Source organism: Acomys russatus, chromosome 23 (genome assembly GCF_903995435.1).
Source record: "Acomys russatus chromosome 23, mAcoRus1.1, whole genome shotgun sequence".
Taxonomy (NCBI): domain Eukaryota; kingdom Metazoa; phylum Chordata; class Mammalia; order Rodentia; family Muridae; genus Acomys; species Acomys russatus.
The window spans coordinates 10435870-10578899 of NC_067159.1; the positions used below are offsets into that span (position 1 = coordinate 10435870).

General features: G+C 45.0%; 3 protein-coding genes across 7 annotated transcripts; all 3 read right to left on the reverse strand.

The window, feature by feature from the left end:
- Window positions 1-10248: 10248 nt before the first annotated feature.
- On the reverse strand, window positions 10249-42315 carry Ahcyl1 (adenosylhomocysteinase like 1). 4 transcript variants are annotated; one of them, XM_051165940.1, is made up of 18 exons: window positions 41926-42073; window positions 28713-29036; window positions 23663-23774; window positions 20706-20849; window positions 19784-19884; window positions 19263-19365; window positions 18031-18125; window positions 17149-17255; window positions 16216-16332; window positions 15911-15974; window positions 15110-15198; window positions 14570-14640; window positions 14148-14242; window positions 13969-14067; window positions 13593-13661; window positions 13132-13210; window positions 11557-11677; window positions 10249-10963 (listed from the first exon to the last, which is right to left on the reverse strand). In XM_051165940.1, exons 3-18 carry the CDS (start codon window positions 23751-23753, stop codon window positions 10957-10959), a joined length of 1452 nt encoding a protein of 483 aa, XP_051021897.1. In that variant the 5' UTR covers window positions 23754-23774; window positions 28713-29036; window positions 41926-42073; the 3' UTR covers window positions 10249-10956. The 4 variants fall into 4 exon arrangements, with proteins under 4 accessions (XP_051021897.1, XP_051021895.1, XP_051021896.1 ...); XM_051165938.1 differs by lacking the exon at window positions 28713-29036 and having other exon boundaries at window positions 41926-42314; XM_051165939.1 differs by lacking the exons at window positions 10249-10963; window positions 28713-29036 and having other exon boundaries at window positions 11553-11677; window positions 41926-42315.
- Window positions 42096-59943, reverse strand: LOC127206143 (small ubiquitin-related modifier 1-like). The gene is made up of 3 exons (XM_051165426.1): window positions 59586-59943; window positions 44955-45033; window positions 42096-42228 (listed from the first exon to the last, which is right to left on the reverse strand). The coding sequence occupies exons 1-3, from the start codon at window positions 59872-59874 to the stop codon at window positions 42096-42098; spliced, it is 501 nt and encodes a 166-aa protein (XP_051021383.1). The 5' UTR covers window positions 59875-59943.
- Window positions 59944-94357: 34414 nt separating this feature from the next.
- On the reverse strand, window positions 94358-112133 carry Csf1 (colony stimulating factor 1). Of its 2 annotated transcripts, XM_051165434.1 has the most exons (9): window positions 111507-112133; window positions 108305-108424; window positions 107111-107173; window positions 105448-105618; window positions 102042-102189; window positions 99828-100855; window positions 99162-99214; window positions 98818-98876; window positions 94358-95282 (listed from the first exon to the last, which is right to left on the reverse strand). In XM_051165434.1, exons 1-8 carry the CDS (start codon window positions 111543-111545, stop codon window positions 98831-98833), a joined length of 1668 nt encoding a protein of 555 aa, XP_051021391.1. In that variant the 5' UTR covers window positions 111546-112133; the 3' UTR covers window positions 94358-95282; window positions 98818-98830. The 2 variants fall into 2 exon arrangements, with proteins under 2 accessions (XP_051021391.1, XP_051021390.1); XM_051165433.1 differs by lacking the exons at window positions 94358-95282; window positions 107111-107173; window positions 108305-108424; window positions 111507-112133 and adding an exon at window positions 97147-97964 and having other exon boundaries at window positions 105448-106019.
- Window positions 112134-143030: the final 30897 nt, after the last annotated feature.

A 143030-nucleotide genomic window follows, 5' to 3' on the forward strand; every position in this document is an offset into this window, starting at 1 on the left:
TGAGAAGATTTTTTTTTATTATTATGTAAGCATACTACATAAAATGAATCTAAAAACTTGGCTTGCAGAAACTTGCATGCTGATGGACCAAGATAATGTAACTCAAATGCATAAACAGTATCAGGATCACCTTTTCCTCCAGGCTAATCTTATAAAAATTTTAAATTTAAATTTTATGTTATGTGCATATGGGTGTTGTACTGGCTGGTTTTATGTCAACTTGACACAAGCTAGCATCATCAGAAAGGAGGAGATTTGAACTGAGAAAGTGCCTCCATAAGATCTAACTGTAGGCAAGCCTGTAGGGTATTTTCTTAACCAGTAGTTGATGGGGGAGGGCTCAGGCTATTGTGGATGGAGCCACCCTGGGCTGGTGGTCCAGGGTTCTATGAGAAAGCAGGCTGAGCAAGCCATGGGGAACAAGCCAGTAAGCAGCACCCCCCCCCATGGCCTCTGCTTCAGTTCCTGCCTCCAAGTTCCTGTCCTGTTTGAGTTCCTGGCCTGATTTTCCTCAGATGGTTGACCTGTTTACCCTGAATTGTGATAAAAATTAACTCTTTCCTCCCCAGCTAGCTTTTGGTCATGATGTTTCACTACAGCAATAGTAACCCTAACTAAGACAGGTGTTTTGCCTATATGTATGTCTAAGCACATGTGTATCTCACACACACACACACACACACACACACACACACACACACACATGCATGCACTTACACTATCTGGGAATGTTCTCCTTGGGAAAAAAAAAAAGTTAAATTATAATTTTCAGAAATAAAGCCATCTGGAAAACCAAATGGCTGTTCTCCAAACATTTCTTTCTCCAGTGACTTCAGTTTCCTATTTTAATGTTTAAAAAAATTTTTTTCCCTGAAAATTGCAGCCTTCTGTGTTAGCTGAGACTTGTGTTTTGGACCAGATATATATATACTGCTTATGTAATTCCCATAGATGTCAGTGCATGGTTGGTTTCTCCCATTGCATTTTGGGTTTATCTTGAACAGTTCTAGGAATATAAAAGCTCAGGACACTGGGTAAACAACTCTTTCTAGTTCAGGACACAAGGTTTCTTTCAATGTAGGAATAGTGTATGTTGCCTTTGGCTTTCCTATAAGGCCACTTCCTGTCCTGAGGGAGTTCCCTCTGCACCTTCACCCTACACGTAGCCATCATCGTCATCATCATCGTCATCATCGTCATCATCGTCGTCGTCATCGTCATGATTTCTTACTCATCGTATTTCTAAACTAAGGCATTTGCAATACACATGAAAGGACCTAGGAAAACCATGACGTTAGATATTGCAGGTGTAGCATAAGGGAAAACAAAAACCAACCAAACAAAAGGCAGTGCCATCAAAGAAATGCCCTGACCAAGAAGATGCCCTGAAGTAAACAAATGTTCTGAGGCAAATACCAGGTTGTCAACAGCCAGCTCAGAGGGGTATTCATATGACAGGGTAACATGAATGCTTGCGCATACAGACTCGTTCGTGCTGGTACCAATCCAGGTGACTTCTCTGGTGACTTGGGACCCCACATTGGGTACCCAAACTGTTAATATAGGACACAGGTCTCATATCAAAAGGGAGTAGGGAACATTTTCATAGATACGAAGCAGCATATGAGAAAGGCCAGGAGGAGCCCAAAAAACTAGGGGTTAAGTCCTAGCTCCCCTATCAAATGCACATTCAATCTGGAGAGGTAGACTCTAAAAACTTCATGCTTTTGAAAATTGTTTCAAGCCAGGCAGTGGTGGCGCACACCTTTAATCCTAGCACTCGGGAGGCAGAGGCAGGTGGATTGCTGTGAGTTCGAGGACAGCCTGGTCGACAAAGTGAGTCCAGGACAGGCAAGGCTAAACAGAGAAACCCTGTCTCAAAAAACCAAAAAAAAAAAAAAAAAAAAAAAAAAAAAAAAAAAAAAATTGTTTCAGATGTAGGGAGCTAGTGGCACACACCTTTAATCCCAGTACTGGGAGGTTCGAGGCCAGCCCGGTCTAGACTGAGTTTCAGGATGGCCAGGGCTACACAGAAACCCTGTCTCAAAACAACAACAAAATTGCTTTAGTAGGCCTGAGCTCTAGTAGTTCATTTCCGTTCCTTTCCTTTTCATGGTACTGAGACTCAAACACAGCAGCCTGTGCACTCTAGGGAACTGTTCTACCACCAAGCTGCACCTAAGCCCCTGGCTCTAGGTGTTCTCTCTCTCTCTCTCTCTCTGCTTCACTGTCATGCGAACAGCTGCTACCACATTCTCCTACTACTACTGGAAGGAGCCATGTCAGCATGCCTAGCCCATCGGATGGACTGAAAACCTTTCTGAAAATGGGGAGTCAAAATGTATTTCTCCTCCCTGAAATTGCTCCTGTCACATATTTTAATCACACCGACATTAAAATAAACCACAAACTTGCTCAGTCTGTATGAAGTCTTCAGTTCAATTCCCAGTGCCCCAAAAACAAAACAACAGTTAAATGCATACTCTCAAGGGGTAAGGAAGGACAGTACATTAAAAAAAAAAAAGTGTGTGTTGCCAGATGCCGTGGTACACACTTGTCATCCCAGCAGGGAGGCAGAGGCAGGCATGTCTCTTGTGAGTTTGAGGCCAGCCTGGTCTACAAAGCAAGTCCAGGACAGCCAAGGCTACACAGAGAAACCCAGTCTTGGAAAAACAAAACTGTGTGTTTCCATGGTTTAGCATGTGCACATTGTCAAGGTCAGAGGACAACCTGAAGGAGTTGGTTCCTTTCACCCATGTGGACTCTAGTGATCAAAACCACGTTGCTAGGCATGGCGGCAGGTGCCCTTACCTTCCCAGTGATCTTGCTGCCCCCACACAGTACATTTTAGAATATTTGTGTGTATGGGTATGTGCCCGACTCTGCTACGTGCATCACGTGTGTATAGGAGCGTGTGGAACTGATGTTACTTACAGGCAGCTGTGAGTGAGCATGTGGGTACTGGGAACCAAATCCAGGTCGTCTTCAAAAGCAATAAATGCTCTTAGCCACAGAGCCATCTCTCCAGCTCCTGGAAAATACATTGTATGGACAATGGAGGGAGTTTCCAGATGGGCTGCAATTTTCCTCAGATAGACTTTGCCTCCCCTACCACTCTCTGTTCCTTATATGTGGTTTTTAGATGTGTCATAGCATCAGATGTATGCTAGGAATGGTCAAAACCACAGAGCTAATAATATGGAAATGCCATTATAACAAAGCAAAGAACAGTTAGAGCTTGTCTGTTGACCACACTCAGCAGTCACAAGACACCCTGATGTAATGTGCTCTGCTGTTGCATAGCTTTCAGGCATCTTGAAGTTGCTTAGATTATGCCATCTTCAGTGTCTCATCTCATTTCAGAGCAGTGGGTTCTTAACCTTCCTAATGCTGTGACCCTTTAATACAGTTCTTCAAATTATTTTCATGTAACTGTAATTTTGCTACTGTTATGAACCATAATGTAAATATCCATGAACTCCTGTGAAATGGTCATTCAACCTCAGGTTGAGAACCTCTGCTCCAGAAACTTCCATGCTTCAGATTTAAAGGCTGTAGAGGGTGAACATCTGGCACTCGGGACTTCTTTCTGCTGAGGTTAAGGCAGCGGACTTTCCTTGCTTTGAGCATAGAATCTCTGGATGTCTAATCTAGGATAGTCAGAAGCATCACGGGGGGTTTTCAAGTTGGGATGAACTAAAAACTTGGCAGAGTCATTTTAGTGTGGACATGTTGTTCCTCCAAAGGCATCGACGTTACAAGGTTGTTTTTGTTGTTGTTTTGTTTTTTATTTTGTTTGTTTTAAGTCAACCTGACACAAACTAGTCATCTGGGAAGAGTCAGTCTCAACTGAGAAAACACCTCCATCAGACGGGCCTGTGGGCAAGTCTGTGTGGCATTTTCTTGTTTAATGACTGGTGTGGGAGGACCCAGCCCAATGTGGGCAGTGCTACCTCTGGGTGGGTGAGCAAGCCATGAGCAACAAATCCGTAGGCAGCAATCCTCCATGTCCCCAGCTTCCGTTCTTGCAGGGACTTCCTTCAGTGATGGGCTGAGACCTGGATATATAATATGAGCTAAGTAAACCCTTTCCTCCCCAAGTGGCTTTTGGTCATTGTGTTTATCATAACAATAGAAAAGAAATTAGGACACAAGGTTAAAAATACAGAGACAAATCCTAGAGATAAAATAATGGCTTTCATAATAGAATTCCTCTGGCATTTATTCACTGATGGTCAGGATGAGAAAGTAGCACTCAGGGGAAAGGCGTGGTTAGAAAGTTAGGATTTGAGGTGAAGGTTCTGCTGTCTGATTCCAATGGACACATAGCCTACACTAACCCTTCTCCTGGAATTGGGCAAGAAGCATCATGCCAGGCCCAAGGCAAAGGAGGCTATTCTCTGGTTTACATTAGGGTTGTTCTGAAGGCGGGGTTTTGAGGAAGGATGTGGTGGGAAGAAAGCCCCACCCAGGTATCAGCCTGCGAGCATTCTTCTCGGGGCTTTGTCTCCTTGGCCTGGTGACCACTTGTTACTTGCCTCTCTGGTATGGTTTCAAACACTTTAGTAATCTGCTTAGTGTGTATGGAGGTCAGCTGATAACTCAAAGGGGGTTAGTTTCTTCTATCATGTGGGTTCCAGGGACTCAGGTCATCAGACTTGGTGACAAGTGTCTTTATCTGCTGAAACTATCCCGTTGGCCCTGACAAATGTCTTTTGATAGAGGAACAGTTTAACAGGAGGCTGCAGTGTTTATCTCTCCAGAGGATTGGTTCTAACAGCAAATAGAATTAATTCCATCCCTAAATACTTGAGGAAATGGCTTGGAGGATCTTCTCGGGCCATTCTCATGGCATGAGTTCCTTCATATAAGTGGTCTCTGATAAAACTTAACTCTGTCACAATAAGCCAGACCAGACTTGGATTAGGAAAAAAAAAAAAAGTCTTTTATTTGGCTGGCTAGGAGCACTGAAGGTTTAGGGTGGGTAAGCTTTGCTCAGAAGAATCTTTCTAAAGAGACATCTTTTATGTGTGCAGGTATTTCAAATAAAAATTGCCAGATTCCCAAATGTGGGTGTTGCTGGCCAAGCCAGCAGCTGGCCAGATGTTGGCTCGTAAGGCTTCTGTGATGTACTGTTTATCTTTCTCTCCATTCTGTGGCAGAACACCAGCCAGAAGCACCATAAGGGAGGACTGGCTTCTGCTCACGGCGGAGTGTCGGAACACATGACAGAGAAGTGCCTGCCACCTTAGCAGACATGACCCAGAGACAGCGATTACCTTGAAAGCTTGCCTGCAGTGACCCATTGGCAAAGCTCATGCCGCAAAGGTTTCATAATCTCCCAACACAGGGCTGGAAACCAAGTGTTCAGACACACAAGCCTATGGGGAAACCCAAACTGTAGCAGGTGAGGAGGATGTAAGGATTACTATTTCATCATTGTGTGTTAGGGAGAATTGGGATAGCGTGATTTGAAAAGAGGTTAGTTCAGGATGAAGTGGGCTAGCATGACCTGCAACAAAAGCATCAGTGAAGAAAATCTATGAACAAGAAAACCTTCAAGATGGACTCTCAGGCAGAAGCCTTTAATCATATTACTTATCTGATAATTGGCTTTATAGTCCCCTTTGAAGAGGCTTCTCTAGGGTTGCATGTCCTGTCAAGAGTAGTCTGCCATTTTGTTTCCTGTGAACCCTTAAGAGAGATTCACAATAGTGGGAGCAACAGGGCTGGGAGACCCTTCCTTTTCTAGTAGAACTCATAGAGTATGAGCCTTCAAGCTTTTACATTTTTATTTTAAAAAATGTATGAGTCTGCATATAGTCCTGCATGTCAGAAGAGGGCATCAGAGCCTGTTGTACATGGTTGTGAGCCATCATGTAGTTGCTAGGAATTGACTCAGGACCTTTGGAAGAACAGCCAGCACCCTTCCCCACTGAGCAACCTCACCTAGATGCTTCAAGTTTTTAACTACACTGTATCTGCCGGGATTCCTTAAGTGGAGAGTCCTTGTGTCTCAGAAGCTGGTAAGACTTTCATAAACAAAAACAGCTGTAAAACATCTCACAAGGACTATATTTTAAGGAATTAGGAACTCTTTAATACCCCAGAAGGCATGTGGGTAGTAGTTTTAGTCAGAACTGAGTTTTTATGTCTGTGATTAGCATTTTTGATGTTACCACATATTACATGAAAGGGATTGGTGATCCTCAGTACAGAAGTGAGCTGTTGGGTTATTTTACTGTAAAGGCAAGGTTACTACTTTGTAGGGACCTTGGTAACTCAAAGCAAAAACTGATCTCTTTAAAATGTCAGGTAGGGTGACACATGCCCGTAATTCCAGCAACTGGGAAGCCAAGGCAGGAGGACAGCAAGTTCAAGGCCAACTTGGGCCACGGAAGACTCCTGTTCGGCAAACGTAAAGCAAAAGCCCTCAGAGACTTCTTTTGCCTTATCAGTTCTTGTGGGGGATGTTTTGGTCCATACTGTAAGATGTCAGTAATGACTAGGTGAGTACAGCTTTGTGTTGGTAGTGTGTGGATAAGTCCATCTGCCAACCCTTACCTACAGAGGCACCTATTTGGACTACAGTCAAGTCCTCCAACAACATTGTTGTGCTGATAAATGGAGTAGGTTGTCACTTGAATAATTCAAGAAAGTCCCTTGCTAAATAAGGTAGTCATGGCATGGCCCCCCAAGCAAGAGTAACCATTTTTAATTTTTTTGGTATTTTTGAGACAGGGTTTCCCTGTGTAGCCTTGGATATCCTGGACTTGCTTTGTAGACCAGGCTGGCCTCAAACTCAAGAGATCCACCTGCCTCCGCCTCCTGAGTGCTGGGATTAAAGGTGTGTGCCACCACAATCAGCTAAGAGTAATCATTAAAAAAAAAAAAGTGTTTATATATCTATGTACACATGTGAACAGGCCATCAGAACCCCAACAGTTAAAATGACAGGCTGTTGTGAGCTCAGTTTTCTACATGTCCCTCATTTTTAAATAAAGCTTCTGTTAATAATCCATTCCTACTCTAACAGCTCATCTCTGCTATGTCTGTTGTTTCCATATATGAGTGAACTAATCCATTGTCCTAGGCAAGTATGAGGTTAAGCAGATTTAAGATCTTACAGATTTTATCTGGGAGGTAGGCCCCATGGCAGTCTGACATCTAGCCAGGCCCTCTCCAGTAAGTCATTGCTGGTCTTTCGCTAAGATCCTTTGTATTTGATAAGGAGTCTGAACTGTCCCAAAGTCAACTTGGAGCCTGTTCAACTAGTGTATGGATGCTACAGCCTGGAGGCAGCTGGACCACCCGTCTAGTTGCTTTGAGAAATATGCCATAGCCCACTGTGGCTTTGGGGGTCACTACTCTGAGGAAAATCTACTGCCTCTTAGCAATGAAGGTCATGTTTTGCATTTAGGAAGGCTCAGGAGATAGGTTTGCAGGCTCATAAATGGATAGCACCTGGTCTCAGGACGAACTAACTATACTTTATTATCATTATTTGATTTAAATGAGCCTCTGGATTTAGACTTTTCTTTTTCGAGATAGGGTTTTTCTGTGTAGACTTGGCCGATCTGGAACTCACTCTGTAGAACAGGCTGGCCTCAAACTCAGAGATCTGCTTGCCTCTGCCCCTGAGTGCTGGGATTAAAGGCGTGTGTCACCACACCCGATTATGGGTTTAGACTTTTCAACTGGTGCCGGAGTAAGACTTTTGGAGCTATTAGATTATTTTCTAGATTAAAACAAACAAAAACAAAACCCAGCCCATGGATTTGGAGGCTGGGGCAGAATGCAGTGGCCTGAATGTACTCCCTCCAATTCATCAGTTGAAATTGATTCAACAATGTGACATTAGGTATGGGTTTTTTATTACATCATTTGAATGGACTAGGGGAAAGTGTTAGGTTGTGCTTGGATTTTCATCATGAGGATGCAAGACGTACCAACTTGAAAGTAGAGAACAGCCTGTTTCTGATACCAATCTGCTGGTTACTTCATCTTGGACATCTCAAGTCTCCAGAAACATTAAGTCAATTTCTATTCTCTACAGTAGAACACCCAGTTTAACAAAATGGTGTGGGTGTTTGTGCACGCACGCACACATTCTGATCTATATGCATGTGTGCATTAGTTTGTCAGAGAATAATCCTGGGTATCAACTTTAGGTACAGAATAATCCTCCAAGACAGGGCAGCTCACAGGCCTGGAGTTCCCCAATTAGGCTAGACTGCCTGGCTAGTGAGCACCAGTGGTTCTCCTTATCTGTCTTCCCAACAAGTATGTGCCAACACACCTCACATTTTTACTTGGGTTCTGGGGAAGAAATACAGGTCTTCATATTTGCATGGCAAGAGCTTCATCAACTGAGCCACGACATGCTCTTTTACAGCAGCAGCAACTAAGACAGGTGTCCATGTGCATTAGTCAGCTTGCCATCACTATGAATACCTGAGAAAAATTTAAAGATAAAATGATATTTTGGCTCACAGCTGAAGGCAGGTTTTAGTCCATGACTGAGTGGCCACACTGCTTTGGGTCTATGTAAGGCAGAAATTCAAGACGGAAACAAAGCTGATCATCTCCCTAGCCAGGAAGCAAAAAGAACGGGTGATGCGCATCATTCCTTCCAAGGGCACACTTCCATTAGGTCCGACCTCCTAAACGCTCCAGTGCACCTCTCAGGAGAGAGATCAGTCTCAACACACACATTTTTAGGAGGCTGTTCAACATCCATATCATAGCAACTTAAGATATTAATGAAGAGTAGGGTGCACTGGTTTAAGCCTATATAGTCCCATTACTGGGAAGACTGAGCCACGATGATCTGAGCCAAGAAATCGGGGGCTAGCTTATGTAAGACAGACCCTGTCTATAGTCTTCAAATGGCTTGTCTCATCCTCGGAAACAGGGTCTAATGGAGTTTTGCTATTTATGCAAAAAAGACACAAGACTACCAGTAAGTCTTACATTTTAATTGACTTTAATGATTATTGCTCATCTGCAAGGATTAATATTGCATTCATTAAAAATCATTCAATACAAAATGAATATTTTCCTCCCAAGTTGGTCTCCACATGTTCCCTCTGATGCCAGACATTTTCCAGTGTCCTTTGTTACATGGCTTGACAGAGACTAGCCCTTACCTATTATTCCTATGGACACAGTAATAGATATAGGACCAGAGGGCAGATTAGAGGGCAGCAGGAACTGGGCCCCTACCCTCAGGCAGAGCTGACCAGATGGATATACTGTTGTTGGCCAAGAAAAGTCCCTACTCAATGTGGTGTTCTGACTGGCTGGTTAAGTGCCCTAGGAAAGGGGTCTTCAAATGTTAGCATCTATAGAGAAGAAAGCATGATCACATTGGCAAGGAGCAGGAAGGGACTGGGTAGGGAGAAGAGGGAAAGAGTTTTGGCAAGATAATTGTTCCCTGCTAGGAAGGTACAGGGTAAAAGCTTTCCTTTCTTGTATTTCTGTTTTTAATGCCTGTTTCTCTGATCAGTGGAAAGAGAGAAGTAAACATTTCTGGTACCTAGCATTAACGCATAACCCATCTTTGAAGGATCACAAGCTAGAACACGTTGAGGACTTAAAATCCTGGATAATTATATACGCAAAGCTTGCGAGCACGAAGCTCCTTTGAGCATGCAGAGATGCTGGCAAGCAGGGTGCGTGGCCTGGGAATAAATCTCCCTGATCTTTAGAGGGCCTCTTGGAATTCTCTTAGAGCATGAATTAGGGTATACTCTCTCCATCAGCTCTTCTTTAAGGTCTCAGTTTATAATTTTTATTTTTTACTTTTGTGGCAAGTGTCAATCAAAAGTGGCACTATGTCTATAAAACTAATACCAAGCAAGGCCTACCATTTTGAACAGATTATATAGTTATATTTCTTTCATCTTGGCCCAATTTGTCATTCTGTCTTCCATCTACACCGACATCCCTTCAAATAGTTTAGGTTGCAGAAGCACAGCTGCCCACAAGTTTGCTCTTAAAGGATAACCCCTAAAGACAGGGCTCAGTGTTTTATACTGAGTAATGGCTCAAGAAATTGGCCGTCAGCATAAGCTGTATGAGGCAGAGCTGAGAAATTCTGCTTATGGCTCCAGTTCACTGATGCTATAAACTATGGGCTGGGAACATCAGAGTCTGAGGCCAGGATTCTTCTAGCCTCAACTCTTCACACTTTGCTTCAAAGGTTCAGAAAAGACGTTGGTAAATATAACCCCCTGAGCTGTTCCTCAGGGCTCACACTAATGTGTTTCCTTAATTAAAAGAAATAAAACAGAAATAAATGCTAAGGGACAAAATTGAACTTGATAGAATGTAGTTTAGTTAAAACGAGAACAATGAGAGAGACTGGTGGGAGGGCTGAACTACAAATCCAAATGAACCCACTGAGCTTAACAACCAACACATCTCTGCGCCAGACATGCCCCCTTACACAGGAGACAGGACTCAGCGTCTCTAAGGGAGGTTGGCATGCACCACCTACGTCTAAGCTACCTGGCTGGGAAGTAGCATCCTGGCTCCCCTGAAGAAGGGGAAGAGCACTAGTTCCAGCAGCTAGGAAACAGGCTCTTTTAAGGCAATTTAGACACTGTAGATTGTTCCACAAAGAAGGTGCCTTACCATTTTCTGTTAATAAGGTAACTAAATATGACCAAAGTACCCAGAAATGGTTAAAGAATCGACTTTCTGGGCTGCAGAGTTAAACCCTTCTTTAGTGACTAGGGTGAGAACCCTTCCACCTCAGTTTCACCTAAAGAGCCATGAGCAAGTTCCTGTGTGGTCTGCAGAACTCAAATGATGAGACGAGAAAACAAAAATGAAATTATAGGAAAAAAAAAAAAATCAAAGGAAAGTAATAAGAAGAAAATAAAAGTTATCTTAAAAAATACTCTATTAGAGTTGTGTGGTTCATGTGGACTGGTCACTGTAATACGTCCATTAGTATCTGCAAAGAGAGAGATGGACCAGTTAACACGCCTTCTATATGAGTCAAGAGATCAGCAACAGCATCTTCTCCAAACTTCCTTCCAGCCTGACTGTGGGGAGTCTTGCGTGGGTTCCTCCTGGGCTGAGGCTCACCTTCTTCTTCTCCTTTTTTTTTAAATATTTTATTTAATTTTAATTTATGTGCGTTGGTGTGTGGGTGTCAAATTTTGGAGTTACAGACAGTTGTGGGCTGCCATGTGGGTGCTGGGAATTGAACCCGGGTCCTTTGGAAGAGCAGGCAGTGCTCTTAACCACTGAGTCATCTCTCCAGCCCGAGGCTCACCTTCTAAAACCTAAAAATACTCTTAGTTCTTTACAGTTATTGGCGGACACACATTTTCTTACTACCTTGTTAATCTCGTTTTCTTCAGAGCTGGGAACTGAAGCTCACTGTATTAGGCAAACACTCCAATACTGACCAACCTAGTCATCACCCTGCTGGTCTGCAGGCCTTACATTCTTCAGTACCGGGCATGACAAGTATCTTTACTGGCTAGGCTGGCTGATTTAACATTGGGGAAAAGAACTTTTCATTGCTTTCTTCCAAGTTACCTGTAATAGTTAGGTTTGAATGGCCCATTTTTGTTGAGTCCCAGATACTTTGCTTGGTCATCTGTCAGCTCTGTCAGGTGGGCATCAAATGATGGCAGGTGCAAGCTGGCAACATATTCATCTAGGAAGAGAAAAGTAGCGGGGGGTGGGGGTGGGGGGGTGGGGGGGGAGGGAGGGGCGTAGGGGGGGAAGGGAGGGGCGTAGAGTTCTTGTCAGATGTCTTTAGGTACAACCTCCCCCTCTATTACCATCTTTAAAACTATTTAGGAAGAGAATAGAAATGGAATAACCCTGAAAGAACCTATAATTTGAAATGTTTGCTTAATTAATGCTTTCAAAGTTGCATTTCTGGGAATCACTTTGTTGAAGCCCCTACAAAGGACAAGCAGAGGGCATCTACCAGGTTGGCAAATGGGTGCCGTGCACTTACCTGTCAGACCTTGGCTGCACCTGAGTGGACACCATGAGTTACCATGTCATATGCTACACCCAGCTTCCTGTGGCAACTTCCCATCAAATCATGAACTACAAAGTTGAGTTCAGTAGGCTAACAAGAGCCTTCCATCACTGAGATTTATTTAGGACAGGATCCCTAAAGCCACAAGTCTTAGGCTCATGAATTTCTAAGACACATGTTTAGTATTGCTCCATAATTTTTATGACTACAATTTTTTTAAAAACAAAACAACAACAACAAAAGCTGGGCATGGTGGCACACACCTTTAATCCCAGCACTTGGGAGGCAGAGGCAGGTGGACCTCTGTGAGTTTGAGGCCAGCCTGATCTACATAGTGAGTCCAGGACAGCCAAGGCTAAACAGAGAAACCCTGTCTCAAAAAACCAAAAAACAAACAAGCAAACAAACAAAAGAGAATTAAAAAAATATATATGTGTATACACATTTTCCTACATGTATTATGTTTGCCCCACACATGTGCCTGGTGCTCATCAAGCCCAGAAGAGAGCACTGGGTCCCTTGCCCAGTGTAAGATGGTTGCAAGCCACCAAATGGTTGTGAGACCTGAGCCTGGGTTCTCTGCAAAAGTAGCAAGTGCTTTAAACCACTAGCATCTATCCAATCCGCAAGTTGTTTTTTAGTGTAAGTTGTTTTTAGCCAGGCACTTGGACTGCATATAAGTATGGAGTTGGTACCACAGATGGTTTATGCTACATGAGCAAAGTGGTCCTATGAGGTGCAGGAGGTTGAGGTGGAAGTGATTTCCAACCAAGACAGAGGATGGATAATACAACTTGTTTCTGTTTCTCTACTTTGGTCTCGTCTATACTTAGTTGCCCTGGGAGTCTGCTGAGCTTTTGAAGGCAACCTGGGAATAAGAGCATCTTCCTTATTTAGCTTGGATTCTTACTATAATTCTGTAAAGTACACAGTATTATTCTCACATTACTATTGACAAACATGGAGGCTCCTGGTGCTAATAGAATGTCTCCTGAGACCACGCATCTAGTAAGCACTGGAACAGCCAGAACCCTGACTTCATACCTAGTGCTTTTTAGAAGTCATTTTACAAAACCATGCAGCCGACTAGGATCGATGCAGGTTTGTTTTTCACTCACCCATTTTCTTAGGAAGCAAGTACACATCCTGTTTGTAGCGTCCCTCAGGGGCATTATAAAGTTCTATCAGTGCCAAAGCCTAAGGTAGGAAAGAGGGCAGGAGAACAAAGCACTTCTTAGAGAGAGACATAAAATAAAACTAGGTTTAATAGCGCTTTATGAGGACATCCTGACCTCCGCCCTGAGATAAAGGCTAGCTGATATGAGAAGGCGAAGTCTTCATTTAGTTTCTAACAAAAGAACAAACTAAATACAACTAAGCTAGAACACTGTAATTTCAGCTGAGCACCACTTCAGAGACGCAATGCCTTTTCAAAGGAAAAAAGTGTGAGCCTCAGTAACTTAGGACATGGAAAAGGTAATAGGTCAGCCAGAATGCACAGTACTCTCAGAGCCCTCACCTGTGCTATGCCCAGCTCTGCACATCTCCATGTAGGAAAAGCAGGCCTCCTACTACATACCTGTGTTGTAGCTGTGATGGAAAGCACAAAGGTAGGGACTGTGGAGCAGCTCAAATTGAGCAAACGACCCTGGGAAGAGAAGAGATGGGGTGAGTTGCTGCCTTGCTTCCAGGTTCTAACAGCACCCAAGTCAAGCACACACAGTAAAGACTGTCACACCTCTCTGTGTGAAGACCGCAATCAGTTAGGGCAGTCAACAGTGTATGTACTTAGCAAAAAATAGGTTTTCTTGGCATGCTTCTCTTCTAGGGGATAGAAGACTGGGGAAACACACTTCTATCCAAAGACAGAGTTCACCAGAACACAGACCCTGGGATTTCCACGGCTCCCCTTCCTTACTCTGTGGATCTAGCATGGAGTCTTTGGTGTGTGTTACCTCTGCTAGAAGGACGACCCGTTTACCATCAGGCCAGATGACGTGGTCCACCTGAGAACGTACTCGCTCCCATGTTAGCTCTGGAGTGCGGAGGCTGGTCTGCAAGGAAGAACAGACAGTTGGTTGTGGCTCTAGTGACATGCAGAGAAAGGCCTAGCTGTAATGGAGAGAAGCCTCACCACATCAATTTCTGTGTTGGAGTGGCCCATATTGCACACGATGCAACTATTTTTCATTCGGTCCAAGTGCTCCCGTGTCACGACATTCTTGTTTCCTGAAAGTAAAGAAGAGTAGCTGAAGAAAGAGGTGCTTGGACACCACCAGCAACTGTTTCCAGTTAGAACTGGGAAGTGTTTGCTACCACTACAGAGCTTGTGCAAGTTGTGAGGAAGATGTGTATACAGCAAATGGTTGAGGTCAGTTATTTGGCTTTAAGACCAGGTAATAGGAAAAATCACCAGGGGAAAAGCTCTTTCGTTTAGAAGATGCTAAAAGCTCTGAGACCTCACTCTAAGTCTGGCCCGTCACAGCGGGCGCGGGCCTCACTGCGGTGTGGCCTTTGAGGCTCAGGCCTCTCTGTGCAGCAAGCACTGGCACTCACCTGTGCAAGTTATCACAACATCCACCTGCCGGATGACTTCACTCAGCTTCACCACCCTGAACCCATCCATACTGGAAGAGAAGAAAGCAATATTATAAGGTAGGGGGTGGGTGGGTGTGTGTGGGTGTGTGTGTGTGTGTGTGTGTGTGTGTGTGTGTGTGTGTGTGTGTGTGTGTGTGTGTGTGTGTGTGTGTGTGTGTGTCTCATATCGATACAACTTTCTGAACTGGTCACAAAATTAGACAACAAAATCCCCTTCTGAAGTAAAAGCTGATGTTACAACCCAGAAATGGTAAGTGATAAGCTGAACTAACTAAACTACATATTGGCTTCTGCAGAGCCCCAAGATTCTACACTGGAAGAGAAAATGTCAAGAGGCCCTAGAAAAGTCTCAGAATTAGAATGAAGGGAACAAAGTCATCTTACTCATCTCTTCCTGGGAGATTTTCACAAACACCATTATGTGAATCAACCATCAACTCTTGAGAATTGTAAAGCACCTCCTTCAAATCTAACAGTATTGTCATCACTCATCCTTACCAGGCCTGCAGAGCACAGATGGGGTCAATTTCTGTGATGTAGACAATTGCTCCGAGGGCCTTGAGAGCAGCACAGCAGCCCTTTCCTACCTGGAGAGCACAGGAAAGGCCAAGCTGCCAGGTCTAATAGGACATGGTCCCCAGGGCAGAGCAGCTTGTGAGGGGTGGGGATTAGCATTCTTTGAGTCATTCATCATCTAGGGAACACTCCAACCCCAGCTGGGCAGAAAGAAGCCCAAACCCTCAATTAGCGATCATTTAGCAGGCGTGTCCTAGCAGGAGTGGGGGAGAGGGATGCTGTGGGTAACAGTCACCATTATGGAAACAAGACTAAACAAGAACAACTCTGATTTCTTACTCCATTAAAAACCTGGCAAATCTCACTTGCAATGTGTCTACACAAGAGCAGCTGCCCAGGGACTTCAGTGGACCACTGCTGAGACATTAAAACTTCCTAGAACCTAGGCCAGGTTAGAGACATTCAGCTATAATGTCACTACCATTTCTCCATTATAATGCAAGTCATAAAATGGAGATAAAATGTTACTTATTCACTTGAACTGTATTTCATCAAAGGCTGTTAAGTGGGAGGCAATAACACTGACATCAATCAATAAGACACATTGGTGAAATATAAAAATTCAATACATTCTATGTCTTTAATTCATGACTATGAAAAAGACTTTTGCTCCTGTTTTCAAGCATAGACTTCATCGCTGTTTCTAGACTGCCTCCTCCGTCCAGGGTTTCTATTAAGCCCTTCTAATAAGAACAGACAGAGACATGGGGCCCAGCTATTTACCTCACCATAACCACACACCACCACTTGTTTCCCACCAAACATCACATCTGTAGTCCTCTTCAGGCTGTGGAAACAGACAAGGGCTCAACTCAAACATTATTAGCAACTCACTTCCTTTGTACCAAATTAAAGTGCAGGGCAATGCCCATGAGAAACTCAGTTGGAAGGTGGCTGAAAATCTGTGAAACGGGCCTCTGTGGTAACATGTAAAGGAGGGAGAATACAGGGCAAGCTAAGTATGAGACTACAATGTCAAACAAATCCCACTGGTCCCCAGCGAGTCTAATGTATACATTTCAACATACCCATCCAAAATGGATTCTCGGCAGCAGTACAAGTTATCAAACTTCTGTTTGGTAACAGAATCATTGACATTCATGGCTGGAACACAGAGCTTCCCAGCTTTGGAGAGCTGATACAGCCTAAGGGGAGAAGAAGCCACAAAAACAAACACACATCAAGTTAGGTAATAAAGTAGCACACAGCCCAATCTGCTTAGCTCTTCCACTTCCGTGCTGCCCTCCTTAGTCTTAAATTTATTGCCCAAAGTTATTTGGAAACATGATTATTTTCTTGTCATCTCTCCTCAACTCATTTTCTTCTATCTTTATCCTTTAATTTTGGAAGGAAAATACGTTTTTTCACTTGAAGTAATTTACTGCTCTTCCGCAAAAGGAACATTATAACCTTAGGCCAGCATTTTTCTAACTGTAAACACTCATGTCTACTTCTGGTAAACAAAGAGCAGAGCGGTTTTGATGTGCTTTTCTGTGTCTGTGGGAGCACCACGTGCAATGTGCCCCCAGTAGAACAATATTTCTAGATATCATTTAGTTATTTTCACCTACCCAAGAGTATGTCTCCAATTTTACTTTTTGTTGCATCACATGTAGTTTTTCAATCATCTTTCCCCTCCATATTTAAAACATAAGATTTTAATACATCATTGAGTATAAGTTTTCCAAGAAACACTCCTGTCTGTACCCCTAGCCCAAATAATTGTTAATTAATTACTCAGTGGAGTAAATGGGAGAGATAAAAGCATGTGAATTAGAATCTGAAAAAAAAATTCCTTCTATGGTCACTTTGATTTTTCAAAAGTAAAAACTCAGTTTTATCTAATGAAGACACTCCCGCTTAGTTATTTTAAGTCTGAAACACAGCCCTAGAGCCTAGGAGAGACCAGAAGAGTTTGATGAGGCAAGAACACAAGGGGCAGCTACTCCAGAATCTGTTACCTGTGAACACCAGTCACGCTCTCTTCCACAATGCCTCGGATCTTCTTAAACACGTTTGGGTACTTCTTATAAACCCAGTGGGTTAAGTCTCCCCCATCATCCAGGATCTACAGAACAGCCAGAAGACTTCTATGGGCATTCAGGCTGCTAGAGCTAGGGGGAACTTTGAGCCCACTTTCTACACTAGTGAGAGAGCCCTGTATGTTTTGGAAGAGCACTTCTTAAAAGTCCACAGAGTGGGCTTAGACAGTGCAAATAGAGTTAAATCTGTTGGTGTAAAATGGTTAAAAGAATTCCTAAATGTGTTCTAGGCTACAGTGGAAAGCGTTTTTGTTTTGTTTGAGGCTGGTCTAAAACTCCTGACCTGAGTACTCCTTCTGCTTCAGCTTCTCAAATGCTGACTTAAAGGCATGCACCACCATGCCCAGCTATATATAGTAAACTAGTGCTACAAATTATGGGCTCATTTTCAGTCTAGTTGAAATACACAGCTCCTTTGAATGCAAAAAGGAGAGCTGGAGCAGGAAGTAAAGAAATAAGACTATTACTCCAAAGAGGGACCACATTATTTCCTTCTGTTTACTTTGCTGTGTTTGAGCCATGTATCCATCTAAGCTTACCCTTCCCCCACCTTTCCATTCAGTACTCAGAGCCTTCTCTCTCTCTCTCTCTCTCTCTCTCTCTTTTTTTTTGGTGCTGGAGATTGAATCCAGAGCTTTGTGCATCCTAGACCCATACCAAGTAGGTATTGTGTTATAAACACTTTAGCAATATAGTCAGTAAATAAGACCAAACATACAAAAATATATTTAGGGAACCATGCTTTAAGGGAGAAATGGAAATAAATCCAGTCAAAAGTATGGAATGGACATGTATTATTACCATGTTAGCCTGCCACCCATCCATGTTGACACAGCGGTCAATGCACCACCAGAAATCATCTTCTGACTCGCCCTTCCAAGCAAACACTGCAACTCCTATGGATACAGAAATAAATCAGATATTTTTTTCTTTTGATGTGTACATCAGTACCAGTTTCTGAGGTCTATATGAAGAATGAAAGGCAAGAGAAACAATCCCAAAGAAAGAAAACTTAAAGAGTAAGAAATAAAAGTCAAAATAGTACTTTTAGTTCAGAAATTACTTTAATAGTTAAGAAATTTCTGCCTTAAAAACCACCCTGAAGTCATAAAATACTATTGTCTTTAGGCCAATTTTGCATTTTATGCTGTATTGTAAGGAGGCAAAATGAAGTGTGCAAACCAAACCTCCTTCTAGAGGGCTGTACCTCAGCAGACATCTTGAAATAATGGAAATGTTCAACTCTAACAAATTAAGGAAGTAAAGTCATGTGGCCATATGAATGAATGATGTGGTCACTTTTCAGTGACGTGAGAAATTACTTCTGAAAATACAAAGTTTAAGGTTATAAAATTATGTACATACTAAGATTTGGTTCACCAGTGCATAAAGAAGCTTGTCAAATCTTCGATTATTTTGAATTTCCTACAATGAACACTTATTAGAAAGGAATTAGACAAAGTCTGAAGCCCCCAGGAAGGTGGGAGGTCCTTAGACAAACTTCATGGTGATATTCTTCTGCGCATTTTAGCAATAAAATTTATTAGACTTTTGATTAACTGTACACATTTTAGTGCACTACAGAATACCACACAATTAGCTATCAATTTAAAACACTACTTCAAAACAAAAACAAAAACAAAAACAACCCCCCCCCAAACCCCACTACTTCCAGTGTTCTCTCAAAATTGGAAGACTTTTGGGGAAAAGAGACCAGCTGAGCTCACAGTTTAATATTCTTCTTTCATCCACTTAACATAAGAATTGGGCCTTTCCTTGGTTTGCTTCTTTGTTTGTTTTAAAGCATAGCTGGGTTTCTTCCTGTTCTCCTCATCCCACCCGTGTCCTGGCTCGGGACTGAATTCACTGTTATGCTACATGCCAGGGAAACAGCCCATCACTGAGCTTCCTAGCCAGCCTGTTGTTTTAAGATTGTTCAAATTTATAGTCGCCAGACAAACATGATGCAATGACAAGTTTGGTTTGTTGTATTCAATTACTTGAGACAAAGCTGGTGAAAAAGCAGAACCTACCAGCCTCAGCCAGTGCTGCAGCTACTTCATTCTGAGTTGAATAGATGTTGCAAGCAGACCAGCGGCACTGCGCCCCCAAGGCACAGAGTGTCTCAATCAATACCTATGGATGTGCAGAAAGATGGGTGAGGAAAAGTGGGGCTACCCAGGAGCAGGGGACAAACCTCAGCAAGAACACAGTATCTGAGACATCACGGAGTTGAGCGTGTACGAGAGTTACACAAGGGTACAATTCAGCTGTGTGGCACGCAGCTCCTTATCCATGCCTGAAAGACATGTTCCTAAAGGTCTTCAAACATTTTTCTCACAATCATTTTCATATCCTCCTAAGTCAGCTATATTACAAACGGGTTTAGTATATGAACAAGACAAAGCATGCCACATTACTGAACAGGAAGGTCCTATCTAAAGCATCTGGAGGTCAGCTAGGTAGGAAGGAAAGGCATGTTTATTTTTAATTTAAAAAAATGTTTTCTTCCCCTTCTATCAGAAGTCCCTCTATTTTCTTCCAACAAACTCACCGCTGTCTGGGCTGTGATGTGTGTACAGCCCACTATTTTAGCACCAGCCAAAGGCTTCTCTCCCTGAGCACGTTTCCTGAGTGAAATCAGAGCAGACATGTCTGTGGAAGAACAGAGGATCTGAGCCAGGTCCACACTACCAACACCATTCCCTCCTGCCAGCCACAGGCAGGGGTGGGTCTGCTGAGGCATGGTGGTATTTCCCTGATGACCAGAAGCTTCACCAATAGAGTAACTGGAGAGTTATGATCTAAGCAACTGGCAGGTCTTGTTTTGGTCTGATCTGAGTGGTGGAGAACGAGCTAAACTTTCAAAACTGGTCAAAGTGAGTGTTCCCAGTCATCAGGTGGGTGGGGTGGGGAGGAAGCAGTTACGGACAAAGTTCTATATGTCCTCATCAGACCAGGAGGAATGACTTTGAACTCAGTGGAAGACACTTGCATTCCCTCAACATGAAAAAAACTGAAGAGCAGAGATTCCTGGGAGTAGTATAGAGGAACAGAGAAACCAAGATGCACTGAATGTCAGTCACCCTTACTCTGCTCCGGCAGAGGGTGCCTAGGACTTAATGAGACTACCACAACCTTAGCTTAGAAACCTGCTGCATCAGCTGCTTCTGGCTAATCTGGGTTTCTGCTATTGGCAGCTACAGAAATATCCCACACAAGTAACCACTGTGTTGTGATCCAAAACTTGCTGACTATGCACTGTAGACCTGTGAATATGGTGTCATGATGAGGAAAACAGAAACCACTCTGTAATTACCGTATGCTGGGAACAGGAAAAGAAAAAAGAAAAGAAACACAAAAATCCTAAGGCTCAGTTTGCATATAGGAGAAGTGTTTATCCAGAGTGTGAGAAATCGTCTTTTCTAGGTCTGGATAAGCAGTGGCTCTGGTCCTCCACTCACTCCCTTTTTTACCTTGCTCTGCAATCTCAATCTCCCGGCGTCCAAACTCTGCCTGCTTGATGTTCTTCACACAGAAATTGCTGCTGCCCTTCGAGTTGGTCTGCTGCTTCTCTCGGGGGGAGACCTCATCATCAGAGCTATCTGTATAGGATGCAGCTAGAGCCAGCAAAGAAACAGGAAGAGAAAAACCTCATTGGCCCAAACTCCACTGAGTGCAGTTCCCAAGGGTCTGTTATGTAAGTGAAGCGAACACTTTTAATTGCAGGTCCCTTTTACGTCATGAGTTCTGTTCCTCCAGGCTCTAACAGCTGGTGTGAATGCAACTAAATCTCTTAGCACTGTAGCGCTTTCACCCATCCTAATGATATTTTGCCACTAGTGTCTGTGACAGAGAACTACAGATCCTAATTCTGTACCACTGTGGTGATCCTACATCACAATCTTGACCCATCTGGACTATAACCAGCCATACAAAATGGAGCAACAGGGATAAGGAATATTTTGATAGAGCACCGGTTCTCACACTTACACATACATCAGGAGGACTTGCTGGTTAAAATACAGATTGCTAGGTCCCTGGCCAAATTTCCCATTTGGCAGGTCTTAGGAGGCATTTCCAACAAGTTCCTAGGTGCTGCTTCTGAGAATCACTGAGATAGCTAAAAGCAGTTCTTCAGTGACTTTATACCAAGCCATGCTCAAGAAATACACACAAGCACAGAAAACAAGCAGATCTTTCTGACAGCTTTGGGAAAAAGTCTGTCAAGAAGGTAAATTTGAGTTAAAAACTTCACATAAAATTTAAATCCATCCTTCAGACGGATATGCACTAATCACTCATTACTCTTCCAGTCTCTTCTTTCCTCTCTGAAATGAATGTTTTCCTGGTCACTACACTAAGGCTCTCTTACTGTTCTCCAAAAGGACAGAAGTGCAGGCCACACAAACACTACTCAAGTCACTGTCTCCAGTCTTACAGTTCAGCTCTACTGCTAAGCTTTAAAAAATGTTCTAATGGGTTTCTATAAGATAAGCATCAGGACCTTTCAAAACTTCACTCATTCCATCTCTTTTTTCCTTCCAGAACTCAATTTTTCCACATAAAATTTCCTTTTCTGTTTACTTATAATGGCTGTTTATCATACGCTAATTTAGTTTGTCACATCAAGATACCTTTTCATTTATGACAGCCATTTTATTTGGGATTGTTTCTTGCATGCATCAGCTCCACAGAATTCAAATAACCATCTGCATTTGTTCTTGTTAGCCTACCCAACCAGTACTGGTTGTGTTAATAATGGCATAGAGAAAAGGTAAAGTTTTCTTTGATAACTGCTTTTTAACATTCCTTTACAAACCCCACATCTGGCCTTTGAAGTTAACAATACAACACAAACAATACTGTTAAGAAACAATGAAGGGCTTTTCATACAAATCCCTCATTAACATTATTAGCAATCTGGACCTTGGGCAAGCCTCTTAATCTTTTAACTATTTCTTTTGTTGAGTGATGAAGGAGCTGTATTAGATGCCTCCCAATGTTTCCTCCAGTACGGGTTTTGTTTTTTTTATTAATTTATTCTTGTTACATCTCAATGTTTATCCCATCCCTTGTATCTTCCCATTCCTCCCACCCCCCCCCCCCATTTTCCCATTATTCCCCTCCCCTATGACTGTTCCTGAGGGGGATTACCTCCCCCTGTATATACTCATAGGGTATCAAGTCTCTTCTTGGTAACCTGCTGTCCTTCCTCTGAGTGCTACCAGGTCTCCCCCTCCAGGGGACATGGTCAAATGTGAGGCACCAGAGTACGTGAGAAAGTCGTATCACACTCTCCACTCAACTGTGGAGAATATTCTGACCGTTGGCTAGATCTGGGAAGGGGTTTAAAGTTTACCTCCTGTATTGTCCTTGGCTGGTGCCTTAGTTTGAGCGGGACCCCTGGGCCCAAATCTGCCTATCATATTGTTCTACTTGTAGATTTCTAGGACCCTCTGTATCCTTTTATTTTGCTATTCTCCCATGCGTCTCTCATTTAGAGTCCCAATAGGATGCCTTCCCCTCTGTCCCAGGGGGCATGTCCCACGAAAGCCTTCACTTACCAGTACGAGTTTTGTGCATGTGAAGGATGTGCATGTGTACTTGCATATGGAAGTCACAGAGATCAACATCAGTTACTTCATCTCAGGTGCCATTCACCTTTTTCTGGGGTGGGGTGGGGTGGGGTGGGGGGGAACACAGCGTCCCTCATTGATTAGGCTAGGACAGGCAGTTGGCCAGCTAGTGAACGCTAATAATAGGCTTGGCTTCCCAGTTCTGGGACTACAAGCCTGCACTGGCTCACCAGAATTCTTATGTGGGTGCTGGGGACTGAACTCAGGTCTTAGGCTTGCTCTCAGTACTCTACTGAGGCACCCTTCAGCCTCTCAACAGCCTTTCCAGTTATTTTCTAATACCGCCTCTCTGGCTGACTAGGCACAATTTAACCAGAACAAAGACTTTACTTACTACAGATAGCTAAGACAGGAGGGGAGGAAAACAGCTTGAGTCACATTACAGAACCTTGCATCTTCCCGTTCCAGAAATCAACAGGGAAAGACACGATAACTTAAAGGGTAATCTTGTAAATAAAAGGAGGCAAAATACTAATTTTATTATCATAATTCAAGCTGTCTTTGCAACAGATGGAAGGGTATATTTTATACAAAGAACTTATGTTTGAAAGTACATTTCTTTTTAAATACCAGTTTTGAAAACAGAAATACTTCCCATTTCCCCCTTGCAAATGTGGATATAGGAACTTCCCAGGACCACCAACCAAGCCACACAGAAACAGCCTGGGAAAGAAGTTTCAACAAAAGCATCCTAAGCTACAAGTCCTGCTGTGATTATTTTTATATTCTAAGTAAGTAAAGAGTACTAGGTAGTGAGCAGGAAGAGACAGAGGGGACACAAAGGTCACACCTACCTGAACTATAGCTGTCTGTGGAGGATTGTGAGATGGAGCGAGATAAAGATCTCCGGCCAGTCTTGGTGGGGAATTTGGTGAACTCCTGCATGTCATCAGCAAACTGAATTTGCTACAAGAGAAAGTTAAAAAGCTGAAAACTTAGAACAAGGGTATTTTACAAATTTTATTTATCATACATGTATGTGTGCGTATGTGTGTTCTGGGGCTAGAATGTAGGTTGTCAGGCTTGGCGGCAGGCATCTTTACCCTCAGAGCCATTTTACTGTACCAAAATATTTTATTTTCCAAGGCCATACACTAATTTCCCCAAAAGCCAGCATTAGCAGCTCCTACTATGGCAGTAGCTGTCAGCAGCAGGGTGGGAAGGCTGCTGTCCCAACTCTTTTTAAAACTAACTGCTGCCTCCTCCCAGTTACTTCAGTAAGATTTTGGTGGGAGGGGGAGGACGGATGGCAATTCTAAAAAACCATTTATTTTTGTGACTATTCAGTTTTACCACATTTTCTTTATCTCATTGTCTCTCCATTCCCTTTTATATAACCTTAACAGACTAAACTCTTTAGCCTTTTGCCCAATTCTAAAAGAAAACAGATATAATCTCATAATCTGGTTTTTATTTCTAAGTATTCTACTCTTGCAGCTTACTCTTCTGAATCTGGCAGTGGCCTGGCTTTTGGATAGAATGCTTACCAATGGCAAAACACATTACAGTGTTAATAGTACAGCCTAGCTATCTACCAATATTTCATAAAACCTATGTAGTTCCCCAGAGTTTTCTATACCCAGTAAAAATTTAAAATATCAGAGTTTACCGATGAAAGAGAAGTTTTAAAACAAATACTAAATTCTCTATTAATTAAATTCTAATTAATCAGAATGAATTTAGAGAAGAAAACAATGGCAAGTTTTAAAAGCCTTTGTAAGTAGACTAAATTAAAACTAGATGTTTGCACTTTTAAAAAAAGACAGGATCTTTTAAAAGACCTAGGCTAGTTCAGAACTCACAATTCTCCTGCATCAGCCCATCAGTTTGAGTGTTAGGGTTATATGTATGTATCACTATATCAACACTGTAGAACACATAGACCACTGGCTTTAATAAACTGAAAATAGTTTGCAATCAGTATTATTTATAAACAAATCAATGTGTGAAAATATGGAGTTATATGGCTTAAACCAGTGGTTCTGAACCTTTCTACTGTTGCAACCCTTAAAACAGTTCCTTACGTTGTGGTGAATCCCAACCTTTAAATTATTTCCATTATGTAAATAATTTTGGAGTCCCACGTTTGCCAAAGGGGCTTCAACCTACAGGTTGAGAACCACCAGCTTAAACCTCTCCTCTTGACCTCTTGTGTAAATTCTGATAAACTCATTCTTCAAAATTTAAAATAACCCCCATACTCCTGGAAGAGAACAGTGTAAATTGAGAATCCAGATTCAGATTCTCCTCATACTCTATCTCTGAAAAGGTTCCTTTGGAGAAGCCATTAAACCACATCTTCAGCAAATGCCATCTCTGGAAATGTACACTATTATAGATGAAAAGATTTCCTACACACACTAACAGCCCGACAATTACCACTTTCAAGCCAGAAAGAGTAAACCAGGACCTGGAGCAATCGCTCAGAGGACCTGGGCTCAATTCCCAGCACCATATGGCAGCTTACAACTGTCTGTAACTCCAGCCTAAGGTGATCTGACTGTAGAGTCCTACCAGTTCTGGTTTCTGTCTGTTCATACTAACTGCCTGTGCCAAAGCTACAGACCAAAGCTTGATTCTTACCCGAGCAGAGGATGGATGCGTCGGAACAGGAAGATTGAGCAGTTGTAACTAATGTAGAGTTTTCTCTTTAAGTTTATTTTATCATTTTGTATATATGAGTGGTTTGCCTGTCTGCATGTATGTGCACAGCATGAGTTCAGTGCCTTCAAAAACAAATAGAAAACTAAATCCTCAACTCCCTGAGATAGCCACAAGTCAGTGTTTGCCTTCTAAATAGAATTTCCAATTACATGTTCCCATGACCTCTGCAGTCAGCAAGATGCAAATCAAGCAGAGATGGCCACAGTAATGAATTTAACCTAATGTGCAGTTACTTTGGTGGTGAAAAAAGTACAGCTAAGAGCCCATCAACGGCTCTTAACAACTTCCAGAGGCAGCAGTTCCTTCACTAGACTCCCTGCTGCTGGCATGGGCAGCCTGCTCGGAAGTGCTCCCTTTTCTTGTCTGTGAGATTCCCTCTCCTGTTCATTTTTCCCCCAAAAGGTTCTGGGCATGTTTCCAGATACCACCTACGCGGCAGTGAGGTGGGGGAGGAACTTCAGTAACGTTTGCAGATTTTTAGATAAAAAATATAGAGGGGTAGTTGTAGCAAGCTAGAAGTATTTTTTCAGCAACCTAAGATTAATAGGCTTAATCTCTCCTTGTTAATAAAGCTTATCAGCGGCCTAAAGCTTAGCAAAATCTTTCCCATCTGAAAATGTTAGGCTGTGGCAAGCAGCTCATTACTACGTGCAGTGCTCCTAATACCCCATCTCTCAAATAAAGGATACGAACCATATTTAAAGTAGACAGCTGTCTATAAGGTGGCCCAGCAGCCTGCAGACGCATGTAGCAAGGTTATGCATGGTAACCTGTCCTCTCTGCTACCCTGAACTACAAGCCCTGCCAGTTTCCTCCAGGAGTCTAACTCTACAGGGTCTTTCCAGCTAGCAGCTGTTTCTCTCTTGGTGAAAAGAATCCTCACATGCTGTTCACCTTTATGCTGTAAATAAGGATACTGCTGCCAAAAACAACTTCTGGATGCTGCAGTTTCTAGTGAAATCAGATCTAATAGCAGCTTTATGTGTGGGTTAAACTCAGTGTGGTTTGTATACTTCCTATCATTACAATTTCTTCCAACCATTAGATTTCCACTGGCGTGCTTCAGCACAAGGCAGTGGGTATCGGGAAAGGAAGAAGGAAAAGTGACAAAGTGCCTAAGTACCACACAGCTCCACTCTTGAACTGACAGGGCGTCTGAGAAAGGTTAGGCTAGATCGACCCCTTCTCCAAATAGCACATCCAAACACAGATGTTTACTTGCTGCATCTTAAACATCCAATTACATATCAGGGCAGTATAGTGTACTATTTTAAAGCACTACTTATGATGGTTGACTGACTTCTGTTTAATACTGAGGCTCATTCAAGGAAAAGTTTGATCTAATAGTTTGGGTACTTTACATATTCCCCTTAGAAGTGGGTGTAGTGACAGAGTGAGGTACAAGACTGGTACAGAACTTATCAAAACAAAGGAACACAGGCAATCCAAGTAAGTTATAAACCTCAGAGAAAAATAACTGTAACTATTTAATTGAACTTAATACTTTTTTACCATCAGAAGTTGAGTTTACTTCTGAATGGCCTAAAGTAATTAGCTCAGTTGCCCTCCCTCCTTCCCATACCTTATTCAAACTTTCCTTCTCTCTCTCTTGAATTAGAGGAAATTAAAAGCTACCAAAAGGTTCAGTGGTTAAGAGCACTGGTTTAATTCCCAGCACCCACACAGCAGCTCCTAACTGTCTGTAACTCCAGTTCCAGGTGATCTAACACCCTCATACAGATACATGCAGGCAAAACTCCAATGCATATAAAATAAAAAGAGGAAATTATAAAAGCTACCAGAACTCTACTATGACCCTAGAGTTACATAGCAATGATTAGGACAATATACATAGTGTGTTATGTACCCACTTCACCTTAGGAAATAAGGCCCTCCACGATCTATATATGTGCTCTGACTTTCTGTGTAATAGTAACAGATGGCTTTGCCATGAATTTTCACTACTCCTCTAGGAATATACACAAAGATTGAAGTCTATTTGTTGTTTTTTAAAAATCTAATTAAATTTCAGGTCAGTTTGAGGTGCTATTTCAAAGCAGCTTTTCAAACAGCTTAGTAGATATGATGACTGTCTTCTATGCCTTATCTAGATATTTTTTAATGTGGGCCCTCTAAAAATTAGAGGTTAGGCCAGTCATCTTGTTAACCTTGTTATTTAACATGCCTATCTAACAGCTTTTAATTTCCTCAGGAAGGTTTACTCCTAAGGGTGAAGAACTAGACTCAAAGGTAAACAGCAAGTACTAGGAAAACAAATCATTAAGAAAGTAAATCTTAGATGTACAAGGAAGAACTAGTCTTTCTTACCACTGAGATTATCTGAGGGCTCAGTATCCCTCTGAGAAATGGTTTTCTGAGCCATTTAAAAACATATATATTCTATCCCATTGCCTTCCCTGGCATATTGTGCACAGAAAATTTCTGTTTAGAAATTATGGGTAACATATTTTTTAGGTAACTGCACTGAGCCAAAAAGACTATCAGAACATGGAAAATTTAACAAGGTCAATTACTAAGGTGTATTAAACACCTTCTAAGGCTCCTACATCTTTTCTAATCTTTTTTCTAATCCCTACCCACACATCTTCCAACTAATTCTTTCTTTCTTTTTTTATTAAAGCTGTTAAGTTTCTATCTTTTAAAAAAGAATTATTTATTTATTTACTTACTTATTATGTATACAGTGTTTTGCCTGCATGTACACCTGCAGACCAGAAGAGGGTATCTGGTCACATTACAGGTGGTAGTGAGCCACCATGTGGTGGCTGGGAATTGAACTCAGGACCTCTGGAAGAGCAGCCAGTGCTCTTAACTGCTGAGCCATCTCTCCAGCCCCTAATTCTTTCTTTCAAGGTCTACTTCTAGCCACTCCCTTCTCAGAGTAAAGAAAGAGTTGGTAACAGTCAGCCCAAATAGACGCAGCACCTTTCTTTGATTCTTAGCAGAGGTCAGTCTGATCCCCATTCTAGATGTATCCAAAATCAGTAACACTGATACCATGAAACAAGAAATATCCAAGTCTAGTGTCTTTTACCTCAATTAGATAAAAATGGTTTCCTAAAGAAGGGTCTTTTCCCTCCAGTACCCAGCCCTCTGATACATCCACCAGAGAATACTGACTGAAAGATCATCTTTGAGCTATAGCGCCAAACTAGGTACCTTCAGCCTCTTCTTTCATTTCCTTGTACAGAAGACAGCTTTTGAGACTCAGCAGGTTTTGGCTGTTCCTTGTCTTCCTTCTGTCTCAAGTTTCTCAAGTTCTCGGTCTCCCCAGATGGGGCCTGAATTCCCAAGAGTGGGTAGGCAGGCTGACTAATCACAACACACACATCCTTCCTCCACGCTACCCTTCTGTGTCTCCGCAGTCACCAGTAACACACTACTAGGATCCAATCCCAGAGAAGATGAGACTCAGTGTGAGACTGTCAAGGCAGGCTGGTGTGAGGAAGGATGAGGAACCATCAGGCTCATACAGCTGAGTCACTGAAACCATGAGAGAGAACACTTGAAAAATTTCCAAAGCACACGTGGTTTTCCCATCAGTCACTACCCCTTTTCTTCAAGAGACAACTCTTCACTGGCTTCCAACAATCTCCCTACAAGCTGCAGTCAACCAAGGAATTGCCAACTAGAGGTAAAGGTAACAAATTGGTGGCCTTTTATTTTGTGTTTTTTGAAGGTGTTAAGCAATTACAGGGGTGGACTTCCTAATCTTATGTAAAACACATCCAGACCAAGTTTCCACATAACCTGCTACTGCCTAACTACCTCCCCTTCGCATCATGCTAGCCTATAGCTTACCCTCTCTTCACACTCAACTATTGGCACCTCTAGAGTTTAAGAGAAAATTGGCACAACTGACCAAAGAATTCTGGTTCCTGAGAGCATATCCATTACTTCAGTAACATGTTAAAAAGCTCTGCTCACTATCCTCTCTCAGCACCACTGCTCTATCTTCTTTCCACTACTGTGTCTTTTACTTCAGGTCAGAGGACAACTATGGCAGCACATACCTGTGATCCCAGTTGAGGCAGGAGGATCAGAAGTTTCGGCTAGCCTGGGAAAGACCAAGTGAGCTTACTATGTTCACCCTCCTTTCTATGCCAATCTTCATTCTAAATGACACCTGTAAGTTAAACTGGCATATCCTTTACTGCAAACTATGTGGAGATGCTCGTTTTTTAAGAAGAGGAAAACTTGTCAACTGTTTATAAATAAATAGGCCTACTCGTACACTTCACACCAATGTCTATGGAAGGAAAATTTAAGACACAACAAACAAATAATGGCTAGATCTAAAAGGATGCCCGCTTGGTTCTCTGGCACCATTGGGTAATGTCTTAACCTAACTAGAGGAAAATATATTTAAAAACAAATTTTCCTCACTTGGTCTGAAGTACAGCTGATGTGAGGTTTATAAACCAATTACACTTTAAACTCATGCATTTGTTCAGTGAGTAAGTGAATCAATTACGCTGTGAGTCAGCCCAGCATCTGGGAAGGCTAGACTATGTCTAACTGGAGATGAAAGAAGCAAAGTCTTTGCCAAGCAGTGTATGAGTGGCAGCACTATAAGCAGCTATCAATATGTGGTAGTCCAGCTGATGAAAACTGGTGTTTTGAACCCTGGGCTAACAAGACATGACCTACACCACTTAGTTGCTTCCTATAAGCTCAAAGGTTCAAGAGAGGGAAAAGCTGACAAAACATAAAAATAAGTAAGTAAGTAAGTAAGTAAGTAAATAAATAAATAAAATAAACCTTACTTCCAGGACCCCATGTTAACTAGTAACTATGTAACAACAGCAATGATTTCTAAAGGAGCCAATGAGACCTTTAACAATCCATCCTGTAGTTAGGTTACATGCCTTCAAGTTGAAACCCACTCATCAGCTTCAGCTGATTTTAATTTCCACACCTCCAAGTGTGCATAAAAATCTTACTATGGGGGCTGGAGAAATGGCTCAGCAGTTAAGAGCATCAATTGCTCTTCCAGCGGACCTGTGTTCAATTCCCAGCACCCACATGGCAGCTCTCAACTGTCTGTAACTCCAAGATCTGACACCTTCACACAGACATACATGCAGGCAAAACAATGCACATAAAAAAATAAATTATTAAAAAAAAATCTTACTATGAAGCTTAATGTGCCTTGTAAGTGAGAAAGCTGAAAAGGGCTGTCTGTTGTGGCTTTTCTGGAGTTGTTTAAAAACTACACTCCAGGATGAATAATGCACAATTTGCCACCCAGTCTACCTTCAATATATGTAAGTTTATGTTTTCCTCAGACCCTGCCTTCTGCAGTCATTTTCTAACCATGAAGTTCACAGGAGCACAAAGAACAGGTTCTCTTGCTAAAACAGCAAACCAAAATCCTAATTAAATTTTACTTTAAGAAGAGCTATTTTCGCTGGGCATGGTGGCATACACCTATAATCCCAGCACTTGGGAGGCAGAGGCAGGCGGACCACTGAGTTCAAGGCCAGGTTGGTCTACAAAGTGAGTCTAGGACAGCCAAGGCTACACAGAGAAACACTGTCTCCCCCCACTCCCTGAAAAAAGAGCTATTTTCTCAATAAGCAACACTGCCACGATATTGGTAATCTAAGTCATTTTCAACTAAAAAAACAAACAACAACAACAAAAACCCTTCAGATATAGAAAGAACAAGCCCGCGACACAGGAACACTAGATTAGAAGTTTTACTTAAAGTTGATGAAGAATTTAACATCAACATGTACTAGTATGTTAAACAATAAAATCCTCTGGTGATGGCTCAGTGGGTGATGGTGATGGCCAACAAGTCTGACAAAGCAAAGCTCTATCCCGAGACACACATGGTGGAGAGAAGCAACTCCTGCAAGTTGTCCTCTGACCTCTACACGCACACCTACCCACATATATACAAAGAAATAAAATTTAATAAATAATAAAATCCTAAATACTCAGATTTCCTTTTTTGCTTACATTGTCCATCTCAAATTAGTGTTTTGTGTTTTCCGGTTTACAAGAGGACTTGTTATTTTCAGACTTGCATTGTCTGGGGCCTGCATGCTCAGATGGGAAGACAAGATGGGTAGCAGTTGGGGTTAAGTGATTTGGTTAGGGCAACTTGACACTGAAACTTAAAAGTGCAAAAACAAAACCCCCCCAAAAAAGCTGTTAAGCTCAGTAACATTTTCCTTTCTTCTGGAACTGGGTGGGGAAAGCAGACCACTGGGGAAAGGACACTCTGGACCAAGTTTCTGTTTCAGGGGCTAGTCTACTCAAGCCTGTGGCTGCAGGAAGGCTGAGAATAAAACCAAAACAATTGTGAACTCTGGAGAAGGCAAACAGTTCTTTCAGAACTGACATTTTGAAAGAAGTGAAAGGACAGGGACCAAAAATATATATACACACACACACATAGATATATAATGACCTGCAGTTGAAGTTGAGATGCTACTGTGCAGAACTGCAAGGAGCAAGGTTTAAAATTAAACCCCATAGAAGCAAAAAGCTCTGCTCTGATTCTTGCTTCCTTGTTACAAAGTAAAGGACAATGTCTGGGCAAGTCAACTACATAATTTCCTATTTATATCCCAACCACTGTGTCAATACAGGGAGGGTTTCAATTTGGTATCACTAAAACTGACTACTGATTTGTATGCGTATGGGAAAAGGGTTCACCTCAGAAACTCACTGAGTATTTTCAGGAGGAGGTACCATATTTTAAAAAAAGCACAAAATGTGTATTTCAAAATAGTAATAATAATAATAATAATAATAATAATAATAATAATAATAATAATAATAATAATAATAGAAGAATTATTCAGTGTTGTATGGTGATAGGGGAATTTTTCTCTTAAATATTAACATTGAGCACAGAGAACAGTTCCTGAAATTAAAAAGATTCCTTTTACAACTTTAGTAGACTACCCAAAAGCACCCTGTGCAAGTTACTTTCTATAGTAAAATATGACTGAAAGATCTAACAAAGTTAAAACTTTACAACATAAAAAGTCACACTCACCTTTAATCTTAACACTGAGGAAGCAGAGGCAGGCGGATCTCTGTGAGTCTCAGGGCACTCTGGACTACATACCAAGTTTCAGCCATGGCTCACAACCATCTATAAAGATCTGATTCTCTCTTTAGGTGTACACAAAGATAGAGCACTCATGTACATAAAATACAAGAACAAATACATCTTTTTAAAAAAGTTTTATTTACTTTGGTTAAGATTAAAATTTTTAAAAATGTAACCAATGAATTCTTACTTCCTACTATCACAACTCTACAGAACCATGCCTAAAAAGTTATTTAAAAACTATTACTTTTGTTGAAATCATTTACTTTTAAATACCATATGTGACTAATAAATCTTGGTTTCATCACTATGTTAAGCATGTTAAGTATTTATCTAAATGATCTCTTACATAGACTCTAAAAAATCAAACTCATAGAAAGACCTAATTAATTTAGGTCTATTCTGAACCTTCCTAACACTGCAACCCTTTAATACAGATCCTTATGTGGTGGTGACCCCCAACCATAAGATTCCTAGCTATCTTATAACTGTAATTTTGCTATTATTATGAATCTTAAGTAAATATCTGATATGCAGGATGGTCTTAGGCAACCCCTACAAAAGGGTCACTCGACCCACAGGTTGAGAACCATTAGTCTAGAGTGAGTACTTTTTCTGGAGAGTGGCTAGGCTGTGCTGTGTTAACAGCATGGCTAGCAGTGTACTGGAAATTTTCACAAAAGGTTAACTGAGGAAATAGTTATGTTAACTAGCTTGATCATAATAATCTCTTGACAATGTGTACAAATGTCACATTGTACCCTTTGAGTACATGCAATTTTTTCCATTTTATCTTTAAAAAGCTGAAAAATATTAATGAAGGAAAATAAAACTGAGTATTAGGTTTAACTACATACCTTTACAGACTTAATAGAACTGTAAGATAGATTTTAAAAGCCCCTGGAAGTGAGGTTTAATGTTCCTTTGGTTCATTAAAAAGAAAAAAAAATGTTTATTTTTATTTTTGTGTGTATGAACAGCAGTGGGGCTTGGAACCCTTGAAGCTAGCAGTTGTGAGTTGTGTGACTTAGGCACTGGGAATGGAACTCCAGTCCTCTGGAACAGCAGTGAATGAATGCTGGGAACTGCAGAGCAACCACTCCAGCCAGTAAGCAAAGGTAACTGGTATATGATTACATCCCCTCCGCTTTAATGCATCACTAGGCAAGCCATGAAATAACCTTATGTAACAGCAGGCTTCCTGTTTCCCCATAGGAAAGCAGTTAGAACTGGAACCAGGTAGAGCCTCCCGAATTCTCTGGGGAGGGCTGAGGCTCTGTTAATGGGACCACGTTAGCTTGGATACCCTTACAATACCCCTTATTTGGCAGTCTTTAAGTATGGGTGTGAAAAGTTCTCAAGACCTTAAAGAATAATCCCCTAAGAACCACCTTCAAGTAAAGGACATTTTGGGCTGGGGTGATCCTAAGGTCAGCTTTTAGAGAAGAAATTGCAGAAAAAACTCCAGCCTCAACTGGACAGTATATCTTCCTGCTGAGTTCTTTTTCAGTGCCCTAAAGGAGTCCCACCCTTGCCCCTGGGGCACTTACCCCGCCATCCTTTCAGGTCGAACAGCGGAGCTGTAGTAACCCTGCCCTCAGCTGGTGACATGGCTCATCAACTCCATCAACTATGGTCTAAGCTCTGTCTCTTCCTTCCCAGCACATGCTTCGATCTTTATTCTTTAGTTATTCCCATAACTCAATAGCCAACTGTACCTTCTGTGCTTTTCTTCTGAAGTCAGAATTTTACCAAAATATTTCTTAAAATCCTTAAAATACTATTATTTTCAGTCTAGGAATTCATAATATAAACTAACAAGTTAAAACTCTCATATTCTGACATGACCATGCAGAAACTAGAGGTAAGGGTATGTACAAAGTGTTAGATTTATTCTTAGCATTTCAAAAAGAATTTAGACTAAAGAAATGGTACTGGCGCCAGGTGGTGTGGTGCACACATTTATTTATTTATTCATTTATTTATTTCTGGTTTTTTGAGACAGGGTTTCTCTGTGTACCCTTGCTATCCTGGACTCACTTTGAAGACCAGGTTGGCCTCGAACTCACAGTGATAGGCCTGCCTCTGTCTCCCAAGTGCTGGGATTAAAGAGGTGTGCCACTACACCCAGCTGAAACTATTTATATGCTTGGGGCTATGAATCAAAACCTGGAGATGGCTGGGTGTGGTGTAGGCTACAGAGAGAAACCCTGTCTCGAAAAACAAAAACAAAAACAAAAAAAACAAAAAACTAAAAAACAAAAACAAAAAAAGAAAGAAAGAAAGAAATGGTACTGGCTTAGAGAGGCCTGGTGTTCCCTGTTTTTCTACAGATACCCTGCAGCACTCTTGTAAATGGCCTTCCTGTTTTGATGGAGACAGTTTAGAAGATAAAGTCCAAAGAACACAGCTCAGGGCTCTCTTTGACCCTAACACATCCTTAATTCTAGATAAGCAACCATTCCAGGTGCTTAGTTAGCCTGGGTACATGGAGAGGCTTCAGGTCAACAAATTTCCTTCTACACAGATGGTTTTATTTATTGCAGTTTTTCCTTCCTGCTGGAACATGTACACAGCTTTAAAAGTGCTAGAAACACCGATGGTTAAGGGAACCTATAGAAGCTAAATAGTCTCATGGGAATCTAAGCTCTACAGAACACATCTGTAGCTGTGTTTAGCACTGGTCCTGCTGACAGGAGTTAATCAAACTTGACTTAATAGGCTCCATGACTTCTGCTCCAGACTTACTCTGAATGTGAGAAAAGTAGTAGTAGGTTTGTTTGTTTTGCTCTTTCACATGGATTACACGATTTCTTCCTTAGGAGATAGATCACTTATCATAGATAGTGGCTATACTTCCATCCCAATATCCAATTTCAAAATAATAGCTTGGTCATTCGAAATGCCAACCCATTCTCCACCAGCTTTCCTATTTTCAGGTCCTCTACTACTGTAAATACATCTGCATAAATTAGAGCCCAAATAATAAATATTCTGAAAACAAAACAAAACCTCCCTTTGTGACTGATATCTTCCACGCTTCCACCCCATGAAAGGTACTGATTTAACAAACAGTCCAAGTAGGACCTGGAAAAGCAAACATAAATACACCTGAATTTGCCAGGCTCTTAACAAAGCACCTTAAGGAATGCAGGAAACAAATGGGTTAAATATGCTTTGTTCTGAAGTAACACAAGGGAGAGGAAGTGGAGAAGCTACTTTAAGGCCAACTATACTTGTCAGTACAGACAATGAATACACCTGATGGATCCATACGGGGTTAAGAGAACATGACAGTCTATCTAAATAAGACAGGCTGGGTTTTGTTTATTTATTATTAATCATGGTTTAGTTCAAAGTTAGCAAAACAGGCAATATTTTCTCATTCCAACCAGGCCCAGCACTCAGCTAATCCCCTCTCTATGGAATCAGAAAAGAATGTGTATAATTATGAGTCCCATAGTCCCCAAACAGGAAAGGTTCTAATTCCTGGATGCAAGAGCTAACATTAAGTTTTATCAATCATCCATTCCCAATTACAAACCAGTAGCAGGGGACTTCTCAACACAGGTGCTCTTCATGAACCCTTTGTAACCTGGAAGCATCCTTTACCCCACTTACACTAAGAACCATGTCTTTGTCAACCTTGATTTACTTCCAACTGGCACATAAGAACAGAAACCACCTCCAGAGTAATGTTTCCTCCTGGGAACTACTGGAGAAGGGGTGTAGTGAGGTCAACCCCTCCAGGATTTGTTTTTCCTTGGACTTAGCCTACAGCTTATTACAGTGAGAACATGATGTCCCCGACCAACTTAGTCTCTTTCTGTTACAACCCAGGAGCAAACAGATTCTACAGCAGCTACAAGGCTGTTACCAAGGCCACTGTATTGATCAGTGTAATTAAGATTCACAATTCATCAAGTCCAGCATAACAAGCCAGCTGGGTCACTCTCTTCATAGTAAGCCAACATTGGGGATCTTCCTGTCTTGCTAAGAAGTCTGGTACTGATGCTGGCACTAAAAACTCAAGTTCTGAATTAGAAGCTGGAGCCACCTGGACACTAACAGGAAATTGAATCTGTTACCAGAGCAACTGCACATATCTGCCATCTCTACAAAGCACTTTTTCATCTTCCCAAAACGGAATTTTGAAAGTCTCCCTTTTCCCCAAATCTTGTCAAAGTCGCACACTTTACGTAAAAATCACAAAATTTAATGCCAATTAGAACCAGAGCTCATGGTTAAGACAGCACTGACCCATTCCCAGAAGACTGTAGTTCTAAAGGTGTGTTTCAGAGACAAATGCACATCAGACTCTTGGGTGTCAAGTTCAGCTTTTGGTTTAGCACAATGGACAGCCTGTGTTGTAGAGTACAAAAGCAGAGAAATTTGCTCAGCATCACCAGCAAGGCTGTTAATACTTTTTAAGAGTCCTAACATACATTCCAAATCCAGCTGTTCAGCTCTTCATTATTCCTCAAACTTTCAACTCCCTAGGCCAAAGTCCCCGTTTCTTAAATCTAGGACACCAGTTTTAACTTTGAGCAGAGGGTGCCCAGTGCTAAGACTTAAAATGTTTGCTCCAATGGTGAGAATTGCATCCATGATTACGTGCAAGGATATCTCTAAGTCACTGCCTTATGATTCCATGCTACTAAGCTAATAAATGAGAAGGCCATGTATTGTGCACTCTCTTTCTCTTCCCTTCCCTTCCATTTCCAGCATTAGAAAGACATCTATTATATGAGAGGAAATTCTCATTAAGTTCTCCCCTGCACTCTCCAGCTACTGCCTTATGCATTTATAAGGGAGGTATAAGTTAGTAAAAATAGCTCTGGCCAGAAGAAAAGAAAAGTAAGTCAGTCACCACATGAGTCCAACTTACTTTCTCCTGGGGATGATCACTTCATAGTATTTGATTCAATAAACATTCACCGACAGTATTGTGTGTCAGACACTATACCTAAGACGTTAGGTGTAAAACATGGTTCTTGACCTTAATAAGCTCTATCTAGAGAAATCAAATGATAAGATTCACATTTCATCAGCTCAGTATTAAAAATAGTTTAAAAAGCACAGTTTCCTATAAAGAGCATTAGGGCTGACATCATACCCACCCAAAGCTGCTAAAATGCTGGCTGGAGTCTGTGTGTACGTTTCTGAGTTATACTCTCAAGGCAATAAGGAGTCCCAAAGAGGAGGGTACCAATATCACCAGCCCCAGCTTTATTCTAAACCACAAGGCCAAAGTGCAAGCTAGAAACATTTTTTTTTTCTTTTTAATTTAAAATGCAGAGTCTAGATCAGTCAAGGAAAGAGCTACTATGCTTAGAAGCCTGTCTATTTAAAGCAGGATTTTAAAGTCAGGATCTATGAATGAGTTCCAGGAAGTCCTATTAAAACTTCTAGAAGTAAATAGTATTTTTTTTGTGCTCCTCTGAGCTTCATGAAATTCTTCAAAGATTAAGGCTCAAAAGATTAAGAACCATTATGCACAGCCTCCAATGCAGGAACTACCAGACACTTCCTTAGACAGGCCAAAGAGAGGCCTGTTTCAGTTCTCTGCCTTCTACATATACTCCGTATGTGGTCACCTCTTCCAGACTTAGAAACAAAGATGAGGGTTTGCATTTTGAAAATTCAAAATAAACTTCTCTTATACAATCTTCAAGATAACATTAACAATTTGATCAAACAGCAACTAACTGGTAAAAGACCTACATAGAACCTAGGCTAGATAGTTAACATGCCACCCAGCAGAATCTTGTGTGTCCTTCCTCCTCAGAGAAAGGCTAATATTCTGAGAGGTATGTAGAAAAACATGTCCATCAAAGGAGATTTTTATTCATTAATTGGAGATTGTGGCTTATTCTATGGAAAAACAACAATCTGACACAATGTCACTTTCTGAAGGACCAAAGACTATTACTGTCTGCCCTGTAACAATTTAGCAGATTTATTTGATTTGAGTAACATTAAACAGGGCTTTCCTTCAGTTGTGGTACAATGTACACTTCTTACATCTCAAGGACTTCTCACTTCAAGCTTTCCTGACCATATACTACCTGAAACCACTGTAAGTTGGAATAAGTTTCATCATGTGAGTTAAACCATAAAAATCAATGTGATCCCATGAAAACTGCCTTTATAATTCTGGATCAGGAAAAATGTCTTCCATTATTTCTCATGTCTACTAAGGGAGAAGACTATGATTCTTTTTGTGGTCTTCTGGATGTTAGATGTTTAAATGAAATTGCTTATGATAATCAATATCACTAATTATCTTACCCTTCAAAGTTAACATTATTTCTAAAGTTTTGTCTTCCCAACTCTATTGTACTCATGACCCTCGGTAAGCTACCTCAAATGTTCACTGAAAAGAGGGGAAAGGGCCAGCAAGATGCTCAGCAGGTAAAGACATTTGCTGCCAAGTCTGACAACCCGAATTTGATTCCCTGGACCCACAAGGTAGGAGAGAACAGATTCCCATAATTATCCTCTGACTCCCTACATGCGTATGTGTCCTTCCTCCATAAACCAATGCAGTAAATAAAAAGTATTTTTGAGGGAATAAAATATACTTTAAAAAATTACTGTTGCTATCTTAACTTCCAAATGTCAGTAGCATCACCTGTTCCAAACAACAGATACTTAATTAGGCAAAAGAGCAAACTGAGGCACACAAATTCACTCAAGAGAATACCAATTAATAGTAGTTGGCTTCTTGACTACCAAATATTTCAAGTTTTGATTCAAACCAACAAGCCCTGTAATGTCCATAGCACCCAAGGACACAAAATTGGTTATCACTGTAATTGGAGAATAAGATGCATAAGCTTTTATTTGATGGGCATATACCGTGCCTCAAACAAAGCAAACAATAATCAAAAGCTGACAAGAAAAGTATACTGGGATTTGACCTGACTGAGAAGCACTTAAGTCACCTATATCCCTTAGCCCCAGGAATGTCCTCAGTTCCAGGGGAGCCTCAGGAATGGCAATGATCCAAAGATTACCTGGCTTAGTGTCAAGCTGGGATCCTCATGGGTGAAAGACTGTACCATCTGAAAGAGGCCTTTTTCTCACACTATTCTGTACTATGCCAAGCTCTCCACCCTTACCTTTCCCTTACTTTGTCACATTATCACTACATGGAAGAGGTACAAAAGTGACCTAAGTCATAATGTCTAGTCCAGCTGAAATTCTGAGAGGGAAGAGAACAACCAAAAACCAGATTACCTAGAAATCTCCTATATGACCTTGACTAGTCCTTAACTTGTCCATTAACTAAGTAAATGCCTTTTATCATCATTAAGGGAAGGGTAATTAGTCATCACAATGCACTTTAATACAAGTACAATGTAAATGCCACACAATAAAGCTCAAAGGACAAGATTAATAACATGGGGACACATATACTAGTAAAAGGAAACTTGCAACACGGTTTTCCCACATTCCCGGCAAAGACTGGCTTATTTCAGCTAATGGAATATGAGTCTCTGAAGCTGTTAGCTTTACAATAATACTAATTTGTGACACTCCTCCCAGGAAGAGGAAAGGAAAAGGGATATTTACTGCTATCGGCACTCAGCCTCTCAGCTATTCATTAGCCAGATTGGCAATATACAATTGAGTACTATATGTCAGGAACAGAACTAGGCTCCACAGACAGGAGTGCTGGCCTCTAGGAGTTACAATGTTTACCACAGACTTTGACTTATCAATATTGACTTGCAAGAATATAGTTCCACTGAAATAGGGGGAAGGAACAATAAAAATGACCAATATTCTCAAGTACCTAAACAAAAGACGGTGGGCTTATGGTAAGAGGTAGAGTCAGGGGGATTAGACTATCAGAGTTTTCCTATTCTTTCCCTTAACTCATGGGACCATTATGTTTGTAAGAACTTTAACTTCATTTCCAAATAGTGCAGACTGCAAAAGGTCACTTCAACAAAGCAGTCAAGGGAACGAGAGCACTAAAAATGAGGTCAATTGAATCCCTTAGGATAAAAGGACCTTCCATAACCTTTTAAAAGCATTAATGGTAACAATCGTAAATTTTGTGAGAAAACAGAACTAAAGCACAGCAATGATTTCTCCTTTCGAGACCTGTCAATTAGTTTTTTGGAAGAAAAACAGACAAACAAACAAACAAACCCTCTCAGGCATGGAGAGCAGCTTAACTAGCTCAGGTGCAGGAATCCTGGGGATTAACTAAGTCCTGCAAACCTTGCTCTGTTGAATTCATACCATCCCTGAACCCAAGAAATACTGTATGCAGGATTAGCTTTGAAATTATTTTAGACAAGAGGAAATATTTGTCCTGCATTTCATGGGCATCAGAAAGGTTAAAGGTTCTTTGGTCTACTGTTAACTGGGTACCAGGTTAAGTGCAAAGTCAAGAGGAGGTTCGACAGAGAGCACTGGGGATCCCAATGCCCTGAGACTGGGAGAGCTGATTACACTCAGCCCTCCAGAGATCACCTTTTCCAAGAGCAATAGACGTATGTCCTCTGAGCGCAACCCACAGTACCATAGGCTGAACTTGTTCTGCCTCGGTAAAGTGCAGTAAAGAATGAGCAGTCATGTCTTCCCACCCACCTCTCCAACCCACCCAAGCCGCTTTCTGGAGGGATGCCTAAGTGATCTCTTCACATGCCTGCATCCATGACAGTGTCTACTGTCACCAACCTCTACATTTTCCTTTCTCGCACAACTTCCAAGCAAGTGGAACACTGGAAGGCAAAAATCATTTTGCCTTTCAATTTCTTGTTGCTTTTAGAACCTTCGGCTGCCTTAAAGAGCCGGTTCCTAGTCGTTCCCTCTTGCCTCTAAGCTATCACGCAGTTGTTGGTTAAACGGCCAATTCTCCACAAGCGATGCCCTGAAAAGCGCTGCCTGATTTCTCCCACTCACCTGAGGGGAAATTTCCTGCACACCCTCATCCCCCTGGACAGATCACATGGGGCAGCTGAAACGCTCACCCCCCCCCCCCCCCATCTCGTCTTCAAGGCCCTCCATCTAGAAAAAGTCAGCCGCACATTTAAGGCCTGGCCCTGTCGGGCTTCAGAAAAGATCCAGGACTCCGGCCGAGGGACAAAGAAAAGCGAGGTCAGAGCGGCCTCTATGGCCCCAGATAGGCCCATGGCTGCTCACCGGCCACCCCCTACATCGTGCCAGGAGTCACCGAGCACCCCAAACCTTAGCCCGAAGTCCCGAACTACCCGAGCCCGGGCCCGGGGCTTGCTCGCGCCCCTTCCGCGAGGGCCCCCGCCGCCACCCAGAACCCCGCACCTTCTTGGGAGCCTTGGTCACCGTGGCCATGAAGGAGTACTTCTCTGCGTCCTCGATCTCCTTGGCCTGTTTCAGCTCCTCCCCGACACCGGGCAGCGGCATCGCGTCAGGCATAGACATCCCCCGGCCGGCCCGGCCCGCGACTAACCCGCCGCCCCCGCCTCTTTGCCTCACGGGCGCCCGCCCGTCCGCGCGGCGCCCTCGGCCACGCGCTCGCCCGCCTTCCCGCCAGGCCCCGCGCCGAGCTGCTTGGGCTTCCGAAGGGCTGTGACCCGCGCGCCTCGTCCGCTCCGCCACCCAAGACTGCCGGACAGCGACGGCGGTCACAGAAGAAGCAGAAGCAGCAGCACGCAGCTCCGACCTGTCCGCGCAGCCACCTCCGCCACACGCAAGCACGCACGCAAAGTAAGGGTAGAGGGCGGAGACGCCACGTCAAGTACTGGCAGCCCCAAAAGAGGGTGGGGAAAGAGGCGGAGAGACATGGCGCAGTCTGGTGACGTCACCACGCTGGGCCGGGTCGCAGAAACAGGCCCCCTCTTCCTTTCCTGCTCCCGGGTGATGAGCTTCCCAGGGTGAGTTGTACTTTGTGCGCCGCCAGGTGGTGCCATCAGCCCTGTTGAGCCATGTGTAGTCCCTGTAAAGATGCCGCAGGTCTTTGGACTGCCACTTCCCTAGGAGACTTCATGATGGAGAGGTGATGGAGTGCCAGGGGTCGGGGATATGGCGCATCAAGGAGCCATGCTTGGGAACATAAGCTCAGAGTCCCACAGGGCACATCTTATGGCCTTCCTTGGGAAAATTCAGTGTTGGAGAAAACCGGCTCACACACGGCCTACACCCTGGACCCTTTGGACCAGAAGCCAAGGGACAGTGTTTGCTTTTTCACTTCATAGGGGGCAGAGCAAGCGGAGAGCAGTCTGGTTTCCACACAACCCTTTATGACCTCCATCACCATCTCTTCCTGGGCCTTGTCTGTTTACAAGACCTTCAGGCTGCCGTGCTGATGTGAAGAGGTCATCAAGATAGGGTTGATGGGTCAGAGGGCACACAGCCAGGAAGATTGAGAAAAAGTCCCCGCCAGACTGGCTATCGTGCTCCGCACTCTCTTCTAGGCATTAGTTTGTCCCTGCCAGCTCTACTCACAGTGAGCACTCAGGGTGTTCATGTACAGCATGTTCATGTAGAACAGTTTCTTGATTCTACTGGGTACAGCTCCCGAGTAAGACCCTGGCATGGCAGAGGTATATGTGGCACATTTATGTTTTCCAATAATTCGTCCATTTGAAGAGAGAACGCCTGTTTGTAAGCTGGTGTCAGCTGAGGTATCTTGTCCTTTGAAAGTCATTCAAATGACATTGGCTCCGATTCCTATGTCCTGTGGAAAGTACAGTGCTGTCCCCAGGATTTCTGTGAATTACTGAAGGGACTTGGGTTTTCATGGTCACCCCTGGCTCTAGATTGCTGCCCTCATCTGAATTTTTGTTCACTATTTAAGTCGTATGACTGTTTCTTTGGGCCTTGCAGTCACATCAGCCCCTTTCTCTTTCCAACTCCCACTCCTAAACCGCAAAAAACAAAACAAAACAAAACAAAAAAACCCAAAAAACCAAACCCAAGGCTGTGACATGTAGTAGAACTTTTCATGAAGGTTTGTGGGTCACAGGGGAGAGGTTACATCACATAGCAAACAGCCTTCAATCACATTCTGAAGTGTTCCGAAAAGTTATTTCAGCCATCTCACCGCCTTGAGATTTCTCAATGGCCACAGTAATCCCACAGAGCTCTAGTATCCAGCTGCCTCCCGTGACTCCCGCTTCATCCCTTTGCTTAACCCTTCTCTCTTTGGTGGACTGTGAAAAGCCAGAGTCTTCTCTACTGTGTTGAGAGTAAGTCTTCCTGACAACCTTGCTCCTAAATTTCTCTCCAAGCCCATTCTTGTCTATTCAACATGTTTGTTTGTGGTAGGGGTTCACTGTGTAGCCCAGGCTGGCCTTGAACTGTTATTATTATTATTGTTGTTTTGTTTTCAAGACAGGGTTTATCTGTGTAGCCTTGTCTGTCCTGGACTTGCTTTATAGACCAGGCTGGCCTCGAGCTCACAGAGATCTGCCTGCCTCTGCCTCCCTGAGTGCTGGGATTACAGGCGTGCGCCACCACACCCAGCTTGGCCTGGACCTCTTATCCTGTGCCACCATTTCTGGCCTTACAGGTTTTTAAGAATCAACTCTGTCAAGAAAAAAAAAAGCTGTGGTCTTAAAAAAAATACCATCCTTCCCCCCCATATTGATTTATGTTCAAGGGTGGGGAGGCTGTGTGATAGTTTCATATGGAGGCACCGAGTTTGTCCTATGAAAAAACTGTGTCTTATCTACTCAGACTCATGGATGTAGGAGAGCGCTGAGGTGCCTGAAAGGACCCCTATGTCTTAAAATGTTAGGATTCTCTCATGTGCCCACTCTTCTGAGCAGTCAGACTGCACTCTTGAGGAATCCTATGGCCATGGGGGCAGAGAGATGAAACCGAATCACTAGGGTCTATCCCATAAAGGCCCCTTTCCTCTTATAGCTTGGGCCTGGCAACCACACATGGCCCACTCAGGAGCTTTCATCCTTTGGAGTTTGTCCAAACTGTTATCAGAGCCCATGGATTCAGCAGAGTCTTTAGAACTCAGCTAAGAAACTCCAAGTCCTTTCGATAAAAATACATGTCTCCAGACAAATTATTATTATTTTTTCTCAAGGCAGAGTTTCTCTCTGTAGCCTTGGCTGTTCTGGCTTCACTTTGTAGACAAGGCTGGCATCAAACTCACAGAGATCTTCCTGCCTCTGTTTCCTGAGGGCTCGGATTACAGGCATGCACCACCATGCCCTGCTAAGATAAGTTATTTTTAACAAGCACTTGCGTATCTCTATTTGGGATTTGATTTTTTTTTTAAAACCTTTATTGTCCAAGCGCTTTGCACTTTCTCTGCGCATTTTAGCTCCAGGTGGTGAGCTTCCTGGAGATTGAGGTGTACTTCTCCTACTTACACTCTTCCAGGACCAGGAGAGAGAGGAGCTAGTTCCAGGTCCATAGGCGCAGTCCTGGTGCTAGAAGGCAGGGCCAGACCTAGAGGGAATAGAGTGTTATTGAGTAGAGACCAGCAAGGGATTCCACTTGCTCGAGACTGACTGGAAGGGAGGCGGGTAATTTGCCTTCAGGGGAGATGGGCAAGGATGCTTAGTCTAAAGATGGAAAGGGCATCCCTGTGCTGCTAGAGAGGCAGCAAACCTCTGTGATTTAGTCCAGACCAAGGTCCCTGCATTCCTGAAAACCAGCCACTGTAGAAGCTAATGGTGGCTGCCATACCCGCCAGGTGTAGGCTGGAGGTCAAAGTGCTTACCTAGCCAGGCAAAGTGTTAGCATAACATCTGTGAGAACCACTACATGTTGCCCACCTCATGCCCAATCCCAAGACAGCCTCACATGGTTCAAGTGGAGACTGCCACTTCTGGATGCAGTCTGGATGCCAAGAAATGGCTTGTCTGTGCCATTACCTCTACCAGCAAGCAAGTGATGGGTCCCTTGGAACAGCACTCCAGATCTTCAGGGGCACTGCCATGGAAGAATCTTGCTTCCTGCCTCCCATTGTGCTCACCCAGCACCCGTTTCCCAGTCTCTGCTTCTTCCATTTCAGCAACTCTAGCCAGCATCCTTCCTCCTCCACAGCTCCCCCTCCACTTATTATGATAATCACATTTGCCACGTGCTTTAGGAAATTGTTATGACTAGTTATATTTGAACATTATAGGGAAAAACCTACAAAGAGAAAACCTTTCGTCCATCTTTCTCAGTCCATCTGCTTCTCATGAATTTGCAGTTGCTCATTTGTACACCTTTGTTTGGTAGGTGCCTGCCATTGTGCGTTCTGCTCTGTTCAAATTACGGTATTTCAAAAACATCTTATACCATGCACAGAGATGGTTTACATACCTGCCATTATGTTGCTCAGACATTTCATCATCCACCTTAAGAGTTTAACTTTTTTTTTCTTTTCTGTTATTGGGCACTTTGAGTCATTTCCATCTCACTGCAATTGAATTTCATATTTGGGAGTGAGGCGTGGAAGTGGGTGTGATTGGCTTTCAAGCAAAACAAAGTTGGGTCACAGCGCAAAGGGAACAAAATGTAAGTGGCAGTGACGGTTGTTCTTGTCGACAATGATAGTTGATCCAAAGGTATTGGATCAAGTACCTTTTTGTCTTAGGGCATCTGAGATTCTGTGCCGAGGACTGGAGAACTGCTGGCTGGCTGGCTGACCGTGTGTGTGTGTGTGTGTGTGTGTGTGTGTGTGTGTGTGTGTGTACACTGTGTGTTCTGGGTGGGTGAAGATGAGGACTTAATCTTGACTGTCTTCCCAACTTGGGCACAGAGATCTTAGGTCTTTCTGGATCTGTTTCCCTTGCAAAACAAGAAACAGCTCTCCATCTAGGGCTTGTGATGGCTTAATCCAATCAGATAACAAATACAAGGGAGCTTGGAGTGAGTTACAAAAAGTAATTTATACAAACATAAATTAGTAAGCTGTAAGTCCCAGAAAGAAAAAAAAAAAAGCTGGAGGTTTTAAAGGAGCTGCTGCTGTGAATTTTGAATCTGTCTGTGCCTCACCTTCCAGAATAACAGGAATAAGACTGGCCTGCGGTCTGGATGTATGGTCTTTGCTCCTGTAGAGGACTTGTTTGCATGCAAATTGTGCTTTTCTGATAGGGAAAACTGAAGCTACCTCAGCCCTGGGTAACTGTCCCTTCTCTGCTTCAAGCTGGGTCCTGAGCTTGGCCACTGTGGGTCTAACAGCCCCTAGAAACATCCTTAACTGATGTATTGTACCAAAGATCATGGCGGACCTCTTCAGTTTCCGAAGCTGCAGCCTTTTAAAGTTAAGGCTGGAAAGGCAAGCAGGGAGTGGAAACAGTGATTGTGAATCTGGCCTAATAGCTTGTTGTGCTTTTTTGTGTATTTTTTCTGTTCATCTGTGTGTGCATGTGTGCATAGGCATGTGTGTGCACGTGTGTGTGGTAAGTGACTTTAATAATCCTGGACTTATAACAGAAGATGTGTTAGGAATAGAAAACAGCCCAGCCACAGTCCTGTCCTTATGGGACTCAAGATCAGAACTGTGTGAGAAAATCTGGGTCCCCCACTATATTGGCCATAGTCTCCTGTTTCTCTATGTGCCTCATACTGAGAATTATTTTTCAGGAGACTATGTCAATGTCAAAGGTGGACAGGGATATCAGTCTAAACTCTAGAAGTCAGAGATGCTTGCCCATCCTTGAAGCTTGTGTGGATTTTCTAGAAGCTTCTACCCAGAACATACCCTCTCCCAGGATGATGGTGAGTGGGCTAGCAGGGTGGAGGTGCCAGCAGGCCAGGATTAGAGACTTTCTGTGCCTCTCACAGTCTTTACTCCTCCCCCCTCTACCTGTCACCTGTTCCTAAGACTGAAAGTAGTCCTGGGGTCAAAATGGAGAGTGGTTGGGTAGACCAGTTAGCTACTCTCATGGGTATACTCCAGAACATGTGTAGTGGGGCTAATAGAGAGGTTGGGCTTGACTGGAAAGGCTCAGAGGCTGGATGGAATAGGGTAGATTGCAGAAACTGTGATTTCCTACAGCTCAAGCAGACAGGGTCTTTTTTTTTTTTTTTTTTTTTTTTTTTTTTTAACTTGCAAGGTCCCACCAACCCTGTGGCTGGTTTCTTGGGAGCAGAGGAGAGAGTGGTCTTCTGCTGGTGGTTTGAAGGCTGCTGCTGGGTGGGAGTCAGCCTTCCTTACCCTCTCTGGTGTGCAGGGCGGGCCCCATTGCATCACCCTTGGAGCCTCTGCTTCTGGCTTTGCAGCCAGCTGGGCCCCTAGAGGAGGGACTCTCCCTGTTTTTCAACAAGTCATTAACCATTTCACCCTCCTAACTCTTATTATGCCGGTCTGGATTTCCAAGGTGAGCCTTCCTATCTCTCTGTCCTGATGGTGATAGTCCTCTTCACGCCCCATAATGACAAGAGGTCCTGCCTGTGCGGCTTTTGGTCAATTGCAGGCTCCATCGTACCAATGCAACCCTGTCTCTTCTCTGTGAGAAGAGTTAACCTTCCTCAGCCCCACCCTCATCATTTGTCCCGTTCTGCAGTGGTGAGAACAGAGCTCCCAGGCCTCCAGCATGAGCTCATGCCACTTCCACACTTCAGAGTCCCGACAAAGGGTCAACAACATGTTGGGCTAACAGCAAGTATGTAGCTCAAGCCAGAGCCCAGGAGCTTGGACATTGGCCTTTCCCCAAAGCCCCTCCAACCATTTTCGGCAGACCTGCTCAGGCCTTTGCCTTATTTGTAGAGTCACAGGAGAGAGATGGGTGAAGTGAGGTCCCTCAAAGGCTCCGGGGTCAACTTAAACAGAGTCCTGGGAACACAGTGTTTTCTTGTTCCTGGAGGGGCTGGACAAGGAGGTATTAAGCTGGTAAGCTGGTGGGTGCTGTTCCAAGCACTGGAGCCCAGGCCACATTCGTGTTCAGATGGCTAATCTCCCAGGCCCAGCATACCCTTCACTGCCCCACCCATTCCGGGACCTGAAATAGTCTGGAACTGCATCCAAGCCTAAACCTAGGTCCCAATTTTAGTTCCACAAACATTTGGCTGATAAGAACTCTCAGAACATTGAGCTGAGTCCAAGCTGGGGATGGGGGTACACAGATAAAGAAAGCCTAGCTCCTGCCCGCAGGGAGCTTTCCAGTTGTACCCGGATGCCTGATCACTTATGAGGTGCTGCTGAAGAAGAAAGAAAGTTGGACTCCCATGGGAGAAATAGAGGCAGCCTTGTGAAAGGGAGTCATTTTGTTGAATCTTAATGGATGAGTAGGGCTTGAAAAGACAGTGAGGTATACCCATGCTGGGTGGGAGGAATAGCAAGAGTAGAAGCACCCAAGTGCCACCTTTATGATTTGTCTAGGAACAGGTCAACAACATCTGGTTTGAGTGACGCACATGGGGACGACAAGCTGCTTCTACCTGTGGACGTGTGTCTGTGTAGATTTTATGTAGACTGAGTACTGCCATGTGGCAAAGACCGTTTTGGTTTACAGAGAGCAACAGGTGGCAAGATGGAAGGCCAGGAGGAGGAAGAAACTTTCTCTGAGCTATATATAAAGCATGTTTGCGAGGGTGCCATTTCTGCCTTGGCCCAGTTCAGGTTTCTTGGTCCAGGGGCTTAGGCCTTAAAGCTGGCAGACCCAACAGTCCTTGCCACTCCTTAAGGGCCAAGAAGACATCGGAGGTGAACAGTCAGTGATCATAGGCGAACATCGAATCAGAGTGCTCATCATGGTGTGGCTTACAGTAAAGCTCCATGACAATTGGTGGGAAAGAAATGATCATGTTCTTCATCTTCTTGGATTGTATTTAAATCTGATTCCAAACCTGATAAAGAGGCAGTTAGTTAGTTAGTTAGTTAGTTAGTTAGTTAGCTAGTTAGCTAGCTAGCTAGCTAGAGGTCTACTATAAGTATTAAGGGATCTTCCCCTTGACTCATTTGGTTTTCCTAAATGTAAACTAAAGCAGAAATTCCTAATCAGGTGAATTAATGTAGAGCTGGACAGCTGGCCCTAGTTGGGGGAGCTCTGACAGTTAATGGCTGCTCCTTGGCTCCCTGTGGGATGCTGGTCTTTTGTTTCTGTGGGCACTGGCTTACCAGGTAGGCTGCCGAGCTGTCCACTCATCATGCATGCTGAGTGGCTAGCCATTTAAAAGTCTTTTTTTTTCCCAGTTCCTCACAGTCATCTGCATACCAGGTTTTGCCAGCCTTAGGGAGGGGAAGGGGGTCCATGTGGGTCCAGTGTCTGTCATCCGTGGTCACGCATGATCTCTAATCCTCTCCCCAGATGCTGGAAGCCACTGCCCTAGGTAAACGAACTTCCCAACTAAAAAGCTACCTCTCAACCTCTTTGACCCACCAGACTTGAAGCCCTGGCCACTCTCTCGGGAGGATGTGGGGGAAATACTTCACATTCCTTTCTGAAGAGTTCACAGCCAAGAAAGCTAGATACGGTTGATTTCTCAATCAGGTTTTCCTACCGCAGTAAGTGTGTGATTAACTACCCCTGTTATACTTCCAGAAGCTAAAGAAAACTTCACGTGACTGAACATTTGGGACAACCATCCTAAAGGTGACAGCAACTAATGACATGCATGATAATTTTACTACCTGAAAAAGAAATTTAACTAAAAATCAAAATGAGTGGTTCCTCTGATGAGATTACAGGGCACACATTTTTCTCATTTTTGCTTTTATCCATATTCTAAAAATTTCTACAATGAGTGCTCTACATGAATTTTAAGTTACTTACTTATCTCTCATCCTACTTAATAGACAGTGGTACTCTGCAATGGGACAAGTGAGCAGCTAACGTCTGCCCAAGGCTTCCTTGTGGGGGTTCCTGCTTTTCTGCTTTCTTCCGTCTCCACCGAGGACTTGGAATGGCCTTAACCAGCAAGACCAATCAGAGGCCATGCTGTTCCTTGTTACCTAGTTTGTATGGCTGTTGTTGTGGTGGTGGTGGTAGGGCTTTGTTTTGTTTTTGTGAGGTAGGCTTTCAGATGGGCCTCTTTCTATAGTGTAGGCTTGCCTTAAACTCATGGCAGTCTTTCCACCTCAGCTTTCCAGGTATTGGGATTACTAGCTTATGCCACATGCTGAGCTGCCTTTTGTATTTTTCTGGAGAAAAGAGTAATGGGTGTGCCTGGAGCTCCCTGGCAGTCTTCACAGTAGTCTTGGCTGGCCTGGTTTGTAAATTTTGGTATGGGTGTGGCAACAACACAGAAGAAAAGCAGATTGTGGGGAACATCTGTTGCATTAAGCATTGAAATGTGTCATCTGGGAAGACTAGTTTTTACAATCAACAAAGAGGACAGGGAGCTGGTGAGATGGCTCAGAGGTTAAAGAACTTTGACTGCTCTTCCAGAGGTCCTGAGTTCAATTCCCAGCAACCACATGGTGGCTCACAACCATCTGTAATGTGATCTGATGCCCTCTTCTGGCCTGCAGGTGTACATGCAAGTAGGGCACTATACATAATAGTAAATAAATACATCCTTTTAAAAGAGACTGAGAGTCTCTTCGAACCCCTACCCACACCTAGCTGATGGACAGGACATTCTTCACCGTTGAGTGGAGAGGGAGGTCTGACTTCATACAAACTCTGGTGCCCCATTTCTGACCACATCCCCTTGATGGGGAGGCCTGGTGGCACTCAGAGGAAGGATTACAGATCACCAAGAAGAGACTTGATACCCTATGAGCATATACAGGGGGAGGAGGTCCCTCTTAGTCACAGACATAGGGGAGGGGAGTAGGGGGGAAGCAGGAGGGAGGGAGGAATGGGAGGATACAAGGGATGGGTTAACAATTGAAATATAATATGAATAAATGAATAAATTAAAAAAATCAACACCCCCTCCAAAAAAAAAAAAAAAAAAAAAAGAGACCGAGTGGACAAAAGTCTATTTCCTTTGAGAATATATGATTCCATCTCGTGTTTAGGTTTAGAAGCAAATCATAAAGCCATATCCAGTGCACAGAACAGAAAACCCAACCATCCCAGATCAGGAAACATTATCTCTGAGATATTGGCAGAACCCTTGTCATCAACCATATTTTTATACACTGGCAATAAGAGTTGGAAAGTGAAAGTCAGGAAAGTAATTCCGTTTAAAATAGCAAATAATGCAACATTTTCCTATAGAGCTTCTAGAACAAGTCCAGGTACTAAAAGCTGAAAACTACAAAACATTGAAAGAAAAAAAAATCATAGAAGATCGAAAATATCATGTTGGAGATTAGAAGACTCAATAGATTGCTTTCCAAATGGATAAGTAAATTTAACTTTGTTGTCTTCGTCACTATTCTATTGCCGTGAAGACAAGTCATGACCATGGCAATCTTATAAAAGAAAGCATTTAATTGGGGCCTGGCTTACAGTTTCAGAGTTTAGTCCATTATCATCATGGTGGGGACCATGACCATCTATATGGCATCAGAGCAGCAGCTGAGAGCTACAACTTGATCTGCAGGCCTCAGGAAGAGAGAGAACTGGCCCTGGCTTGGGCTTTGAAACCTGGAAGCCCATCCCCAGTGACACACCTCCTCCAGCAAGGCCACACCTTCTCCAGCAAGGCCACACCTCCTAATTCTTCTCAAATACTGCTACTTCCTAATGACATATGAGCCTTATGGGACCCATTCCTATTCAAACCACAACAGTAGATTCAATCAAAACCCTTTAGAAGACCCACTCAACCTAAAAGCTGTGTAGATGCACAGAAGATTGAGACGAGCCCTTTCCTGTCTGTGTTGATGCCACCCCCAACCCAAATCCGCCAACCAGGCCAAAGAGAAGAGCACTGCTTTTGCAGAGGATCTGTCTGAGCTTGGTTCCCAGCACCCAAATGGGAGCTGACAACCACCTGTAACTTCAGTTCTAGGGATTTTAAACTCTCCTCTGGCCTCCACAGCCTCCTGCTAACATGTGGTGCACATACATGTACGAAGGTACACACATATAAGATAGATATATCTTTTTTTAGAAAGCTGGGTGAGGCGGCACACGCCTGTAATCCCAGCACTCAAAGAGGCAGAGGCAGGCAGATCTTTGAGCTCGAGGCCACCTGGTCTACAAAGTGAGTTCAGGACAGCCAAGGCTACACAGAGAAACCCTGTCTCAAAAGCAGACATACAAACAAATATAAAGAATTCTCAAAATAGCCAGGTGCAGTGGTGCACTCCTATAATCTCAGCACTCAGGGAGACAGACAGGTGGATCTCTGTGAGCTTGAAGCCAGCCTGGTCTACAGAGTGAGTCCAGAGCAGCCAAGGCTATACAGAGAAACCTTGTCTTGAAAAACAAAAACAACAACAACAACAAAAATCTCAAAATTAGGCAGTAAGACAGCAAACAATCCCATCAAAATTGATTCAGAAATAAGCAGACAACTTACTAAAGAGTATATGTAAAACAAAGATGTTCAGCATCATTCATTAGTCATTAGGAAAATATAATTAAAACCTTGATGAGATAACTACACAAATATTAGAATGACTAAAATGAAATGACAAACATGCACTCATATACTGGAACCCTTATACACTGCTGGTGAGGATGCAAATATGGCTCAGCTACTGGAAAATTAGGTAACTTTTTATTAAACAAAACATACATACATTAAAAAGTGACCTAGCAATTGCATTTGCTGGTAACTATCCCAGATAAATAGAAATTTATATCCATACAAAAACCTGTACAAGAATACAACAGATCTATTCATAATTGACCAAACTGATACAATCCAAATGTTTTTCAGAAAATAAGTGGATAAATAAATTGGTTCATCCATGCATTAAAGAGGAATAAAACACTGACACATGAAATAACATTGGTACATGCTAAAGCCATTAAGCCGAGTGCAAGCAGCTGGTCTTAAGAGTTGCATAATGTCTGGTTCCAGCCATACAACATTCTCCAGTGATACCGATCATATCAGTTTCAGGCAAGTGTTAGAGACAGGGAAAACCATTGTTCGACATAGTGATTCTGATGATGGCTACACAGATCTCGTAATTATACACATGCACACCAATTCAAGTTGGCATGGAATTTAAAAACAGGCTCATTTTTAGCGCAGTTTTTGGGTCACAGAAAAATGGAGCAGGAGTAGAGAGAGATGGCTCAGTGTGTAAGAGCACTTGCTGCCAAACCAGACGATCTGAGACTAATCCTCTGAACCCCCATGGTGGAAGGCAAGAACTGACCCCACAGGGCCACGGTGAGTAGAAACAAGGACATTTCCTATAAAGCAACCCCCCTGCCCCCTCTCCGCCCTCCCGTATACAGTCTCCTCAACTATGACCCCCCCCCCAGACTGGTACATTTGTTCCAGTTGATAAGTGTTTTCTTTTGAATATGAAATGCTCCTCTCCCCAAGTTAATGTGTTGAGGCTTAGCCCTAGCTGGTCAACCTATTATGCAAGGTTCTAGAAATGCTGGGAAGTAAGTCCTAACTAGAACAGGTAGGTCAGTGGGTGTGGGTCCTTAGGTGCACTCTTGCCCCTTTCTGTCTCTCTGCTTCCTCCGTAAGGCAAGGCAGCACTGCCACAAACACCTCCAGCCCTCGGAACCATGTGCTAAAAGAAGCCTTTCTTGTAAGCTGGCTCTTCCAGGTACTTCTGTCACAGGAGTGAGAAGAGTAGCTAGCACCCTTAGCACACCACTGTTGCTGTAAGTCTGTAGTTTAAATCAGGACTCACTTCCGGTGTTGCCATATGCATTTTCAAAAATGCATGGTGACATGTATATGCCATTGTACTATTACACAGAGCACTTTCGTTGCTCTGAAAAAATTTTGTATTTTGTCAAAATGTCACTTCTATTAAGCACTTTATTCATTAGGGCTGTGTAGTTTTCCTCATTTAGACCTTATATATATTTTTATTAGATTTGTACCAAAGTATTTTGTTCTGGCAGAAGTGAGAGAAAATGGAATTGTTCTGTATTTCATATTCAGTGGGAGAGCCGCTGACTTTTACATAGCATCTATCCTGCAGCTTTATCACAACCACTTACTACTTCTCAAGGTTCTGTCTCTGTTTTTGATCCTTTCATATTTTGTAAAACCTGTGCCGTCTGTGAACAGAGACGGTTTTCTTAGTATGAATACCTTTTAACTTGTCTGTTTTTCATTGACTAGCACTTTAGCACGATGCTGAAAGAGAACAATGAGAGAGGACCTCCTAGATTGTTCCCCATTTTAGCAGAAGCTTCTACTTCCTCTCTAGTGATAAGGTTAACTGCAGGATTTTCAGAAACATTCACTCTCCATACAACTGAGAAAGCTCTCCTTCATTGCTAATGTATGGTTGGATTTTTACCAAGAATAAGTATGGGTTGAATTTTGCCTGCAAATATTCATACAATCTTTATTACTTAGCCCACTTATGTAATGGATCACATTAATTGCCTTTTGAGTCAGTATGGTAACTTTGTATATTGAACCAGTCTTGTAGCTTCCTGTGTCCCACTTCAATGTGGTACGCAATTCTCTTAATACACTGTAAGATCCAGTTTATCTATATTTTGTTGAGAATTTTTATATCTGTGTTCAGGAGATGTACTGGCCTGTATCTTTTCTTTTCTTGTAATGTCTTTGTCTGGTTTGGGCATTGGAGTATGCTGATGTTATAGGATAGGGTAAGAAGCATTCTTTCTGCTTTTGTCTTTTAAAAGGAATCATAGAGATTTGATGAATTTTATCCCTTGAATGTTTGGTACTGTTCTCTATATGGGCCTGAGGTTTTATGTTTTACAATGTTATTAATTATTGATTTAATTTCTTTTATAAAAGGACTTATTCACTTTGTCTTTTTCTTTCTGTATGAGTTAAAGAAGATTGTGTTTTTCCAGTAATTGGTCCATTACATGTAGAGTATCAGCCTGTGGGCATAGATAGGCATGGTGGCACACACCTTTGATTCCAGTACTTGAACCAAACACAAAGCCAAAAACTGTGAGTATAGCGTTGTTCATACATTCCTTCATAATCATTTTCCTATTCCATAGAACTTCAGTCATATCACCTTTTTCATTTCTTCTATTAAGAATTTGTACCTTCTCTTTTTCCCTTCCATTTTCCATTTCTTTTCCCTTTCTTATTCTTCCTCTTTCCTCTTCCTTTTCCTCTCTTTTATTTTTTCATTGTTAACCAGACTAGAGCTGTGTGAATTTTATAGTCTTTGCAAACATCCAGCTCTTCATTTCACGGATTTCTCCATGTTTATTTTCTGTTTTCAGTTTCATTGATTTAGCCTTTTTAAAATTCTCTTTTCATCTGCCTATTCACATTTAATTTGGTATTTTATAGTTTTTCTGAGTGGAAACTTAGATTATTGTCTTAGTCATTTTAGGCTAAAATAAAATACCATCAACTGAGTGACTTAAACAGAGTCCACTGATTTCTCACAGTTTTGGAGACAAGAAAGTTCAAGGTCAGGATGCTAGCATTGCTGGGCTGTCCTGAGGATCCTTCCTGGCTTGCACTTGGTTTCCTTCTTCCTGTAGCCTCACACCATGAAGAAAGTTCTGGGGTCTCTTCTTTTTTAAAAACACATAATTTATTTTTATTTTATATTCATTGGTGTTTTGCCTACATGCATGTCTGTGTGAGGTTGACAGAAGCTCTGGAATTGGAGTCACAGACAGGTGTGAGCTGCCATGTGGGTGTTAGGAATTGAACCCAGCTTCTCTAGAAAGGCAGACGGTAGTGGTCTTAATGGCTGAGCCGTCTCTCCAGCCAGGAGTCTCTTCTTAGGACGCTAATCATTGTGAATGTTCTGCCCGCATTTAAACTCTGTGTAGCCTAGGATGCCTTTCTGATCCCCCTCTACCTCCTGAGTGATGGGATTACAGGTATGTGCTAAGCTACACTTGTTTGATGTGGTGCTATGAATTGAACCCAGGGCCTTGGAGATGCTAAATGGACATCCTACCAATTGAGCTATGCCTGGACCTTGTCCCCCCAAATTCCCTTCTTTTCTTGTAGCAATTATACATTTGTTTGTTTGTTTGTTTGTTTTGGAGACAGAGTTTCTTTGTAGAGCCTTGGCTGTCCTGGACTCACTTTGTAGACCAGACTGGCCTCGAACTCACAGAGATCTGCCTGTCTCTGCCTACCAAGTGCTGGGATTAAAGGCGTGCACCACCACCCATGGCCTAATTCTTTTACCTTTCCCTAAAAAACATACTTTTAGTGGTTGCCCTAGAGTTTGCAATACACATTTATAGCTAATCTAAATCCATATTTATTTAATACTGAATCTCTTCTATTTTTTATTTTTCTTTATTTTAAACATTTTTGTTTCATTAATTTTTTCTTTAAAATTTTTCTTATAGTATTGTAACAATATATCCTTAGTTTCTTCCTCCTTTCATTCATAAGTTTATACATGCAAGCAAACTTACTATATCATTGCTATTATTTTGAACAAATTGTTCTCTATAGATCAACTAAGATTTTAAAATTGAAGTTTTAATTACCTTCACCTTAATTAACTAATTAATTAATTATATACACAGCACGTTCTTCTCTGACATCCTTCCTTTTTTTCAGATAGGTTTGTCTGTCTGTGATCTGTGCCCCTTTTCTTGTCTCTGAAGATCTTTTTAACATTTCATTCAGTACAGGCAACAAATATCCTCAGGTTTTGTTTGTCTGAGAAAGAAATCTAGTTCTTCTTCACACTTTTAAAAAAAAGTGGGATCTTTCTTAGCACTCAGGAGGCAGAGGCAGGAGGATCGCTGTGAGTTTGAGGCCAACCTGGTCTACAAAGGGAGTCCAGGACAGCCAAGGCTACACAGAGAAACCCTGTCTTGAAAAACCGAAAGGAAGAAAGAAAGAAAGGAAGGAAGGAAGGAAGACGGAATCTGACTGTTGCTCAGGCTTGTCTTGAACTCCTGGGCTCAAGTTATCCTTCATGTGCCTAAGCCGTGGGTAGCTGGGTCTCCAGGCGTCTGCGATAGTACCCACCCAATTTGTTCACTTTTGAAGGCTCCTTTCTCAGAATTCTAGACTGCTTTTTCTTTCCCTCTTAACATATTAAGCATTCTCTCCACTCTTTTCTCATTTTCATGGATTCAGAGAAATTCCTGTCTTTGCTTCTGAGTAGGTAGGTAAGGCTTTTTATCCTTTGGCTTTCAAGACTTTAAAAAAAAATTATTTTTCTGAAGTTAAAATATAGTAGGTGTGGCTTTTGCTACTGTTGATGTTTATTTATTCATTACCATTCATTTCTCTTTCTCTCTCAGATGGGATGTACTGGTGAAAGGACCCTGGGCAAGATGAGTCTACAGTGGGAACGAGTATTGAGTAGCACCCGATAGTTTAATCTGGTGTCTGAGCTATGATCTCACAGCACTTCTCCGTCTCCACCCACACGTCCTCACTGCTGACTGGAGCCGTGGCTGGAGCTGAGTGCTCCCCTTCTCCACGCCCTCAGACTCTGGCAAAACTTCATTAGGTGAGACTCTGGGGAAACAGTTCCCTTGAGAGCAGTCCTGAAACAGGACTCTGGCCTTGGCACTTCAGAATGGCTGTTCTTCCTCACAAGTGTCAAGAGTTTTTTCTCTAGAGCAGTGCTTCTTAACCTTCCTAACACTGAGACCCTTTAATGCAGTTTCTAGTGTAGTAGTGACCCCGAGCCATAAAATTATTTTCATTGCTACTTCATACACTTTTCTATTGCTCTGATCGTAATGTAAATATCTTATATGTGTTTCCTGATGGTTTTAGATGACCCCTATGAAAGGGCCATTTACCTCCCCAAATGGGTCACGACTCACAGGTTGAGAACCTCTGCTCTGTAGTCTTTGGGGGAAACTAGAAGAGCTCTTGGACTCGGGCTGATGATGATTTCCCTCACTCTACCCACTGACTGGGACCCGCTGCAGGCTCCAGGGCTCGAGCTGGTTCCACACTGAGTGCTAGCAAGTCTTCACTTACAGTCTAGGCATTTTTAAAAAATAACAAATATTGTTTGTTTTAATAAAGCTGGTACAGACGACGTCCCTTGAAAACCCACGTCCCTGACTCTAACATGAACTCTGCTGCCCCCCATTTGGCCACTTCCCCCTTGGTGGGGAGGCCTGGTGTCACTCAGAGGAAGGGGAAGCAGGCTACCTGGATGAGACCTAATAGGCTGTGATCATATGGTGGGGGAGGAGGTCCCCTTTTGTCACAGGCCTAGGGGAGGGGAATAGGGTGAAAGAGGGAGGGAAGGGAGGGGGGAATGAGAAGATACAAGTGAGGGTACATCAATTGAGTTGTAATCTGAATAAATTATTTAAATATATATAAGAAAAAAAAAAAAAAAAAAAAAAAAAAAAAACCCCATGTCCCAGACCAAAAAGTACAAACAGAATCAGAAGGAGCAGTGTCTGTTGTGTACATTTATGTATGAGTAACTTTATTAACTGCTGATGAAAATTAGAGCTTTCCTGGGATCTTCTGACCAGACTGTCTTCCTCAAGACACTTTCTCTCCAGTGAGGCCTTCTTTGTAGTTAGCTGTTACTCTCACTGTATCTTGACTACAGCATGTTTTTCTTTTTTTGATCCAGACCCTCAGATTTTAAGAGTAGCTTCAAGCTGAGGAAAGGCCATTTTTCCACAGTTCAGTTCTCTGAAAAACTTCCACCTCCCACTGAAAATCACAGTCCAGGAGTGAAGCAACCACATGTTGGAACTTCAGGGCCAACTGGGAGGTCATAGGGAAGCTTGCACTGGCTGGTCTTTAGCGTCACAACCTGAAAACGCACAGTCCTGAAAAGGCAGCCTCTCTGTGCACACATGAAAGTTTTTAAAAGAAAAAGAGCAATATTAAGGGAGCCGAGGTCTGATCACCAAAACTCAGCACAACAAAAACAACCAATAATGAATATTGAACACTAAAATTTAGATTACCAGATGTTCTTAAAGAGGTGGAGTGCCAGTATTCAATTTCCATTTTGAACACCACATCACAAAAGAGCTACTTTTTAAAATAAAAAAGAATTGAGAGAAAAGGGGGAAAAAGTTATCTAAACCCCCCACCCCCACCCCCCATTTTTTCCTGACAAACTTCAGTCACATCTTCTTCCTCCATTCCTAGTTCTTTTGGGGTATGGTTACTTGCAATTCTCTGACCTTCAAAAAGAAAACTGAGTGAATTCTCCGGAACACCTTGTCTTTGACAGTATGATTCTTTGAGTTTCTTGAGATGTGCTGTCATTTTCACTTTGAAATGTATCTCACTGCTATCCTGTCCAATCACTTTGAGTTTAATGTATTCTCCTTCCTTCTTATCTCCTAAGTCCTCAGTTGAAGGTTTTGCCTCCTGGTCAGACATGGTGACGGTGGCTTCACCCAGGGGTCTCTGCACCACAGCGACCTCCAGCAGGCAGAACCTCACTCTGAGGTTTACAAATCCATCTCTTCCTCACAGTACATCCACAATCTAGGCATTCTTACCCTGTCCTTACCATTCTGCCCCAGTTCCCCACTAAGCTGTAACTCTCTCTGCATTTCTGATGTGAGGGGCCATAGTTTTCCCTGTGACCCTATTGCTCTGAGAGCTCTGAGAGTACTTTCTGATTCCCAGTTTACTTGTAGAGATCAAATGATGACATCCCAGCTCCTTACACCCTGGATAGGAAGCTGCCAATCAAAACAATTTAAATGGCTAAAATGTAGGCCATTTCAAATGGCTATGTTCAAAACCTTGACTCATACTTGACCACTATTTCTACCTAAAGTTTAATCAGTTGGCACAACATGTCTATTATGCATTCACCACTTAGTTGTACATCTATTTTCTTTTCTCTATCCCTCTTGCCCCTTCCAAAGTTCTTCACCACTTGCCAGAATTTTGCAAATGCTTTCTAACATCTCCTTAAAAGTCAGCTTTGGGCCGAGTGGTGGTGGTGCATGCCTTTAGTGCCAACACTCGGGAGGCAGAGGCAGGTGGATCTTTGTGAATTTGAGCCCAGTCTGGTCTACAGAGAGACCAGGACGGTCATTCCTAGACAGCCAAGTGTACACAGAGAATCCCTGTCTTGAAAAACAAAACAAAACAACAATAAGTCAGCTTTAGAGTCAGAATAACCTGAAATTAAATCCTGGCTCTATCACTGTAGATGCCTGACCTTGAGCATAATACATTTTTCTTCAGCTGCTGGCACCATCTGTCAAACTGAGGCAGTAACACTCAAATCAGGAGACGCTGTGAGGACTGAACACACCCTGGCTGGCACTGTCTCAAGCACTCGTTTTCCTTTATTAAGCAAGGCAATCTGTGTCAAGACTTTGGTAGTCTGCTGGGGGCAAAGTGATAGCTTAAGGGTTATTCTCTACCTTGGTCCCACTTAATTCCGCTGATCATTTTGATTATATCTGTCTTTGATCAGAATCTTTCTTAAGTCTCTCTTACCTATTCAAGTAAACTTGAAGTCCTTCCCCACGTATCCAAAACTGTCCCCAATTCTTCCCCATTCTCTGAACCGCTACTACTCGCTGTACCCCATACATACTCTTGCTGTTTTATTCCTCTTTAGCTTGCTTAGTCTCTTCCCTCTCACTGGCCTCCCGCTGGAATGCTCTTTTCTCCTTCCATGTTGCTTAGTAAATATTTGCTGAGTAACTAGATTGTGTTCTTTGGAAAGGTTTTCTGAGAAGCCAATTGCATCCAACCATATGCTCCTCCTGTGATGGAGACATGCAGGGAAAGTTATGTTTATTTCTGGCCAGACTCTCTGTAGGGGAGTCATGTATACAAACGGAAAAGTTTCAAAGTCCTTCCTGTCCTGCCACCCTCCTCCTGAATACCAAGGCTGTAAGAGATAGCGCCAGGCCTGCGGTGCCAAGTAACCTGTCAATCCAGGGTACCCTGGTGGTGCTCAGAGCATCTGTAAGATCCTCTGGCTACAGCAGAGGACAGCTACAGCATCAGCAAACATTGCACAGGAATTCAGAATATGCTTCTAAATTTTGCTATAATGGGAAAAAAATCTGTGACGAAGATGAGCCTGTTCACTAGAAGAAAGGATGAAAGGAGCTGTAGCAGGCTGAGGCTCTGGCCAGTGGGGCCTGGGAGGCATCCCTTCTTCTCATGTGCTTTGAGAATGTATGGTATGAGAAAGTAAATATCTTACAGGGGCTGGGAAAAGGCAAACCGCAGAATTCTCTATTTATGTGTTACTCCAGCCTAACAAAGTCTCCTAAAATGCAGCTTTCCCAAAGACACGGATGACTTTCTACTTGCGGACTTTACCCTGGGAAGATATGAACACATGCCTACTCACTCTAGATAGGACACCAATGACAGAGCAAAGGAACAGTTCTACCCTAGTCTAGCTTGGTGAACCAAGAGCGTATTGAGTTATTTAAAATAAGGTTAATGGGTTATTTTCAGGAGTGTGAGTGACCACAAACCAGCTACATCACCAGAGATTCTCACCCCGGGATGGATGATGCTTTCTTCATAACTGTATAGATGGGCTTCCCTCCCTCGTGAACTTTTCATCCTCTGCGTCCCCTAAGCACCGCCTGAAAGTTTGAAAAGCTAGAGCAGAAATACACACAGCAGGAGGGCAGTACAGGAGGCAATGGCTGGAACCTCAGTGACCTTCTTATATCAGTGGGCTTCCTCCTGAGTGTCTCTTGCAAGTGGCCACGGTATTTTGATGAAAATTGCAGTTGCTGCTGTGTTCAGAGGGTAGTGTTCCACCACTACTGCAGACTGCGGTGGGCTCAGGTAAGGACTTTGTTCTCTAAGCACTGGGTTTGCATGCAGGGAAGTGCATCTGGTTCAGAACAAGCTCTCTTGTTGAAACTGCTAAGACAAGTTTACAGCAGTAGGTGCGATCAGCGTAGGAGACGACAAACAGGCTTACACTGCTATGTAATTTATCAGCATCTGAGCCTATCTTCACTTTCAGGATCTAGGTTGTTAAAAAGGCTTTAATCCAGTTTAATTCCCACAGTATGCTTGCTGAACTTCTCACTTGTTCGGAGAAGAAACGCGTTAAGCCTGGAGCATGCTCTGAAGTCACATGGATTGGGCTTTGAAATCATTTCAGCTGTTTCCTGGCTCTGTGACCTTGGAACTTGGAGACACTCTCAAGTTCCATTTTCTTGTTTTTATAAGTGGAGTGGCAGTACCGACGTTAAAGTTTGTTGTAAATATTTAATGAAAAATGTGTGTGGAGTGCCTGTCAGATTTGGTACTCAATATTGAATACTGTTGCTACCATGGTTTCTGGAATGTTTCCACAGCACTCCATTCTCTGTCCAGAGTCTCTTCTTGAAGGCCATTCAGCCACAAAAGTAAGAGTGCTTCAGCCTCTACTCACTGCCTCTTAACAGCAGTAACTACGAACAGTCAGAGTGTAGAGCACAGTGTCCCTGCGCTCCCCCACCCCCGCCCACTTCATGTTCTGTTGTGGGACCTTCCCACTGTCACTCACCTGTGTATTTATGTTTATAGGACAAGAACCAGATGCTCACAAAAGAGAAGGGGCATGCCCAAAGCAAGGGCACATTTGGAATCACAACTCAGGTCATTGATTTCCAAAGAATACACTCTTTCCACTTACCTACGTTTCCTCCTCAAAGAGGACTCTCTCTTTTCTGAACACAACGATGATACACTAGATGCTTCCTGTGATGTTTGGACTCATTCACTTAGTCTGCCACTGTAAATGCACTTCATTCATTCGTTCATTCATTCACTTGCTCAAGAAATTTTTAAAAATAATTTATTTAATTTTATTTTATGTGCATTGCTGTGTGTCACATCCCTTGGAACTGGAGTTACAGACAGTTGAGAGCTGCCATGTGGGTGCTAAGAATTGAACCTGGGTCCTTTGGAAAAGCAGACAGTGCTCTTAACCACCGAGTCTTCTCTCCAGCCCCCAAATTTTTTTTTCCTGAGACAAGGAACTTGCTCTGCAGACCAGGATGGCCTCTAACTCAAGAAATCTACCTGCCTCTGCCTCCAGAGTGCTGGGATTACAGGTATGCGCCATCACCCCCCAGCATTCAACAACTTAAAATGGTTCAAATAGCCTATGTCTTCAGAGAGCTCACTCTCTCGTGGGAACGATGAACACATACGTGGGGAAGTGGGTGAATCGGAAACAAGGGGACCCCAGAGTTGAGAATGGTGGGGCTGAAGGGAGGTGTGGCAGCATCAGGTAGCGCTTCAGAGGATACAGTTTGAGTTGACTCACTGTGTTGCTCTGTGTAGATCACTGGTCAGATCAGCCATCTAGAAATGTGCTTTAAGTTTAAGCAACGTTTTGTGTGTGTGTGTGTGTGTGTGTGTGTGTTAAGTTTTATTCAAAGCTGTAGGCCTAAACTGAGACATAGTCTCTTCCAGTCCATGCCCTCATGGAATTTACATTCCAACCAGGAAAGAGGGACCACAATTAGTCAAATGCCATTAAAATTGTATGGGGTTGTGCCGGAAGAATGTAAGAGCTACTTTGGTGGTGAGGGTGGCTGAGAGGATGTACCACCATTAAGGAAGTGGTTAATTCCATAGGGCAAAGGTTGTTTTGGAAGCCCAGTTTACTTTAAACATGCTTTTGTATATTCATTCCTGTCTTGCTGAACTTTTTTTTTTCCTCTGTAAATACCTCTGAGGATGTCCCACAGACCACGCCAAGTAAAAATAGCACATCTAAAGCTACATTGTATTTTACAACATTTTCCAGGGAAAGAAGCTATAATTTAAACCATAAGACATCAATATAGGATGATGTCTCCATAATTAGCATCTTGGTAGAACTAAGGAGATGGGTATATTACTAATCACACTCAAACTGTACAGTACTTCAGCGCTGTTGCCCTCTGTGAAGTGGACAGTGGCTCAGCATCAAGACTAGCTCCCCAGGTGCATGACTCTCTTCTATAAATCACTTCTCAGACCTTGTAAACCTCACCAGCAGGTAACAGTAGGCTTAGTAAGAATTCAGAGACTTTGAATACAACAAGTGGGTATTATACATACTAACTATGCATGACTGTGTATGTATTTTTATCATCATTTTGTACTGCACTAGCATGAAGGCTGAGTGAGGATCACAGCAACACTGATGACTGCCACCGGATATGAAATCTGGCTTCCGCACCAGATCAGGGCAATGCAGCTCATTAGGGCAAGGCAACTATTGCCCTACAGAGCACATGTTGACAAGAGACTGCAATGAAATCCTCTCCTCCCCAATCCTCATCCTCTGCCCATCTCAGATCTTAGATAGAATCCTCATCTGGCTCTAACAATCACAGTTACAAGACAAATTATCTGGAGGATGCACAGATGTTTATCAATGGGATTCTCATAAGGAAGTGAAGAACCAAAGAGAGGGACAAAGCGGAAAGCTCTAAGGCTTTTTAATCCAAAGAAAAATACATTTATAAAGAAATTGCAGGACTGAGTGACCTGGGTTAGAGGCGGTGAATTCTGCAGTGGTAGCTAAGAGAACTGTGGTGGGAGGTGCAAAGCTAATGGGAGAAAGAGCCCCTTTGCTGGTTTTGTTCCTTAGTTCCCTTGCTGCAGCATTCCAAGTCTGGTAACAAACACTGTTTGTTTGTTTGTTTGTTTGTTTGTTTGTTTGTTTTGGGAATAGAGAAGACACCAATGAGTCTTTATAGCCTGCTAAAGGTATGAAAAGGAATGTTGGTTAGCACTTTCTGCGACAACAGTGTGTCCGCGGCATCAGCCTGAGGTAACCTGTGTAATCATGTTTTGGGGTGTGTTATTCTTGACTCCTTCACCACATCCCCTCACCTTTGACCTTCACTTAACCGAGCACCTTCTGGCTCACGACACTGCCGTCCGCTTGATGAGGTGACAACTTGTGATTTTCCTTCTCTCTTGGCTTTACTTTTATTTTCCCTTCACTCTTGTTATCTTGGGGTCACACTCACTCCATAAACCGTTAGCATCTAAGCTTGGTTTCCTAGAGAAGCTGAGCCAAGATCATAAAGAACTATCATAAAATGACATGGGAAGACCAACAACTCTATTAAAAATTGAAAATAGATGACTAGTTTATCAAAAAACTAACTGTGAATGTAAATGACTCTCAGAACTGTGGAAAGATGCTCAGTGACACTTGTAATGAGAGCTGCTGCCGAGTAAAATTAGAGCGCTGTGCACTTTTGAGCCCTTTCATAACATGCAAGGTCAACAGACACTCTCGCTAATGGTGGAGATCTACAGTGACATAGCTTCAATGGAGAGTGATTTAACAGTATCTTCAGAACATGAACACACACTTGAGCCTAGCAATCCTCTGTTGATTGTTTATTAAAAGAATGAAAATAGTCTAGCACACATCAATTAGGAAACTGAGGCTCAGTAAATTATGGCACATCCATAAGTGGACCATTATGCAGTTTTTAAAAGTGATTTAAAATGTGCTGATATGTAAAGATCTAAAATTTATAATAAGTAAAAATGTCTCTAAAATACATGCAGGAGCCAGGAGCAGAGGCAGGCAGATCTCTGCGACTTTGAGGCCAACCTGGTCTGCAAAGTGAGTACAGGACAGCAAGTTCTACACAGAAAAACCCTGTCTCAAAAAGAAAGAAAGAAAGAAAGAAAGAAAGAAAGAAAGAAAGAAAAAAGATATATATGTAAATAACTAGTAATAACGACTGCCTTTAGGCTGAGCAGATTTATTTTGTATCTTCTGCACCTTTTCAGTTGTGTACTATGAAGTTGGATTACCTGTTTTTCAACTTAACTGAGGAATAATTTGCATACCATAACCCTTTAACGTACACAATGCAATGACTTTTAAAAGTTGTGTGTTCTTGCAAAACCACCCCTACTGTCAAAACAGGACGTGGATGTGTCCTTGGAAGATTCTTTGTGCCTACATCCCAACTAGTCTTGGCTCCCAGAGACCACTGATCTACTTTCTGTCATAAGAGGTTTATTTTCATTTTATATAAATGGGATTGTGCGATGAGCACTAGTACTCTCTTTTGCATCTGGCTTCTGTAATTAGTGTGTGATTTCAAGGTTTACTGGTGGTTTTATATGTATTCAACTCTGTTCTGTTCTACAAATGCACCACATTTTATCTACTGAGCCAACTGTTGAGGAACATTGGAGTTGTTTACAGATGTGGACTATGTGTAGAAGTTTGACTGGAAATGCATTTTAATTTTTGGGGGGTGGCTAAATACTTAGGAGTGTAATTGCTAGGTTGTGTGGTAAGTAGATGCTAAGTTTGAAAGAGATGATTGCACCATTTTCCACCCCCAATATGAGAATTTCAACTGTCTTACAACCTCATCAATTCTTGGTCCTGTTGATTTTTAATGTGTTATAATAAGTATGTGGTGATGCATTACTACTGTCTTTCAAGTCTGGAAATAATACTATAAAAAAGTTGGGTGTTGGAATTTTAAATAGGGAGGTGTGCTACTTTCTATCACTATAACAAAATGCCCAAGGTAATCAAATAGAAAAGAAAAAGTTCACTTTGATCCTCAGTTTCAGGAGTTTTCATCCGTGTTGGTTGTATTGGGGCCTGTTGCAAAGCAGCGCCTTGTGGTAGGAGGATGTGGGGCAAGCTGCTCGCCTCAGAGTGGTAGGAACAATGCTCCTCAAGAGCCTTCCCTCAGTGACTTTAACGTCTCCACTAGGCCCTACCTTTACAATTTTTCCACTACCTTCCAGTAGCACCATGAGCAGTCTCAAGCCTTTACTACATGGGTCTTTGGGGGATCATTCTAGATCCAAAGTGTATCAGGAACTATTTTAAGTTTCTATTGCTTTGCATCAAATTACCAGAAGTTTAGCAGCTTGAAACCCCATACATCTCTGACTGATCTTATCTGTCAGTCAGATATCTAGGCCAGGCTTTTTGCTGGGTGCTCTGTTTAGGCTTCTAAAAGGTGACAGGGTTTTCCTGGAATTACATTCTTCTTCTTCTTCTTCTTCTTCTTCTTCTTCTTCTTCTTCTTCTTCTTCTTCTTCTTCTTCTTTTTTTTTTTAAATACTTTTGAGTCAGTATCTCATGTATCTCAGACTGGCCTTAAAATTTCATTGTAGCTGACTTGAAATAAATATTTTATTGCCTTTAAAATTAGTGTGTGTGTCTGTGTGTGTATGTGTGTGTGTGTGTGTGTGTGTGTGTGTGTGTGTGTGTGTGAGAGAGAGAGAGAGAGAGAGAGAGAGAGAGAGAGAGAGAGAGAGAGTAAATGTAGGTGCCTGCAGAGGCCAGAAGAGGGTGTCAGATTCCCTGAAGCGTTAGTAATAAGTGGTTATGAACTACTTAACATGGGTCCTCCCCAATCAAACACTAGTTAAGAAAATGTACTATAGGCTTGCCTATAGCTGTCTTATGGAGACATTTTCTCATTTGGGGTTCCCTACTCTCAGGTGACTCTGACCTGTATCAAGCTGACATAAAATTAGCCTGACTGGCCTCGAACTTGTGACACTTCTTGCCTCCTAAGTACAAGGCCGAAAGGTGTGCATTACATCAACACACTTGGTTGGACTTTCTGACTCAGTAGGTCTGAGGTGGGGTTCAGGAATCTCTGCATCATCAACTAGTTGCCATTTGAGATATCTGAGGAGAAAGTCACACAATAGACTTGCTGCAAGACAAGGTTAATGAATCAAAGCAAAGCCACTGGTAATATAGAAATAAAGTTTTAATGACAGTTCTACCATTTACAAGATGTAAAACGTTGACAAGACATTTAACCTCCCTGATCCCCAAAGTTTGCAGATAAATATGGTGTCCACTGCCGGGATTTATTAGTCTGTATAAATGACACTGTGGGCAAGAACTATGCCTGCAGTTCAACTGTCTGTCAAATTCCATCTAGTGTCTGGTTCTAGACTCTCAAAAAGAGCTCCACCACATCGAAATATAAACATAAAGTCTGATGTTTCTCCTCCCTGACAGACCAGACAGAGAAAATAAGGATCATGAATGACACAGAGGAGGGGAATAAAAGGAACAGTAAAGACAGGACCAGCTCATTACTTATATTACACACCAAGAAGATGGACATTCAGCCAGGCGGTGGTGGTGCACACCTTTAATCCCAGTGCTTGGGAGGTAGAGGCAGGCAGATCTCTGTGAGTTTGAGGCCAGCCTGGTCTACAAAGTGAGTTCCAGGACAGCTAGAGCCACACAGAGAAATGCTGTCTTGAAAAAAGAAGAAGAAGAGGAAGAGGAAGAAGAAGGATTTTTTTTTCAGAGAACACAATAAACCTAAAGACTGAGTTAAAAAAATATAATTACCCATCACCAACAAGAAAAATAAATAAAATCGGACTTTTCTAAAAATAAACACTAGTTAGATAAGAGTATCTTGAGTTCTCTAATGAGAATATCAAAACACATTATCAAATAAAAGAAATTTTACAGTCATGAACATGAATCATGAAAATAAGCATTGGGCAAAGAATGATGATCAGTTCAGTTCCACAGGCTTTAGGTGCCAACCAACCTAATAATAAGGGCATGCAAAAATCTGGTAAACACTTGAAAAGAGAAAAAGAAAAATAGAGCTACATTTGAATTCCTTGGCATTTCATTAACTAGCAAATGTTTTACTTAAAAAGAGGGGAAATGGGGGAAATTAAATTACAAACGAGAAAAATAAGCATAAAAAAAAAAAAAAGAACAACCATTTCAGTCGTTTTTACGGTCAGTAAAGTGTAGTCGTCTCCCCTCACTGAAGCTTCCCAGTTAGTGAGGTGCAGGAAGAATGATGTATTTTATCTGAGGCACGTGGTCACACTTACTGAGAGCCAGGGAGGTCCGCTCCTCGAAAGCCCAGAAGATTTCTCATGGCTGTTCTTCTCAGCGCGGTATTAGAAATGCTGGTGATAACTATTCAGGAAAGACATAAAGTCTATAAGGGTAACAAGTGGTAATCCACTGGACGTGATCATAGGCCTAAATGTTCCAAGAAAAGCACTCTCTAAGCTGCTATAAATAATGACCAAGTTCAGCAAAGACATGAGCCAAAGGGAAGCCACACAGAACCATTGTGTTCCTGTCAGTGAAAAATAGCTGCTTATTAATAAACACAAAAGGAAAGATTCCATTCATAGCTACGAGTCAAAAATAAATTACTCGAGAATTTTCCCTGAGTCTCAAGATTTACTCCAAGCAAATAATTAAACCATAACAGGAAAAGTAAAGGAGGACATGAGCAGATGGAGAGATGCACCAGGTCCTCACTGGAAAGACAACACTCAGTGAGTGTGAGTGTTTCAAAGTCACCAGATGGGATGGAAAGCAGTTAAGGCTTTACACGACGATTACAGAAGCTCAATAATGGGTCCCAATTTAGAGAACAGGAAAAACAGAACTCTACCACAGGATTTAAAAATACATTAAAACTGACAAACAAACCCACACTTACCAAAATACTCAGTTTCTAAATGGGAGGAAAATCAGTTTAACAGGTCTACTTAGGTTAGACCTTTAAAAATTATTTTTGAGGTTATAATCACAACATTTCCTCCTTCCTTTTCCTCCCTCCAACCCTCCGCCATACGTCGCTCTCAGTTCTTTAAATTCATTGATTCTTTTTCACCAATTGCAGGCATATATTTATATGTATATACACATACATTCCTAGATACAACCTGTTCAGTCTGTATAATGGTAATTGTATGTGTGTGTTCAGGGCTGGCCATTTAGTGTTGGGTAACCAGCTGTATGCTCTTCCCTGGGGAAGTCCGCCCCTCCAACTCCCAGCTTTCCTCAGTTGCCTGTAGTTCCTTGGGTAGGACTGAAGTTTCATGGGCTTTTCCTCATCCACTTATGCACGTCCATTGGTGTCACCCTTGTCCAGGTCATGTTTGGGCAGACATGTTGGTGAGATTTTTATGGGTGTAGCCTCCAACATCATTAGGAGACACAATCTCACATAACCCCCCCCCCCAGATCCTCTGCCTCTTGCAGTCATTTTGCCCCCTCTTCTGCAATATTCCATGAAGCCTTTGATGTGGGATTGTTAGGTAGGTTACACCTTTTCAGCTTGATAGAACCCAGCACCAAATTCTACCCTTCCTGCAGACAGCTACATCCCAGTAAAACTACAGCTATGGGAAACTCCTATGGCTTGCCTCCTCCCAATAAGGTCCTTTGTGTTGGTGACATCGCATGCCCTTAGTGCAGGGGTGTCAAGTTGATGGATTGTGAAGTGGTGGGACCTACATCATTGTGTCTTTGGGAAGGGGTAAAGTTCATTCCTTGGTGATCCTTTGGAAATTTGCAAAGAAGGCATTCATGTCTGAGTCTTGCTCGAAGTGTCTCTCTGGCTTCCTGTTTGCCAGTGTGATCACTGGTCACACACGTGTTCTTGCTCTTCCCATCCATTATGATATGATACAGCTGAAAGGGCCCTCAACAGAACTGGGCTGATGGAGGTGGCTATGCCCTTGAGCCTCCAAACTCTGAACTAAATAAACTCCTTTAGAAAGTTAAGCTGCCTGAGGTTTTCCTTACACTGATAAAAGGCTGGCTGACACCGCCCACATTCCAATAAACGAGCCACCCTTGATCTTCTTCCTTTGACTTTCTGCTGTAAGAGCCACAGATCCTGAATTTACCCTTTCACCACTCTGGCTCAGCTGTCATAGCTTCTTACCTACACCACAGTGAGAGTCCTCACAGATCTTCTGCCTCTGTCACTGCTCTCCCATGGCTTTTTGCTTCACCGTAGCCACAGCGACCCTGGTCAGCTCTTATGTCGGCTACTACCTTTCTTTTGTGCAAAACTATCCAAAGGCATCCACCCCACTCCTTTTCTATTGGATGGCCTCTCTTCATTATCCCTCACTTGCTTTGTGGTGGCCTCCATCTTCCTGGTCTTGGAACTTCACATTCCTTTGCACTTGTATTTTCTATTGGAGTCTTCTTTCTTCCAGATGTTTGTATACTCACTGACTCGGCTCTTTCAGGTCTTGTGCAGATGTTACCTTAGCAAAGTCCTCCTGAGCTTGCACAGCAAGTTCTACTTTTCACTTCTTCGATAGCTCTGATCTCCTATCTTTTTTTTTTTTTTTTTTAAGATTTATTTATTAAGTATACAGTGTTTTTCCTGCATGTATACCTGCAGGCCAGAAGAGAGCACCGGATCTCATTACAGATGGTTGCTGGGAATTGAACTCAGGACCTTTGGAAGAACAAGCAGTGCTCTTAGCCTCTGAGCCATCTCTCCAGCCTCTTCAGCCCTGATCTCCTATCACCTATTTTAAAACTTGTTTCTTTCCTGCCAGCATATTATTTTTATGAGGCCATATGCTTTTTGTTTTTTTTTGGTTTTTTTTTTCCAGCTTATTTTTAGTGCCTGGCACCTTGAGGGGTTTGACATATATTAGTTGACTAGCAATCAGATGAAACAGACCAAAACATCTTTTAGCATAGCTGTCCTCCTTTATAAACTCACAACTAAGCTGAAGCAACAGACACCTCAGAAAGATTTCACAGCTTGCTAATTGTGTGAGCAATAGTATAGCAGAAAGAACATTTCTATCTTACAGCAGTGGTTCTCAACTTTTCTAATGCTGAGACTCCTTAATACAATTCCTTATGTTGTGGTGACACCCAACCATAAAATTATTTCATTGCTACTTCATAACTTTAATTTTTCTGTTATGATTTGTAATGTAGATATCTGATCTGTAAGATGTCTGATATACAATCCCCTACAGGGGTTGTGACCCAAAGTTTGGAACCACTGCTTAGAGCAATGCATCATATCATGTTTAATAATACAATTCAAAAGGTGTAAAGAGTAAAACTTATGCAAGTACAGTTTTTAATATGTGAGAATTTTTAAAATTGGAAAAATGTAACATGAACATCTTATATTTGAAGGATTCACAATATTTTAAAAGTGAACAATATTAAAAATGAATGTGGTGTGTATGTATGAAATTTCCAAAGAACGCATAAAATATATTTTAAAAACCACAATATCCACCACACAACAAGGACATATGCTCAACCATGTTCATATCAGCCTAATTCATAATAGCCAGAACCTGGAAACAGCCTAAATGTCTCTCAGTCCAGGAATGGATAAAGAAACTGTGGTACATTTACACTATGGAATACTACTCAGCTATTAAAAACAAGGAAACTCCAAAATTTGTGGACAAATGGATGGAACTAGAAATGATCATACTGAGTGAGTTAACCCAGAAGCAGAAAGACTCACATGGAATAAACCCACTTATACTTGAACACTAGCCCAAAAGGGATGTCCCATGAAAGTCTTCACTTACCAGGAGATTGGGGTAGATGTGAGGACATCTTACTGGGACTCTAGGTGAGAGAGGTATGGGAGAATGGGGAAATAGAAGGACACAGAGGGTCCTAGAAACCTACAAGAAGAACATCATGATGGGTGGATATGGGCCCAGGGGGGTTTGCTCAAACTACTTCACCAACCAAGGACAATACATACAGTAAACATTGAACCCGTACTCAGATCTAGCCAATGGACAGGACATTCTCCACAGTTGTGTGGAGAGTGGGGACTGACTTGGACATGAACTCTGGTGCCCCATATTTGACAACTTCCTTGTGGTGGGGAGGCCTGGTGGCACTCAGAGAAAGGATAAACAGGCTACCAAGATGAGACTTGATAGTCTATGACCATATAGTGGAGGAGGAGGTCCCCCTCGGTCATAGACCTAGGGTAGCGGAATAGAATGAAAGCAGGAGGGAGGGAGGAAAGGGTGGATAAAAGTGAGGGGAAAACAATTGAGATGTAATCTCAAGTAAATTAATTAAATAAAAAAAAACCCTGTCCACAGAAGAACAAATACAGGCACTGATGATAGTTAAAACAAACAAACAAACAAGCAAAGGGAAAAAATGGGTGCATCTTATGATTAGGTGTGTCTTATGGTTAAAAAAAAAATACAGTAATCAGAATATAATGTATGTAAAAAAGAACTATTTTTAATAAAACAAATTAAATACTTCTGAAAATTAAAAAATTAAAAACCACAATATATGTAGATTATGGAATTTACAGGTGAAATAATCAACAAAAGCTATAAAATACAAATTATATTAAATATATAATTGCTAGAAAGTTGTTCTAACAAAGGAAAGATCTGATATGTATAAGCAGCCTGTGTCTACTTTCCACTCTGTAAGTTGCCAAAAGAGGCAAATAGTTTTTTTCTCAAGTAAAAGGGAAGGCCATGAAAAGTTTCATGAAGTTACATGAAAAAGCATACAGCTTAAAATAATTCATAACAAAACACTGTTGAGATGCAGAAATATGGCTTAGCAGGTGAAGACTCCTGCAACCCAGCCTGACAACCTGAATTTCTTCCCCAGGACCCACATGGTGGAAGGAAAGAACTTCCCTGAAAGTTGTTCTCTGCCATCCACACATGGCACGCACCCCCATGCACATATACAAGTAAATAAATAAATGCAAAAAAAAAAAAAAAAAAAAAAAAAAAGAAAGAAAGAAAGAAAGAAAAAAGAAAAGGAAAAAAGAAAAAGGTAGTGATTTTAAAACTGTGGAGCCAGTCGAAAGCAAAATAAAAATGATAGACTTCACGTCAGCAGAGGTTGTTGAATCTTCTACACAAACAAAAAGCCATAAGAATGGTCTGTCTTCAGGACATTTTTAACTTTAAGAAATTTACCTACAGGGAAGTAAATAAGCCAAATATTAACCCAACAAAGAATCCATCTATGCTTTGCAGAATAGTAAAGAATTGGAAATGATGCAAATTTCAAGTAATAGAGTAATTGCTTGGGGGTGGTGTTGAGACAGAGTCTCTCTGTGTAGCCTTGGTTGTCCCAGACTCACTCTATAAACCAGGCTGGCCTCGAACTCACAGCAATCTGCCTGCCTCTGCCTCCCAAGTGCTGGGATTAAAGGCATGTGAGAGTAATTTTTAAGCAAAATTAATTTTAAAAATATGTTGAATCATTCAAAATGACAATGTGGGGACTTTTTAACCTGAGGGAATGTGTCTGTTGGCATAGTAGAACTTCCATATGAGATGTTGAGCTGAAATGTCATCTTCCTGTAACAAACCCAAAAAGAAGTCAGTCATGCTTGGGATAAGAATAACAATATTTGGAAGAATACACTGTCCATAACTTATTTTGCAAGATTAAAAAAAAAAAAAAAAAACACCTTACAAGGCTCATATCTATTCTCTAGACTGAAAGTTCTAAGAAAACCCTTGGTGAGGCTTAAAGCTTTGAAGTCAGGGCTTAATTTAACCTCAAAGATGTAATTAACCCTGGCTGATGGATTCCCTTGTCTTTCAGGAAGGAAAAGGCAAGGGAAATGCCTAGGCAGACAGGATGGACACATCAGCGGCCAGCCTCATCAGAGATGGCGTTGACTGAGAAGGAAGCAAGAAACCACCATGGAGGTAGAACTCGGAAGTATTGAGATGGAGAAATGTCCTGAGAGCAACAGACGTGGTCAGCATTGGAAATGGATGGACACCAGCCTAACAGTCCAGTCCTGAGGGATAGCGGTGTGGCCCTCGAGCACCCTGCATAGGGGACAGAATGTCTGAAGGGCACAGTGAGTTGAAGAGCAGCTATGATTTATTTGTCCCACTCTCTTAGTTACTTTTTCTATTGCCGAGCTTAGTTTTTGACACCATGACCAAGGCAACTTATAGAAGAGTTTATTGGGTCTTACAGTTTCGAGGACTGAGTTCACGGCCAGATGCCACAGTGCATGGCAACAGGTAGGCAGGCATAGTGCTGGACTGGTTAACTGAGAGCTTCCATCCTTATCTGCAAGTAGGAAGCAGAGACCTAACTGGGAATGGTGAAGGCTTTTTTAAACATCAGAGTCCACCTCCAGTGAGCTCTCTCAACAAGGCCACACCTCCTAATCCTTCCCAAACAGTTCCAGCTCCACCAACTGGAAACCAAGCGTTGAAGTATACGGGCCTATGGGGGCCATTATCATTCTACCACCATACCCACTCTTACCCCAGACGCATGGGAGGACAAGATGGAGTGTCGGTTTGGGTGCCTGAATGCTTGGATTTGAATTCTAATCCTACCACTTATTAGTTATATAACCTCAAGTAAATCAGTTAGTCTTGCTGTGACTCAGTTTCCATCCAGGAACAACTTGTGTTACCTATTTTATTTGTTTCTGGGATGGTCAGATGCCTGGGACTCCCATTAAGTGCAAATTGTTATGTTGTTACATAACTCGTCACTATTACACACCTAGCAGAGTGCCTGAGTGCCCATCTTGGAGATTCAGAAAGGGTTGGATCAGATCTGTCAAAAATTTATAGCTGAGCATTACTGAAACAGTTGAGGTTTTATCAGACTTTAAACTTTGGGGAAGGGAAAAGGAAGGACTTTAGACAATCATACTGGAAACGCTGGGGTGCATCCTAAGCCTGCAAGTATCACATGGGCGGCCTGGCCAGCATCTTCCTTTGCAGAAGGAAGTCTGACAATAGGCCCTGCAGAGGCATTTCCTCTTGAGTTGGTTCTAGTGAAGCAAGACTGTCCTCAAGTAGAGCCATGAGAGCTGGCACTGGACCACGGGGCCTCATGGACCCCACCGTGTGGGACGGAGGTTCAGAAACACATTCAAGAATTTAGGAAGTGGCTAGTGCTTTTGCTCTCCTCCCCAGGCATGCCTATTGGCTGAGGGTGGGCAGTGTCAAAATTAAACCCTGATGTGCTTGCATTTTCCCTGGGAACAACTAGAAACTTGGCTGTCTGGGCAGTGGATGGGCTAGCAAATATAGAGATGGAGTGAAGGGGCCTGCAGGGGAGCAAGAAGTGTCTCCTGGGCATTGTTAGGAAGCCCTGCTGTACAATGTTCTGTGGAACTTCCTCCTCAATGTCCCCAAGAGAATTCATTAAAGGCTGCCATTTATTTTAAGATCCTTTTGGAAGTCAGATGCAGATTCATTTGGAATGCTGTGCTACATGGAATGTTACAAACCTCAATGTATTCACAATAGTAGCCCAGGGGCATAAGGTTGTTTATTCATATAATATCTTAAAAATATTTGTGTGTATGTGTGTGTGTATGCATGAGTGTTTTGATTGCATGTATGTACGCATGCTCTGTGTGTGCCTAGTGCCTGAAGAAGCTAGAAGAGGAAAAAAAGGAGTGTGTGTGTGTGTGTGTGTGTGTGTGTGTGTGTGTGTGTGTATGAGAGAGAGAGAGAGAGAGAGAGAGAGAGAGAGAGAGAGAGAGAGAGAGAGAGAGATGTACAGGGTGCATGTTTGCCATGGCTCATGTGTAGAGGTCAGAAGTCAACTTTGTGGAGTTGATTCTCTCTTTCCACCTTTATGTAAGTTCTTGGGATCAAACATAGGTAACTAGGCTTATATGACAAGCCCTTTCACCTGCTGAGCATCACACTTGCTTCTTGGCCATAATAATTTGGTAAAGGCCCCTATATTAAGGAGCCATGGTTAGAGGTAGGGATATAGAGATAGTTACGGTACATCCCTGCTCTCCTGCTGCCCACAGTGTGCTGGAAAGACAGTCAAATACACACAAAAAGGGAAATTCCATCTGCAGTGATCACTGTGGTAGACTGAATGCCATAAACAAATATGGGTCCTAGTCCCTGGAACCTGGGAATGCTATCATATCCTACAGGCACTAAATATGGTATCAGGGGACTTTATAAGGGGGAGAGTTGATCACAGAGAAAAAAACCAATGCAATTAAAGAAACATCAATTGGGTGGTACAGGCTGAAGGTGGGAGAAGAGGCCCCAGAACAAACAAAATTCTATAGGCTTCTAGACATGAGAGCAGATGAGGAAACAGATTCTCCCTACAGCCTCCCTAGAATAACCCATGCCTGGGACACCCTGATTTGCCTCACTGAGATGCCTGGCTCCTAGAACTGCAGTAGTGTTAGGGCACGAATTCTGTGATGCTTTGCTGCAGCAGCCATAGTGAAGCACCGACATAGAATGGAATGGGTGGTCCAGCAATCACATGGTAGGAGGATGTCACACACTGTAGATGTCAGATGTCAGAACGGAATTCAGAGCACTGAGGCCATCAGGTCTTTCAATAAAGGAGGTTGTAGGCACAAGGTTATTGTGCAGTTTAAATTCTGATTTCCTGTCTAAATGTTGTATAAACTCTGTTCCTCAATTGTCCTCCTGATATGCCAATAAAGCAGCTTACAGCTAATCAATGAGCAGGGGGAGAGAATAGGGTTAAGAATAGGCATAAACTGCTCAAGATTGTGTTGTGAAGCTTAATTTTAAACAAATATAAAATAATCTCAATTATGTGATAGCTAGGTTAAGAATAAGCTAAGAGAAATAAGTTTTATAAAAATAACTTCAACAATGAGGGGTAGAAATTTACAGTAATCTAGCAAGACCGTATGTAGAAAACAAAACTACTGAGTAGTTTCTTAGTTCTGCTCAAAAAGAGATGAGCTGCAGGGTTTAAGGTAGGAACTCACAGCTTCCTGATTAGACAGAGTGTGTGTGCGCGTGCACACGTACACACACACACACACACACACACACACACACACACACACACACACACACACACACACCAGCAGCAGCAGCAAGGCCTTCAGTAGGCTGCAGAAAAACAAAAACTGATACATACAAACCCCAGAGAGGCTGTTTCTTTAAGTAGAGAGGAAAAAAAGTGTTTCTTTAACACAAACAAGCTTCACAAAACCAGACTTTGCTAGCCAAGACAGGAAGCAACATTGCTTTGAGAAGGAGCTCTTGCACGAATGACTCCTGGAGGCCAGAGGAACAAACACTTGTCCACCAGAAAACTTCCCACAGTAGAGGAGGGCTCAGGATCTAGTGAGGGAGGCAGGAGCAAAGTCTCTCCCTGGAAAAAGGAGCCAGAGACAGACTGAGAAGCCTTGAGCATCTGGTAAGGTCTAGAGGAGAAGCTGAGTCTAAGAAAGTAAAGTCCTTGGGGAAAAGTTTTGAGAGTAAAGAAAAAGATTATTTCTTATGTTTAAAATGGAGAAAGACACAGTGACTCAGTCTTTCTGGATTCCATTTGAGTTTGTTTCTCTTAGCACACAAACAATTTTTTTTCAGTGATGATGTATATTCTCTTTAGGAGAGATCAGAATTAGACAAACTTAGAGAGAGAAGAGACTGAGAAAATAGATGCTAAATTAAAGACCATAGATGAAGAAAATCCACAAAGGCTTCAAGAAATTGCAGAGCGACATCCCATTGAGATGCTGCATAGAACGGCGTTGGATATAGGACAGAATGGTCAGATTAGGTGTTGTATGTGCACTGTGAAGGCTCAGCTACTGGGTGAAGGTCTACATGCAGGTCCTGTTTGGTGTTGCCTTGGAACAAGGTCATACAACAGCTTATATGCTCCATTTTACAGAGATTGGAGAACTGAAATATATACACCATGCCATAGGTTCATATTCAGAATTCCAGTGAGCTATTGCCTTAAATTCTGCAGAGCATGATTCTAAGTTTACATATTTGTTAGAGATGATAACTGTCTTGGAGATGCCTTTGCAAATTTGGGCTGATGATGCGCCAACATGTACATCCATTGGAATACAACAATTTTTTAGACATGACATAAAACCTGTCACAGATATAAATTATCCTTTAGGTCATACAATTATAAAAATATCTAACAATAATTTTAAAAAGATGGCCATACAACATAAGGGGACTATAATATCTCCCCAAAATACATTAAATAATGATTTGTTGATTTTACATTTTTAAAATGAGACAAATAGCACACCTGCTAAGGCACACTTGATTTTAAAAAGGACTGCTGAATTAGATCAGCATATAAAGGTCCTGATTCCAAAGTGGAAGACAGTAAATATGTTGTGTTGGGGAGGAGAACATGCTCTTGTCTCAACAGGAAACAAAAAGCTATATATGTTTTCATCCAAAATGATGGAAATAAGATTTGACAGGAGGAGCCTTGAGTATCTTGGCTGCAGACAGAAGAAAAGAAATCAAGAAGACCAAACATAATTTTCTGATTCTTCCATATGGGCACAGCGTCGAGACTGACTGAGACATGAAAATATCTCAAACCAGGACTTCAACTGTGCATGGCCTATAGATCTTTGGCTGTGAATTCCATAGGATTTATCATATCTTTGAAATGGCATAAATAAAATTTAGTTTTACAAAGAATCATCTTTAACTGAACTGTGCTCAGTGCACAGCCTCACATATATTAATACAATATATATAATACCTTTGGAAGTTCAAATATTTTGTAGAGCAAGAGCACCAGACACCAAAAAAGACAAGACAAGTAGCCCAGGTGATCCTACCTCACAGATGGCTTCAATGACAATGTTTCCTTGAAAATCTTCACCTGGGAGACTTCCAAATGGCTATCTAGATCATCCAGCATCGCAGGCTGTTCCAGTCAGAATGTCAGTTACGCTCTGAACTTTCTCAGCATTTAGAGACTGGACAGCAAAAGTTTCGGCTAGCTTTCTTAAGACTGGACAAAACCCAATTTTATTGGGCCCCCCAAAAGAAAACTATGTTCCATTCCCATGGGGAGGGAGTGGATGGTTTTGGGTTATTCTGTGGATGATTATATGAATGATAAGTAAAAGCATTGATTAGTTGGTATAGAATTAAGATTATATTTTGTTACAATATGCTAAGGTATTACACCTATGTAATTCTTAAAAAATACAATGTTTAGTTCTAGATATTTTGAAAACTGCTTTTATAAACTGCTTAGGATAAGTAAGAAATGCATATTAGCAATCAGACAAGCAAATTATTGGTCATGTTAGATGCTAGTTTAGTTAATTACATAAATACGTTTTCTAGATTTACAGATAAAAATAGCTAGAAACAAATAAACAATTCAGATAAGATAGATAGTCTTGAAAAACCTCAGAGATCTACAGAATATGGCTTTTAAAGACGTTAATGACTTGAGGCTTTTTGCCATGAGACAGGTCTGCTCCTAGTAGCACCGCATTCTGCTTCAAAAATGGCAAGCTAGCCCCTGGGTGAGAAAAGGGCCTTGTGTCAATTAGAGATAGAAAACTGCCCAACAGGACAAACTGGTTGCAGAAGAGTTGACTGCTGAGCTTTGCAAGGACAAGGTAGGCAAGACCTTTATAATTCTTGCTTCACAGAAAAGTCTGCCAAATATTCTGGGCCAGAAGACTGAAGATGATGCCCCAATGTTATGGCAAAATTTTGAGGGACTGTCTAGGCAGCTAAATATCTCTGTCATTTCTATATTTTTGGAAGCTGCTTGCCTGTACTTAATACATATTTAGGTAATATTTATTCCTTCTTAAGTCTCTGATGGGGTTGAAGACTAGATAGTTATAGTCTTATAGTTAAACTTAAATTGTTTAGGATGATAGAAATTGATAGTAAAATACCTTATCCAAGGATTGCCAAATATACAAATGTTAAGTCTTACATAATAATTTTCATAATTATCATGTTACATATATTGCTATTATAAGAAAAGGAGCCTGTAGACTAAAGGAGTCCCCCTTTAGACTAAAAGGGGGAAATGTAGGCATAAAGTTATGGTATAATTTAAATGCTGATTTTTATACACCTACACCCTATGTCTAGTTGTGATCTTTGTTCTGAGAATAAACTCGGCTCCCCAACTGTCCCCCTGACATGCCAATAAAGCAGCTTACAGCCAGTCAATGAGCAGGGGAGAGAATAGGGCTGGACTCCCTGCCAGCCATGGAAGGAGGAGTTAGGAGAGGAAGTAGGGGATTGAGCAAAGGGATTTCAGCCACAGACAAAGATGTGGGAGAGATAAAGATTCAGCTGGAGCAAAGAAAGAACTAAAAAGCAAGAAACTTAGGGGTTTTGGCAAAGATGAAGTCAAGATAACGTTTTAAAAAAAGAACAGACTTAAACTACTCAAGATTGTGTTATGAAGCCTTGTATTATAAAAGAGTCTAAATTATTTGTGTGATAGCTGGGTTAAGAAATAAGCTAAGAGAAACAAACACTGTTTTATAAAAATAACTTCAATAGGTGGCTGTTTGCAGAAGGGGAACCGAAGCACTGTGCACGTGCATGCATGCTTGTTCACTGAGCCAACACTTTGAACATCTGTTCTAAATTAGGTTTGCAGATTTAAAGACAACAAAGGCAGAGTTCATGTCTTCAAGGAGTTGATTGTCCAGAAGGGAGACTTGTCTTGGAATTCCTAGCTTAGTGTCATACTGGATTGGTTGAACTCTCTGGGTTCAAGTCCTTCTATGTCCATTATACAAAGAGGTGGTTTACTCAGCGTTTTGAGGGCTGAATGATAAAATACATGGGAAATTGTTTTATAGCTGTAAAGCATTATAATAGTAAAAGGTATGATAGAAATCAGGTATGAGAAAAATAAGACTTGCAACCAAGTAGCTTCAAGGCACATGAGAAAGAGATAGATGTCCTAAGGTTCCTGGGGAATAACAGAAGTGGGCAGATGAGACCAGCTTCAGCCAGGGGCATCAGGGCACTTCCTGAAGTCATGATTAAGCAGGTCATGGGGAGGCATGAGCAAGTGGAGAGAAAGGGCTAGGAAGAGGATCACCACAGAAATATGAGTGTGATTCAATGGGAGGCAGGGCCCATTGGAAGCCGCCTACCACTTTCATAGGTGACCTTGAACCTCCCCCCCTCCCCCAAGATGAGGGGCAACATCTCCTGGCCTGAAGTGGAATATAGCTGGCATCTTCATTCTTACCCCTCAAATCTTCCTTGGCTTCCCAATTTCTACCATGTCCCTCCCCAAAAGTGTCTCCTGGCTGCTTATCACAATGCTTGAGGAGAGCCCAGCTGCATGGCTGCCGTCAGCAGCCTTTTTCAACACCGGGCTGGAATTAATAGCTGAACTTCAGTGTCCATCCCCTCCTTGTTCCTCTCTTTAAAACATCCCACTGTGCTTAAGAAAATAGTTTTTGTTGTTGTCATCGTTGTTGTTGTTTTAATGAGAAAACTGTTCATTGTCAGGCCATGTGAAAGGTGAAGGGAACAGTTGTTGGGGAGACAGGGCTATCATTTTAAGCCCAAAAGTCAAATGCTGTTTAAACTATGTTCTGTTTGACCCCTGCTAATAATGCCATATCGTATTACATTATGTTGAAAAGTTGCAGGAGAATGTTTTTACTGGAACAGAAGGCTCTGTTCAGAGCTTGGTTCCTGGTTTAAAAAAAACATGAAGAGGAAAATAATTGATCTGAAAGTTGTATTCTCCTTCTCCAAGGGCCTAGAAGGTTACTGAATGTGTCTCTGTGCGCTCTCTCTCTCTCTCTCTCTCTCTCTCTCTCTCTCTCTCTCTCTCTGTGTGTGTGTGTGTGTGTGTGTGTGTGTGTGTGTGTGTGTGTACGGGGGTGCCTGTGCATAGTGCAGTGAAAGCTGGGAGATCAGATGACATCCTTTCACCTTGGTCTTTGAACTTGAAAATTTAAAGGTTATGATTTTTAAAGAAAAGTACAAAGCCTGCTTCTCCCCGCCCATGTGTTTTTCTCTCCCCCCCCCCCATGTGTTCTTATCCCTCCCCCCCCAGCTCTGTGTTCTTCTTGGTCACTGGCTAGAAGCCAGCCTCTTCTTCTTTCTCTCCCCCCTCCTCGGCTTCCTTCTGTCCTTTTGTCCTTCTTTAACTACCCTTTGTCCCTTGCCCCTTTATATCCTTCTCTATGATAGGGGTGATGCTTTATTCTATATTTCCAAGAACAGTCCAAATTTCAAATCTCTTACCTTTCATTCTCATATTAAATTGTAGTAGAAATGCAAATATCTGGATAAACAAGCAATATCTTTGAAATAGTTTGTGCTCTCCGGGCAATACAAACAGCAACTATTCCTGGCAGCCTCATTCACTGCCCCTTTAAGTGTGAATGAGGCAAGTGAGGTACGGTGAGGACTTAAAGTCCTTTTAGTCAGATTTTGTAGCCCAGGTTTTGATTCAGAAGATACAGTCCCCCAAACCAGCTGTCATCTCTCTCAAACTCCTCAAATATACATAGTTTCTTTCTGACCCACAGGTTGAAACTGCTGTGGTAGAGGCCCCTCAGCTTGTCCCTCTGGTAGGCTGCAGCAATCGGCTAGCTCTCCTGGAGCAACAGCTCCTAACTGCCCCAGAATCTTTGCTGCTGGTGTTTCTGTGACTGTGTGTGATGCCTCCTGATAAGTTACTTGAAGGAGAATCTGGGGCAGCAAGACTGAACTTCCTGAAGAGTCAAGTCCTTAGACCATACTCTTGCATTATTGGGTCTGCTCTCCTGTCCTTTCTTACGCATTTTATGGTTTGTTTTTGTTTGTTTGTTTTTGTGTATGTGTGTTTGCATAGGTGCAGGCAGAGGAGCATGAAGGTGAGCATGCATGTATGCGGAAGGCCTGGGTTGACATTGCGACTCTTTCTCAATTGCTTTCCCCTTACTCATTGAGGAAGGATTTCTCAGTTGAACCCACAGCTCAACAATATGGCTTGTATGGCTGTGCGGCTTCCTCTGGGGATCTCCTGCCTCTGCTTTCCACATTGGGGTCATAGGTGAGCCTCCACATCCAGCTAGCATTTGCGTGGGGTCTAGTGATTCAAACTCTAGTCCTCATTCTTGTGAGCCAACTCCCCGGTCCTCTTGTGGCTTTTCTGTTGATTTGTCTCCACTCCCGCTAGGTCCCTGTGACCAGCACTTTTCTGTGACCAAAATGACCATTCAGAGGAATCAAATAGCCAGTGACCAACGAGAAACTGACGAGCAATTTGTTCTATGGTCACACTGCTTAGTGTGATGAAATCTTACCTCAGGGTTACATTCTGTGGCCTGTAGATGGCTTCAGAAAATTCAAAACTTCACTCACAGAAATAGAAACTTTATAAAATATTTTTGTTGATTATTAAATTAATATAAATATATTATTGCTAGCTGGAAAACAGAAGGATAAAGAAAAATCACTCGCAATTGTAAATCTTGGCAATTGTCTCTTCTAACACAACTGGTTTTCCCTGGTAAATTTGTATTTCCTTCTCCTTTCTTTCTTTCTTTCTTTCTTTTTTTTTTTTTTTTTAAAGATTTATTTAATTATTATTTATACAGTAAGTATTCTGCCCACATGTGTGCCTGCAGGCCAGAAGAGGGCACCAGATCTCATGATAGATGGTTGTGAGCCACCATGTGGTTGCTGGGAATTGAACTCAGAAACTTTGGAAGAACAAGACAGAGCTCTTAACCTCTGAGCCATCTATCCAGCCCTCCTTTTTTTTTCTATGTGTAATTAAAAAAAACAAAAAACAAAAAAAACAAAAAAAACTAAGGTGAGGTCATGCTTGACATGGAAATCACTAGATAGTCCAGGCTGGCCATTTAAACAAATGTCAATCCTTCTACCTTAGCTTCCCAAGTCTGAACTATCACACCCAAATTCTATGTGTAAAACACACAGTACACATATATATTTTTTTATTCGTGTATGTGTGTGCTTGATGTGTGCGTATGTGGTATGCATGTGGAGGTCCCAGGCAACTTTGGTCTCTCCTTCCACTTTTTTATGTTGGTCCCCAGGACCAAGCTCATGTTACCAGCTAAAGCAAGTGCCTTTGACAACTGAACCACATCACTAGCTCTGTACTCACTGTTGATCTCCGCCCCCTTCCTTAACGCTGCACGCATCTCCTCCCTCGTGTCACCTCACACAGTATTCTTAGAAAACTCTGAATGACTGCATAAAATTCCGGTGTAAGGATGATCCAACCTTCTAGAACATTCCTCTAGCATCTGACATTAAGACATTTCCTAGCTAGAAAGATTTAAACATCGGGGGCGGGGGGAGGAGTATACACGCAGTCCTATATGCCCCAGACCGGAGGAAAAACAGCATTTATTAAATGTTCTTGTAAGAAAACTTAATATGAATCTGCTTGAGTCTCTAAGTCTAACTTCCAAGTACATAAGAAATACAAGTTGCAGAAAATCATGTTAGTGACACTAGGGAGCCACAGACTCTTGGAGACGCTACAAAACAAATAGGTTATATTTTTGCTTTTTTGTTTGTTTGTTTGTTTTTTAGCAAATAAACTACCAGGGACAAAGAAACAGATAAGGAAAAGAAGTTTAAGAAGCTCCAGTCAGTTGTAACATATGAATGATGTTTGAGTTCACACTTAAACTCTAAAAACAATGTTTTCCAGAAAGTTAAATACTTTGAAATTTTGTTATTACATTAATGCATTATTAATCTCTTTAAAAGTGATTAAGAGCATTGTGGGTATACTTTTCAAAATAAATAACTAAAAAAAAAAAAAAAAAAAAAAAAAAAAACCCAGATACCAAAAAGTTTTATTTGAATGGATGTATTTAGGATGTAATTCAAAAATATATTTGGCAACAGAGGAGCATGTGCATGGGAAAGAGCTCCATCAAGACCGGACACAAACTAAAGACAAGTAATGGGCGCGTGAAGGTTCAATTTGCTCTCTTTACTTTGCTATAGGTGTGATATTTTCCATAAGCGAAAGCTAGAAGTCTATGAAACAACAGGAAGTCAGCATCTCTGGGCCAGGTGCTGATCCACTCTGTGGGGAAAGATCCCTGAATAGGACAGAACTCATCTTGGCCTCAGTGAGCACCCTTCCTAATGGCCCTGGGCTGCTTGACATCTAAACTTTCCTTGTCTATTTTTCTTGCCTTATTTCCTTAATACAGGGTTTCTCGCTGAAATTGGAGTTTGTTGTTTCGGCTAGACTGTCTGGTCAGTAAGCTCCAAGTATCCCCTGCCTCCCACTGTGCTGGGGTTTCAGGCCAACAGACAGCCACGTGTGGCTTTTTACGTGGGTCCTGGAGAGCCAACCCAAATCCTCACACTTGTGCAGTAAGCACTCTTACCCACTAAGCCATCTCCCGGCTACCCCGAAGTCCTCACACGGTTATAAAGCCCCACAGGCTTGCTGTGGAGAAAGGATGGCATCTGGAAAAGTGCTGGGGAAGCTGAGGGAACTTGAATATTTTAAGGTATGCATGGAAGGTGGAGTAAGGTGGGAGAAAGATGTGCACCTCTGTCTCCCCTAGTTGTAGTGAACCCTGAGACAGGGTTTTTCTGAGTAGCCCTGGCTAGCTTATAGCTTGCTTCGTAGACCAGGTTCACTTTGTATTCATAGATCTGTCTACCTTTGCCTTCCAAGTGCTAGGATTAGAATAGACACTGGAAGCAGCTGGAGACAGGGAACAGGAACCAACCATAGATGTCTTCTGAAAGGCTCCGCTCAGCAGGGGATTGAAGCAAATGCTGAGACCCACAGCTGAACTTTGGGCAGAGCACAGGAGTCTTTTGGAAGAGTAGGGAAATAGAAAGTCCCAGAGGGGACAGGAGATGCACAGGAAGACCAATAGAGCCAACAAATCTGGGTTCAGGGGGCTTGGTGGAGACTGATGCACCAACCAAGGACCATGCATGCATCGACAGGAACTAGGCCACCCACTCAGATGTAGCCAATGGGCATCACAGTCTCTATGCAAGACCCCTAGTAAGGAGAGCAGGGGCTGTCTCTGCCATGGACTCTGTTGCCTGCACTTTGATAAGTTTCCTCTGGCGGGGTGCGTTACCAGCCAACAGAGGAAGAGGATGTAGGCAGTCCTGATGAGACTTGATAGGCTGGGGTCAGTTGGTAGGGCAGAAGGGCACCCTCTTTCAGAGGACTAGGGGAGGAGAGTAGGAAGGAAGAGAAAGGGAGGATGGGACCAGGAGGAAACAAAGGAAACAAAAAACAAAGAAGGTGTATACCAACCATGCCTGGCTGGCACCTCAGCTTTTATGGATTGCTGGAGAGTGACTCTGCCACTCGCTTAGGTTCCTTGGTCATTTCTTTCATTTTATATTTGTAAGTTGTTTACCTAGTAGCTACTGTTGGGTCTCAGGAAGTCCACAGAACCAGAAATGAGCTCAAGCTGGACCAGAGAAGGATTTCTGGCAGTTACTGTTATCACCTTAAAACAATTCAGTTTCAGTCACATTCGTACCCACTACATTTTGCTCCCACCTACCTCTGCTTTTGCTCCCCAACCAGCCCACCCCCATCTCTGCTCTTTCTGTGGAGGTGCAAGGCCTGGGAATCTCCTTTCTAAGTCAGATAAGAAAACTATAATGCATTTTGTATTTACCCCTGTCATTACCCTTACGGACTCCTTAATCTTTTCTTACTGCTTTAATTTACCATTTAATGTGCTTTCATTTGCTCCTGGAAGACTCCCTCGGTATTTGTTATAGACAGGAGTGGCTTAGTAATAAACTCCGTTTTTTGAGAATGTCTACATTTGTTCATCTTGAAGGCTAATTTTTCTGATTGAGAGTTTTTTTCCTCTCAGAATTCCAAATATGCCATCTCTCTATCTTCTAGTCTCTGTGGCTTAAGAAAATGAGCTGTTAATCTAACTGAGAGTCTTGGTACTGGAAAAGCCTTTTTCTTTTGTTAAGAGTCTGTCTTTCAAAAGTTATTATGATGTTTCTAGGTCTTGATCACTTTGAGTTTATTCTTCTTCAAGTATACTGATCTTATATGTGCGTAGACTGAAATCTTTATTCACATTAAGAAAGTTTTCAAGTATTTAAAAATATTGTTTTCTGTCCTTTCTCTCCTGCACTGTCCTTTGTGTCCCATCATGGAGGTGGTGGGGACCTGGATCATGTTCCATTAGTCTCTGTAGCTTTTTCTTTTCCTTTTCTTTTTTCTTTTTTTTTTTTTTTAAACTTATTTATTATGTATACAGTATTCTGCCCGCATGTACAAGTGCAGGCCAGAAGAGAGCACCAGATCTTTCTATAGATGGTTGTGACCTACCATGTGGTTGCTGAGAAGTCAACTTAGGACCTTTGGAAGAAAAGCCAGTGTGCTTTTAACCTCTGAGCCATCTCTCCAGCTCCCAGTGCTTTTTCTTTGTCATTCACTGTTTCTCTTCTTCAGGCTGGGTGAGCTCAGCTGACTTACCCTCAAGTTCACTAATTATTTCTTTTGGCTGTTTATATGCTGTTGAGACCTTAAGGTAGAATTTGAATTTTAATAGTTGTGGTCTTTTTTCAATCCCATAATTTATTTGTCTCATTTAAAAAGATTCTCATCCCTATTTATATTCTTTATTTGGCAAGAGACAATGATTTTATTTTCTTTTAGTCATTTAGACATGTTTTCCTTTAGTCTTTGAACACATTTGGAGTGCTGGTTTAAAGTTTTGTTTAGTAAGGCCATGTCTGGACTTCCTTCGGGACAGTTTCAACTGTTTGCTTTTGCTCTTGTGTGTAGGCATACTTTATTACATTTTTACATGTCTTGCATCTTTTTTTGTTGTTGAAAACTAGACTTTTTAAATTTTTTTACATTTATGTGTGTGCACACAGGTATTCATGTGCCAAAGTGGTAATATGTAGGTCAGAGAACAACTTCTGGGAATTGGTTCTCTCATTCTGCCATGTGGATGTTCCAGGAATGGGACTAAGATAGGCAGGTCTGGTAGCAAATACCTTCTCACTAAGCCTTCTCACCAGCCCCGACACCAGACACTTCATATAATGGAGGGAAATCAAGGTTTGTTGTTGCTAGTGTATACAGTATGCTGAACATAGCATAGGACTTGAAGTAAATGGTCTTCATGCCCAAAGTTCTTCAGAGAGGATTTCCTGTATGCCGGTGTGGAACTCATCGTAGGAGAGCCATAATGAGATAATGATGCCCTTTAAGGCTCAACAAAAACCATACATAAGCTCTGCTCCTACCCCCAAAGCCCTGCAGTCTAGAGCATGTTGAGCTCCAGATGTCACGTTCAAGGAATCCTAGCCCAGGCCTGGGCAACCTTCTCCAGAGAACTGGCTGGGCAAACTGAAGCCAGCTTCTAGCCTGGTAAGCCAAGAAGGTCCAGATGAGACAAACCAGACATGATGCTGTAAGCTGCCGTGATCAGTACCCTGATGTTACATGGGACAATAATTAGCCAGGAGTGCCAGAGGTGCCTGTACTAGCTAAGGAGAAAATGGATGATAAACAAAAGCTCCAAAGGAAGCCAAGAGGAGGAAAGGAGGGACTGATGGTGAGGAGAGATCTTTCCCAGGAAGTGGCACACCACCTAGGAGTGCTCCTTTTCCTTTCCTGGTAAATTTAGGGTTAGTAGTAAGGTGAAGAGAGCAGGGGTCTGTTATAGGTACCTTCTGTCATTTCTAGACTGTTACAGTTCATCCGAGTGGAACACAAAGACAATGCTAGGGCCCTCCAACTCTCCAACCCTACCAGCTGTGCCAAGCTGTCCATTTGTGCAAGAAGCACCCTCACCATGGCTCCCTGGGCACAGTGTTGTGACAAGAGTGTGGGATTTGAATACTTCCAGGCCTGGGTTTAACTCCAGGCTTTGCCACTTATCCACTCTGCTGAGTCGGCTGAGTTAGTAAGATTCTCTGAGCCTTAGTTTCTATATTTGTCGAAGAGGACATTAGCCTTTGGCCTGCAGGGCTGTAGTAGAGGACAGGATTGCATTTTTATAGAGTGCACACATACCTGGTAATTAGTAAGTGCTTTTCTGGTTCATCTTGTTGGCAGCCTTGGAAAAGGAGGAAGAATAAACCACTTCCTCACTTCCTGTAACCTTTCTCTACAGTCTTCTCCGCCTTCATCCTCCCGTAAGCCTGGCTTAGGGTCCTTATTATAAGTTGTCATAGCACCTATATATTTTTTTAAATAATGTATGGTATTTAATTTTATTCTATGTGCATTAGTATGAAGGGGTCAGAATCCCTGGAACTGGAGCTACAGACAGTTATGAGCTGCCATGTGGTTGCTGGGAATTGGAAGAGCAGACAGTGCTCTTAGCCACTGAGCCATCGCTGCAGCCCGCACCTGTATCTTCTTACCTCCACTTATATAATAACTCAAGACTTAACTGGGTGGTTGATTGGTTAACCCTTGCCTCCTGGAGTAACTTTAAATACCTATCTATCTATCTATCTATCTATCTATCTATCTATCTATCTAGATGCCTTTTAAACTCTTTATATACTTAAAATTTTCAATTGCATTTCAGTGTGTGTGCGAGAAGGAGAGAGAGAGAGACAGAGACAGAGAGACAGAGAGACAGAGACAGAGAGAGAGAACATGTGGATGTCCGAGGACAGCTTGTAGGAGTTTGTTCCCAGGGATCCAACTCAGATTGTCAAGTTGAACCAAAATCTTAGCTTTCTTTATATTTCAATTTTTCTCTTAAAAGGAGTAAGTTGTGTATGGGTGGTTGAAACGCTTTGAGGCAAGAAACATTGGCAGCGGCAACTTGTTCATCACCACGTGCTTCATCTCATCGCCCCTCTTCCCTCTTCTTGCTATTTCCAGCACGGGTGCTTGAGGATGCTCTTTCTCCAGCACCAGCTTTACCTCTGGCTCAGTCGGCAGCATTATGCTCTGTGTTTTCCTTCAGCTCAGCTGCCTTCTGCCCGGGAGGCTACGCGTTGCTCAAAGCGGAGCTCTTCCACATCTCCCCATCTCGTTGCAGCAGCATCACCAATATAGAAGGGCTGGGATGTTCTTCGATTTCAGAGTTGGACTCAGAATACAAAAAAAAAAAAAAAAAAAAAAAAAGGCCGAAGGAGGGGCTTCTTAGAAATATTTGTATCCTTAAGTTTTTCTTTTTGCAGTACTGGAAACCAAACCCAGGGCCTTGTACACACTAGGTAGGAGCTTTACCATTGACCTACAACCACAGCCTTCCCATGTAGGAGGGATATAGCCCCTCCCCCACCTCTCTCCTCCGTCCCTTCCCTCTCTTTCTCCTTCCTTTTTCCCTCTCTCTCCCTTTCTTACCTCTTTCCCACCTTTCCCCTCTCTTTAATGTTTTGAACTCACTAATGTGACCTAGGCTGAACTTGAACTTGAGTTCCTCATGACTCAGTTTCCCCAGTACTGGGATTACAGGCATGCATCACCATGCCCAGACTCAAGTTTTCATGTCTCTTTCACAGTGCCCTTTGCTATGGCTTCAGATTTTTTTTCCCCTCTCTTTGGAGGACATGGCTTACTCGTTGGTGACAAAAGCATGAAGTGTTTCTTCTTGCATTCCCCTTGGCAACTCTGCATCACGACCTTTGCCCTTGCTTTGCAGGGTTCTTTGTCTTTGGTATTTCTTCTTGGAGAAGGCTCTGTCTCCCCAGAACTCAGTGTACTGCAGTGGTTGTCATTTATAACGTCTTCTGACTTTCAGTTACCTGCCATGGAGCTGAGAGAGCCATGGGGTCGGTTGGCCCATGGGATTTTCTGTGGTTTGTGGTAGCTGACGGGGAGAGCCAGCCACTCTATGTTCAGTAGCTGGCATGGGCTACTGTGCTCTCTCAGCAGTTCCAGCATCCAGGACAGCTGAGTGTGGCCACCCCCTTACCCTCAAGAAACAGAAAAGGAAACCCAAGGAACAAATGTGCTCCCCTGGCGAAGGGGCTCGCCTTGAGAAATAGGGGCTTTCCTCCAGAGCTTGCATAGTCACTGACCACCTCCACCGACTTCAGAACCTTGTATAAGGGGCCAGGGGACACCCACCGGTGTCCCTGCTACCCCCGTTGCTGAGGCCCACAGTCTGCAAGAGGTTAACCTCAGGTTTCTTCCTGGTTGCTTCTGATTCATTTCCCTGCCTCTGTCCGGATAGAGGTTTAGAGGTTTGGCTGGGCCCTTCTGCTCAGAACTCAGCCAGAGTTCCTGATCCTGCCTGTAAAACAGCGATGGCCATAATGAAGGGCATCTTACCGTCTAGCATGTACTCGGCTCCCGCCCTCTAGCCCTAAATCATTAGTTACACAACATGAGACCGCTCATCTCCGCCCATAGAACCCCAGCTCTGCCACCTAGCTGGGAGAACAGCCAGGCCCCGATGCCCTAGTACGTGCCCAGTGGGTCACCCTTAAGTCACTGAGGTATCTTAACAATTTTGGCACCTGGTCCCTTAGCCTCACCCTGAGATTCTGGTTGTGTTGATATAGGGCAGGGCTTTAGGTATCAGGGTTTTGGGAACAACCCAGACGACTGCATTAAGGCCAGATTGAGCACCTCTCATCTGAAGCTTTGTCATCACACTTCCCTCAACAGGAAAGCCCCTGCTGTCTCCGTTTTGCCAAGGGGGTAGGTGTTTGTGCCCACCAGGACCTTCACTTGCTCTGGTCTATCCCAACAGGTCTCCCTACCCCCACCCTGGAAGTCCACTTGTAGCAGGAAGAACAGGTCTAATGCTTTGCACATAGACTGTAGGTTCCCTCCCTGCTACGCCTGTTCTGGTTCCAGCCTACCAGAATCTAAATGCTTCAGCACCTCACTGAACCCGCCAATTCTCTCTCTCCTGACCAGCAGGGATCAGTGGTCCTGGAGATAGATTCCTCCTTGCAGACCCCTAGGGCCCTTGGAGAGAGCCCAACCAGCCTTATTCCCAGGCTGGGCTGGGCTGGGCTTGAGATGGTAGGGTGGTGGTAGCCGCCAGGCCTGAGGTTTGGCTGCTTTCTGTCCTTTTCCTATTAAACAGATATGCAGACGAAAGCCTTTGGACACCACTAGCACAGAAGGTTTTAGTAGCAAGACTGAAACCGGGAGAAAACCTCCATGCACCTTGAAAGAAATCTCAGAGCAAAGGTTCACCCAGTAGTTCTACCCGCCCACACCCCCAAAGCAACTTTTTCCATGACTCACACATGGCAGCTTGTGCACTTCTTTTATTATTAAATATAAAAGCAGCTTCCTATTTTTTAAATAGATATTTAAATGACCTTATATAAAATAATTCACCACTTCCAAGTATAAAAAACGCAGTCTCACAGTTCGTGAGGCAATGTTCCCTTGGGCTTTCTCAGAGGAAAGAAGGGGTTCCTGTGCAGTGGAGGCTCCAAAGGCAAATTTGGGGCTCCTCCTGCTCCGATGTAACCAGGCACCCACAAAGAGCTTCTTGCAATGGGTTGGATTTGCTCTTCTGTCTTTAATGATGTACGTTTAAGGTGGAGGGGTAGGAGAATGCCTTTTTTTTTTTCTTCTGTTTTTTCCTTCTATTTTAAAATATGTATTTTCTAGCGTGGAAACAGTCTGTAACGAGAAGGCTGAGTAAGCCTCCTGTAAAAGTCTCCAGTGTCCTTCCCCCACTGTCTCAATACAGGGCTGGTAGAGCCTAGAGACCACTCTCCCTACTCCCCACCAAGGCCTGAAAGATTATGGACCCAGTAGCCAGGGAGGGCAGGAAAGGGGTACACAGCAGCATAAAGAGACCAAGGGGCAAGTAGGAGCCTTGTCACCCATGCCCAGGTCGCCACAGACAGGGCCTGGCCCAGGAAACAGAGCAGAGTTGCAAGTAGACAACCCATTTCTTTGACCCCTCTCTTAGGCCTGGCTTGCCTGGCTAGAGACGGCAGGGTGGGGTGGATGAGACTGACAGGGTATCACTGCCTACCTGGGTCAGGTCTGGAGGAAAGGCCAGAAGAGGGTGGGGCTGGAGCCAAGTATGTGGGGCTGGAGCATGTATCTCAGACCCCAGAGCTTGTGACAGGATACCCTGCTCAGCTGCAGGCTGCAGGCAACAGGGGAAGGAGGTTAGCTGAGGGTCTGGAGGATAGACATCAACTTCAACCGTAGGGGTACACACACGTTTTCATGATCCACTTTCATTCATAGCTCTGCCTGTGGCCTTTCTGCCTCTGCCTCCCCTTCCTTTCTCCCCTTCCACTAGTCACTTCCCTCCTGGGAATGTCAAAGTGCAAGATGCAGAAACGTGGGCACGGAACACAGCCTAAAGACCAGCTCTGACTGGCAGCCCAGGAACTTCTCCCACAGCTCCACCCTGGACAATCAGAGGCTGAGGCAGGGGAAGGTCAGGACTTAGGGGGCTCCCTCAGTCGACATGCGAGGCCAGCTCAGTGCAGGAAGCTGAGGAGAGAGGCTGAGATGGGACACCATTCGGACGGATGGTCGCTCACGGGGATGGATGGGACAGGCTGTTCAGCAGGCAGGTTCAATATTCACAGTGCAATGGTTTCCTTCATGAGCGGTACCTCTGCTGGGCAAAAGAACTCTGGCAGGGGCTGTGGGCAGGAGGGGACGAGCCACAGCTTGGTCCCCCTCTTGGCATCATGAGCCAGGTCAGACAGGTCCTGAGGGTAGAGCTGGTCTCCTGCCTTCCTGGCTATCAGCAGAGGGCACTCAGGCAAGTTGAGGCTGTAGACCCCTTTTAAACTGTCAGCACAAGCAGCCAAAGGCCTCCTCTTCCCGTCTGTTGGGCTGCATGACTTTATGCCTTTACGGGAAATCGGGCAGATACTGTCCCGCCCTTTAAATCTCAGGCTCTTCTCTTGGGAAACAGGTCCTTGCCTGTCTGTGTTGGGATTCCTTGGCACCAGTTGGGTCTTCTGGGCACAGGGTTCTTCTGCTCCTTCTCATTTGCTCATGGGCCACATAGGCTGGTGGGTCCCTTGCCAGCTTCTGGCTTTGAGAGGAGGGTACAGCCCTGAGGGAAAGGGTCCTGAGCTGGCAAGCTGGCCTTCCGCCAATGCAAGGAGCCTCCAGGGCCCACAATAAATAGTTGCAGTATGTAGGGGGCATCCTCCAGCCCTCTCTCAGTGAGTTGAGAGTCTGAGGGTTAAGACTGAAAGACCTCATCAAAGCTGCTCTCGTCCAGTCTTGGTAGGCAGGAGCTCTGGGGGTGGCAGGCCACGTTCCCAGGAAGATGGCAGGAGAGCGTGCTGGTGGACATTCCCATAGTGTCTCCTTCCATAAAGAGATAGTCCTGTGTACCCAGCTGTAGGGAAGAGAAGGGAAGAAGGCTGGTGAGCAAGTGGGAATGTGGGTGGGGGTGGGGGGTGGGCAGGGGTCGCTGAGGACATGGTTGGGGGAGGTGTGGCATTCCTGTGGGCTGTTGGATGGCTTCAGGCAAGACTTCCTTTGGTCCTTTCCCTGGCCCTCCAGGCCACCCCAGACACCACAGAGAAAACCAGGCAGCTTTGTCTGGTAGCAGTCCAAGCCTCTGGCCAGACTGGCCTCACCTCCCACCTCTCCTCCTGGGGAACTAGTAGCCACAAAATGAGGGAATGGGACTGGAGGAGGCCTAGGTCAAGAGGGGCCATTGCTCAAGCAGATGGAAACAGGGGACAAGCTCTTGAATGGCCCTACTAGGTCCCTCCTTAGGTAAGTCCATCTCACTAGTCTTAAACTAATGAACTAGGGTGATTTCTGCCAACTCTAGCAAAGAATTTTTCATATTCTCCTCCACCCATTCCTCAGAGTGGGGTCTGCACAGAAGCTCTTTGGGCAAAGGCAACTGAATAGAAACAACTTGGGCTTGAGGGACAGAGGCTAGAGGCAATGCCAGGAAAATGGAGGGCTCAGCCTTTCAACAGGCACGGTCATCCTGAGTAGCCCAGCCTCCTTCCAGATGGGATGAGGGACTTGCCTCTTATCATCATCCATGGGAGCGAGGGACCTGCCCTCTCCCTACCCCACCCCCATCTTTGTCCCCTTGCCCAGCCTCGGAACTCTTTGTTCCACAGCAGAAATCCCCTGGACTCTATCCAACAGTTTGACTTTGGACCCTGAGTGGCGCCTCCCCACTAATGTCCACAAGCCCCACTGGTCAAGCCTGTGATGGATAAGGAAAGAAGATGAGACCTACGGTATCTGGCTCCCAGCCCATTCCCATGCTCTGGAGTGGAAATGAGGACTGTAAACGGGACACGAGCCATGCTGGTCCAGCCAGGCCACAGGCTCGGCTAGGACCTCCTGGGTTAGAAGGCCCCAGAGGGCATGCTTTAGCCTGTGACCCAGCTCCCAGCTTCCTGGGGTTGAGGGCCTGAATTTTCTGCAGCGAGGCGATCCTCCCTTAGTCCCCATTTCTGTTTGTCCCACTCATCTCCTCATCAGAGGAGCCATTCTGGACCGGTTCCCATAGACTCAGTTCCCACTGGCTCCTGGAGCCTGGCATGAGGACCAATTTAGATCTGGACCTACAGAGTAAAATCTTGAAATCCTGAAATCTTGAAATCTTGGCTAGGTCTGAGAGTTAGGAGGCAGGGAAAGGACAATTGGGTACAGAGAACTCAGGGCAGATGGCAAGGTCATACAGGTGGCAGGGAGGAGGAAAACTGGTGTCCCTTGGTAAGGTGGCACAGCACTGAGCCCCAAAGTCCCCAGCAACCTCCACTCTCTGATTCAGTTCTGAGAGGCTCTGGGTCCTTCCTGCAGCCATTCCAATGAGCCAGCTACCCACCTCCACCCACCCTATTGCCAAGTGGGACCCCAGGATATGGGTTGCTGTTTGCTTTTATCCAAATAAAGTCCCCCGGCTCTGAGCATCTCTGTCTGGCGAAGGGGTGGGTCCCAGACAAATCATGCTACACACGGGACAGTTACTTTACATGTGGCAAGAGGTATAACTGGAACTCTGAAAGGGTCACACAGCCAGTGTGCTATCTAGTCAGTCAGCAAGTCAACTAAGCACTCTGCCAGCTAGTTAGCCAGTCAGATCATCAATCAAGACTAGCTAGTTAAGTAGTTACTAGCTAGCTGGTCGAGTGGTGAGCCAACCAGCTGGCCAGATGATTAGTTAGCTGGTTAGCTGGTCAGCCAGAAGGCCAGTCAGTTAGAGAAATCTGGCCAGTGTTAGTTGGTAATTTAGACCTGAAACCACCAACATTTGCTAAAGTTTTGACAAGGATGGAGGGGCCCTGTCTGTACTAGAACCCAGGATGGAAAACGAAGTGCAGAAAAAAAAAATAGTTCCTGCCCTCTAGGAGCTTACAATCTTCTTAGCAGTACAAAGTTCACATATACACATAAATCATCATTTTAAAATATGCAAAACAACATCCAATTGTGTGCGGATTGATATAACATCAGCCATATACAAAAGGGAAGAAGGGATATAAATTAAAAGAGCAACCAGAGGGACGTGGAGAGTGAAGGGAAGGCTTCCCAATACGCTGGTGTAGGCTAGGCTCAGAGAGGAAGAATACAAGTTGCATATCCATCAACATTGTAGGCAAGGACAGCAAAAGACACTCATCAGTGTGCAGGGGACACAACCAGGAGTTATGAATTGACCGAACTGGGAGTTAAAACACTTTCTGTAGGCTCAGGGCATGGGCAGAAAACAAGCAGTTTTTAACAAAGGTGAGCATAAACTATACTTTGGCTTAAAAGGTCCAAGTATGGGATGACGAAGGTCTGCTGGACAGAGGCTCATGGGAAATGTAACTGGGGTTTTTAATAGACCACAAGCTCAACATGTGACAATATATGATGCAGCTGTTAGAACTAACATGATCTTAACGTGCTCGAGTAGAAGAGTCCTGTCCAGATCAAAGAAGGCAACAGTCCCACTGTACTCTGAGCTGGTCAGACAACATCTGGAGCACTGTGTCCAGGGACGGGCGCCACATTTTCAGAGGGACATTGACAAACGAGTGTGTCCAGGATGGTGAGGGGTCTGAAAACCATATCATATAAGGAATGTTTGAGGGGCTGGGCCACACTTAACACAGAGAATTCATAAAGGGGACATGAATAGCTGACTTTAAATATCAGGCCTCATGAGAAGATGAGAGAGACTGGTCAGGGAAGCAGAGAAGGGAAGGCAGAGTTGCCAGCATACAGAAGGAATTTTCCCCAGTGTTGTGTGGAGCTGAACAGACTGGCATGCAGGGAACGTGCCTGGAACTGGAATATGTGACAGAAAGCTGGCTGACTCCCTCTTGGGGATGCAGAGTAGCCCTTGTAGGTTGGGACACAGACCAAATGACCTCTTGACAGCTCTCCCAAGACTAAATTTCTATGGCACCATGCTTCTAAAACAGGGAGGCAGCAACCGTTGGCTGGGGAGCAGGGACCAGATGAGGCACAGCCTGGCAAGAAGTGGATGCTCCTCACCAAGCTGGGAATGCTTGTGTTTGAAGAGGCTGGTGGCCACGCAGCAGAGGCTAATGAAAATTCTCCAGGGGGAGTAAAGACCTTGTAAAAGCCTCATTAGAGGAATGTGGTTGCTTTGGGATTGAATGTAGCCAACAGCAACTATAGAAACATAATGCGGAGGTGGCCATAACTAGTCTCTGCGGGGGAGGGGACACAGGAGTAAGGGGAGACCTGAGGTCTGGAAGAGAGGGGGCCTAGCTAGACCTGATGAAGAGTGAATGGAACTGGGAGTAAGGCAGAAGAAAAGTCAAGTGTGTGGGCCTCCTGGGAGTTGGGTGGCTTCTACAACAGGGAAGGGTGGCTGGAGATAATTTCTTTTCTTTCTTTTTGATTTTTTAAGGGATAGAGAGATATCAAAATCAGAACCTTACCTTAGAATGCTTTCTACACCGGCAGCTCCACTTGTCTGTCCTCACCCTGGTTCAGGGGGCTGCAAGCAGAACACAGGGCTGATATAAGACTTCAGCAGGAGCAAGGGACTGAGGGGACCGCCTAGCTTATCCCTAACCCTGCCCATGGGTTCCATCTCTGAGATTTAGAAGACCCAGAACTGCCCAACTCTAGGTAGGCAGTTCTTTCTTTGTTACCCAGCCTCCTCTGCAGCTCTATTGCCTTAGGGCAAGGGGAAGAGAGATGCCCCTCTTTCAATCTAGAGGGGAACCGTGTGTCCAGACAAGCAGACATCACCTCCTAGAGCCCCACTCCAACGGCTTACCTGCCCTCTGGTCGCCCCCCAGAAGAATCCAATGCCTGCGGCTCTCGATGGCTCTGGGGACGAGAAAGCATCATCTTACTGAGGTGCTCGCATGCCCCAAGCATTCCTGAGAGAGAATTCCTCCCACTGCCACAAAGCATGCACAGCTGAGGGAGATTCCTGGGCCGGGTGCTCCTTCTCCTGTTCCCTCCCATGTAGAACATCACCTATGGGCCCTCAAGCTCCAAGAACAGTACTCCTCCCCTCTTCCTTCACTCTCCCACTTAGTTGTTCAAGAATTCTCTTTTCTACCCCATTCTGTTCTCATCCCCTCTCCGTGATCATGAGGCTAGAGACTTCTTGATTGACTGACTGATTGATTGATCGATTTTTGAGACAGGATCTCTCCATGTAGCTCTGGCTGGCCTAGAACTTGCTATGTAGACCAGTAGATCAGGCTAGCCTACACTCAGAGATGTGCCTGGCTATGCCCCTGGATTGCTTGGGTTAAATGCACACAACCGCTACCATGTCTGGCACCTTCTGATTCTCAAAGCCACACTCCATCACCACCTCCTACCCTTTGGTCTGTCATCCCCACCTTCCAGGACGGTGGAACCTGTTGTCCTCCAGCCTGTACCCTACCCAGCCCCATAGGATGCCCTCCTCTCCTGGGGTTCTCCTTACCCTCCGCTTCCACCTGTAGAACAGGAGGCCCCCGACAGCCAGCAAGACTAGGATGATGCCCGGCACCAGCAGGTGGAAGACAGACTCAGGGATCTGGGAGTCAGAGGACCCCTCACGCTGCTCCACATGGCCTGTGTCAGTCAAAGGAATGGAGTTAAAACGGGCCACAAGTCTGGCTGCCCCCTCACTTGCTGGTCCTCCTTCCAGCTCTGCGGGGCTCCTTCGATCCCTGGTACTTCTCTTGCCCTCGAGCTCCCCAAGGGGCAACACACTGCCCCAAGAGTGGCTTCTGGGAAGCGGTAACTGAGCAAAGGCGATGGCTGGGTTGCTGAGGCCTTGGGGACTCAGTGTCGCAATGTGGGGAGAGCCTGGCTCCTGGTGGTCTCTAGGCAGCACAGATGAACCGTCCGTCTTTGTCTTCTCAGGAGTATGATTCTGTGTCTGGCCTGTGGGTCTCATAGGGTTCATCTCCGGCAATGGGGTGTCTGTTGCATCCGGTGGCTGTTGGTCCTCTGTTGATTTAGGCTGTGGAGAAGATGCTGAGAGGCCCCTGGATCTGCCTGTCTCTGTCTGGATGCTGCCCCCTACCGGCTTGGAGGGGGAAAGCTTTGCTTCCTGGGTCAAAAACCCCTTGCTAGCGTCGTCGCCAGAAGCTTCTTCTAGGACCCAGTTAGTGCCCAGTGAAGATTCGAGAATGTCTTCCACACTGGGGATGGGGTCCCCTGCAGAAGGATGAGTCTGTGAATCTTCAGTGAGCCCGCCCTCGTGTTTTGGGGTCTCTGGTGACTCGAGGCTCTGGCAGGTACTCCTGGGTTGTCGCTGCTTGGCACTGCCTGGGTCCTCTGTGCGAAGGGGCTGCTCACTGGGTAAGAGGGAGTTGCCCTCTGTCCTCTGAGAATCATCCCAAGCCAAGCCAGCCAGAGGGGCCATGGAGGGGGTAGGGGGCTGGTGAGGGGAGGCAGAGGCCGGGTCACTGCTAGGGGTGGCTTTAGGGTACAGGCAGTTGCAATCAGGCTTGGTCACCACATCTGAAAGAACCACAGAGAGGGGGAGAGAGAAATATGGGGAGGAGATAGAGTCACCAGCCTCCAGCACAGCTCCCCCAGAGAGGCTAAGAGGGAGATATGGCCCCGGGGCATGGGAAGGGGGTCCCTCTTCTCTTAACCCAGCCCTGGGGCTGAGGAGAGGGCAGGACAGTAATAAGTGCTCATGACACAGAAATCAGGCAAGAGGTACCATGGACTAGGAACCAAAAGCAAGGTACAGACAAACAGAACAGGACTTGGGGGTGAGAAAGACAATAGGACAGTGTATTGGGGTTCTAGCTGGCTGGAGACCAAGCCAGGGGTAAGCAGCTGCCAGGCCAGGGTGCTGAGCAATAAACAGCTCCCAGATTAACACAAGACACTGGTTTCATGCATAGCCAGGAGCGATAAACAGCTCCCGGATTAACACAAGACACTGGTTTCATGCACAGCCAGGAGCCGAGCCACCACAGCCACAGCCACAGAGAGGAGAAGGCCGGGGCTGGGAGGCAGCCAAAGTTCAGGACTTCGGGATTGAAGCATTAAGGCTGGACTTGGCTGTTGTCCGGATGCAGGACCTCAGCTCCTGCTTTGGGGACTGAGGCTGAATGTAGGACACACGTGGCACAGGATGCAGAGACGAGAACACGCAGAGCGAGCAGGTAGAGAGAGTTTGAATGATGTTCAGGCTTCAAATTCAGCCTTGTCCCTTGAGGGGACATCCAAGGCATCCGGGGGACTTCTGGAGCCAAGTTATCCTGGAGCTTTGCAGCAGGGCTCCTGGAGCAAGGGCCCTGAGTGCCAGATGGAGCACCTGCTCTTTCCACGGAACCCCCCACTCCTTCCGCCATTTGCAGAGCCGAGTGGGGGAAGCCATCATGCCTACATGGCTTTCTGAGAGAGGTCCCCCTTTCCCACTCACTACCATCTCAGCCACCAGCATGGGCCTTCTCGATGCTGCCACATGAAGTAAGGCAGTGAGCCAGTACATGCAGGCATAAGTCAGAGTACATGCACACACATGTCAGCAAAGACATGTGCACAGGACCCTGAGGTACACGAAAGCCACACAAATACACAAAAAAACACAGACACACACTTCGCAGCCGGGCTGCCTCTGGGATCCCCACCCCAGCCCCACATCTCACCTTGCACACACCCTCCCTGTGCTGCCCCCTGCCATGCTTACCTTGGCTGGAGCACTTCGCAAAGCTGTTGTTGCAGTTCTTGCTAAAAACATTCTTGTCCTTTTCAAGGAGATCCAGGGTTTCATTAAAGACGTTCTTGATCTTCTCCAGCAACTGGAGAGGGGTCTCACGGAAAGTTCGGACACAGGCCTGGAAGGAGAGTGGAGCCCCCTTTGGTCAGCAGGACATGGGCTTCCCCTCGCTATGACCCTTATCAAAGTCTCTTGGGCTTTCTCACATGGCTTTCCCCCACCCTGTGCTCTGCAGCAGTCAGTCCCGAGAGACTGAGAGATAGGTCATTTATTCACAGATCCATCTAATACATATTTAAATGCCAAGCATATGGTAATCTACCTGGGCATCAGGCAACGGACAAAAGAGAAGTGGTTCCTGGCCAAGTTGGGCACTGAGTCAGGCAGACTCTAGCACTAAACACATTGTTACGAGCACAGTGGGTCCCAAGAAAGGCTCCCAAACCATATGAAGGGAGGTAAACAAGGACCCAGGGAGAAGATCTCCAAAGGAGCAGCTGAGAGATGAACAAGGGGAGAGCAGGAGGCGGGGGTGAGGAAGATGAAGGTTGCCAAGAGAGTGAAAGAAGGCTGGAAGGCTGCAGTGCTGCCATCTGGGAGGAACGTGGCATAAGAAGCGGCTGAAAGGGCTCTGCCAAGGCCAGGAACTTGTTGACCCTGACAGGAACTTGTAATTTTATCCACAGAGCCAACAGGAAACTGGAAAACTGCCGGGGAGGTGGGCCACGGCACAAAACTTGAAGTTTAGACAGATCATTGTGATATATAGTGTAGAAAGCAGCCCCGGGAAGGCCAGAGGAGATGAGGTCCTCGGCTGGTGCTGGATTTTGGAGGAAGTTCCAAGGATGCCCTGGCCTGCCTGCTGAGTGCTTTCTCTGGTCTGCACTTGGTCCAGGTGCTCACACCCACAGGCACTGCAGCTCTGAGAAGCTACACTCTCCTGGGCTCTTCCCACCTCACCAGCTGCTCCTTCTACATACTGCAGTGCCTCGGGGTTCTGGGCTGGGCCCACTGCCCCTTTCACAGCGCGCTGTTCTATGTGTGATTATAGTATCGCGTATGGCCTATTTCCAGAATGCTAAGTATTCCCTTTCTGAGCTATTGAGGGAAGAACAATAGGTTTTCCAACGCTAGTGTAAAGGTCGTGATTACATCACTGCGTCCCGTCTCCCCAACCTGCCCATAGCAGGCTTATAAGAAACACTTACTAGACAAATAAATGAGCGAAAAGACTTGGGCTTGGCGTCACCACTCAGCAGCTAAGTGAGAATAAACAAATTAACTGCTTTATGTGAATTCATCTCCTTGTCTGTGACGTCAGAACAGCAATACCCCAGCCTCTCCCAAGAGCTGTGAAGCAAGCCAGCAGGCGCTGTCCTGCCTGTGTCTTTAGAAAGCATTTCCCCTCAAATCTGACCTAATATGCTGTAAAAGAAACCAGGCATCCTCACCTAGATCCCTGGCAGCCAAGCTTTTTACAACATGAAGGTGCCCATGGGTCAGGAGCTCAGAATCCTTCTCTGAGCAGTGTGGCTGGACTTGGCTCCTTGATCTTTTCCTCTCTGCCTTCCCTCTAAGCTGCTGCTCAGCATGCAGAGAGAATAGTCACCCACCCAAGGGAGTCCGAGGACCTTCTGTCTCAACCATTGGTGGGGCAGCTTCTCGAAATGCAAATTCCCAGGCTCACCCGTGGGCTCAGGAAAACAGAGTCCCCAGTGGTGTGCGCCGGGACTCGGCATTCCCCATAAGTTCTCCAGGTGATTCACTGGCACTTTAATATTGGGAAAACATAGGTCCCCTGCCTGCCTGGTAAAGAACCATCCTTCCCCCAACCATATAGTCACTGCACATACTCTGGTTTTCTGTGCCCCTTTGGAGTGAAGTTCCTCTGCTGTGTGGTCTCTATTTCCTCTCTCTCTTTCCTCCTTGAACTGCCACTAACAGCATCCACCACGCTGCCAAACCAAACGGACCAACGGACACTTTCACCCCTTATCTCATTCGACTTCTCAGACCTGTGTGATAAAAGCTGCTGCCTCTTTCCATCCGGAAACCCTGAGGTGCTGTCCTCTCTCAGTTCTCCTACCTCAGGCTACTTTTCCTTCTGGGTCCTGGACCCAATCCTCTTCTCCCAGTGGGCGGGGCTGTACAGTTCTATGGCATCTATGTATCCAGCATTCACAATCATGACCCACTCCTGCAGCTGTCTGATGTGCCCCACGTAAAACTGAGCTCTTCCCCGAAACCTACTCTGCCTGGGGTCATCCTTGTTTTGACATCAGTGAGATCTCCAGGGGCCCGAGATGAAAGCACCCGGACACACTGTAGTAGGGAAGCATCAAGTTCTGTCTGTCTGGAGGGATCGCGTCCACTCACCTTCATTTTTCCTGCACCACTCTGATTCAAGCCACCACCATCTCTTGGCTGAGTGAGCCTCATGCTGCCCCACCCCCACTCTCCAGTCCACCATCAGAGTGGTCTTACATCATCATACATGACATCGTGCCATTCATTCGCTTATGGTGGCTTCTTTCGCCTCTTTGACAGCCTGAATGGTGCGTGCCTCCTGAGTTTTCTCTCTCTCCTCCACATCCCATAACTGGGCAGGCTGACCTCCCTTTGGGTTCCTGAGTGAGAAGCGTTCTGGCCACCCTGGGGCCTGAGCACAGCAGCCCTCACTCTGGGATTTCTTTTTCATCCGTGGTTCTGCCTGTTCTTACTCATGCTGGAGCTCCAGTTAAAGTGTTGGTACTTCCGAACCTGCCATTGTCTCCCTCCTCTGCATCCTCACTAAGTTAGCCTTCCCTATTGCACCCTCAGTGTCTCCGGTTTTTGCTCCTCTCACTTATCTCCTCAGTCTATACCTCCCCAATGCTATTGCTACCAGCATCCATTCATGTACTTGTTAATTTTAACTGTCTCTGCATCCTTTCTCTTTCATGAGTGTGGGTGGGGTTTTGTTTTTGTTTTTGTTTTTTGCCCCCCTCCTCCTTTTTTTGATCATATCTATTCCCTGATGTCTAGAACAGCACTTGATACTTGATACACAACGGTCATTCAGTAAGGTTTTGCTAAATGGATGAACAATCCTTCTGATTATGTTTACAGGCACCATCGTTTGACCGTTGCCTACCTCGCTTGACTATAAGCCCTGTGAGGGTGGGGACCGGGGATTTCTTGCTACAAGGATATCATCAGGGTCCAGCGCTGTGCCTTCTGTCTAAGGAGTGCTTGGTGAAGGTGGATGGAGTAAAGAAATGAATGCGTGAATGAGGAAGTGAGTGAGGTTCAGGCAAGGCAAGCCTATGGAGGTGGGGGGACCTCTGCACCCTCCCTCTGCCCTTTCCCTGGTGCTCTAGCCCCAGAACCACCCTACCTTGTTCTGCTTTTCATAGTCCTTGGTGAAGCATCTCGCCAGTCCCATAGAGAGCTCCTGGAGCCTGTCGGTGGCGTTGGCATTGGGGGTGTTGTCTTTAAAGCGCATGGTGTACTCCATTATGTCTTGCACCAGAGGAAATGACATCTTAAGGTAGCAAACGGTGTCATCCTGGAATGCAGGAACCAGGAGCTTAGGACCTGGTCAAGGTGGCCTGGGAACCAAGGCTTTATATGGGATGACTGCACCCTAGGCAGATAGGGGCACCCTGCAGCCTGCCATCTTGTACTCTTGAGAAGAGGACACACCACCCTGGTGATGAGGATAATAGTACCCATGGCTTGTCTTTCATTCTCTTTCTTTAAGTCAACTATAACTGAGAGTTGGGCTAGAGTGAAGGAAAGGTGGGTTCTGATTAGAGAGAGCTTTGGGGTTCAGAAGCGAGGCTTTCAGAATGGAGACACACAGGAAGGGCGGGGTTCACATCTCTGCCCCTTAGCCTTCTCTCTCTTCTTTCCTCTCAGCTTGATTCCACAAAAGCCCTTTGCCACATGGCCCCTTCAAATACAGAGATACTGTCAAAAGTGTTGCCTTGGGTTTTATCTCCAAGGATACAGTAGTTGGTTCAAAGACAGCAACTACTTTTATCGCTATATCTCCAGTGTCTGATCCAGTAAACAGGTGCCAAGGTCTGAGTGAAGGAGTGAGAGAATGAATGGATGAAGCCAAGTGGCTATGGCAGGCCATGGCATTTCCACAGAGGCGCATGCATCTAGTGCATAAGCGCTCGGAGAGGGAAGCACTTCTGGGAGGCACGTAGAGAGGTGTGGCACAGGGGTGGGTGGGGCACGAGGAAAGGTGTGACAGACATCACAAAGAGCTGATACAAAAGCTGAGAGGCAGAATGAAGCAGAGAAGGGAAAGGAGACTAGAGTGGGGTAGGTACTGAAGCCTCAGAACTAGACTGCCTGTGCTTTCTCCTGGAGCCATCAGGTACCTGCCAGGTAAGAAGTAAGTCAAGGCTTTGGGGTTTCAGAGAGCTCCCCCTAGTGGTAAGATAAAGAGCATCTTAGAATCAGGGAAGTCAGTTAGGAAGCCCCTGAAAATTTCCAAGGGACTGGGGAGGATGGAGGGACTGTACCCTAAGGGGCAGGAAGGAAGTACCATCTGCATTACGTAGCTGGTCAGTTAGGTGTGGGGTAGAAAGCCAGGCTAGCGTGTCTTTCTGTCTCTGCCTAGTGGAAGGAGGCGATGTGATCTTCTAAAACAAAACCAACCAACCAACCAACCAAATGCCCATGGTATAACAGCTCTGGGTTCAAATTAAGCACCTATCACTTGACTAGCTATGCTCCTTAATCTCTGTGTGGGTGATAAGCAATAATTGCAGGCCCCAGAGTGGCACTATTAGGATTAACTGGGGAACGTGCCTAGCATTTGGCAAGTGCCTGATTTATGCCAGGTCAAAGGAAAGAAAGAGCAAAGAACTTAAGCTTTGGACCCTGCCCAGCCCTGCAAGCTGGTACTTGACACTCGGAGCACCCGGGGACCCTCACATTCATTCTCTTGCTGTCCGGCCGTCCCATGCCACCACCCTGGGGTTTGACTGTGGCCTGTGACTATCACTCAGGCACCTGGGGCCTTGAAACCACTTGCTACTTACCAGCTGCTCCAGGTCTACAAATTCAAATGCAATTTGGCACGAGGTCTCCATTTGACTGTCAATCTATGAGACAGAACAGACCAATGGTTACATGGCACCTACAGGTCAACTCAGCTTCAGGGTGGGGACACTGGTTTTGGAGTGAACGATGCCTTAACTTATTTACCTCCATAAAACAATGCCAGAATGACAGAGTCACAGCTAGAGGAAGAGCTGTACCTTCCCAGAGGACTTAGAAAACAATGAATTAATGAACAAAAGCCTTCTACTTTGACCTATGTACTCTCACATCCAGTCTGTATAAGGTTGTGATCTCTTCTGGGGGTTGGTAAACACCCTCCATGACAAGAATTCAAGGAGAAGCTGGCCAAGCTCTGGGGAGTCTGGGTCTTTTGCCCTGCCTCTCCCTGGAGCAAGGTTCTAAACCTCAGAGAACGCTGTGGCATTCATGTACCTTGGCCTGCCATGGAAACTGAATATAAAAAGAGTGATGTTGAGAAGGGAGATCGGGAAGTTCAGCTCCAGGGCCCAAGTTCAGGTTGCCAGAACTGGCCTTACTCTGCTGAGCTTGTCAAAAGATGATAAATTCTTTACTAAGAGGGGCAGAAGCCATGACAACTGAATCCTGCCTGGCTACATGGCATTTAGGATTGTCGATGATTCTGTTGACCCTGTTAGAATGGGATCTGGGCTCCTTCCTGTCCCAGATGAGCAGGGTACCCCAACCTCAGAGGTAAGGATCAGGGAAGTGAAGGCAGAAGGCTGGGAGTTAGGCTAGAGCCTCCCATCTAAGTTTGGGTGGGGCCCTGGTGCCAGGCTGTCAGGGGATCTGCCTATCCAAGGAGCTGGATGAACCATCTGGACCCAACAGGCAGACCGGGCTGACTTCCCAAAGAAGGGATTCTCTGAGTCAGAGCAGGGTCAAGGAGCCTTTCAGAACCCATAGTGGACGTTCCACAGATGCCATTAACTCAGTCAGACAGTTAGAAGCCCACCGTCCTTACTGCCTACAGAGGACCGAGGCAAGGCTTCAGGGTTGGGACAACCTAAGGTCCCCACCTTGAGAAGATGAATGAGAGACGTATCAGGATAGCTGTTATCCAGATAGCTCTATTTCCTGCCTGCTCTTTGCCTTTGCCTTCTGGCTGCTGCCTCAGTTTCCTCAGAGAGGAGAAGGCATGGTCTCATACTCACCAGCTGCTGCAGGATCTGCAGGTGTCCATTCGTAATAATCTGGTCACAGTGTTCTGACTTGTTGGCAATACTCCTGCTCACCAGGAGACAAACCAGCAGCAGCCGGGGGCTCAGCCATGTCTGTGACAGAAGGGAGTCGTGTCTCTCCAGAGCTTCCTCTTCCCAGCTACCCCCATGTCCCACTAAGGACAAAAACACAAAGCCCCTTTCCCATAATGCAGCACTCCTCAAATTAATTCTCATCAGCCAGGGTGCCACTGTACTCTTCCCTTGATAACAACCCAAATGTCGTCATCTCCAAGAAGTCCTTCCAGGTTAACCCAGGCCAGCCCAGCAACAGAGAGAAAGTTTCTTAAAGAGCCATTTAAAAAGGCTTATTCATTTTTGTTTTGTGTTTATGAAAGTTTTGCCTGCACATCATGTGCACGCCTCTTGGAATCCCCTGAAACTGGAGGTATGGATGGCTGTCAGCTACCATGTGGGTGCTGGGATGTGAACCTGGGTCCACTGCAAGAGCAACAAGTATTCTTAAATGCTGAGGCATCTCTCCAGCTTACAGAGAATCTCTAATGACAATGCTAATTGTGTGCCAACCAGTATACATATTAGTGACTGAGAAATTCAAGGGCAGGATTGTCTGTCCTTTCAACTTTAACACTGAGACCTTGTAAACTGGCTTTAAGTTTGTGATCAGACACTAGCTTTCAGACTGCACACAAGAAACACTCATTGCCCCTGGGGCCTGCCTCCTCCCTGATTCCACAGGTCTGGCTCTACAGGGGGAAATACCAGGAGGGAGCACTGGGAACTCAACCCAAGTAGGAGACCTCCTGGAACCTTGAACTTGCACTTCGAGAAGAGTCCAACTGACTAATCAAAGACAATGATGTGTTTCAAATGCTGGCACCTGCCTGTCTGAGATCTATCAGGCTTTCATCTAGTCAGTAAACTTGCTACAGCAAGGAGGTTGTCTCGCTTTCGTCAAACACCCACCCGGCCCAGTGGCTGCTCATCTCTAGAGTAACAGATCTGGCTCTGGACACCTGACTTGGTCTTCCTTTCTCCTTTTTTCCTTTCTCCTCCTCCCCAAGATCCTTTCAGCCCTGCAGGTTCTAATAAGGCATCCCGGGAGATGCCAGCCCGGGGCAGAGGGACCCTTGAGCTTCCTTTCTCTGGCCTGAGGCTGCCATCCCTGAATATCCTGGCAGCTGATGTCCCCCAATTCAGGGAAATGCTGGCAGGGTGGAGTGATGGCTGGCACCCTCCTTGATCTGGGCTCTGCCCCAATAGTCCAGATGATGAGACAAATGCTGCAAACAGGAGCACATTGGAAAAACACGGGGAGGCTATGAAACAGTCCGTAACAATGCTCAAAGCCTTGCTGGTGCGTACCAGGGAGGAAAGGCAGCATTGGTTGGGCATCCAGGAGGGAAGAGAGACTGCAGTGAGGCCTTAGAAAGTGACAGCTGGGGATGGGGGTTAAGAGAAGAGGCAGCCGGTTGCCCAATGCCATTAAGCACAGGGCTGTTAAGTTCTGGCCTGACCTCAGAGACAAAGTGTGGAAGAAGATGCAGACGGCCGTAGGATGATACTGCACTATCGGGCAAGTGGAAAGTTAGCTCTGGGTGGGAACGGCAGCTCAGATCTCCAGAACCCCAGGCTCAGGACCTGTTAGAGGAAATGACTGTGCAGAAGATAACTCTGGCCCAGGCTGGCTGTCCCTCAGGCTGTCTGCCCATGGTGTGTGGAGGAAAGGACCTGGAGATGTTCAGGAAGAGCTCACTTCTAGAACTTTAGGGCATGGATGTTTGAAGATAGTAAGGTGAAGACAACACTTTGGGTTTGGGTGGCATCTCAGTCACGCAGGGGAATAACGCACTAGTGAGAGACCGGTTTGAAAGATGACCACTCCTGAATTGGTAACCCCAGTGCTGCCATAGACACGGATACAGATGGAAGCCCAAGGGTTAATCCTCTAGCTTGCATCTGGCTGGACAGGCTCTTCCTGGCTTGCTTCTTCCTCCCACCCACACTGCTTCAGCCTCCGACTATGGGAGCAGCCCTGGAAGGAAACTGCTTGAGTCTCAGAGCCCTTCAAGACACCACCACCGCATTCCAAATTCCCCAGTCAGGTCTCTGCAGCGACACGGCCTGACTGGACCCTCCAACTGATCTTGCCGAATTCTGGCCCCCTTTGTTTCCTCTGTTTTTTTTTTTTTTTTTTGCTTGTTGTACCGATTGCCCCCCCCCCCCCGCCCTATCTCCCGTCTCTCAGCTGGGCCCTCCTTCCCTGTGGACTTCACTCTCCTCCCAAACACCTGCAGCCCTCTCCTCTGCCCATCGCAGGTTCTTCAGTTCCTGCCCTCTGGGTTTTTGCTTCTCACTCTCCTCAGAAGCAACCCCCACTTGCTGTTCATTGAAAGTGCCCCCCTGTACCCTGCACTCTGTACCAGCCACGAGTCACCGCTTCACCCGCTGCCACCATCAGAGACACTTCCGAGCATGCTCTCAGCCTCTCTGCAGCTACCAACTCTCCTTCCACGTTCTCCAGCCAGCGCCAGAGCCCAGAACAGCCCCCATCTCATTGAACCAAATTCATTGAAAAAAGAAGATTCAGGCTGCGTTCCCTCGAACGGCCACCCCAGATCCTAACAGCTCCTGTACTGCACATCCATTGGCTGGAACAAGTAGCAGCATGCCCAACAGGTTGCTCAGCACAGGTCCTGGCATAAAGCTGAGTGACCCCAACCTATAAGGCCCACTCCCAATTGGGGCCTAGAAACATGTGCAACAGCTGAAAAGAAGATGCCTCCTGGAGGTGATGCTAACAGCTCGGGTCTCTTGTCATTCGGAACCTGGAGACCGGTTGATAATACTGGCAGACACTACGTCAAATGCTGAGAACCACTCTCTCTCTCTTTCTCCTGCCTGTGGGTGGCTCAGTGTTCTCCTCTGTGCAATGGGGTGAGCAGCCTTCCATTTACCACGCAAAGCGCTGTAGTCCCAGGAGCAGCTGTTAAACCGCAGCGGGCCTCAGCCCTAGCGTAGAAGCAGTTAGGAAGACAGAGCCCAGGGCCGAGCCTCCTGGGCTGCCGGCGTGAACCGGCTCTCTGCTCCGAAGGGCCGCGCCAAGCTGCCTGCTGCTTGCTGCAGAGCTCCCGCCCCAGCCCGGCCCGGGCCCTGCACCGCGGTCGCAGCTTACCGATGAAGGGCAGCGCCCCGCGGCGCCCCGCGCGGTCATACGGGCAGCTGAGTCCTGGCCCAGCGTGTTGGCCGCCCTGGTTCGCTCGCTCCTTCGCTCCTTGGTGGCTGGAGAGCCTGCGCCCCGGCCGAGGGCCACGCCGCTGTCCCGGGATGCAGAGAGCGGCAGCGACACCGAGAGCACAGAGGCAAACTTTCACTTTCCCCTGGCCGAGCTTCGCTGGCCAGCCCTCGGCACAGCCTTTTAAGCGGGCGGGCTGGCGGGGCATGTGGTTTATGGGAAATCACCCTGGCCCTCCGCCAGACACACACACACACACACACACACACACACACACACACACACACACACACACACACACACACACACTCACAGGCACTGACACATACTACACCCCAGAGGCCCACCGAGCCGCCGCCTCCCTTCCCCCAAGCGGGCCGCTTGGTCGCCCCCGCTAAGCTAGCTCTCTTCCCAGTCGCGCTGTGGCTGTGCTAGCTCCGCAGGATTCAGCAAAGTAACCAGGGCTCCAATGCCCTCCCCCTCCCTTCTTGAGCTCTAGACAAGGCACAGCCTTTCCTTCTGTGCTCAGCCACTCTGTCAATCCCGTGTGATTGCCCTCTGTCTAATGCTGCTCCCTAGGGACTTTCCCTCTAGGCCTGAAAATGGACAAAGTGCATTGAGAAGGGCTTGTATGGGGATGGGCCAACCACGGAAGACTGAGGTCTCTCTGCTGCAGCTTCTTTCAACCCCCTCATGGAGCCCAACCCATCAGGTTTACAGCTTGGCTTGCTCCTTCCTAGGCACCTTTCAAGGAATCTGCTAAACGGCCTGTCCCCCTGGCCGTGGGGAGAAGTGGGGAGCGATCCAGCTACCTGGCCAAGAGAGGAGGGACCCAGTCCAGTGACAACTAACTGGGTAGTTCTGTAGTCTGTGCCAGGAGGCACTTCAGGTGCTTGACCCACGAATGATGCAAAGGCTGGCGGGCTGGTCCCCTGCTCCTGGGCTGCCAAACCCAGCTGAGGTGGAAAGGCTGGTACACTGGGCCCTGGATTTCCCTCGAAGCTGTTGGAAATGCGTTTATGGAGACAATCACATTTTGTCTTTTTGTGAAAGTGAATCTAAATGAATCTATAAAAGGAGTCTATTAATTATATTGTCACATCAGGACTTTTTTCTTCTTTCCATTCCTTGTGATTCCAATGCTTTTCAACCCCTCTATGCTCAGATGTGTGGCCTGGTCGCAAAGAAGCACCTCTTGTCACTTAGCCTACACATCCTTTGCACTAGCTCTGAGCAAATAATTTTATTCTCATATGCCTTTGCTCAGGCTGGTCCCTCTAACACGAAGGTTTCTTTTCACACCTCATCCTCGCCCAGCAAAGCCTGCTGGGATGCTTTAGGCCGTTGGAGAGTTTCCTCTTCCTGTGTTCCCACTGGACTTAATTCATTTCTCCCCCATAAGTTGGAATTCATTCTTTACATTATTTTAAGCCAGTGATTCTCAACCTGTGTGGGTCACGTCTTCTTTGGGCATCTCATATCAGATATCCAGCATATCAGATATTTTACATTATGATTTATCCAAGTAGTGAAATTACAGTTATGAAGTTGCAACCTTATAATTTTATGTTTGGAAGGGGTCACTAGAACATGAGGAACTGTACTAAAGGGTGGCAGCACTAGGAAAGTTGGGAACCACTGCAGTATTTCAGGTGATACTAGTGGTTACATTTGCCCCGCACCCTGAGACAGAGACTTCCTCTAGGTGGCACCCCATTTCACTTACCTCTGAACTGACAACCATAGCACATAATAGCAGTTCAGTTAACCGGGCAGATGGAATGACTAAGCCACTCAGCCAATGTTCACTGCTGGACCCTGGAGGCGGAACAATGACCGTGATGACACAGCCCCTACTCATTCTCATGGGTTTGTGAGCCCCTGGATGCTGAAGGGCTAGCGTAGAGACTACTACTCAGGGCTTCCTGGAGGAACGCAGAGACAGCACTCAGCCTTAGGAGACATGGTCAAGGCTTACCTCCCTCCTTGAGGGAATGCTCTTTCAAGTGGTCTGGATCAATAAAGACTTAACCTTAGCTCTTAAGACTGATGAGAAGCCAGAGGTGGTTTATAAGCACCCTGTAGAGTTGCTAAGAAGAGGGTCCAGTTTTACTGGTTTCATCCTCCTTTATGAACTGAGTTATGCCCCAGGCTAACGGAGCTTGGACTTAGAGCTAAGCTGAATCTGGAAGAGTACAAGCATCTTCTACATCAACACAAAGACAAGCTCAGCCCTCCATCCCATGGAACGCCCCTCCCTACCCTACAGAAACCCTTCTCATATCAGGACTTGAACTTGACCACACCACTTATAAGCTGTTTGCTCTGAACAGCTCTGTCCAGTCATTTACTGGATGTCTGTGGGTACACATCTTTTGACCTGTGTTATTAGGCAACAGAGAGAGAGAGAGAGAGAGAGAGAGAGAGAACAAGAACATGCCATGGCATTTGTGTAGAAGTCAAAAGGACAATTAGCGGGAAGTGAGTCTCTCCTTCCACTATGCAGGTCCCGGGGATTGAACTCAGATCATCAGGCTTGGTAGCAGACATCTTTAACCACTGACCATCTTACCAGCTCCAGTTTTATTATTTTTATCTTTATGTACAACAGTGGTGTTGTGGACTTAGGAATCTCAATGCAAGAATTTTCTCCCACCTCTACCACTTAGTTGCTATACAACTTTAGGCAACTCTCATCTCCTGTCTGCTCTTCTTTGCTCATTTGCTCAAATAATAAGATCTCTGTTCATGTGGAGCTACAGAGGGATAAACAACATCCATACAGTGGGACTTGTAGATACCTTTTTTGTGTTACTTTAAAATAAGACATTGTGCTTCTGGTGGCCAGACGGGCTTTACCTCCACGTACAAGGAAGTCGCATGTGAAAGAGCCCATGATGTGTTTGACGTGGCTGCTCCAAGTGGTCTCATCTGACTGCCCTAAGGGACTGATTCTGGTGTCTCCTCCTTGGCCCAACTGCCTGGAGTCTTGACAGGGTTTCAGACTCCTGTGGACCCAGACAGACCAGTGTGAGCCCATTCATGCGAGGGAAGTGATGGAACTACAGAATTGAAATCTTTTTAAATCCCTGTGTTGCTTAAGATGAGGTGATGGAGGCCCACACAGGCTAAGCCACCTCTCCCAGAGTCACACAAGAATTCTCGGAGTCTGGGACATTGAGAGTGAAGTCTGGAATGAGAAGACTCTTGGCTCCGTGTGGTTGGTCAGATCATCTGCACTATTCCACGCTGACTACCGGGAGAATCATGTCCGGATCGAGGTCCTGGGGGAGGGAGAGAGGAATTTGGCATTATCTGAGATTTGGGGTTCCAGTGATTGCCAAAACGCAGCATCACCAAGGAGGCAGCACTCAGCTGACCCTGGGGGAGGGCAGAGGGAGTTTGGGAGAGACCCTCCATTCTAAAGGAATGAATCAAGGGAAAGGCGGGTGACTGAAAAGAGGGAAATTGAGATAGATGGCAGGAAATGGGAGGAAACCTCATTTGTAGGTTGTTCTGAAACTATTTGTCAGGCAATTTCCTCTGGAAATCTTTCTGGTGAATTGACTTCTATCACACAGGGTGCTCTGCTCACCCCTGCACCTCTCTTTTTTTCCCTATCATTTCTTGTCTTTCTCCTTTCTCTCTTCTACAAAAGTAGGTCCATGGAAGTAGACTAGAGAAGATATTAGAACCTGGGGTTGTACAATGCTGTTCTGAGTCCCAGGGTACTTGGCAAGGCACCACACGAAGGTCAGAGTGTGTTAGACACCCCGCCCTCAACACACACACACACACATACCAGATTTAACTGCGTTAGGAAAGTAGAGATCTCCACAATCTCTGGTGCTGCCTACTGCCTTTTAAATTACATGTCCCTGTATTCAGAGGAGAGATTAGCTGGAGGAGAGGCATTTCCCTTTTTATCTCTTGGATTTTTTTTTTTTTTTTTTTTTTTTTGAGACAGGGTTTCTCTGTGTAACAGCTCTGGCTGTCCTGGAACTCGCTCTCTAGTCCAGGCTGGTCTTGAACTCATGGAGATCCACCTTGCCTCTGCCTCCCAAGTGCTGGGATTAAAGGTACACACCACCAGGCCCAGCATTTAAGTGGGAATGATAGCTTTCAGTCGCTAGGGCTTAGGGCTACAGTGAAGACTTTGGATTAAAAAACTACAAAGACGGATGGATTGGGGCCCAGAGATGTCTATCAAACTATTGCACTAACCAAGGACAATACAAGTAATAAACATCGAACCCCTACTCTGATCTAGCCAATGGACAGGGCATTCTCCACAGTTATGTGGAGAGCAGGGACTGACTCTGACATGAACTCTGGTGCTCCATATTTGACCACCTCCCCTTCATGGGGAGGCCTGGTGGCACTCAGAGGAAGAATCAGCAGGCTACCAAGATGAGACTTGATAGCCTATGACCATATAGTGGGGGAGGAGGTCCCCCTCGGTCTTAGACCTAGGGGAGGGGAATAGGATGAAAGCAGGAGGGAGGGAGGGAGGAATGGGAGGATACAAGTGATGAGATAACAATTGAGTTGTAATCTGAATAAATTAATTAAATAAAAAAATTAAAACTACAAAGAGCCAATAGTTCATATTTGGAGAAGCCATTGACATTTGTCTATCCCACCTCTCCCCACTGGGAGGAAGCCATCTGTCTCCCTTGTTCCTGTCATTACTGAAAGACCTGCTGGCTTGCAGGCACATGATGCAGGAGGCTCGCCCAGGTAGAGCAGCCTCTGCTAGGAGGGCCCATCTACTCAGCTGCCTAGCTGTTTGTTTCCCCAGGCTCAAGGTTCTGGCCATTGCCTGACTCTGTCTCCCGAGCTCCTTAGAGCTGATGACTTTGACCCCAAATTAAGACCCAGTTTATGCACAGTTCAATTTTGACTTATCCAATGCCCTCTGCATAGCTTCAAGTCAAAACCCTGACAGAGGAACCTTCTCGAAAGTTCCTAACCTTCTTTGGAAAAAGAGAGTCACAAGAGGAAGGCATGTCTGTTGGTGTCTAGGCCATGCATCGAGCTTGCTTCATACCCTTGGCCTTGTGTGGCTTCGGAGCAAATGAAGCAGAGAATTACTTGGAATGAGGATGTGAGGGACTTGTCCGCTTAATGCAATAAACATTTCTGAGTGCCTGCCGAGTGCTGGCCTGTGCTTGTCCATGGCCAGGTGAATTGAATGTCCTTCCTGCTTACAGGATGCCAGGGACAGACGTGTCAACAGACAATTTAACAAGAGGCAGTGATGGTAAAGAAATACCCCAGGATCCAAAGTTACCCAGTGTAACCAGCAACCCGCCACAGCGCAGGGACTGAGAACCGGAAGAGATCATGTCCAGAGATAGCCAGGCTTTGTGTCATGTTATTTCCTTGCCTTGGTTCTTCTAGGCTGTTTTGCTCAGTGTTAAGTAGGAGAACGAAGAAGAGAAGGTTCTTGATGTGAAGCTGGGCTGAGTGGAGCTGGGGATATGAGGGGAGAGAAGGCTTCTTCTTAGGATTGCCCCATAGGAGGGCTAGGAGGTTCCCATTCCAGCCTGTACATCCCTGTGGTTTCCCTAGCCAGCCAGCCCTAGGGCTTTCAGCCAGCTGAAAATGAGATCTCCTTTCTGTCTGCTGCTGCTGCTGGGCATCTTTCCCTGGGGAAAAGGAAACGCCGTGCCATTCCTCCCAGGTGGAATACGCCAAGGATGACCATGAGCCATGCAGTGAGCACGCGTAGCTGGGTTAAAATCTCACCCCACGCCAGCTCTGTGGATGGCCCTGGATGTGCATGTCCTTTCTGTGCCCCAGTTTCCCCATTTATACAATGAGGAAAAACAACAGCGCCTTCCTTATGAAACTGCTGTGAGGAGCGGTTGAGTTTTCTGCACAATGCCCCCTGCGTCACACTGGGACTATCGTAAGTTCTGTAAGACAGAGCTGTTATTATTCAAGGGCTGGTGAGGTTCTGTTTCTTGAGAACGCTCTTTTTCCTAGCCACACTGGACCCATCAGATGCATAGCCACTATTTTGTCCATTCATGAAGACTCCTGATTGCTGGAACCCCAAACTGCTCGCAGTCCTTCTCCCTTCCACGTTGGCACTCAGCACTGGGCTGCTGGCCAGTAGAGTGACAGGCCATTCACCCTGGAGCAACCTCCTCCTCTTTCCTCTCAGGACAGGAGCCTGAGGCAAAGTCCAGGCAGGGCCCATTGCATGGTCTGTAGGCCTTTGGAGCTGGCAGGTGAGAACTATACTTTTTTCTTTTTCTTTTTTTTTTTGTTTTTTGTTTTTTGAGACAGGGTTTCTCTATGTGGCCTTGGCTGTCCTAGACTGACTTTGTTGACCAGGCTGGCCTCAAACTCACAGCGATCCGCCTACCTCTGCCTCCTAAATGCTGGGATTAAAGGCGTGTACCACCACCGCCTGGCTGAGAACTATATTCTTGGAATTAAGTTTCTTTTAGGATTCATCATAGCACTCTGTGCTACAAGTAGCCAAGGGACCCAGGGTAGATAACCCAGTCCCTTCTAAAATGTAGCAGCAGGAATTGAAGATTTGGCTTTAGCCTAAATCTTAACTTTATCCACCTACTTATAGGGACATTTAATGAGTTGAACGCTCCAAACCTCAGATTATTTTTTTTTCAGTGTGTAAAAATAAGGACCATCATAACATGAATCTCATATATCAGTGATCACATCAAATTGGAAATTTACCAGGAAATGTTCTGTTACCTTGGAAGCCATTTGCCGGCGCTCCCTGAAATCAGAGCCATCTGCCCTAAGATCCTAGATCTGCTGTCTCCCAGCTGTGAGCCCCGGGATAGTGTGTGAAACCCTTTGGAGTCTCCTCATTCACTAGGTAGAGACTGTACAGCTTGTCCTAGTGCTTGATGGAAAGTCAAAACAACGGATAGGTGAGTCCTTGTAGACTGGGGCCACAGTGACCGCCAGCTACAGTGACCGCCAGCTACAGTGACTGCCAGCTACAGCTTTTCCTTGAAGTCATGGCAGTGCTGTGGTCCAAACATGCACACCACCAAAAGTGAACCAGAGGTGCGCACATCTTATATTCCTCTCTGCCGTACCTCTCCATGCTATAACCACTCAGTAAATATTTGTTGACTGACTGAGGATGCTTGGCCTTGGCCTCTGGTGCCAACTTTCTTGAAATACCCAAACTCCAGTCATTCTGAGGCCCCAGGCCCTGCCTGACTGGGCCTTCTTGAGGCTGGAACTTCCTCTTTAGAGCCCTGCTCCTTTCCCTTCACCCAGCTTGGGTCAGATATCGCTTTCCCTTAAAGCTCATAAAGTGCTATTTCATTGCATTGTGATGTCACTTTTACAAGGGAAGTGGCATGCCAAAGCTATCTTATTGTGAAGAAAACAAAAGATTAGAAAATGTATTTTCAGGACCCAACAATAGAAATCATATTCCTGTTCTTCCTAGAGCTTTAAAAATAAGAGTGTGGATCATATGCCTAGTTTTTAAAGTTAAAAAAAGTAAGACTCCAACTTCAAAGAGGAGACCTTCTCAGAGCGGAGGGTTTTTTTTTTTTTTGAGGCGGGGACACTTCGCTATTGTAGACTCATGCCAACCTGGATACTTTGTGCCTCCAAGGGGCAACACTCTTTTTTGCAAGAGAGAACTGCAATTGCCAAAAACAAGCTTCTGAAACCACTGGCAGTCTCTCTGTGTCACCCACATCATTCACTTAACAAGCATTTTTTGAGTACCCAATGGAAGGCCCTGGGGAAATCCAGATCTTTCCTAACTTCCAGAGAGCTCACAGTGGAGAAGGCCACCCCACAAGACACTGTTCTCACACACTGAGAGGTGCTTGAGTAGAAGAGCGACAGAAATGCTTTCCGAGGAGGAGATCCTGTGGGCACATGGAGAGCAAATGCAATCCCAGTATGGCAGTAGGGAGCAAGCACTCCAGAGAGAATCAGCAGCATGCACAGGAGTTAGGAGGGGGTGGGGCAGTGTCTAAGTAACACAAACACTCTGGAGCTGGGGAGGGAGACCAGAGAAAGTGGCTAAGAGGCCGTATCAACACCACCAGTCATACCTACAGGTCATTCATGTGACATTTGACTTTGCCTTGCAGACTGCTGCGAAGTCATGGGTCACACGGCAGGATCAGGTCCAGCATTCAAGCAAATGCCTTTGAGAATAGGATACTGTCCTTAGATTCTGGTTCAAAAAATATGGTGAGTGGTGTCTGAAGAATGACATTTCCCGCTTTATGGACGGTGTCATCTCTCTAATCCTCAAGGCAGCTTTTTCTATCCCATAGAATTCATTTTTTTTTTCTCATTTGGTGCTTAATAAAGTTTTGTCAAGTAGACAAATGAATGGAGTCCAAGAACTCGAGTCATTTCCAAATGTCAGTGATGACCTTCTATTCTTCTCTGCTTCAAAGTAGAGCTCTGGCCATCTCACTGTGGCCTGTCCCAGGCTGGCTGTAGAGTCACATGCTTGTCACAGGCCCTCTACCACTTGGGTGAAATCATAAATTCTGGCAGGATACCAAATCTACAGGCCAGAAACGCACACTGTCTGTGACCAAGTGTTCAAGCTGAACCTGGGTAGCATGCCTTGGCTTCTCCAAAGCCTCCTGGGACCTGTTCATGACCAGGATTCTGGAGAAAACACCCTCCTCTCCTTTTCCTAGTCTGCCTTTGCTCCATGCTAGCCCTCACGTGGCAGAGTCACTCTATTAGTCAGCACTACCAACCACACCTTGCTAGTGCTGCTGGCAGCCCTCTCCCCCACTTGTCAATGTTGGTACTTTTAGAGTGGTCTCAACCTTCAGCTGCAGCCTTTTCTTCTATTACACATCCTTAGACTTCATGTAAGTTGGATATTTGCCCGTTGGCTATAGCCTCACTAAATATTTACTATGTGTTGGCTCAAGTTTACTCAGGGTTAATTGCTGGAATCTCCCAAATATAAAGATAGCCAGTCTCCATCAAGAAGGTTACAGTACCGTGGGGCTGCAGGCAATTAGGCAAGCAAGGAGTCAGTTACTGCACTCCTCCGTTAAGGGGGCAGGGCTAGGGGACAGCTTGCAATGGAAGTTTCTAGTGCTGGGTGAACCAAGGAAAAAGAGAAAGTCAGACAAAGAGTAAAATATCCCAGGGATAGTGAGTAGCAGGGACAAGGGACAGCAGGAAGAGGGGTTCTATGTGGCTGAGCATAAGACAGATGGCTGGAGGGAGAGTCAAAGTGGCAGAGGCCGGCCATGCAGGTGCGCCATGACTCCTTCCTCGTAGGCAGAGGTAACCAATGCAAGGCTGTCTGCTGCCATTTCCTCAGGGAGGTCCAATTTTCCAACCCCTACGGCAGTGTCTTTGCTGGAGCCTTAAGGCATTCTGTACCTTCCTCTGGCCCTTTGTGTGGTTCAGCGTAGTTTAGTTTTATGTCTGTATCTGCCCTGTCACCTCCACCAGGCTAGGGACACTTCTAGAGCAGGAGGTGGTACTTCATTTCCCTGCGTGCATGTCACCTGAAGACCTACCCTGAGCCAGGTTTTGGGCACTGAAAAATCAAGATGGACAGACCAAATTGAAATAGCTAAGTCCCCCACTTGCTGTCCCTGGAGCAGGCTTCCCACAGAGTCCTCAGAGATTGCTGAATTTTGTCCAAAAGGAAGGAAGTCAGTTCCCCAACTGTGTGACTCCTGCCCAACTGTGTATAATCGGTGACAGGGATGGAAATCATTTTCCTTTCAGGACCTTGTCATGAGGAAACGCTTCATGGAATGCGAAAGGACTTGGAAAACCTTAAAGCAGCCTTCAAAGCCAGAAACTGGAGAAAGTGGTTCCCCCTTGCTTCCTGCTCTGGTGTACCTTCCAGAACTCTGCCCCTGGTTTGCCATCCCAGGCTCAGCTCCCTCTTCAGCTTGCCTCATACTCTCCCAGCCCCTTTCCTTGCATTTCTTGAGGCCATGAGAAACTTGCAGCAGTTCTGAGAGGCTTTCTGTGTGGGGCTGTGTTTTTCTGAGGCTGCAATTTATCCACCAATTCTCTAATTCTGGGTTTCTTTAACCACAGAATTGAACGGCATCCACATTTCAACATCGGAGGAATGAGAAGTTCCCAAACATGTTCGAACAGTGAGGCCTCTAGAAGCTTGAGCCTGTGTGTGTGTGTGTGTGTGTGTGTGTGTGTGTGTGTGTGTGTGTGTGTAGCTGCGAAAACAATTTTTAAAAATAGCACATCAACTGCACATCAGGGACCACTAGAACCCTGCTTTTTATGTTGGCAGGCTGGACCAGGCATTGAAGATTTAAGAAAGATGTTGGCATCTCAAATCCTAAATGAAGGATATTTGTCACCTCATCTTCACAGTGAAAGAAAAGGGAATCTCTACTCGTATTTAGGGGTGTGGCTTCTGCTCCAACATAAGGACTCTGAGAGGTATGGGTCTCAGAGGAGGGTCAAGCCTCAAAAACAATAATCCAACAGCCGGTGGAGGTTCATCCCTCAGTACTGGTTAAAACAAATAAACAAAACACCTAATAAAGCAAATCAATGACCTAAACTCAGGTGTGGTGGACCACATCAGTCATCCTAGCACTTTGGAGATGGAGGCAGGGGAAATGGGAGTTTGGGGACAGCCTGGGCTATATTAAAAAGCCTATATATAAGTGAACAAACAAACAAACAATGCCCAGACAATGACAACAACTTTGGAACAATTAAACCAATCTGTTGGCTTGGGGTCCTGAGTGCTCTGTTGTCATAGGTTTTTCTATTTCCTACTTTTTCTATTCTACTTCCAGAATTCTAAAATAAGCTCAGCTCTCCTCCCCTTCTTCATTCCTAGAAAAGTCATGAAACACTGTAGCTAGCAAGGAGCATAAATTAAAACTGGGTGCAGCCGGTGTGGTACCACAGGCCTGTAATCCCAGCACTTGGGAAGCAGAGGCAGGCAGATCACTGTGAGTTCGAGGCCAGCCTGGTCTACAAAGCGAGTCCAGGACAGCCAAGGCTACACAGAGAGACCATGTCTCGAAAACCCAAAACAACCACCACCACCACCACCACCACCACCACCACCAAACCAAAAAGCAAAAAAACCAAAACCAAAAAAATAAAAAACAAAACAAAACCTGGGTCCAAATCCAGCCTGTGCACTTAGTAGCTCTGTATCCTGCACCACACTGTCTGCGCCCTGGTCGCCTTCTTTGTAAAATGGCATCAATAACAGCCATGACCTCAGTGGTGCTGATGGAGGGGAGGGGTGGGCAGCAGGATGGGGAGGTGGGCAGCAGACCTTTTCTGTAAAGTGCCAAGCTGTAAACATTTGTAGCTTGTTGGCCGTGCTGTTCTTTTATCCACTACTCAGTTTTATCACTGTATCCCCAAAAGTAGCTGTAGACAGCACACAGGAATGGGTGTGCTCCATTAAGATTTATTTGTGAGAACTTTCAGAGAGTCATATTTGCCTTGAACCCCACAGTGTGCTGACTTTCGAGGTCATACATGAAAAAAAAAAGTGCTTGGCATGTGGTGAACACTCAACAAATGCTAGCAGTTATTACCCACAAATAAACTAAACATGTGAGCGCCTTGTTGGCTGTTGGCATTGCTCTACGTGCTGGGAATCTAACCGCATGCAACCCCGACATGCGCTCGAGGAGTGTCCACTCTGCATGAAGAGGCACAAGAAAAACAAAACAAGGAAACAGAGACTAATACCAGGTGGCAGTGCTACATGGAAATAAACAATAGTGACACCAGTGCTGGCTAAATCAAAGGAGAAGTCAGGGAAGGCGTCTTCGGGTGTGTGACGTGTAAACTAAGACCAGTGTGACCAGAAGGAGCCAACTCTGTGGCCATTGCCAAAAGAGGATTCCAGGCAGAGAGCAAGCTAGTCTGCTTCTCATTTGTGCCCTTGGCCCAGCTCTGCACCAGCATCAGAGCGCAGGAAAGACTGGGAGGACTGCAAAGGAGAAGACGGGAGCCAGGAGGACGAGCAATGGACAGGAAGGAAACCCCAGTGCCTTGGCATCTTGTGCATCAGGGTGCACAGGGGCGGCTGCGGGAGGAAGTGCTTCTTCCTTCCTTTTGACCCTCAGTACCTTCTTCCAGGATCTTTCTTTTCCTGTGTCGCAGCCATCAGCCCAGCTATGGAATCATTTTTATGCTCCGCATCTGTCTTTAAGTCCTAGGTTTGCTAAGGCCAGCTAAGTACCATTAAGCCAGAGCCTTCCCATCCTGCCTTCCACAGGTGAGGGAAGCCTGGACCCCACCTCCTATACAGGGCAGGTTGAACACCACGCACACACACACACACACACACACACACACACACACAGGGGAGAATTTTACTTCTGTTGCTCTTTGTTTCAGCATTTCCTTTTTTTTTTTTTTTTTTTAAAGATTTATTTATTTATTATGTATACAGTCCACATCAGATCACATTATAGATGGTTGTGAGCCACCATGTGGTTGCTGGGAATTGAACTCATGACCTCTGTTTCAGCATTTCCTAGTCTCTTCTTGATTGAGAAGATGCATGTGTGCATGTGGATTCTGTGCCCTTTTTGTGCCTCGTCCCTCAGGTTTGGAGCTTTCTCTCACTCTTTTAGTCTTTCTGCTCAGACAGATGGCCTAGGCCAGGAAGGCCACTCGTGTGACACCACTCTTCTATAGAGAACAAATTATAAACTCTAATGACTGTTAGAGCCGTAGCCAGCCTGTCAAGGTTAATTCTTGCAGCCTCCACCTCAGGGTGATAGCTTTTTTGGCTTGGGCCTGGCCCATACCCTTCTGGGGGAATATATGCTTTTTCCTTCTCTTCTTCTTCTTCTTCTTCTTCTTCTTCTTCTTCTTCTTCTTCTTCTTCTTCTTCTTCTTCTTTTGTTTTTGTTTTGTTTTGTTTTGTTTTTGTTTTTTGTTTTGTTTTGTTTCTAAGGAGGCCTCACAAGATGTTGTCCCCACTTAAGTTACACTTACCGACTCTAGCACTCTTCTAAATATGCATCACCATTGCTTGATGCGCGTCTGCCTTGCTCCTTTGCCTGAGAATAGAGGGTAAGTGGCACTGCTTTTGCCCTTCGTGGGCCTTGCATCATACTTCCTGATGCCTGAGTCACCGACAACTGTGTTGGGCCAGCTGACATGTGGCACTGTAGGCCCAAGCATGTAGGCAGGTGGCACGGTGTGGACCAGTTCTCCAGTCCACATGCTTTGTTGTCTTGTGTTTCTGTCTTGGTACCCAGAAAGCCGGCTGGAGAAGGGAAAGTCTGGCCCCTCTTCCTGTCACCAATGACATTCTGTCGGGAGCTGACCCTTCCAGGGTGAGTCACCAGGAAGGGCAGCTTGCTTCTTCCCAATGGAAGAGCAAGTGCTGGCAAAAGGAGCTTGTTTGCCTTCCCTCCCCCACTCCAATGGCCAGGATTTTACAGCTGGACAAAGGTCTTCCAGCTACAGAAGGAGATCGGAAGAAGCTCTTTGCTGACCCTCCGAGTAGGATACTCTCCAAATTCCTCCTCTCTCTTCACCCAAGTCAGACTGTGGGCTGCCGCAGACTGGTGTGCCACATCCCGTCTGGAATGCCTCTGTGATAAAGCTCAAACGTCTCAGTCTGGCTTTGACATCTGCCTTCATTATTCTTCACCACCCTTATGACCTTTGCCCACTCCAAATGTAACATGGTGCAATGGCCATCTCCACGCTTACGCCTTTATCAGGCCCCCTTTCAGCATTGCTCCCTACCCTGGAGTACCTCTTGCTTTCCAGATGCACCCAGAGTTCACACGAAGCATGCACGTCATCTCAGTACTGGGGAGGTTGAGGCGGGAGGATCATACATTTGAGGCCTTATTTCCAGGGAGGGGAGATGCCACTGAGCCTGTGTGTGCCAGCTGTGCACCTTGCTCTGAAGATCTGACTTAATTCATGCTAGATGCTCTCAGAGCTTCCTGGCCTGAGGAGCAGATTTTACACATACAGGCAGGGTAAGAAGTATCTCACTCAGGGTGACTCGGCTGCTGGGGGAGGGAATACCTCTGCCGAGTACTTGTGGCATAAGTATGTGTTGGGTAGGCAAGGGAACTAGGGTGGGAAGGAAGCAGCAAGGGCGTTGACAGGAGGAAACAGAAAGTAGGAGGACACAATGCATTCTAGGAACGGAAAGACCGTTCTAGTCTGGAGTTAAGAGTAGAGGATGTAAACTGGGTGGTGAGAGATTGGGTTATCCAGCGGCCTTTTGTAGTAAGTAAGCTAACGGAAGAGTCACATGAAGCCTCTGAGGAATTGGCAGCAGTGACTTGACGTGACTAGGTTTGGCCCTTGGAAATTCTACAATGACTAGAGGATAAAGTGCACAGACCGGAAGAGGGCTGGAAGGGGCCTCAGAGGGCAAATGAAACGATGTATGTGGAGGCAACCGTGGCTTAACCCAAGTGGTGTGGGGGAGCAAAGTCAGAGAGGAGAGAGCTGGCCACTTCCCTGCACAGAGGACAGGTGGTTGCCGAGGGGTGGGGTGTCGAGGAGTGACAAGCATGGCTTCCTGGTTTTTGATCAGGCAGGTTCCTGAGGCAGGAGGATGGTGAGCTCTAAGGTGAATGTATTCCTTTGAGCTGCCTGAGGGCTGGTCCAGGACAAGTGGCTATGTCTTTGAGGAGAGACTCTCCCTAGCTCACTGTGCCTAGCTCTTCCCAGCATATTGCATCCTGCCTTTTGTCCCTCAGCTTTCTCTTTGAATGATCATGTTTGCAATGGGGGGTGGGGTGGGGACTATCAGAGGTTGGTCAGTGAAGAGCCCCTAGCCAGTCATAGCCATCATGGTAGGAATAAGGGGCTGGCCCAGAAAGAATGGAGATTTAAAGGCACTTTAAGGGGGCGTTGATGAGTGATTATCTGATTCACCAGGTAGTGGGGCAGGGAGACTACCAGAGAGAGAGCGAGAGAGATGCCTGATGAATGAGAACAGCCAGGACCACATGTAGTTAGTTCACCATCATAGGCAGCAGACAGTGTTAGAGGAACAGGCTTAGGGGTTAAGAGATTGGTTAATGGGGCCAGGATATAGCTCAATGGTAGAGTGCTTACTTAGCATGGGTAAGGTCCTATGTTGATTGTCTAGTCCTACCCTCTATTACCCCAAAAGCAGTACTAGAAAAGATAAAGAAGAGAGAGTAGGAAGAGTTAAGTTGCAGATCCACTACGTTCCTAGTGACATCTGAGGGGTTGGGAGCTTGAGGAGCACAGTGAGTCCCTGGACGCTGGAGTCTGAAGTTGAGGAGCATCCTGACTTAGAATAATTCAGGGTCCTGGCTAGGGTTGGCCCTTTCCTCTTCACTCTGTATCCATTTATAACTCCAAAACACCAGGTCATAAAGTTTTCCAGCATGTTTTTCTGCCTCCCACACTTGAATTCCACTTTCAATAGCAGGTTTTTGGTCTGTTCACCTTCACTGAGCAGGTGTCTGAGGAGTGAGCTGAGTGGATCACCAGTCAACTGCTGACCCAAAGCAACTTTACTGACAGGGATGTGTGCCTGTGTTGGAGGGCAGGGGGCAAAAGCTTGGTGGCAAATGTCTGTACAGAGGGAGGACATGGTTCCTGGGAGTCATAATACGAGCACCTCAGAAAGAGGGAGGAGGACCATTCAGAGGGTGGTCTTTGGACCCCTGCCTTCATAGGAGTTTGCATTTTGCACTTTCACCAGAGTCCTGGCTAGTGCAGAATAGTGGCACATTTCTCCTTCTTCTTCTTCTTCTTCTTCCTCTCCTCCTCCTCCCCCCCTTCCTTCTCCTCCTCCTCCTCCTCCTCCTCCTCCTCCTCCTCCTCCTCCTTCTTCTTCTTCTTCTTCTTTGGTTTTTCAAGACAGGGTTTCTTTGTGTAGCCTGCCTGTCCTGGACTCACTTTGTAGACCAGGCTGGCCTCGAACTCACAGCGATCCGTCAGCCTCTGCCTCCCCAGTGCTGGGATTAAAGGCATGCGCCACCACGCCCGGTGGTACATTTCTTAAGAAGCAGACTGCAGCATCATGTGCTTCATAGCTCTAGTGTGAAATCCCTCCTTAGGGCAGACCCCAGGACAGCTTCCCCGAGTCCAGACACATGAGGAAGTGGTCTGTGACTGGGTTGGAGGGAGAGAGGTGAGGATGTGTTTGGAGCAATGGCCGTTGGTGGTGGTGAATATAACTACCACAGCTTCCTAGCTGTTCTGTCTCCACTTCGGCAGAGGCTTCTCCATACAGAGAAATCTTTCAAAAGTGTGAGTCAGATCACGTTACTTCCCTGCTCAAGACTGACACTTAGACTAAAAGCAAGCTCCCTGGAGAGTAAGGCCGTAGGGGACCTCTGACCTCATTTCCACAACCTCTCATACTCCCTCCTTTCAACCTCACAGGGACCCTTGCCTGAGAGCATCCTCCTGTTGGAAAGGCTCTCTCAGAGTTGCCACACTCTCTCTCTCCGTCACCATTTTCAAGTCTGTTCAAATGTCACCTCCTCTACATTTTCCTTTCCTTATTATGCTCTCTCTGCACGGTGGAAAAAATCAGATATTACATATTCACTTAATTGCTTGTTTCTTGTTTTCCTCACCAAGATGGAAGCTCTATGGAGGCATGGAGTTTTCCCAACCACTACATCAAAACCTTTACAAAGTGCATTACTTTGTAATAATATCTGTGTAATCTGAGTAATAATATCTGTGGCAAACTGGCAGAGCCTTGACAGTACCAGCTGTGAAGGGGCAACCCCAGGGCACATATGTGGGCTTGACAGGAGCATGTGTGGGCTTGACAGAGCTCATGGTGGTGGCAGCAGGGAGCATGTCCCTGGCTCTTCCTGCCACTCTGGGAACACACCCAGTCTAGAGAAAACAAAACAGGCCCTGGGTCCTCCTTCACACTTTTTTCTAGTTTAGGTGAGGGCGATGAAAGGAAAATAGCCAGAGGAGGAAACTGTCAGGGAGATGGGCTCTGAAAGTAGATGGAAGAGCCTGAGGAGCCAGGGAGAGGGGTCTGGCTTGTAGGAAGCTGAGAGAGGCTGCTGGGACTCCCCCTCTGAATACTGAGAAGCTCTGAACTACATACTGGACCTATAAGGGACAGTCTAGGTCCCAACAGTCAACTTTCAGGGGAAAAGCAGGGACTTGCCTTGGGAAGGGAGGGCCCTTGCTAATGGAATGCTCCCCTTGGAATCATCTCAGTTCACTTGTTCTTCAAGCCTTCTGGGAATTCCCCACTTCCTGATAGGAAGAACAGAGCCTTGGTGGGATTTTCCTCAGCCTCGGAGGTTAGGGAACATTCTAGCTTCTACTATAATGCTCTTAACTTTCACATACTGATCCCTGATGCCCCAACACACACACAAACAAAATGTGTTGGGGGAGGTGCTATACACACACAGACTCACACAGATACACAGACAGGCACACACACACAGACACACACACAGACACACACAGACAGGCACACACACACAGACACACAGACACACACATAGATACACACACACAAACACACACACACACAGACACACAAACACACCCCACAGGAGCAGATTTTTCTCCTCACACTGCCTCAGAAGCTACTTTGGAGGCCACACTTGGAGAACAGCCCCTCTTAGGGTGGTCACTCATCTGTTCACACTCCCAGGCTGTTGAACCTACAACCCCCAGAGCCCCGAGGGTCCCTGTTTCCTGCTAGAGAGGAGACTTTTGTTCAGATCCTGCTGGTGCATCTCAAGGGCCTCCTGATGTCTGTCAAATGAGTCACTCCAGCACAGTCACACAGTTCCTCACCCTGCCTCTGCTTGTTCTAAGTGTTCTTTGCCTCCTCCTGGTCCTGTACTGGAAGGAATGACACTCAGGCGAGGCCCAGAAGACTCGGGTAAGCAGTAGCCTCAGGGACCCCAGGGGAATAAGCATCAGTTGGCTGGTGTCTGGGGTCTAGACAGCTGCCTCATGGATCTGTGTCTGGTCTGAGACATGTCCTGGGCTAGCTGTTGACTCATGGGTCTCAGAGCACCTGCTACTTCTCTGGAACAGCCTCTTAACTTACTTCAGCAAATGTTGTCTCTGCCAGGCCTCAGAACAAGGTACTGAGTGGAGGAAGAGCAACAGAATAGCACCTCACAGCTTCTGCCATTCTGTAGCTCCCAGGCTCATCCTAACAAGGACATAATGTACTTCTATGGCATGTAAGGCTGTAGGCTGGGGTGTGGGTGTGATGAGTTAGCGCAGGATAGGCAGTCAGGGAAGATGCTAGAAGGAAAGAGGAAATAGCATGGAGAGCGGTAACAGCTCTACCTTAAAGCTAGGGTGCCACCTCGCTCTATGTTATCATCCTGAGCCAAGGACCATCCAGACGAAGGTGATGAAGTAATGAGAGAGGATAGGAGAGAACTGAGAAAGATAAAAAGGGCTATCAAAAGAGGAGAGAGCCCAGGTGTCCCATAAAAGACTGGTATAGAGTACCCTTGTCTACCAGCTCTGGAGACCCCACCCTTCCTAACAGGAAGCATTCTGATCTTTGCTTTCAGCTTCAGTAAACACCTGTTTTCATCTCTTGTGAGTCTTTACATTTTGTTCCACAGGCATTCAATCTTTCGTTAGCCTTTGGAAAGAAGCCAGACACACCTGGGTAGCTAACCTGTGGTGCAGACACTCCCCCAATATGAGGACTAAATGATGAATGAAACGTGTCCCTGAATTTAAAGAACTTGGGTTGTCATTGGGGAGAGAGAGACACTGCAACCGGTTACTCCACTCTGTGGTGGAGGTACTCGAAAAAGCAGGTGGTTCCTTCTTCTGATTTTGCCTTACATTCCACCTTCCAGAAGTCTTCTCTAAGCCCTGTCTGCATGGCCTTCCTTCATGCACCACTGCAGATGCGACAAGTCTGCCCTTGTTACTATTCATCCTATCTGCATCCCATTTCATGTATCCCAGCGAGATCTTGAGTATCTAGAGAAAACATCTGGTCTCTAGTGCATCCTTGGTGTCTTCTTCAGTTGCACACATTCTCAGAACCCATTTAACACGATGGCTTTGAAACGTTTTTACTGTAATATATCCCAGAGACGCGGGCAGCATGCTTGTTTTGTTGGAGAAGAAATGATTAATTTTGAATAATGAGGATGAAAAGAGGCAGGAGAGAATGCAATAGCAAGCAGGCCCTGTGTGTGTGTGGGGGGGGGATGTATCCAGGTCCCCAAGAACAACAGGACAAGTGCATCCCAGGGTTAGGGGACAGCAGGGCAAAGGCTCGGAGCCAGTGTGTGTATGGCCTACTATAGGATCTGCTGCATAGGGACTAGAAGAAGGAACAGAAGGTGGGGACAAGCCATACCCCTTCTCAGATCAAGGGGAATCTTAATTCCGTGCCGAGGAGTCTGCTTTTTGTCTTCTGAGGAACTATAGGAATGGACTTGCTGAAGCCGACCAGACTTTAAGGAAGATTAAACTGGTAGTGATGTGATGCCTCTTGGAAGTGATAAAGAGGCCAGTGGGGAATTAGCAGAGAAGTCAGTTTGGATAGAATTGTAATGTTAGAAAATAGATGACAATGAGAATAAAAAGACAGGAGCAACATTAGTGGCAGCTGGATATGGGAAGTGAGATGCTCGGTCTAATCTGAGTGGCTGAAGGTGCACCCACCGAAGGGCAGATGCCAAGGCAGGGAAGCTAGACATGGAATACTGAATTGTAACTAGGAAAGTAGTTCTTAGACGTTCATACCACAGTGAGGAGAGAAAGCTTTTACATATCATCCTTAGTTCCAGGGAATCTTGATAATAAGCCACAGATGTCACCTGCCTATGAGTGTTCAAAGGAATTCAAAGATTACACAAATGACATTTTTTATCCTGTGAAAATGTCACCCAGTTTTTGACCCAACCCCCTCTTTTTTCCCCACCAAACATCATGGCAACTCTTAAGCTGAACAACAGAGAGGTGATGTCAGGAGAGGTGGGACTGTGCAAAGGACACGAGGAGGCTCTGCTGTCATCAAAGATGACCTCAGCAACCCAGCCCACATCCTAGCCTTTTAGGTACTTGGTGTCTCCATCTCTGTCCTGCCGCATCTTGGGTACTCATTACTATTACACTTTCTAGACCTTGTCACTACCCAGGACTACCTCAGCTCTGAAATTAGTCATCCTGAGATCCTTCCGGATCCTCAATGTCTCGATTCAATCTCATTGTCTTTATTTGAACTCTCACCCCTCTCCTTCCTCAAGTCTGAAGCCCACCTTCTTTACTCACTGTCTTCTCTCAAAGCTCAGGATCTTCTCTGTAATGCAGGTTCTTTGTTGCACCGCCTGGCACAGTCCCAAACATGGATGCAACAGCCCTCCTCTTCCTTGGAATGGTGGCTGCTGGAGAAAGTTGCCTGGGGCCGTTACGGTGTCTTCTTCAATCTGTGCCTCAGAAAACCCTGCTGTGCTGTGCTTTCCTCAGGAACATCTGTTCTTCTCTTTGGGGGAAAGAATGCCTTGAAAATCCCATTCCTTGTTCTTAAGTCTTCAGCATCTGAATTCTCAGCAGATGATAAATTTTCTTCTTCCAACAGTAAAATGGGCCTGGTACGTGCCTCCTGCCTATGATTGTTCAAAGGCATGGCACCATCAGGCGGGTCTGTATATAGATTGGTTCCAAAAAACTAAAGGGTGAAGATGTAGCTCAGTGAAAGCACTTGCCTAGATGTCCAAAGCTCTGTATTTAACCTTCACTTTGACAAAACCAATGATAGAATAAAGTTAGAGACTGGAAACAGGAACTCCTCCAATTGTCCCATAAACCAACCTGCTGGGCCCTTCCTCTGCATTTGAACTCCTAGCTTAATGGAAGATGGATGCCATCTGACCTTGTCATCTTTCTTCTATACCTCAACTCTTCTTTCTTGGGATATTCCCCTTATTTTCCTTACTTTTAAATGACTTCTTCTCCCCCATTATCAAATCAAGCCCTTGTTTGAGGCAACCTCTTCCTCCTATTACCACCCCCTCTTTTCTAGAAAAACATCTCAAACACTCACCTTTGGCTTTGATGTTTTCCCTCTAACACAATGTCAGTGAACTGTATGTAGTCTCCAGTACCACCAGTGACCGTCTCCAGAGGAAGAATGCTTAAAGCTCTTGGATGTGTGAAATTTTCCCCCATGGTGAGCCACTCCTTTCTTCTACTTTCGCTTCTGTGATGTTTTCCTGTTATTCCTCCTCTTTCAAACACTAAACACTGGGGTCAATATGATGCTGAGTCTCTATCTCTTTCAAATATTGACTGGCAGCTTCCCCAGTATGGCTGATACTTCAAGTGCCCTCCCTGGTGACCCTATCCTGTGTCCACCTCTGTCCAGCCCGCTTTCCTCAGCTTCAGATCTGAATAATCAGTTACTTGTAGGGTTGTCAGACTTGGAGGACAAACATGCAGAATGTCTGGCTAAATCTGTGTTTCAGATTAATAATGAGTGATATTTTTAAAACACAAGTATACTCCCATGTGCTCTTTAAGAATGATTTATACTAAAAATCCCTGATTGCTTGTCTAAAATTCAGATTTAACTGAGTGTCCTTGTTTGATCTGGTAATTCTTTGTGACTTGCCATTTTTATCTGTGGCCTTACAGGAAACTCTGCACAATTAGAGCCATAACTGAACTTCCATTATCCACATACAAGTGGATTGAGTCCGTGACTCCTTTGGTCTTCTTTGCTCCTGAGCCCTCCTACATAGTCCTAACATGAAGTGCAAAGAACTGCGGTCTGGATCCTCCAAGTCATGTGATGTCCACAGAAGGCCCAACAATGCCCAGCCCTGTAATCATCCCACCCAAGGCCACCCGAATCTTCTACCTGCCACAGTGTCCTTTCTGATGCTTGTTGTGTGATTATCACACACTGGCTAACTGATTTGATTTAAATTCATGTTCCTTACTCTTATTTGTTTGAATTCCAAAGTTCAAATGCCCAGCATGGCACAGCCTTTTCTCTCCCTCCCTGCTGTCTGTGAACCCCTGTTCCTCTCTCTACAGCATTCCAAGTTTCTCACAATTCCTTGAGAGCTCCCAGTTTGTTCTTGCCTGGAGTTTTCTTTTCTTTTTCTTTCTTTCTTTCTTTCTTTCTTTCTTTCTTTCTTTCTTTCTTTCTTTCTTTCAAGTCAGGATTTCTCTTTGTAAGCTTGCCTTTCCTGGACTTTCTCTGTAGACTAGGCTGGCCTCAAACTCACAGAGATCCACCTGCCTCTGCCTCCTGAGTGCTAGGATTAAAGGTGTGTGCCACCACCGCCAGGCTGCCTTTCCTGGAATGATCTTTTCCTCTCTTTCTGTTATTAGCTCAGGATAGCCCTTTAGGCCTTGGCTACTATCCTTTGTTACCCTTCAATCTTACCCTTCCTTCTTGGAGACCTTGTCGTCTTCTAACGACCTGGTCAGCATCTGGTACTCTTTGAGCTGGACCATGTCTGCTTTCTCCTTTGTATCCAGATCCCCTAACATAGTCCCTGGCACAGACAAGGAGTACAGCTTATATGGCTGGAATGAATGAGAGCCTGATTCCTTTCCTCACCCATCCTCAGAGAGCTCCTCTTGCTTTCTTGTGAGCTCCTAAGAAACATAGCCCCAGGAAATAAATAGTTTAAAGAACAGATCTACATGAGATTGGTCCGTGAGTGTCCACTTGGAACCGCAGACAGAGATAGCAGCAGGGATATCATGATGGAGATCTAGGACATTTTAATATTTTCATTCAGTGTATGCATGATACATTATTGTATCTGTCTGAAGAGGATCAGACGGAGTTGAAGCCAACTGAGGGAGAATGTGACCTGAGCAATGTGGAATTACCAGTGAGCTCTGCCAGTGCTTTGCAAAGAGGAAGAGGCACAGATAAGAGTGATGGTGGCTCTATTAGCTGGATGCAGAATACATGGATAACTATGTGAACACAGACCATAACTTGTACTAGTGGCTCCATCGTCAATGGAACCCCCAACAAGAAGGCTTAATGAATCAGCATGCCAACGCCCCAGATCCTTGTTGTGGAATTTGTCATGTAGCTGAGTGTTGGCAATACCATGGCAGAAAGCACCTGAATACTGGCCTTTTGTTCCCTTGAGGTTTTGATGTTTTGAGGAAGGGACTCCCTCACACCAGGGAATGCTTTCTGAACAGAGTCCCTAACCTCGCCTTTTTTCTTTTGATATATCATCTTTCCTTCGGAAGATTCTCAGAGGAAGAGGCCCTGTATTGACATAAACATATTCGGCAAATTCTCAGGGGGCCCTCCAACAGTGGTTCGGCCCAAGAATGCACACTGCTTGCATGAGCAGTTTTTACATTGAGAAAACTTTCCTTGACAGAGAGGGACTGTTTTGTGTACACCAATCCCCAAGTCTTTTGATACTGTCAGTAGCAGTTTTCAGTTCATTGACCTTCTTGCCTGGGAGAGGGAGAGAGAGAGAGAGAGAGAGAGAGAGAGAGAGAGAGAGAGAGAGAGAGAGAGAGAGAGAGAGAGAGAGAGAGAGAGAGAATGGTTAGATGTTACACCTATTGTCTCCAAGTCTTCCAAGTAGAGTGTCTCCATTTTCCAGGTCCAGTGCCAACAGCTCAGCCCCTTTCTGGTGTTCTCTGAATCATGCACCACAAGAAAGAGACCCTGGCAGCCCCTGGCAACATGATGCTGATGAGTTGGAGTGAGAAATCTGCCACTGGAGCAGCTTTGTCTCCAGGGATAGCTACTGATGTGTGGACTCCCAACATGGCTGCCCTGCCTTCCATGGAGTCTGCTCAGCAAGGTGTGTATTACATTTGAGGCTTAGGGAAAATGTCTAAGACACCTGCTTGGCAGACTGTTGTAAGGGGCGGGCGTCCTAGAATTATGGATTGGTTAGGGACAAAGTAACTTTTGAAACCACCATAAGCATGCGGTCACAGCTGTGAGAAGTCAGAGTTCTCTTGGGGAACATGGGGACATCAATGGAGAAGTGACCAATGAGAATGTGTTAGACAGTGACACATGGTTTGTTGTAGTGACCAGTGAGAACGTGTTAGACAGTGACACGTGGTTTGTTGTAGTGACCAGTGAGAACGTGTTAGACAGTGACACATGTTTGTTGTAGTGACCAATGAGAACGTGTTAGACAGTGACATGTGGTTTGTTGTAGTGACCAAGGAGAACAAGTTGGACAATGACACGGGGTTTACTGTAGGAAGAGAAGTGAATAAACAAAAACCAAAGAGGAACTAGTGTCATGGAGGTGGAAAGAGAACCATGGCAGTATGAAGGCCGGAAACCAGGGGCTAACATTTAAGAAGGAAAGGTTGAGCAACAGTCAGCTGCCCCAGAAAGGGGGAGCTCTGAGAAGTTACTACTGGGGTTGGAAAAAAAGATGTCAGCAGTAGCCCAAAGAGGAACATTAGCTCACTTCTTGGGTTCACTCCCTCTATTGTCACTCTATGGGCCCTCTGTGATCAGGTCCTCTTTTCTTTCCCATTCCCATCATATTCTACAACTGGAAGACTGGTTTCTGACTTGGGCGCATGGTCAATAGCCCATCTGGAGAAAGCCTATTCCATCCATTCTATGTGGACTAGGCCACAGCTTATCTGTCTAGTCTTCAGAACCTAGAACTATGTACTGATATGGGTGAGGTTCCCATCGTGGTAGGGTAGAGAGCTAATGGCAATGTCTGACATTTTCTATAGTTCTATTCTGTCCCTTGTCAGCTAAGGGATGGTCCCTTATCCTGAGACTGCACTAGTCTCTGTATTCTCTTTTCAAAATATTTTTGTTAAATTAATTCAGTGTGTGTGTGTGTATATGTGTGTGTGTGTGTGTGTGTGTGTGTGTGTGTGTGTGTGTGTGTGTGTGTGTGTGTGTGTGTAGAGGTCAGAGGACAACTTGTAGGAGCTTGTTTTCTCCATCCACCATATGGGTTCTGGAGATTGAACTCATGTTGTCAGGCTTGGCAGCAAGTGTCCTTGCACACTGAGCCATCTCACTGGCCCTCTGTACCCTCCACTACCATCTGCTCTTCTGTATAGAGTTTGCCTCCTGTCTCACCCTTCTATGAGCCTCAGAGCCTAACTTCAAAAGAAGCCACAGTTTCCCTAGTTCTCCACCATTCTAGAAAAAAACCCAACAATACGCTTTATTCACATCTCTTTTAGGAAAACCAACAAAGACCAAAACAAACAACAAGTCCATCTTGGTGGGGACCTGACAAGGGCTGCAGCTGTGCCTAGCTCCTTGTCTGTGTTCCTGCCCTATCCCCGGGAGCCTCATAGCCTTTGGCTTTTGGGTCTTTGGTAACACCTCCTTCTTTTCTTCATCTTAAGCCAACCACGGAGGTCCCTTTCAAGTGTTCCCATCATTTGTGGGTACTCTGTGCCCCAGAGCTCTCAGGCTAGGAGGTCTCCATCCCATATAGCTCCATACTTACTCAAAGAGGGTCCACCAGGAGATAATTTCTCTTGGCGGGACATACCAATCTCTTATAACTGTGTTTGATGAATATCGCTTTTAAGATCATAACACTGCCATCCTCAAAAACTTTTGGTGACTTCCTGTACCTGGAAGCTAGGTGAGAAAGGATCCTTCATCGGGCTTTATTCCCTCAGTTCAGGTCCTGGAGTAGGTCTTTTATGTCTGCCCCAAAGTTTCTATGAACTTGGGCGTGTTCCCCTTTCTAAAATCCCCACTCACCACCCCACACGCCTCTCATCCATGAAGCCTGGCAATCTGGGCAAGGAAGAGAGAGGACCTTAGCTCCTGTGTGACCAGCCCCATATCACTCAGAAGCCCTTGTCAACAGCAGCTTCCAAATGCCTGGCCCCAAGCAAAGGGCAGGAGGCTTGAATCCAACGCCACTGCCATTGGGCTCCATGGACCTTGGGCAAGGACACCTCCCTCTAGACTTGACACTCTCAAAGTGAAAATGATGGAATTAGATCCTATGGCCCATTCTCAGTTGGTCTTTTCTTTTCTCTCCTCCAAAACACAAATCTGCTCCAGCCTGATCCATTTTCTTATGCCTTCTCAAGACTCTAGAGAGGAGGGCAAGCCAACTTTCTCCCGCCGCTAGCTTTAACCGGTCTGCAATGGTCACGTTGAGGGGCCCACATCCTGAGTTAGTGGGAAAAGGTGCTACAGTCAGTTAGAATGTCTGCTGTGGGAAAGAGACCAGAGTCATGTCATGTGACAAGAGACAAGAGACATGGCATGTGTGCCTTACACTCTTTTCAGCCTTCCACGTTTGACTGAAGCAATTTCCTCTTTCTGAAATTCTGTCTGTCTTTCTTTTTTTTTTTTTTCTTCACTTGTCCCAATTCTTCTGAGATCCAGATTCTTGAAGAAGTTGGAATACGTTTCCAGTGCACAAAAACTCCTGCTTCATAACATTGTACTGTTACGGAGGATATTTTTTTTAAAGATTTATTATTTATTATTATGTGTACAGAGCTCTGCCTGCATGTATGTGTTAAGGAGGACAGTAAAGCTATTCTTGTTACAGGACAGAGGGCTAAGGCAGCACCTACGTGAGCTGATCCATATATCAGTTCCTTCCCTTGTTTCTGTGTTTAGAAATCACGACTATAGCTGCCACCAACAAGAAGATAACTAGACTAAGCCTAAACGTGGAAAGTAATCACTCCCGTGTTCCTTTGACACTGACTGGAGGCTGCCTGCTGAAGTTATATTCATCCTGGCGGGCATGCATCTGCTCTTCCTAACGAAGCTTTGGGGTGGAGCAGTAAGGCCTGAGGTTTTTGTTTTTGTTTTTATTTTTGTTTTCCCCTTGTGGCTGTGATAAAATGTCCTGACAAAAAGCAAGGCTGGGGAAGAAGGGTTTAATTTAGTGCACAATCCCAGATTACAGTATGTCATTTAAGGGAAGTCAAGGCAGGGACTTGAACCACAGTCAAGAGAGCAGAGTGAAGTGAACATGTGCATACTTCATGCTCAGCTAGCTTTCTCTGCTCTCTTTTCTTTTCTTTCTTTCTTTCTGTTTTTTTTTTTTTTTTTTTTTTTTAGTTTTTCGAGACAGGGTTTCTCTGTGTAGCCTTGGCTGTCCTGGACTCACTTCGTAGACCAGGCTGGCCTCGAACTCACAGCAATCTACCTGCCTCTGCCTCCCGAGTGCTGGCATTAAAGGCATGTGCCACCACGCCTGGCACTTTCTCTACTCTTATATAGTCCAGGGCCCCAAACCAGGCAATGAGGTCCCTACTTTCAGGCTGGGTGTCCTGGTTGGTTTCCCCCACCCACCCTTTTGTTTTTGTTGTTGTTTTGTTTTATTGTCAAATTGACACACCCTAGAAGAACCTCTAGCTTGAGATTTTCTCAACTGAGAAATCACCTCAATCAGATTGCCTTATAGGCAAGTCTATGGGGGCATTTGCCTGACTAATGAATTGATGTGGGAGGGCCTGATCACCATGGGTGGTGCCACCCCCGGGTGAGTGGTCCAGGGTTGTATAGAAAGCAGCCTGAGCAAGCCGCAGGGAGCAAGCCAGTCATCAGCACTCCTATATGGCTTCTGCTTCAGTTCCTGTCTCCCTTAAGTGATGGAGTGTGACCTGAGAGATATAAGCCCTTTCTTCCCCAAGTGGCTTTTGGTCACTGCATTCTTATCACAGCAGTTGCAATCCTGAGACACTGGGTCTTCCCACATCAATTAAAGCAGTCAAGACAGTCTCCCACAGACACTCCCACGAGCCAACAATCCCTCAAGGAGACTCTTCACGAGGTGAGTCCCAGCAGGGATTAGTTACTTTTCTTGTGGCAGTGACAAAAGTCCTCAAAGAAGAGAAAAAGATTTTTATTTCGGCTCTGTAGGGAGGCAGACCATCAGGTGGGGAAGGCATGGTGACGACAGAGCTAACCGTTACACTACGCTGTCTCCTCATGGTGTATCGCAGAAGTAAGTCTGGTATGGGTACTCAGAAGCGGCTGCTGAATGTAAAAGCTTTACTGAACGTAAGAACAGACGGGAGAGTGAGATGCTGCTGGTGCAGATGGATCGTTGGGCCGCCCACACCAGACATCTTCAGGCAGGTCAGTTAGGCTTTAGTCAAAGAGAGAGAGAGACCCAGAACCAGTTCCTTAGCGTCTGGTTTCAAAACAAGGGCGGGGCTTCTGGAGAGAGGAGGTGGGGGAAGTTCCAGCTGTTAGGAAAGTGTGAAGGTTCAGAAGTGAGGACCCAAGAATCTGTTCTGGAAAATGTCACTGGCAGCAGCCAGAATCCTCTCTGCTCCTCCGGCACAGGCACGAGACTGTCCCTCCTCGCCAGCTCACACTGTCTTTTCCCATCCGTGTGCCATCTTCCCTGAAACCATGCGTATTGATGGCCCCTGAGAATTATTAGCCTGTCAAGTCCATTACAGCCTAATGTCGCTGTTGTCCCGGAGCTGATGTCAGCAGTGTGAGTGTCCCAGAGCAGAGTGAATTCCCTGAAAGTAGTGTAAATCCAGGACTGTCCTTGAGATGCCTCAGAGGCTTCGCAGGCTGCTTATTGGCTAAGCGGGCTGTTTCCCTGTCCTTGCTGCAGGCTGTGATCCCTTCTCTCCACTGGACTCTGTGGGGGTGGGGGATGGTCTCAGGAAAGGCAGGATGCTTAGCCCACTGAATGGCTGTCCCCTCCCTTGCGATTGTGTTTGGTCACCCATGCACTCAGTCTCAGCTGCAGTCTGAACAGCATGCCTCCTATTTTTACAGACATTTTGAAGGCAGACTCTTGATTCCTGTTTCCAGGGTCTGCCTCCTGTGCTCAGCACCAGATTCCTCAAACCTCAGGGGCTTAGGGGAAGCTGGATACAACGGGGTGACTGGGCTGATTAAGTGGCTGGATGGAGAGGAGGAGGGGGAAATTAATTCTACTTTTTCTTTTCTTTTTGTTTTTTTGAGACAGGGTTTCTGTGTAGCCTTGGCTGTCCTGGACTCGTTTGTAGACCAACCAGGCTGGCCTCGAACTCACAGCGATCCACCTGCCTCTGCCTCCCAAGGACGTAAATTAATTCTAGATGAACATCCCAGGAAAGCCCCTAGTCGCCTTTCTGAAAGCCAACAACCAATCTCGGGCACCCATTATCTCTTTGGCCTGGTCCTTCCACTGGGCCATGGAAGCCTCCAGGGAGCGTGGTTGGCCCTGTGAACAGAGCCTGGTCCAAGACCAATGTGAGTGATTTGGCCACCTCCCTGTTTTATAAGTCCCATTCCTGAGCTGGGTCCTACAAACATCCCCTTGCCTCTCTGTCTCCAGAAGCAAAACATCTGGCCTATCCTCAAGGCCTTCATGCATCTCCTCTTGCACTGAGGAGGGAGCTTGGTGAGCCCCCACCAACTCTGGGCATGGATGAGGTGGTGACCTGAGTAGCAGTTTGAGAAAAGCGTGAGAGGCCTCTTGTTCTCCTGTAGCTCCGAGCCCATTGGGGTGACCAGAGCACAAGGCTTATTGCGAAACCCTCCGAGGCAATGCTTGCGTGATAAGCACCACATGTGTGGAGCTCAGCCCAGCCCTGTCTGGGTTTGCCTGGGTGGGCTGGGGTCTGGGAGGGACCCACATAAGGAAGAAGAGGAGGGCTGAGCTCGAGGCTTAGTGGTAGAGTGCTTGGCTAGTGTGCACAAGGCCCTAGCTTCAAAGCCAACCCCAGTCTCTCTCTCTCTCTCTCTCTCTCTCTCTCTCTCTCTCTCTCTCTCTCTCTCTCTCTCTCTCTCTCTCTCTCTCTCTGTGTGTGTGTGTGTGTGTGTGTGTGTGTGTGTGAGAGAGAGAGAGAGAGAGAGAGAGAGAGAGAGAGAGAGAGAGAGAGAGAACAACAGAGAGAAAGAGACAGAAAGAGGGAGGGGAGGTCAAGAATATGGCAAACTAGTTGAGCTGGTCACCAGTGATTTTATGCAAGTCATCTATTCTGTCTCTGGGGCTCTCTGAAGGCCTGAGATTCTAGGTAGACATGAAACAGAGGTGTAACCAGTCCTGTAGGAGTGCTCTGAGCGGTTTCTTGCCTTGTAGCCGAGGCCCAGGCTGGTGAGCCAGGCAGGGGCCTGTAGCATATCTTCTTCCCATGACCTTTGGCTTGGAGAGTGAGACCTGAGAGGCCACAAGCCAGAACTATATCCCGAAGGCTGGAGACGAGGTGCCTTAAGGCTGGCCTTCGGCTCACCCAGCCACCTCTTTTACTCAGTTCCAAGGCTATAATGACAAAGAAGAAAAGGACTGTAGCTAGGAAAGGGGGTTGGTGTGGGGGCAAAGAAGCCACATGAGCAGCAGCCAGGACAGACAAAGCTGTGCTGTTTCCCTAACTTATGGCATTTGTTTGCACACAGCAGTGTTTTCCTGGGACACTGTGCTTGTGTCTTCTAGACTAACAGAGGCTGTCTGTGCCCCAGCCCCCGCCTCCTAATCACAAGCTCCATCTCTGGCCTCCACAGAGCTCTATGCCTGCCCATGCCCCTTGACCTCCACACTGGCTCTCCATCCTTGCAGTCTGCTCAGACTTAGCACTAAGAAAGGTAGAAAAGGTGGCATGACTTGAGAGGGGGATGTAGGGGGTGGGATGCACTGCAGTTTTGGGGACACCCAGCAGTATGGCAGACAGGGAGTGTGTGCCTGTCAAAACCTCAGAAACATGCCTGCCTCTGCCTAGCTCCACAGCTCCATAGCTCCACCTGCATCTCAAATCCAGGCTCTCTCAGCACTGGGTAGTCCAGACAGGCCCAACCTCTCTGAGCCACTCTGAACTTGTTTCATCTGGACCTGATAGCAATGAAGATCGAAGCATGTGATGGTGTGAGGACGCCTAGCATGGAGCAGTGCTGGGAAGGGAGCAGGGCTATGTCCCCAACTCAGCTGCACATCTGGCTAGGAACAGTTCACTAATCTAGTCTCATTGCTAAGTCACTTCTTAGCAGCCTAGTGCCAAACATTGAGCCTCGGGACTCACTCTAGCTGGACAGAGAGCTACCTTAACCTTCTTTTCCACTCTTCAAAGGGGGTGTGGGACATCTTTGGGTTGGAGTGATAGTCCTCAACCCTTGAAGTCACACTGTGCTTCTGGATGCCACCACCACTACCACCACCACTGCCACCACCACCACCACTGCCGCCACCACCACCACCGCCACCGCCACCACCACTGCCGCTACCACCACTGCCACCACTACCACCACCACCACTAGCACCACCACCGCCACCACCGCCAACACACACACACACACACACACACACACACACACACACACACACACACACACAAAAGCGCTGCACCCCTACCTCAATTAGACCAGTTTCAAAGTCGTGTGCTTTGCCTACAAGTAGGACTTGGTGACGTAGAAGGGGAAAGCAATCCTGAAGACTGGGCAGCAGTGGCTCCAGCTTGCTGCCATTGAAGAAGCCAGTTTCAGAGTTAGCAATACTCATACAAAGGCCATTAAAACTGGACAGCTGCTGAGCCTCCTGTGTCTTCTCCCACCTGTCCCTGCTGACTCACGGCTCATCC

Excerpts from the sequence above, each read along its gene's own strand:
- LOC127206143 (XM_051165426.1), bottom strand. The coding sequence starts at position 59,874 with ATGTCTGACCAGGAGGCAAAACCTTCAACTGAGGACTTAGGAGATAAG. Across the intron at positions 45,034-59,585 it reads TTGTCAGGAAAAAATGGGGG|GTCTGGCCCTGCCTTCTAGC; the intron begins GTGGGGGTGGGG and ends TATTCCCTCTAG. Across the intron at positions 42,229-44,954 it reads TCTCCTGGTCCTGGAAGAGT|TCTTGGGTGGCGGAGCGGAC; the intron begins GTAAGTAGGAGA and ends GCTGTCCGGCAG.
- Csf1 (XM_051165434.1), bottom strand. The coding sequence starts at position 111,545 with ATGACCGCGCGGGGCGCCGCGGGGCGCTGCCCTTCATCG. Across the intron at positions 102,190-105,447 it reads ACTATGAAAAGCAGAACAAG|GCCTGTGTCCGAACTTTCCG; the intron begins GTAGGGTGGTTC and ends CTCTCCTTCCAG. Across the intron at positions 99,215-99,827 it reads TCTACAGGTGGAAGCGGAGG|AGCCATCGAGAGCCGCAGGC; the intron begins GTAAGGAGAACC and ends TCTCGTCCCCAG.
- Ahcyl1 (XM_051165938.1), bottom strand. The coding sequence starts at position 42,045 with ATGTCTATGCCTGACGCGATGCCGCTGCCCGGTGTCGGGGAGGAGCTG. Across the intron at positions 18,126-19,262 it reads TGCAGCACTGGCTGAGGCTG|GAGTTGCAGTGTTTGCTTGG; the intron begins GTAGGTTCTGCT and ends CTGTATCCATAG. Across the intron at positions 13,211-13,592 it reads CCATCACAGCTACAACACAG|GCTTTGGCACTGATAGAACT; the intron begins GTATGTAGTAGG and ends TTCCTACCTTAG.